Source organism: Dermacentor andersoni, chromosome 7, assembly GCF_023375885.2.
Source record: "Dermacentor andersoni chromosome 7, qqDerAnde1_hic_scaffold, whole genome shotgun sequence".
Taxonomy (NCBI): Eukaryota; Metazoa; Arthropoda; class Arachnida; order Ixodida; family Ixodidae; genus Dermacentor; species Dermacentor andersoni.
The window spans coordinates 146,249,390-146,371,285 of NC_092820.1; the positions used below are offsets into that span (position 1 = coordinate 146,249,390).

General features: G+C 45.1%; 2 protein-coding genes across 3 annotated transcripts; one reads left to right on the plus strand and one right to left on the minus strand.

Annotated features, from left to right (window-relative positions):
- Positions 1-15,565: 15,565 nt before the first annotated feature.
- On the minus strand, positions 15,566-114,954 carry puf (ubiquitinyl hydrolase 1 puf). Of its 2 annotated transcripts, none has more exons than XM_055072257.2 (76): positions 114,627-114,954; positions 114,242-114,332; positions 109,788-109,975; positions 105,695-105,810; positions 105,548-105,598; positions 103,034-103,183; positions 101,752-101,819; positions 100,644-100,836; positions 99,121-99,258; positions 97,538-97,756; positions 96,125-96,254; positions 93,601-93,701; positions 91,526-91,696; positions 89,831-89,991; positions 89,583-89,684; positions 87,605-87,854; positions 85,669-85,796; positions 84,139-84,228; positions 83,829-83,927; positions 80,688-80,770; positions 80,473-80,627; positions 78,663-78,939; positions 77,007-77,092; positions 75,795-76,022; positions 73,555-73,770; positions 72,613-72,807; positions 68,956-69,066; positions 66,131-66,271; positions 64,811-64,924; positions 63,721-63,807; positions 63,085-63,279; positions 61,533-61,661; positions 60,906-61,046; positions 59,500-59,655; positions 57,046-57,144; positions 56,759-56,938; positions 54,612-54,801; positions 53,415-53,578; positions 53,027-53,092; positions 52,445-52,591; positions 51,456-51,590; positions 50,492-50,586; positions 49,413-49,582; positions 48,645-48,795; positions 47,932-48,010; positions 47,703-47,756; positions 46,727-46,882; positions 45,509-45,573; positions 45,075-45,198; positions 44,560-44,625; positions 43,918-43,998; positions 43,485-43,567; positions 42,366-42,447; positions 40,842-41,000; positions 40,005-40,193; positions 38,872-38,976; positions 38,731-38,772; positions 38,218-38,322; positions 37,282-37,429; positions 36,787-36,884; positions 35,236-35,268; positions 35,102-35,150; positions 34,874-34,959; positions 34,334-34,417; positions 32,681-32,787; positions 31,539-31,716; positions 30,715-30,948; positions 29,467-29,698; positions 28,351-28,455; positions 27,793-27,914; positions 24,378-24,501; positions 24,093-24,172; positions 23,396-23,530; positions 22,172-22,288; positions 18,967-19,117; positions 15,566-17,333 (listed from the first exon to the last, which is right to left on the minus strand). In XM_055072257.2, the coding sequence occupies exons 1-76, from the start codon at positions 114,667-114,669 to the stop codon at positions 17,134-17,136; spliced, it is 9,873 nt and encodes a 3,290-aa protein (XP_054928232.1). In that variant the 5' UTR covers positions 114,670-114,954; the 3' UTR covers positions 15,566-17,133. The 2 variants fall into 2 exon arrangements, with proteins under 2 accessions (XP_054928232.1, XP_050036793.1); XM_050180836.3 differs by having other exon boundaries at positions 36,775-36,884.
- A 165-nt stretch (positions 114,955-115,119) lies between these two features.
- roh (reduction of Rh1) lies at positions 115,120-121,594 on the plus strand. Its single transcript, XM_050180860.2, has 4 exons — positions 115,120-115,282; positions 115,451-115,665; positions 117,581-117,637; positions 121,511-121,594. The coding sequence occupies exons 1-4, from the start codon at positions 115,236-115,238 to the stop codon at positions 121,525-121,527; spliced, it is 336 nt and encodes a 111-aa protein (XP_050036817.1). The 5' UTR covers positions 115,120-115,235; the 3' UTR covers positions 121,528-121,594.
- The last annotated feature ends 302 nt before the right edge of the window (positions 121,595-121,896 follow it).

Here is a 121,896-nt window from a genome sequence, read left to right on the forward strand (position 1 = left end):
TTTCTTCGAGGTGGCGGAGGGGGGGGGGGGGGGTTGCATCGGAACCATCAAGTGGTCAAAATTTACCGGGAGTGCCCCACTACAGTGTGCCTCAAAATCAGACCGTGGTACTGGAGGCGTCTCGGAGTCCATGCGTCAACTCTTGAAGTTTGCCATGTTCGCTACTGGACTGCAGGCCCAAGGAGTAAAAGCACACCGTAGGGGGAGTACGAGACCTCGCCAAATTGGAATGCAATTTGTGACAAGCAGCTACTCCCAAATGAGGGAATTGTCAGCACTTCTCTCTGTTAGAATGGATGCATTTTCAAAGTATTAGTCCGCAGGCATCCGATCGTTCCGAGATTCAGTTCCTATTTGCACTCGGTAACAATGAGCTGTTTCCCTTAAATATGAACGGCCCCGTAAGCCCTTGAACAATACGAAAAGGAAAGCCGAATTTTTCACTCGACGATAATATACCCGTGACGTGAAAATTCGAACCTAACACGTGAACGTGAGACATCTCACGTAACACGTGAAAGTATTGCTTTCACGCTGAACATTTAATTAGTTCGGCGTGTATGCTTAGCCACTACCGGATCTTAAATGATAACTTGGGTCTTCCCATTCTTATCGCTCTGCGCGCGGTACAGACATTGCGTGTCCCTCGTGCGGCTTAATTGCTCGTGCAGGGACGTTTTCATATTCTGTAGACTCAGGCTATGCCCTAAACTCCCTCGTAAGGAATTCGAACGAGTGCAGTCAGCCCTTCTGATAAATGAACGATGAAAAAGAAGGACTGGATATCATGCGGTGCAGTATTGTATTACCCCGTTATCGATCTGTTTAACTGCAACATCTTCCAGCGATAGCCGTTACCCTTGACCGTGACTCCACCCTCCAACTGCAAATTTTCCGCTTTCGTTGGACCAACTAATCTGCCGCCGTCAGGGTATGCATGAACATCCCAGCGAGAGGTTGGCGAGTCAATTACAGCAACATCTGATACTGAAAGCACACAAGGTCGCAGGATCGACTGCCGGTCGCAGCAACTGAATCAAGATGGCCCGAAGACGGTATACCTCATTGCTTACAGGCGACTACAAGTCATCACGAGATAATGATTCAGCAGGAGTCTGCTCGACAAATGCTTCCTCAGTGCAGCGTGCAAAAAATAATCTTCTGGAACAGCGCAGAACAGGCAAGCTATACGGTTGGCTGACGTCACGAGTGAAGATGCGGTAAAGCACTGGTAAACGTATTTTACGGATTCATTAAATGAGCAAGCGGTGGAAACTCTTTTTCGCCCGATAACGAGAATCTCTCTCAAATTTGTTGCCGTCCTGGTGCGAAGCTCCTACAGCAAAGGGCTGACAACAGCGCCCGACAGCGACGAGGCTTTATTGGTTCGATCGACCAACAACCGGCGACGCAAGAACGCACGGCGCCTCATTCGCTTTCATTTGGCTCGGGTTCCAAGGACGCGCCGAAAATTGCGCTGTCTCCCGGCGAACTCCAGCGATGTTGGTCGCTGCGGAGGAAACGAAATAAAAACTAAAACGACCAAAAGCGCTCAGCGTTTCTAAACGCTGTTATTTCACTTTTTTTTTCTTTTTCTTTTTCTTTTTGCGCGCGCGCTGTCAAACTCAACAAAGCAGCAGCTTTAGCTTTGGGCCGTTACAGACGTGTCACCGAAGTATATAAAACACATGGCGGACACAAAGCGAAGAGTATGGCTTTTCGCGGAGACTTGGCTTGCGAATTAAGGCCGTCTGCTTGACGTGCATACCCCCCCCCCCCCCCCCCCCTACAGCCCATTTCCTTCCTCCACGATTTGAACAGTCATATATAATTCAGGCTCCAAACCGCACACTCGTGCCTGCACCGTACTTTAAAAAAAGAAGAAAAAAAAGACTGACTACAGAGCGCTTTCTCGCCGCAGTATACAACATTCCGCACATATATATTAATGCCTTATTTGCCCCACGAAGCGGAAAATCCGGCGAGCGTCCGGCGTTAAGAGGAGAAGCTTTAGCTCGGGCCCAACTCTGACGCGGCCTATTCAAATACATGTAAAACGCAAAAACGTTTTTATGAGATAGGCCCTGGGCCGATTTTAATAAGATTTGTTGTATTTGAGAGAGAAAGTTAAATTCTAGTGACTGTTGAAAGCGGAATTTCGATTTAGGGCTTGAATTTTGTTAAAAACCTCTCAAAAAATTCGGAAGTTTGATGAAAATAAAAGCACGAAGTTTACAAACTAATAGGTCTGCATCAAGAACAGATATCGCAGTTCTGTAAACGGCATCCATTAGATCATTGAAAGCGGACAAATTTGATTTGTGAATTTATATATTAAGTGAACTTCTTACGTTGTTTACAAGGGTTCTGCATAAGCTGTATTTCCATATTACTAAATTTTTTTTTTTACATTCATGTGTAACAAGTCAAATTTGTCCGCTTTAGATGTACTATTAGATTCAATTCACAGAATTGTGATATCATCTTTCATTGCTGATTTACAGAGTTGTAAACTGGATGGTTTCGTTTTCTGAAAATTTTCGATTTTTGCCAATTTTTTAATAAAAAATGGACGACCGAAATCAAAAATTCGAAACTAAGATTCACTACATTTTAAGTTTTTTCTTTTAGATGCAACAAACCTCGTCAAATTTGGTGCAGTGGTTGCCGAGAAATACGAATTCTCCTTTTACACGTATTTCGATAGGAGCACCCGAGCTAAAACTCACGTGACCAAGTGATGACGTCACGTTCCCGGCGCTCCACGGTGAACCGCTACGGCGTCGGACGGACGCCGTGGCTCCCTCCCAAAATTGGATTAAGGTGGATTAAGGTTGGTAAAAAATTAGAGCAAGGTGGATTAAGGTGGAGTTTAAGGTGATAACTTAGACAAGTCCCAACGCTTTCGCGTTCAACTCACGTACAGACACTTAAGTGACTGCCATTTTTTTTTTTCGCATTTCAATTTACGCTGGTGTTATTTCGGGCATACGACTATGCCTTACACAAGAGTGGCCATTTTCCTATATTGCAGAAGCGCAATTTAGTATTATTACGTTTCGTACTTGGCAGGCAATGCGCGCAGGAGCTACGCTATAGTACAGCCAAATCCCACTAGGCGAGTTTAGCAGTGCACAGTATTTGATCAGCGACACTTTCTACGGAGTGGTTCTACGGAATGGGAATGGGTGCCTAATCAGGTCGGGAGACAGAGCAGGTGGTAGGGATGCCAAGATTTGCAATTTCTTGCCGCACAACTGCTCGAATAACGGAAATAGTGGGGGCCGCTTGGTCAAAGGTACCGTCAGGGGGTCGTGGATGAAGGGGGGCCGGACTCGCCGCTTCAATCTCACGGCGAACGATCCGTGTGACGTTCTCTTGAAGTGGTCGTGTGGCGGTAAGAGCGGAGCAAGAGGACGTGGCAGGGGTGTTAGGGAGCCGGGAAAACTTGTGGGACGGACGCGGCGGCTTTTGGCTACCTCGAAGCGGCGGCATTCTTTGACGATGACGTCTACGGTAGAGACGTCGTTATCGACGAGCAAATTTAAGGCGTAGTCCGCGATGCCTTTTACGATATGGCCCACCTTGTCAACCTCGGTCATGTGCTCGTCGACTTTCCGGCAAAGCGCGAGCACTTCCTGTATGTAGGAGACATACGATTCGGTCGACGACTGGACGCGGGTGGTGTAACATTCGCGGTGCTGGTCGCATTCTACGCTGTAATCTGCAGATAAGATTGCCCCGCTTGCCGCGATATCCTTCTTTATTTTGCCACCCCCTGATTGGCTGCTTGGCGCTCAAAAAGCGCGTTGCCGAACGAATAAACGTCATTGTCTTCCTGGCGCTGCGTGGATCGTCTGTTCCTTGAGCCAGTCGTCCTGCCGCCCTCGGCGTCTAGCCGTCGAATACGAAACAGTGGCAAGCTCTTTTCGCGCAGCCTGTTGGCGACCTGACGGGTTGCCAAATAGGTCGCGAAGCCGCTCTTTGAAAATGTCCCAGCGGGAGAGCTCGATCTCATGGGTGCGAAACCAGACACGCGGTGTCCCGTCCAGATAAATGATCACATTGGCAAGCATGATGGTAGGGTCCCAGTGGTGGCTTTGGCTAACGCGCTCATACATTCTGAGCCAGTCGTCGACGTCAACGCCATTTTGGGCGGAGAATGTCCCAGGATCACGGGGAGTAGGAACCGTAACGTACGTTGTGGTTGGCGCCGCAGGTGTAGGTGGCGATGGGGTGGTTCCATCGGAAGCCATGGCTGAGAAGACGACGGTGCGGCCGCTTCGGAGCTCCGTGGCGAGAATGGGGAACGTTCCACCTCCAACACAGTGTTACGCGAAGGACGAGTCAGTAAGACGAGCAACTATTTACAGGTTATATTTACAACAGCGGTTGCAGCGCTGACCGGTTAGATTCACAGCGCGAGCCCAGTTCGTTCTTCCTCCTCTTTTCTCGAGTGATGGCGCCCACGCGCCTCGTTCAAACAATCAAATACCACACGCGTGTAGCAATATATTTAAACTTTACCTCGGTACCAATTCCGATTCCACCTATTCAAATACATGTAAAGCTCAGAAATGTTCTTAGACCAAACCCGCTGATCTGATTTCAATTATATTTTATTTATTTATTTTTTTTTTTGCATTTAAGAGAAGAATCTGTCTTCTATCGACTGTAGGAAGCAAGACGTAAATTTAGGGACCCGAATTTCCTTATCAAAAATTGCCGAAAATCGGCAGGTAAAAAAAAAAGAAAGGATGGAACAAGTGCCGACACTAAAGAAGACGACGTCGACGTACGTGATGGTTCAAATGATTCTATTGTTAAATGTTCATTATGTCGCTATTTTTCTTACATTCATTCACTAGTTTCGTATCACATTCGTATCGTATATAGGATACGAATGGGATGCGAAATGGATGCGAAATTGCACGTGAAATATATCCACGTGCAATTACGTCCACCTTGTCTTTTCAGTGTCGACACTTGATTGAACCTTTGTTGTCTTGTATCCTCAACAGTGGCGCGTACCCACTATGGGGGATTGGTCAAGAAGCAGGCGGTTTTCCGTGTGCTTAGAAGTAAATGGATGGATGGATGGATGCAGAACTTTAATAAGGTCCTGAGGTACGCGACTCAGCGCGCTGCGGGCCGCTCCCACGTTGGGACAGTCAGGCCTTGCCCGACCGCCGCATCGTGGGCCCTCTGGACAGCCCATAGTTGCGCCCCGGCATCGGGGCTCTTGATAGCGGAGAGCCACTTGTCTTCATTGATTCGTTCTGTGCCTCGTAACGAGGGGCAACGCCAGAGCATATGGTCTAGGCTAGCGATGTCATTGCAGTGCCTGCAAGAACTAGTGGCATAGGTATCGGGATAAATTTTGTGAAATAAAGCCGGGTTGGGATATGAGCCTGTTTGCAATAATCTGAGGGTCAATGCCTGCGCTCTGTTTAACTTCTTGTGTGGAAGGGGAAAGTCTCTCCTGCCGAGATAAAAGTGCTGCGCAATTTCGTTGTATGTGGTCGGTTGATCTCTGTTCTCCACCACTGCGGGCCGGCGTTGGAGTTCTCCATGGTCGCGGAAAGCGAGACCTCGCGCCTTGGAGTGGGCCAGCTCGTTGAGGTTTGTGGGGCCTCCCATGATGGATCCCATGTGAGCGGGGAACCACGTGAGAGTGTGGGTGGCGATGCTTTTGCCGTCGAGGATGCGAAAGGCTTCCTTACACACGGCGCCAACGCTGAAGGCGCGGATGGCTGCCCTGGAGTCGCTAAAGATATTGGCATGTCCGTCGTCCAGGAGGGCCAAGGCAATGGCCACTTGCTCGGCCGCATGCGACGACGTGCTTCGTACCGAAGCGGCGTTAACGGTCGAACCCCTGTGGTTGATTGACACTACCGCGAAATTGTTGCTGTTGCCATACTGGGCCGCGTCAACGAAGCAGCAGCCGCCAGGGAGTTCTGTTGCGCGGCGTAGGAGCGCCACCGCTCTGGCCTTCCTTCTTTGTACGTTGCGCTGGGGATGCATATTGCGCGGGGCGGGCGATATGATGATGTTATCTTTCTGCTCTTTTGGAAGGCCCTGGTAGGCGTTTTCGACAGTGGCCGGGGGGACGCCCATCTCAGTTAGGAGTCGTCTGCCCGCCCTGGTGCCGGAGAGCCTGAGAATCTGTGCCCTTTCTTGTGCTTCTGCAATCTCTTCCAGGGTATTATGAATACCCAACTGCAGGAGTCGGTCGGTGCGTGTGTAGTTTGGTAGCCCGAGCGCGCTCTTGATCCCCCTCCTTATCATGGCATTTAGCTTGTCTCGCTCGGCCCTCTTCCAGACGTGCATGGCCGCTACGTACGTAAAATGGCACAGCAAGAAAGCGTGTACTAGCCTTAACAGATTCTCTTCGCTCAGGCCTCTCCTTCTGTTAGCTACCCGCCTGATTAGACCGATGACGCTATCCGTCTTTTTAGCTAGTTTGTGAATGGTGATGCTATTCGTGCCCGCCCCTTCGAGTGTCATTCCCAAGATTCGAATGGACGCGACTTTGGGAATGGGATCTCCGCAATTGGTGTAGAGATTAATGTCAATTTCAGTGGGGGGTTTCCAGTTCTGTGGCCTGCGGCCCTTTCTACTTGGGCTGTATAGAGAAGGAGCTCCGATTTCTTTGGGGAGCACCGGAGTCCCGTGCCGGTTAGAAAGCGCTCTGTAGTGTCGACAGCTTCCTGGAGAGCGGCTTCGACTTGTCCGTCACTGCCACCCGCGCACCAGACAGTGATGTCGTCCGCGTAGATCGTGTGACCGATGCCCTGGACCTGGCCTAGATACCTTGAGAGGTCGACCATTGCGATGTTGAAGAGGAGTGGTGAGATGACTGACCCCTGGGGGGTGCCTCTTCTGCTCAGCTCCATTTTCTCCGATTCCAAATCTCCAGCCTTGAGGATGGCGCATCGGTCGCTCAAGAAAGATCTGACGAAGGCATGGAAGGACGAGCCCAGGTCGAGCTTGGAGATGGCGTCGAGGACGGACTCGTGACGGATGTTATCAAAGGCCTTCTCCAGGTCCAAACCAAGGATGGCTCTCGTGTCCCGAGTGCAGCGTTCCAGGATTTGGATCTTGATAAGCTTCATGGCGTCCTGGGTGGAGAGGCCTGGCCTGAAGCCTATCATGTTGTGAGGGAAAAGGTCGTTGGACTCGATATACTCGGCAATTCTGTTATGGATGGCGTGCTCGGCCACCTTTCCTACACATGACGTCAGCGAGATTGGGCGGAGGTTGTCCAGGCTCGGCGGTTTACCGGGCTTTGGGATTAGTATGACCTTCGCCAACTTCCATTCTTCAGGTACAATTCCCTGCTCCCAAATCCGATTTATCTCATCTGTAAGAAACTCGATCGATGCGTCCTCTAGGTTTCTGAGAGCCTTGTTGTTAATGTGATCCGGGCCGGGTGCTGACCTACCATTGAGGTCGTGTAGGGCGCGGCGGATTTCACTGAATTTGAAAGGCTCGTCCAGCGCGGAGTTCGGCTTCCCTTTGTATACTGGGTATGCCGCCTCATCGGCCACAGTTTTGAGCGGCAGGTACTTCTTAGCCAAGATCTCCAGCATGTCCTTTTCCGAAGACGACTTCTTGGCTTCGTGGAGTGCTTTAGCCAGGACAGTTCTCTGGTTTGACTTGGTGCCGGAGTCGTCGAGCAAGTGTTTGAGAAGATTCCACTTCCCTCCCGTGCGCATCTGCCCGTCGATTGAATTGCAAATGTCGTCCCATTGCTGCCTAGACAGGGCTTGGCAGTGCTCGTCGATCTGCTTGTTGATCTCGGCTATCTTTTTTCTGAGCTTGCGATTCAAGCGTTGGCTTTTCCACCTCTCGAGAAGTGATTGCTTAGCCTCGAGAAGGTGTGCTAGCCTACTATCCATTTTGTCTGTCTGTAGATCCGTCTCTATGGTTTTGGTGGTGGAGCAGACATCTTGCCGAATTAGTGCGCACCACTGGACGAGACTCTCCGGCTTTTCTCCACGGGCGGCGCGGGCCTTGCGAACCTCACGGAATTTGTCCCAGTCAGGCACCGAGAATGCCTTCTTTCTTTTCTGCTCCACTTGTAAGCTGGTGACCGTGATGTAGTGATCACTACCGAGGTCTATGAGCAGATTCGACCACATGGCTGAGACAGCGTTTTTAACAAAGGCGAGATCCGGGACAGAGTCCCTGGTCGAGGAGGTGCCCCGTCTGGTGGGAAAGGCTGGGTCCGTCAATAGAGAGAGTCCCGCATCTCCCGCCTCCTGCCACAAACTTCTACCCTTGACCGTGTCGTGCGTGTAGTTCCACGGGTGAAAGGGGGCGTTGAAATCGCCGGCCACAACCAGGGGAGAGTTTCCGGCGAGTTTCGTTGCCCTAGTGATGATGGTTTTGAAACGTTGTCTGTGATCGCTCGGGCTGCTATATACGTTAAGTATAAAAATGCTAGAGATATTGGATTGGCTTGGGATGACTTCTACTAGGGAGGTCTCCGTCTTGCTAGGCCGGACCCCTAGATCGTGTGCGACAAAAGTGAACTTGCTGCTGACTAATGTGCAGATTCCTCTGCCATCCCCACGGAGAGCAAGAGCTTTGTATCCCGGGAGTGAAACCTGATCAGTCATCGTTTCTTGCAATAATATAACATGTGGCTTTTCTTTGTGAGTGCGAACAAACTGCTGCAGGGTGCATTTTTTATGGCGGAGTCCCCTGCAGTTCCACTGCCAAATCCTAAATTGGGTGTGTGGCGCCATCCTTGCTGTATAGAGCGCCTTCCGGCGTTGCTACTAGGGTCTCGAGGGAGGTGGTTCTATTAATCGGTCCGGGAATGTGCAGTGGTGGCGGCGTAGGTACCAACGCGCCATCCGTGAAGTAAACGGGACGTACGTGGGTTGACGTCCTGATGTCCATTTCCTGCACCTTGGACTCTATCTCTGGCATTCTGTTTTCTAAGCATTGAATTTTGACATTTTGCGCGTCTAACTTCTGATCCACGACCAAGAGTCGCTGATCCACTGCAGATAGTCGTTCGGTAATCTTCTTGATCTCGTAGCAGATTGAATTCAACATTTCTCTGACTTCGGACTTGGCTTTAGCCGGTACATTTTCGGGCATGCTGGGAACGGCCTTTCTTTTGGCTGGGTTGTAGACAGAAACTATATTTGAATAGTGGAGCGTGGGACGATAGAACTGTAATTTAGAAGTGTAACGATAGATTGTTAAGAATTTTGATGAAATAAGTCAACGTAAAGAAATGAAATCATAGAAATTATTTATAACTTTTTTACATAACATACTCTTTTTTTATTACACCCTTATTTGCAGGTATTGCTACTGTTCTCGGCATGAAATGAATCATGTGATACCATTTTCATGTTCATACGACATCGACAAGTGACGTAACCGATTCTTCTTTTTTTTTTTTCTGGAAGTGGTTACAAGATACCTTGCAGTATCCCAGATGCGAAAAGCCTGTCTGAAGTCAGCGAAAATCACATAGTCGACAAAAAAAGGCGAACTTTCGCCAGAAAGGCGAAGCATCGATTGCGATAACAATTAGACAGCTATACGAATTAAGGATAGCAGTTTTAGCGGCCGTACAGACTCTAAACATTCGCTGACTAACTAAGTTAACAAGCATGGTGTCACGCGCAGCAGGCAAACATCAACGCATCTCACTCGATCACAGCAGACACTCTCTGTCAAAACCACGGCGCGAGGAAGAGCGGCAGCAGCAGCGAGCGAACCGACTTTGGTGCCGCCTCTCGCTTCAACGCGAACTAAGCGGCGGGAACACAGCGCACAAGAAGCTATCAGCCCTCGGCGCACCTAGACTCTGTACCCATCGCATATACTTTCAAGATAGGTCGCGCTCAGCCGCGCCATATGCAGCCGCCGCCGGAGTAGATCCCCTACCCCACTCCCGGTGACTTGTGCGCGATGGAAGACGGCGCGCTTCCTCCCTTGGGCGCGCGAGGTCGAGCCACCATCCTCGGCTCAACCTCGCAAGCTTTCACTCGCACCAACAGCATACGGCTTGTTGCCACGATGTCACTCCACTTGCCGTAATTCAGAGTTCCGTATAGATACGGAACGTTGCGGCGACGCCGACGACGACGGCGGAAATGCGTCTGAAGTGTCCATATAATTTCCATCGAAATATATATATTGCAGAAATCATATGACAGATTTATCAAGTTAGGCGAGTAGCTAACGCGGACTGCAGACACACACACTAGAAAAATGCACATATATTCGTACAACCTCACGTGAAATTGTTACGACGTACGCCTTTACGAAGATTAAAGGAAAGTTCTCACAAGCTTCTAGAGAGGTGTATATACAATACATAGATGATAATTTTAATTGTCCATTTTAGATGTCTCAATAGCATGCACTTCACGAAATCGCAAAATATTTTTAATGCCTAGTTAAACTTGTAAAATTGATTCACATTTTTTAATTTCTTTCAGCCAGTTGTAAAAATATGATGGCTTAAAGAAAAAAAAAGAAGCGCAGAAACCGCCGAAGATGGCTGTCAATATTAACGAATAACAGACACCGAAAATTCGGGAAGCTTCTCGAATTATTCGCTTCACTAAAGGAATGATGCGGTTGGAAGACATATTTGTTGCTGTGGGGATATCAGAATAGCATTCGTTGTTTCACTTCGTGGGCGATTCCGTAGGGAACACAGCCGTTTACCAGCACATAGCAGCGGTATAGGTAAGAGTTGTGGGGATGCGCGACTCTCGCGCGTCCCCTGATGTTTTTCCCGCATAGCGCATCCCCTGATATGCTGTTTTCCCGCACGGCTCGCGTGGCCTGGCGCCCGCGGCGGTCGGAGTGGTACAAGCGCGGTGCGAGAGATGGCGCGACTGTCGCGCCGCGGCGGGGTTACTCGGGCGCCGAGAGACAAGGCGCGTCCTCTTTGGGTTCGGGAAGCGAGCGGGACGGACGTGCCGCCCGCGCGTGCGCCGACCATGCTTCTGCGAGACCGTCTCGCGTGGCCGTCTTGGACACCGTTCGCGTGACAGTACGCGCGAGCGACCAGGCGTTGGGATCCAGCATGGGGCGAACATATTCGCTCGCAATGCGGTCGCGGTAAGTCGGACTTCTAGATTTGTCGTGCGCCCATCGGCATGTTTTGTGGATAGCAACTCGGCTAGCTGGCATTGATCTATGAAAGGTGCAATAAATGCCCTTGTGACTGTTTGCACAACTGTGTTGTCGTTCCTTTGTCCCAAGAGTACGGAGGAGAACCCCGTATCTCCCACAGAGTATATAAGCAGATTTGTTACACCTGCGTTCAGGGCGTCTATAAGATCTTCAATTTCCCCCGATTTTTCGAGGTTCTCCCTGACAATTGACCAAAATTCCCAGACAGGTTTTATGGTGACGCGTGACAAAAAAAGTCGAAGTGACGATCCAAGCTGGGTTCTCCACACGGTCGGTGGCGGAAAAAAACGTCGCGCGCGCTCCCTTATGGTGTATTCACACGACGGACGGCTCCGCGCAAATCTGTGCCGCGGACGCTTATTCCGCCGCCCGTCCGGCTGCGAAGCGCATCCAGACGACGGACGGACTGAGTAGACGACCGCGCCGGAAAAATAAAGATGGCGGCTACGCCCGAAGCGACTGCCGTCCGCCTCGAACCTGTCAAGTCGTCGTCGTCCACTGTGTGGCCCGTAACTTTCAAACTGAGGATTGTATTTGGTTTAAATTTGTGTCCAGAAGCTTCGTCAGCAATGTATTCGTGATGAGTGGACACCGTTTCCGAAAGCGATACTCAGATTCTCGGCGTGTAGGCTTAGAGTGGCTGTATTGGCTGAACATGGCCTCGAAGATGTTGCGGCGGCCCGGGCGGATCTCAGTGGCCGTAAGTTAATATAATTGCTTGTTTTTACTCACTCTAGATGGCGCCATCGGTGTAAAAGAGACTTTGTCATAGGTGTTTTCACTCTGAATGAAAATGGAGATCGAAAGGAAACGACGGTTGGCCGCAATGGCTGTTGTTTTGTCCGAATTGGACACGAATGGTGTCAGCAGCGATGAAGCTGTTTCAGAAAGATCCCAAAGCCGCGCTTGTTGCCAGACTGTAGAGCATGCTAAGCTAAATCCGCAGCATTCGACCCCCAAAATCCGGATGCGAAAAATAGCTCGGCATTTTCCGTCCGTGGGGGTCGCGGACGACGCGCGGACGGCACAAATCCGTGACGTGTAGTCACGTGATGCGCAGTCCGTCGCGAAAAAGACGGATTTCGTCCGTCGTGTGGATCCACCATTAACGTGCACCGAAAGCACGCTACACAAACGATTTCGCGTGTCCGCTTGAGACTTGGGATGTGTCAGCACGTCTGCCGTCGACTCCGCGTCCCTGTAATCGCTGTAGTGGCCGAGGCATTCTAGTGGTCGTCGACACATATATTCCTTTATGCATAAGTATGTCTTTTTTTTTCGTAGCATATCTGGTTAGAGATACTAAATCTCCTGCGAATGCTCAGCTACACTGTAAAATAAGTTAGACCCTTAAATGTAAATAAGTCTGGCAACAAGCGCGGCTTTGGGATCTTTCTGAAACAGCTTCATCGCTGCTGACACCATTCGTGTCCAATTCGGACAAAACAACAGCCATTGCGGCCAACCGTCGTTTCCTTTCGATCTCCATTTTCATTCAGAGTGAAAACACCTATGACAAAGTCTCTTTTACACCGATGGCGCCATCTAGAGTGAGTAAAAACAAGCAATTATATTAACTTACGGCCACTGAGATCCGCCCGGGCCGCCGCAACATCTTCGAGGCCATGTTCAGCCAATACAGCCACTCTAAGCCTACACGCCGAGAATCTGAGTATCGCTTTCGGAAACGGTGTCCACTCATCACGAATACATTGCTGACGAAGCTTCTGGACACAAATTTAAACCAAATACAATCCTCAGTTTGAAAGTTACGGGCCACACAGTGGACGACGACGACTTGACAGGTTCGAGGCGGACGGCAGTCGCTTCGGGCGTAGCCGCCATCTTTATTTTTCCGGCGCGGTCGTCTACTCAGTCCGTCCGTCGTCTGGATGCGCTTCGCAGCCGGACGGGCGGCGGAATAAGCGTCCGCGGCACAGATTTGCGCGGAGCCGTCCGTCGTGTGAATACACCATTAGGGGAGCGCGCGGTAGAAATATAATTTATTTATTTTTAGTTTGTTTTCCGTTTTTCGCGCGATCTTCCGACGTGTATATTATGTGGGGAAATATTCGAAAGGAATGTGTAGTAGAAGATGAAAAGAAAATCTACTTGTTTTTTTTTTTGTTTTAGTGTTCTGTCGATCTGATCGCAAATCGTTGTTTCGGGAGACGCCATCGCACCGCGAAACTCGCGGCTTTCCGTTGCCGCAATCTCGGTTCCGTTGCAAAGAGGAGATATCGGAGCTTCGAGTGGACGCGGCGCATCATTTCGCGCGCAAAAATGAAGGTAAGAAAAGAGAAGGCGAAAAAGACAAAGGCATCAGATCCAAGGAGGCGGAATCTATATACAGCGAAGATATTACCACCCGATTCGTGGCCTATCCCCCACAGTGGGTTTGTGCCATTAACTGAGGCTTCATCATCATCAGCATTTGCGCGAGTGCATGAAGCACATAAGGCAGCATCGCCATACGTGCGTAGCGCAATTCGAATCCATTGTAAGAGCGGGAGGCGCTTACTTCCTCATTACCGTGTAGCCGCGAATGCAAGCTTTCTGGTTCTTTTTATTTTCTCCCCCCCCCCCCGCACTACCGGCGCCGCCGCTGCCGCGGAAGCGAGCGGCCGTGCAAGGAAATTAGCGGCGTGCGTGATCCGCTGCGAATGGTTGGCCTATTTGGTAAGGGAGCATGCTGCAGGCCGTAGGCACGCTCACGAAACCCGGCTCACGGCGAGTGCTCCTATTGGCTGAAGCAGATTTGAATCGCTGGCATACGCTTCGCGCGCATTCACAGAGCGGCAAGCTGCGCATTTCTTTGTTCCAGCTAAGTTGAGCGATCGCGGTAGCTAGGCTGCATCGTTGGCTCGCGTTTCTTTCGTTAATGCGCCCAATATGCAAAATTGTTTAATGCAGCATTCAAAATGACTTGATGGTTGTACTGAAAAAAAAGTCGCACTGTTTCGCCTGACTGGCCAAGCATTGAGTGCGATAGCAAGTTATTTGAACAGCTATACGAAGTAAGGTTAGTTATTTTATCAGCTGCATAAACTGCTGTGACTATTCACTTACCAACTAACAAGCATGGTGTCACGCGGGCACAGGCAGACACTGAGACACATCACTCGATGACCGTGGGCACCCGTTGTCAGAACGCTGCCGGGATGAACAGCGGCAGCAGTGGCGAGCGAAATCCGCCTTCGTGCTGCTTCTCGCTTCAACGCGAACTAGCTGCGCGAGAACACGGTGCACACGAAGCCATCAGCCATTTCCGATCGGCTAACCTTCGAACCCAGCGCAGATCGCCTCCAAGATGGGATGCGGGCGGACGCGCTCAGCCGCCGCAGCTGGAGGGGATGCGCACTAACCTTCTTCCTTCAGCCCCCGCCCCCCTCATAGCGCGCGCTCATCTCTCCACTTCCCGGGCACCTTGGCTACGCGACCGCCGAACCATCGCGAAATAACGGCGACGCGAGAAGCAATTTTCCAAGGATTGCGGGCATCGCGAGCGCCTGACGGTGACCCGCTACATGGCGACGCCACCCTCCGCCAGAGGAGAGTGTGGCGCTGTCTGCAAACGAGGTTGGGGGCCATATTGGTTGTGAACGAGAGCAATACGCCGTGGCCACAAACGCATCGCTCTGGTCGTGCAATGGTAAAATGTTCAGAAGGCTCCGAGCTGCGTCGAGGTCACGGGTTCCAACCCGGCCGCTGCAGCCACAGTTCCACGGGGGTGAAACTCAAGAACGCTTGTATACTTAGATTTAGATGCACGTTAAAAGATGCCCACCAGGTGGTCAAAATTAATTACGACATGCCCCATTATCAGATCGTGGCTTTGGAATGCAATAACTTTTTTTCTTAGATCTGCAGTGCCTTCCACACAATACATCCCATTTTGTGAAGTAACAGGATCTCCTCGATACAATGCTATGTCGAATCATGATTCGCACCTGTCTTTCCTGTACAAGTGCCGCATTATTTTTAATGTGTAAGCATTCTTTGGAGAGTACCCCGGCAATTTTGTTAGCAAAATCGCGTTCGTAACGTGAAAAGTGCGACACCTTAACCATAGGGATACATAATGCTCCATAGAAAATACAAGGGGAAGCCTATAGTAGGGATGGACCAACTGAAATTTGGGAAACAAAAGCAAAAGTTAAGTAACAGCAGAGTCAAAGAATGCTTACGCATTTGTAGGCAATTATCAGAATTTCTGTATAAATATTTTTAGATGTTTCTTTAGTCTTTGTTGCACATCCTGCTATGTATGAAACTGAGTATAATGCAGCTTGATCTACTTGTCTGTTTAGCGTCTTTTAGATGTCTCATAAAAAATACAGCCCATTACAACAAAATTAATGTAACAATCAGCACAGTAGGGTTCAGGTGGAGTGAGAATTTTTTTTTTATTTTGAGCATGACTCTGAAAGTAGAGGAGGACCTAGTATTCACAGCCACTATGGTACATAACGGCCAGGAACACGTAAATGCAGCTGGCAGTTTTCACGAGAACAGAGATGATAAAAAAAGAAAAAATAAAGAAAAATAAAGCTGGCTTCATAAGGTCAGAAGTGAACGACGGATTCCTTAACCTCCATCGAATGAAGAGAAAAATAATAAAAGGTGGTTTTGAAGAGTTCTTTCGATGATATTAAAAAAAAAAGTGCTTCCCACCTACACAGGGTGTGGATGTTGGTTGGCAGTAGTTGTGTACTGCGATTATAATGGCATGCACGCTTCTCTCTGTGTAGCCCTCAATGAAGAAAAAAGAAATGAACAGTTGCCTCTAAGAAATTCCGCCAAAGTAGAAGAAATCGGGGCACAAAATAACTCCCAAAGTCACACACATGCACACACGCCTTGCCAGACACCGCTAACAAACACTTCTTTTCTGTCTTTCAAGATCAGCGAGTCGCGTATACATACATGGCAATAAATAACACAGACAGGGATGAAAAAAAAAAAGGGTGTCTTTCTTGCAAGGCCAAAATTTATGTTGCCGATTTCTTTCTTTCTCTCCTTTCCAACCCAGCAAACACGTGTCGTGCTGCTGGTCGACTGGAAAGCTCGACGACTGTCGGCAATGCCGACTGTCCCAAGCGCAGCCGGCTTCAGGCTGGCGCCATTCGTAAAAGGAGTAAACTGTGCCTTGCACTCCCGGACAAACGAAATATAAAACTAAATGTACAAGCCAAGCAAACGCTATGCTCTGGCAAACTCCTCTCCTTCTCCATTCCTTCTTCTCGGGTTGAAAACGCCCACCACCGATCTGCATCGCGTGAAGCAAAATGTTGTGGGTTGGTCTGATGAAATGAATATACGCAAAGTTGCAGGTTTCCAGAGAAGACGAGCATGAGATGCAGGAAAAAAGAAAAACCGAAAGAAGTGTCTGCACAGAGAGACCTTTACAGCTCAGACATCAAATAAAAAAAAAAACGGAGGAAAGAAACAACAACTGAGCGCAAGAGAATGAAAAACAGTGGTAAGCAAGCTTTCACCCAAGACTAAAGTATCACAGCTGAAGTGTCGTGTGGCAAAAAATTCTCTCTCAAAACTGGCGGCTGCCATGGTAGACGGCGAGGATATCTTCAGATTTATGAAATAAATCGGGAGTGGGTCTGTGTGGCGGGGAACTGTTGCACCAACCCCGCATCCCTCTACACTGTGGGTAGCGCACCGTACGCTGCCACATTCGTCGGGAGTGAAGTCGGGAAACCCAGAAGCAGCAGCCATGGGCAGGTCGACGTCACTGCCTCTGCCGTCGTTGAGGTGGTAGCAGGGAGACCCAACGCTCGCCGAGAAGTGTAGTAATAGCTCTCTTTCCTTCCGTAGACTCAATTTTCTAGCCTTCCCCTTATGACTGCTGAAAGCTCACTGCCTTACGCTGGCCACTCGGCATTTCCAAAATAAAATGAAAAAAAAAAAAAATTAACAGCCAGACTAGAGGAGAAGATGCTAGGAAGAGGCTGAGGACTGTTCTCCGCTGGGTAGCAGCTTGAGAAGGGCTTGGACCGTCTCGAGCAGCGGACGCAGCAGGTCCGCCTCGCTCGGTGCCGGAGGCGGAGGTGGCTCCGGCGGAGAACGCGGGCCAGTTGGTCTTTCCTCGTCTACAGGTGGAGTCCTGGGCTTCTTTGCAGGTGGACTCTCGGAATGAGCTACGAGGAGAAGCAATCGCCAGAATGAGGTCAGAAATTTAACGGACGTTTGCATAAATTCTTCAATTTCACAACGCGACACTCCCATGTTCTGTCGTACTTCTTATGTACACTATCACAGTTATAATGTTGCATTCTCACTATTGCATAATGATTGTTATGTATTCCATTTGAATGCTAATTAAGTAATTATGCACTGTAAATGTGCATTCTCCCTCAAGAGGTCGCCCTGATGGTTTTTTTCTTGGGACCTCCTTCTGTAAAGCTTCTGATCATGTCGACTTTGGGTCCTTTCTTTTCGAGTTTTATATCTGTGAAATTTGGGGGCGGGCGTCCTTCTTTGAAAGTGACATAGTGGAATAAACATCCTCTCAACATTACAGTTACCGTTCGCAATGTCAGCGAACGAGCAACGTCAGCACTGCATTCATTCGCTTCCTCGTGCATCATCGCCATTTACATGTATGTGGCGTGCAGGAAATGTGATGCAATGCACTATTGTCATATTCATGTAAATGCAGCAACTGTAGAAAGAACAAGCTTCCGTTCACTTAACACTGGCAGGTGCTGTATATATTATCTTATTCCATATACCCATTTCCGCTTTGAGTCTTGAGCGAAATCAAAGCACCTACAATAATCATATTATTGATATTATTAATATGATACAACTTGGCCACTTACGAAGGTGGGCAGCATTCATTAGTATTGGCTACTTGGCTTTCTCGCTTCCTTTAGGCTTATTATCATTTATGAAATGGCTACGTTCAGGGAGAAATCAGGTTTAACCAAATTTTTTGTGAATTTTGTTCACGCTGCAAAAATGGGGAATTATTAAGTTTTATCCAAAACCGAAGAACCCTACATATATTGTATTAATTTACTTCAAATAAAGTCCTTCAAATCCTTCGAATGATGCAACTTGTAGATACTGCAACATAATGTACAACTGCGAGCCAGAAGTCAAGGCCCATGGAATCTTCCAAAGTGAGTTGCAGGGACAAAACAAAAGAGTTCAGCAGGCAGTATTCCCCTGTTCTGTCAACACCAAATACAACTTAAGCAATGCTTGGCTACCCCCAACATGCCCTTACATCTGGTTGGACCATCAACTGACTGGGCACTTCGAGGAAACAAGACACACAATGTACTAACTACTTATATGCTGCTTTCATACTTATGTTGAACTAATCGTAAGCATTGTGCACACATATTCAAAATTCTTATATGAAGGGGTTTGTGAACTCTTTTGGAATGCCGGTTGGCTTACATATAGTCAAGGTATTCAGAACCCTCTAATTAATACTGACTACAACGTGCACTTAGCATCGTAACTGAACAGGGAGCAATGGTGTGCGTCCAGTTGAGGCTGGGTTGCAAATCACTTTCAAGAAAATTCAGAAGCGCAAGTGGGGCAAGCAAGCATTAGGTGCACAAAGCATTATGGAAGATTGCTCTACAAAGTTTACTGCATGAAAAGCACCTCCTCTGTACTATTCATGCACTGACAATAGCACGAACTGACAATAGCACTGAAGATCAGTGAAGATCTGACCAAAATTGGTACTGCGAAATCGCAGAAAGCAAAGAGTGCAGAAAAGCTGAGAGTGGCGAGCATCCCAATAGCCCTCACCTTCACTTTCACCTTTTCCCGTCTCTTTCTCAGCCTTGGACAGGGCATCCTTGCAATGGCCTTCCAGTGAGCGCAAGTAGTCAGCCAAGCCAAGACAGGCTGGTGCTATGCCCTCATGTACCGAAAGCACAAGAAGGACTGCACGAAGGTCCTGTATAAAAATAAAAAAGGGGGGGAGAGAGAGGATGTTAATAAAGAAAGATCATTTCAATGAAGCGCCTGCACAGACTTCCCCAATAACATGTATGCAATAAAACCTTGTTCATTCGGATTTCGAAGAACCGAACAAAAATGTCAGATTTAGAAGTGTGTCAAATTATCAGGTGAATTAAGAAAACAATAAACAAATGTTTACTATATCAACATGGCTTTATTTAGTGAAGAAATCTGCAACACCAATTTCTATTTCGCACAAAATTAGCCCAGTAGCTGCAATTCTGATAATCTCATGACTGATAAGTGCTCACAATGATGAAGGCCTTGCAATATTCTTTGCACTACGGCCGCAGTGTGAGACCCATGTAATCATCAGAGTAGACATGCTTTTCACTACTGCGCACACATCCCTATTTAGTTTTCTGCCAGCAACCCTGTTGGCAACAGATTGTCCACGGTAATGTAGCCAGCAGGCTCAATGTCAGCATGCAAGATGTGGTAGAATCACTTTTCATCCTCGATGGCATCAGCTGTGTTTGTGACGTTGTGCCCACCTCGCACTGAATCAAAATGAAATGAAGCTACTGCTCACCATGACCACAGTACAGGAATTCGTGGTCGCTATCGATGTGATCACATCATGTGAAATGGTCATATAAAATAAATCACGTATGGTGACCAAGCAGTCCTGTGCAGTGGTAAACACAGTATAAAGGCGCAAAGCGTTTCTTTCATTCCAATACGGTTTTCGCTGGTTTCCAATACGGTTTTCGCAACCGCTTCGTTTCGGTTGCATTCTTGTGCCGTTCTTTTTAAAATTATTCTCCCATTGCACATTTGTGGCACTGGGTCATCTGGACTTGCAGATAGTGGCCAAAGATGTCCAAATTGAGTTTCATATCATTAAATAATAAATGTGTTTGCCAGGACCAGAGGCCAAGTCATAATTCTTCTGAATTAACGAGACTCTGCCATAGTAGGAGCTAACTCAACTTTGTCAAGACTAGCACAAACGTTTAGGAATTGCTGATGGCCTTTAAAAGCTTCAGAAAAAAAAAAACGTTTTTCACATCTAAGGACACCTTCCTTTGTGACTCGTTTTTCAATTTATTCTTTTGGTTTATGCAAATTTTATTCTCCTGGTGAATCTTGCAACTATAGCTTGATGCATGGTGGTGCAGTTTATCAGTACCTACTATGGACTACAGCAATCAAATTTTTGTCATATAGCACTCGTAAATTGCTATGCAAGCTTTCTGTGTGTTCACATTCCTGTGAAGTTCCCTTGTACCACTAGTGCCCCTGTCAGGACAGCATGAACTTGATGCTAACTTAAAAGCTAATGGACTGAAACAGTTTTCAATGACAGCCTTTGCGTACTTGATAAAGATTAGCTTTTGTTTAAAGGCTGTTTACCTTTTCCAAGTGTTATCCCTTTGATATCACTTTTTAGACTTTCATTTAAGTGAAATTTTAAGGCGAAGCTTTCTTTGCCTCTTCCTTCGACTTTCCTAAAGCTGCTGCTGGTGTGGCAGCGGCTGTCTCGCACACCGCATTGGGGGGTGGTTCAGAGTGTGTAGGTGGAAGGAGCGAGGCAGAGAGGTAGACAGAATGGTAGAGAGTAGCAGGGAGAGGAGGCAGAGAATGGGTAGAATTTAAATTAAATGTAATACAAATTAAACTTAACCTCTGATTGATCATGATGATGATCATCGTGATATAGCCCTGCTATCATATCATAAATATGTCCATAATACAGCACCATCAATTCCGACTTTTCAAAATCCTCATTACAGGTCACAAAGGTTGTACAATCTGTTCAATTTCATGCCCATCTATGAAAAGGCTAACTCATTTAACTACTCCACTTGTCCAAGAGCCATTCACCTTTCGAACGGCCTTCCTAACACCATAGCTTATGAGGGTGAAATGCAGGACTATTTCATGCGAAACTACGCTAGTTTCATCAATAAACTGATGTTATAAATGGTATGTGCTTTTATGACATCCAATTATTCAGCAGGCTTATATCGAATTATGCTCTATATCGAACTGATAGGCGTTTTTTTGCTAGTTCGATATAGCCGAGTTCGACTGTACTTCTGTGCTCAACGCAGTAGCTTGTCGGCTACGACATTGCTCGAGGCCGCGGGTTCAATCCTGTCTGCAGCAGCCGCATTTCTACAGGAGCGAAATACAAAAGTGCTCATGCACTTAGATATATGTGCACGTTAAAGAACATCAGGGTGTCAAAATTAATCCGGATTCCGCCACTACGGCGTGCCTCATAATTCAATTGTGGTTTTGGCATGTGCAACCCCATTTAATTAAAGTTTAACACTTCCGCCATGATGCAATGTGCCGTGTGAGGCAATGACAATGCTCAACCCTCTCAGAGGTTATGAACAATGGCGCACAATGATGCCTCCAACAAACACACCTCCCTATGTGTGTTGTGTAGTACGCAGACAAACCGCAGTGGTGCACGCAAAGTAATGTTTAACGTAAACTCACCACTCTCGTATCGAACTAAACGTTGAAGAAATTAAACATTCACCGTCAACATCACTGCTAATTATCATCAATCAAAGCAAACAGCAGAGAGAGCTTCGCTTACATCAATTCCCGGAGTGCGTGGGATCCACATAATTTTTTTTTCCCAACGAAAGCTAATTGGAAATCATTATGCATGCAGCCATTCAAATTGAAGAATGCCCTATTTGCCAAACAACATTGATAAACCATTAAATTTAGCCATTTACAATACTTTTTAACTGGCCGTTTAGGATCAGCACTCCATATAATTAGACACGGCTGCAGTAAGTTAACGGACAATAGTGGAACATCACAAGCCTTGAGCTGCTTAATCCTCATCTTTCTGCACGAGCAGCGCGCTCTGCTTCTATGAGTAGTGCTGATCTCCTTCACTAGACCTTATAATAGCCTATCGTTACAATACTTGCATATAATATAATTAAACTCACACAGCAATAAAAAAAGAAGTCAATGTACGAGCACAAATAAAAACAGATGACAGGCATGCACTCACAGCGGTGACGCGATGAACATGTTTCTTAAGGTCTTGTGTAACGTCCGACGTCACCAGGGCGTTTGCCCGAGACAGGATGAGGTTGGTGACACTTTCCTTGAGAACTTGCTTGCCAACCTAGAACGAAACATCAATCAGAGAAATGTCAAGAAGTTGAAGAGGAAGAGTACAGTCTGGGATGACTGCTGTAGAGCGAGCCGATGCTGGTAAGCCACACAACATAAGTTGCACTATCCACTTGCTCTTGGTTGGGGAAAGTTGGCGAACAATTGCTTAGGCTCAGGACTGCTTTTATAAAAAAAATACGCACCAGCTACAGTAATCAAACTGCATCATTCACGACTTGCTTTCTGGAATACCATACCACTTAAGGTTACACTCTGATCTGTACCAGTATTTAAAACACCTGATCTCGTTTTATTAGATATATGTTACAAACTTCTTCCGAAGATTCCAACTGCAATGTTTATTTATAGGAGGCCGTCTGCAGCTATGAGTTATGGGACTTCCTTCTGTATACTTTGACATGTAACAGCAATACACAATAAAGTGTAAACTCTTTGTTGACGCCGCACTCTCAAAGCCAACGCTAGCAACATAGCAAGTGTAACCAGTGTTGGGCTAACATTGCCAAATGTAATGCCAATGTGGCCACACATTGGGCATAAATTGGTCTTGTTTCTCGTGCTTCTAGGGAAGTGTCTATTAATGCGCACAAAGTTTCGGACCCCATTTAAGGCCTCACTTAAAAGCGAACAAATATTTGAGTCCCATAAGAAAAAGAAAAAAAGAAACCTTGGCAACAGCTTACTACAAGCTTGCCCCGACTAGTAGGCAATCCACAAGGGTACGGATGTTTCACCAAACAACTGTGTAAGGTTGCTTGAGCAGAAATGCTAAACTGTGGTTAAAAGGGTGTTCGACATCTGCCGCCATAGCCAAGAGTGGCGTCGGCTGCCACTCCCAGCACTAAAGCCAGTGCACAAATACCGAAAACAGTGGACAAGATTATGGCCACCGTTCGCCTTCGCGGATAGCGTTTGCCACCAGTTTCTCGATGAACATTAAGGTTACATAAGCTGCAGTTGCCGGGAAGCATGAGAAGCTTTGAATGCTGTCCCTTTACACTCATAAAGGCGAAGCTCAAGCATCCTCCAAACTTTTCTTCTTGCTCAACCTATAAGCAAACTACTTATTCATTACAGAGGGAGGTGGCACACTCACCTTTGGCACCAAGAGTGAGAATAGCCGGAAAACCATGGGGTTGTTGAGATAACCGCGCTCCTCCAACAGCACTGCTGATACACAGTTGGTGCAGTACGTGCTACTCCGCAGGAACTCGCCGAACTCTGCGGACTTCTGCAAGTTTAAACATAAAAGAAGAAGAAAATGATGTTGTCAATACACTCGTGCTTGCTGCAACATTAAAAAAATTTCTCACAACACAAAGCGTTCAAAGACCGCTGCATTAGTTTCGTGCAGTGCTAACAGTGACACTGCTACAGTTAAGTAGGCCGAAACTTGAGCCATGTCAACGGCTGAATGTTTGCAGGTTTCTACGGTGTGTGACCCTTTAGCAAGTATGAAATGGATATAGAATAGTCTGTATTGCAGCCTCCTTGCATGCACATATACATACACACATTTCAATACCATTATTCATCTGTTTTTACTGAGAAGCAGCTTTATTATAACAATATTATCCACATCAGCAATTACAACCTTGAAGGTTCAATGTTTTTATGTTTCAATATGTTTTTATGTTCAATGTTCAATATGTTTTTTCTTGCAGCTTTCCTTAAGCATGTTTCGAAAATCAGGAAGCGAAGCCGATGTAGAAAACGTCTTCTTTGTTTGGCACTTGCAAAAACAACTCAAAAGAATGCGGACAAACTCAAAAAAGCAAAAAAGCAGAACTTGCCTCCCCCTGAAGAACCTCCAGCCAAAGTCGAGGGATAAGGTCGATGTGCAGTGGAACGCCCTCGATAGACACCATGGCACCTAAAAATACAAACAGGTATTCTTAAGTGCTCCCCAACATGGCACATAGTTATCTAAATTGACCAGCATATGCACTTCATTACCAATGGGAATAATTGGAGGTCACATGGCTGTCACAACTGACCAGAAAGTGCGCTCAATCTCTTATGGCAATACGAGGAAGGGTCAGAAGTCAGTTCCTCAAAACATAAAAGTTAGAACTCACTCAAGTTCACCAGGTCTTGGGACATCAGGCCCTGGGACAAGGCTGCTCGAAAGAGGGTTTCCACAAACTGGTGGTATGGAAGGAAAAAGTCCAGAAGGGCCTGGTCGTATTCAGGGTCGACTCCCTGAAAAAAAAAAAAAGAAGGATTGTGTGAATGTACACTTGTGAAAAACGTCACAATGTATGCATTCAGTGCGAAAAAATGCTGGTCCAAAATTAAGAGGGGGTAATAGCTCTAGGCCAACTCTGGCTTCCCCAGTCAGACACATGTGAACTGCAGAAATGTTTTCTTTAGACAACCAATTTACTCATTTAGACAAACTCTGTCTCGTTCAAGAAAGAAAGCTGAATTGTATTGTCTCCAGGCCCCAGGATATTGATTTAAAGGGTCAGCACGTGAAAGATTTGTGCTAAAAATCGGTAAGTCTCAAAAAAGTAAAAAAGGGCTGATGTACAACATGAACAAATTCGTAACTTTGTACCAAAAACAGATATCACAGTTCTGTAAACTGCATCTGCTAAGGCACCTGAAGTAGACAAACGTGATATATCAGTTTAGAGCTTATGTGAATTACCGTATTTACTTGCGTAATGATCACACTTTTTTGTCAGAAAAATTGATGCAAAATCACGGGTGCGATCATTAAGCGGGTTAGATTTCTCGCGAAAAGAAAAAATTTTTTCGTCCCGCGTTTGCTGCAGGACACCAAAACAAAAATGGCAGCCGGCGGAGCAAGCTGAACACGCTGAACACGATTTTCTTTTTTTTCTTCTCGCGAGTACATTATGTGCATGGAAACAGTTTCTTCCGTATCAGTAATGAATAATATCGTTAATATCGGCAAGTTTGCGGCAATAACGTAGCCATGTCCAGTTTGAGGGGACAGAAACAGATGAGCGCGCTTAGCTGCCAGTGACATAGAAACGCATGGCCGGCATGTTGCGGAAACTGCGGCATCTGTCTTCACTACTATCCAAATACGGCATGTATCCGCTAAGGGGGGGTGAATATCTTAGCTGTATTACAAGTGTCGGCGTATGAATAGGGTACACTTTTAGCATATCAGTGTAAACGTGGCTACTATTGCTGCCGCTCGCGATTTATTGCGTGCCCACGAATGCAGATGAGAAGAATCGAAAGGCGCCTTTTTTGTTGTTGTTGACCACACACATAATAAAGGCAAGTTTGGTTGCAGGTTTTTTTTTAGTCATGGAAGTGCGGAAAGTGCTGAAAGTAATGAAATGAGGCATCTACTTAAGGGGGGACACGGGGATCAACTATGGAAAAACGACCCAAAAATCACTTTTTAGAAAGTTGCAGATTCCGAATCTTTGACTCCTTTTCAATAAGTTTTCCAAGTATTTCCGCTGAAAACGACTGCTAAGTACCATAAATAAATATATACACCAGGCAATACAGCGAAAATTTCGTGAAAATCGGTGGAAAAGTCGCGGTTTTCGAGCGCCCCTAGCTCCGGAACGGCAGTGCGCGGCGCGGCCATGCTGGTACCGTTGAAAAGCGCGCCTCTTCGCCTTTTGACGCCCCTCTTTCATTTCCTGATAGAGAGAAGAGCAAGCATAAAAACATAAAAAGTCTGAAGGTCGCGGAGCTGCTTGTTACGGCCGCCGATTGGCTTGCTCCGTCACGTGCGTTCTATGAGCCGCCCCATTGGCCGGGTCTGGAAGCGAGCTGCTGCGGCGTCTGCTTCTCCCGTTTCTTCGCGCGCCGGCTGCTGCGCCTTTGTTTACGTGTTAGATATTCGAGGTGCACCGCCGCTTCATCGCTTTATTCCGATTTGAGTTTTCTATTTCATTTTGTGGTTTCGAGCATGACTGGGCGGACGTGGACGACGAAATACGCGACCAAGCACCGCTTCGGCAGCCGCAAGCGCAAGCCGCCGAACATCCGAACGATAAGTAGTCCTAGCAGAGATGTGTCCGCGCGCTAGCTTGCAAGAGAGACTGTCGACGCATTGCCGGGCAGTTCGCAGGCTGTTGCAGCCTTGAGCTCCAATGGTGATGATACCGAACTAATAACGCCCGTTTCCGATGCTTCCGGGCCTGCGACGTCCCGTAAATACTCCGCGACGTACCCCGATTGTGCCACCGCCGTCACCGAGATGAACGACGAAAGTGGGGTCCAAGCGCGTGCGTCTGCCGGCCGTGAAAACGAACCGTGCATCAGCAACGGTCGCACCATACAGTCGCATCTTGAGTCACAATTCATCTTGTCGGAGGTGTTGAATATGACCGCCGCCACTGTCCGCGCGTACTTGGTTCTGTGCCGTCAACCGAACGGAAGATAGGGTTTACGGCGGGAGGAGCATGCTCGGTGGTGACGGACTCAAGCGAGTCGAGCGGCTGAGAAAGATGCCTTGAGCAAGAAGAGGGCACAAAAAGCACATGAAAGCAAGCATAAAAGATCCAAGAAGCCAACAGATCAACCTGACATCTGCACCTACAAGGCCGGTGGTTTCTGCTCGAATAAACATGGCTCAAAACTTCGAACACCTTTTTCTCAAAACTTTTTTCTACCACCAAGGTCAACTTGCAAAGCCAATATCTCAGCCACTGTTATGAATATTTTTACACCGTTTGTTTTGTTACACTCATTGTGCACCACTGCACACAGTGACATGTTTTGTTTTCAAAATAGTTGCTTCAATAATTTGTTATCTTTTGTTTTCACAGTCGAGATTTTCATGCAACTGAAGTAGCTACCAAGGAATGAGAATATAAAGAAAATCTGGTAGGCTAAAAAAATTACAGGAATGTCACTGTGTGGAGGATACATATAGGAGTGCTATCAATGTTTGCTTGAACTCCTACCATCAATATACAGGTGTGCAGGCATTTTGCAAAAATGAAAGCAGAAAAATTTTGTAAACAAACAAGTACTTCAGATATTGCAGCCATATTTTCACAGTTTTGTTTATGTGATATTATTAACACCTGTGCAAAATTTCATCAAAATCGGCTGGTAAATAAAAAAGTTTGCTTTGATCCCCATGTCCCCCCTTAAGAATGTTTGGTACGTGCAGACCGCTTGGTTTGTCTTGAAGAGCCGTTCGCGTAGCGTTCGACAGATGGTAAGCGCAATCAATATTAGCTAGACTTATTAGCTATTAGCTATCAATATTAGCTAGATCAATATTAGCTAGCTAGACACTACATATCGCTGCGGCAAGTTTGGGGTGCGATCATTACATGGGAAATAAAAAAATCGAATTTTGACGACAAAATTCAGGGGTGCAATCATTACGCGAGTGCGATCATTATGCGAGTAAATACGGTAGTTGCTATGTTTACAGGGGCTTTGCTAAAGTCCTGCTTACGAGCTCGTGGCATACGTCAGAAGGGTGTAAAACAAATTTTGTTTGCTTTAGATGCAGATACATGGTAAGTTGTTCCCCACCTTGGATGCTTCCAGTTGGCTCAGATGGAGAAACATCTGGAGGATGGGACGCTGAGGCCTTAACGTGGTCTTGGTTGGATAAGTCTTCTGGCCTCGCCGGGGAAAGTACGGACCGGTGGTCACTGCATTATGAAGCGAGATGCCACGCGTGTTGCATTTTTTCCTTGCAAAGATTGGGCTAAGGCACGATTCAAGATCCGCTAGAATTCGCCAAGTAGTCACAAGTAAAAAAATTAAATGAGAAAATAAAAACGCAGTAATCAGGCATCCAGAACTAATGAAAGTGTTACTACCAGCAATGCTGCACAATATTTATTTTCTGCAGAAAGTCCATTACAATGTCTAAAATACACTTGAATCGACCAAATATTTTTGTGAATGCAGTGATCATTTCAATAAAAGGAAATCCACTAAATGATCATAAAATGATCATAATATACCATCTAAACAAATAAGGAACTTGCTATATCTACTGGAAAGTCTGCTGAAATGGTAACACGAGTGGTGCAACAAGGATAATTTTTTTATAAGTTTTAAAGAAAACAGATTATGTCTCACTCAGTCCGTTGCTCTCGAGAAAACTGCTATGGCAGCTGGCCAGCAGGGGCACGATGGGACCCACCGTCTCCCGAGGAAGCAAGGTCACCAACTCCTTGAGCACCTCTGCATCAGGTGAAGGAGAAAAAGTAAGCAAAAAAAAAAAAAAGCAAAGCAGTAAGAATGATGCCCGCAACCCTAACACAGTCTGTTTTAATTCACGTCATGCAAGATTTTCTTACTACAGCCACATGGTAATTTTTTCCCCATTCACTTGCATGCAAAGCTTGCATCCAGGCACTGTTTGGCTGTGGCAGGCCGTTGGTGGAAACCCCAGGCCTTAGCACCCTTCGTGTTCGAGACTACTTTTCACTGATCAACTAGTTAGTGGCACAGCTAACACCAAAGATTTCTAACAAATACACAGGAGTGTTCTTGACAGACACAGTGGTCAAAGAAGAATACAAGCAATACAGCGCCATGTTTGCATCCTTTCTTTCTTTAATCTAAGTTCTACCTTCAGGCTGTTAGTTTAATCACGTCCACCCAACTAGCCCAAGCCTGCACCTCGTAGGCTACAAATTCAATGAGGTGGCACACAACAATCTAGTATGGAGTGCATGTTATGAGCTTTGCTCTGGTGATCATAAAGAAACAAGGCTATGAAGTAATTATGGGGCGTGGTAAACAAGCAGAAAAGCCTGTATGGAAGCGAGTAAGTACAGCAAAACCTCACCGATACCTAAAATGGCGACAAATCACTCCAGAAGGAAATGTACGACATGAGTTGCGCGATCCGCATGGTGTGGTGTTTTCAATGTTCCTAACTGAACAAGACTGTATCCAGGAACAATGACAAAAGAGACCAATGTGATTTTAACATTCCAAAGCAACAAAGAGGCAACGTGAAGTGGTAGGTTGCATATTTCTTTCGACCCGCTGAGATTTGACCACCTAAATCCGCATGCGCCTTTATACATCCAGCCTCGTTCGAAATGGAGCCGCCACAGATCTAAACCTTTGGCGTAGTCAGAGCCAGCGACCACAGTGAGCAACCAGGAACATACGCATCAACAAGGTTCTACCGTATTTCCCACATTTTGAACTGGGCTCTCTACTTGTGGTGTGCCGACTCACCGAGGCAGAGCAGGCGCACTTGCGGAGGCACATAGCTGTTGAGTAGTGTCAGCAGGCGCCGAAGTCCATCTCCCAATTGTGGCCACGACCTTAGGGTGGCCAGTGGCTCAGCTGCGTTGGCCGAAGCACAGGTGCGCAGGAGCTCTAGCACTAGGGACAGCAGGTCTGCCAGGTCTCCCGTCACGTGACAGGCCGTCGCCTCATGGTACATCACGTGTAGAGTGTGCAGGGCCTGTTGATAGTAGCAATCCCAAACCAGGACGACAAAGAGCATAAGATTTAAGAGAAAGTAGCAAGCTTAAACAGGAGGTGAAAGCTAAATGAGAAGTAATATAGTCCATTGAAGGTAGTTTGCCAGTTAAAGCAAAGATTAAAAGCTTAAGTGGTTTCGTAGGCTTTTACTTTAATGTGACACAGTAGGGGGTAGTAGTCTCGACATTTAATTTCCTCTTGGCAATGCAATGTTATCCACACACAACACTTACGCAACATGCTACTGTGCATTCCAATATATATTCAATTCACTTATAGTTCTTCAATTCTTCAAATATGCTGCACTTCCCCTTTCACAAGTGTAGCATGCCAGTATATTTTGCAACTACACATACTGGTCTCCATTACAGCGATAGCTGTACAAGCTACTGCTGCAAATGATGCAAATGGTGCAGGCAGACTAATGTTGCAGCGTAGCAGTAAGATCTATCCCTGTAAAGTGTGCCGAACTACTAACTTGTTACAGCGATAGCTGTGAGAGATATCCTAGTAAAATGTGCAGGTCAGCAAAACCTGTTCGTGATAACTGATATTTATCACTGTAATCACTGTAAATGTGTAGGCTATTATTTTGCAGCGATAGCTGTAATAGCGATAAGTAATATTTATCACTAAATCTGCAGGCTACTATTTAACATTTAGCTGTAACAGCTATCACAGTAAGATATGCAGGTTAACAAACATGTTAGTGACAACTAACCTTTGTCACTAAATGTGTAAGCTAATATTTTACAGTGATAGCTGTAACAGCTATCGCAGTAAAGTGTGCAGGTTGACAAACCTGTTAGTGATAACTAATATTTATCACAGTCCATATGTAGGCTACTATTTTACAGCGATAGCTGTAACAGTGGAAGACTTGCAGGCAAACTAATCTACTCGGCAACAGCTGCAAGAGCTATCGCTGTAAAATATGCAGGCCAATTCCACATCTGGGTGCACAACCTGGCAGAGAAAACAGGAAGTGCAGCCAACCTGAAAGAGGACAGGCAGTCCTCCAGCAGCCAGCGCCAGCAAGCGATCTTGCGGAGTGGAGATGAGGATGCGCAGTGCGGCAACCAGGGTGGCCCAGCAGACGCGAGGGTCGAGGCCCAAATACAGTGCCAGGGTGGTGCGCTTGAACAGTGCCACCTCACGCTGCTCCTGCTCGCTGGCACCCCGTGGCAGCGCTACAAACAGCTCCATGAGCTTCAGCAACTCACCCACCGCCTGCGAGAAAGCAGTCGGCAATGCTCAGGGAGAGTCCACACACCTCGGGCACAGGTCTGCTGCAGTCGTATCTTTTTTTTTTACGGTACTTTTACGACAGAAAACCCTTTTACCAATTCTGCCAGCTTTCTGTCCCTGTCTCGAGGCCCCCCGAGACGTAGCTGACGGAGATGAGCGCAGACCAACAGTAGTACGATCTGCTTGCCATTGCAAGATTTTCTGAGTAATAAGTGATCATTTCCGTCCAGTCAACCCTTGGTAACACGACAAGTCACAGTGACTGATTGGTTTCTGTGACACTACTGCTATCAAATGGCAAGCATGTGATCACTACTTTACAATTAACGTTCGAAAATAAGCCTGACAGTACCAACATAGTACATTCAGAACAAGCATCAAGGAAATCTCGCATACAAGGGAAATCAACGTGTTACATCACTGTTATGCCATGCTGCCTTCTTACAGGCGCACTTGTTTCAAATTCCAATTGACGTCGTTTTATCACCTTTTAGTCCTAAAGTCCATTGCTGCCGGCCTGCCCTAGCTGCCTTCTGCTCATATGTGCAGTATCTCCATGGCATGGTACTTACCGCTGTGTACAGGGTGGTGTATGGGGTGATGTTCTTGAAAGCCCATTGGACATTCTGATGTGCAGCCAACTGCCGAGCAAAGGTTCGCGACTGCTGGCAGCAGAGGCGTAGCAGGCCATAATAGGCTGGTAGCATACAACGGTTGAACACCACCACGTCTTGGTCATCATGGTCGGCCCTGTTGGACACAAACATAGACAGAATGATGGGGCTGATTCCCAGGTCTTCATTCATACTGGTAGCTATCAATGTGACAGACAAGGAACACAGAAAAGCAGAATGAGGATGGATGATATCCCAGAAAGCATCCATCCTGTCTTTTTCATTTTATGTCTCAAGCCTATTGCTGAGTTCTTTAAGCCACATGCTTTTAATGTTTACAATGTTTTGAGACTCAATAACGAGGTTTTCGCACTTTGTCTCAATTCCCCTCACAAGAAATGTGTGTGGAAAAGTCACAGTTCTGAGGCGCGAGAGGATTTTTATGCCTAATATAAAAAGTTAAGTGAAAATGAAAAATATTGGGAACCTGTTTTGTGACTCCGCATCTGAACATACCCAACTGGCTCATCCATTCGTTATTGCGCTTTCCCACTAGGCTGGTGCATCGTTCATGTACACGGGGAGCGTTCCAGATAGCAGATGTAATTATATATCAATGCCAGAAATAGGGTCCCCCAACTAGTCTTGAAAAACTGGCTGTATGCGCTCCTGCTTGCTTGCTTGCTACCTCAATGTACCATAGTAGAAATATGGATGCAGGAGTCCCAAAAACTCAAGCTCAACTCATTTCATGGTTAATGAGAGGCAGAAAAGACAATTTGAGTCACTCTTCTTTACTCCAACGAAAACAAAGAGTTCAAAATTCAATACGAGTATGATTTTTCTTTTACTATAAGAACGAGACACATCGATGGGATGACCATAGATGGGTCTTAAAAATAGGCTGTACAACAGTTGGGCTGTTGCATTCTTTTAAATGACAGCCACCTTCGACAAGGCATAAGTGAAATTAGGAAAAATAAAATTCACGTACGTTGGAAATAATTCAACACAGAGACAACTCCTGGCCTCGTTTGTGATAGGGTTCTCGCAGCTTAGCTGTCTAACACAAAAGACCAGCATCGTGCTGCAACACTTACAGGATGTAATTGAAGGCAATGTTCTTTGTAACATGAGGATTTTGAACAATGAGCTTGACGTTTTCGGGGCAGTCCACACAGGCCTGGTACCAGAAGAGCAGTAGTGTCTGAAAAGAAAAAGGAAATAAAGAGTTGACAGCAGGTTAAGCGCTCTATTACAGTCAAACAGGAAAAAAAAAAACAAAGCACATGTAAATGAGAAAATGCAACTTTCATTTTGTATGTCTTTAAAGGGACACTTATAAGAAGCCCTAAAGCAGTTCAGACTGATAAAGTATTCTTTTAAAAATCATTTTTTGTTAATTTCATGGTAAGAAGTTGTTTGCTGGAAGGTAAAACGAATGCTGAAGACCAAGCAACAGTATGTTAGTGTGACGTTACAACTTTCAAAGTATTTTTCGTTATTTTGGATGTTATGGTGCAGTGAATGTTCATCAACCTTGCCAAGTTCAGTCCTTGACTCCTCTAGCATATGATGTAGCCGATCTTCATTAATAAATGATTAGCTAGGCCCAAGCAGATGCCATCAAAATCCATAACGTCATGGCAAGCTCAAGTGGGAACTTCAAGACGGCGTCACCCTGCCCGTCTTTCGGTTGTGCGTTTTCTGGCGTATCATTGAACATAATAAAATGAACATATTTTTGGGTCAAATTTGACTCCTCTACACTGAAATTCAACTGCACAGCTGAACTTATTTTTCTGATCAGTGTCTCTTTAAACATTGTCGGCATATCTTAAAGCGAAAGCGTTAAGGGTCCTCTGTCGCAGAAAATCTGCTGTCGGCGTTGGTGGAGTTGTCCGTGAGACAAAAATAATCCCGAACCACACATCCTCAACCACGCAGGTCCTCCGTGTGGCACATAGACGTTACTGAACTAACTGACTTTCTCAAAGTAAAATGCGTCAGAAAATTCGTAAGACTTGCACACAACTTACAGACATGATAGCGTCGGACTGTAATTTGACTATACGAGAAAACACAATTCTGTTAAGCGGTTAAGCGGAAACTTTAACACAAGCCCCTTTTCCGACTGCCGTTTGAGGCTTGGCACGGCTGTGCACAACCCCTGGGATCGGCCCATGCATGAGGTCATGTTTCTACCAGAAAGCTCGGCTTCTTACATAGCATTTGCCGCCAGCGTTTCCCGATAAACATTACGGTTACATAAGCTGCAGTTGCCGGGAATGCTTTAATGCTATTAGGTTCTAGTATGTAAAGACAATACTTAAAAGCAGAAACAGAAAAGGTTTGTACAGAATCGGGTTCAGAACTCTTCCCAGCCGCATCAGTTCAGATTCTCTGCTGTTCTTAATACCGCATAGACTCGTGTAAGGGCTGCACAGCCAACTTGGCAGCCCAAAATTTTGAGAGAAAAGAATTTCCGATGGAGAAGCAATCTTGTTTGGTGCTCCGATGCCATAGGTGTGCATCAACTAATCTTCGTGCACTGCATACTTCTGTGCTACTAGATGGTGAAAGCTGTACGTTGATCTATGGTGCACCCAGCAATCTGGGGTGTGTACAAGTCAAAAGTCACGGTTCCGCGTAATAACCACACCTAGACTAAAGTGTGAAAAAAAAAAAAGTGTGGCCCTCACACGAGTCCATACGGTAATAAGGTCAAACAACAGTTTTATAAATTTTATCACCTGCTTATTATGATGAACAGGAATGGCTGGCTCTGACAGGCCTGGCTGGAATAGGCTCCAGAGGTCAAGAAAAAAAGGGCTAAACTGAAATTGAGAGCAAGAACACAAAAACAAAGGTCAATCCGTGAACACCATTCACTTTCAAGAACAAATATTGTCTCGGGGCTGGCCACCTGCAGCAACTGGCAAGTCAGCAATGTTGGAAGATAAACTATAGTCATGCCTCATTATGACCTTAATTAACATAGACAACTTGTGTATAATGGGAAGCTATGACAGGGGCATCATTTATCTAGTGGGAACCTCCTTAACATAAAAATCTTACTGTTAGGACAATAGAAAGGGTGAAAGGGACAAGGCTCCTGGGGAGTCCTTGCAAGAAATTGAGGCTTCCCTATTAACGAGGCAAGGGACTGTACGCAAGAACATTGTGCAGGTGACCTGGAGATGACCCTCTTCCAACGTTTGCACCAAAAATAACAAACACCTCATGGAACGAGTTCCTGTCAAAATAGCATGCTTACAATGCCACAAACTTACCATTAATTTCTCTTGCTTTCCTACAAGACAATAGGTGAGTACTGCAAAGTAGTACATCAACTTGGCAGTGCCATGAACAGCGGGATCTGAAATGGAGTCACAAGCCGGCATGAACAAAAAGAAACAAGACGTAAGCAACATTTACGGGACAGTATGCATGTTACATCTTCACCCCTTTACGGCATGCAACAGAAGATGGCAGAAATGTTTCCATGCCACATGACTTACCAACATACACTTTTGCTTTTTTGAGCAATCGCAATAGGAACTGGTACACCTGCATTGTAGCAAAAAAATGTTTATTACAATTTTGGAGTGATTTACTAGTTTCATTAAACTTTCATTGGCAGTGCCCAACTTACCTGATGCATCACAGAGAGAGCTTCTGGGCTCATCTGAAACAGAAAGGCTTGCAGTTAGAACCAACAAAGAAATTATAACTGGTCTTTGGAAGCTGTTACAAATTTGAATGTAAGGTTCAACATGAGCACCCTGTCTGCAAGCAGCCTCAAGACAAGGCACTAGCTACATAACAGATGGAATGAAAGGTCAGTTGACCTCAGCTAGTTATTGCCATTATTAGACAGTAATAGTCATGGCAACTGCTGCCGTCAAAGACCAGTCATGTACACTGTATAGTGGCGGGCAACTGCTGTAGTACGGCAAAATGAGATTGTCACCAATTAGCCGAATTTGCTATACTGATTCGTTGGTTGGCCTCAGTTGGTGACCGCTACGGTAATTTCCGCTGTCAAGAACCAGCCCTGCAGCATGAATTGGTGTGGGCAACTGCTGCGTGGCCAAAAAGCTACTGGTTGCAATGGATCATTACTAACTAGCCCAAGTTGTCATCCCACAAAATGTTGGTTGATCTCAGTAATTCACACTAGTAACTGGTACAGTAAAACCTCATTATCTCAGATTTCATGGGACTGTCAAAAATGTCCAAATTAACCGAATGTTGAATTACCAAATATATCAACAAAACAACACACAAATGCATACTAGACCAAGCCGCCTCTACTTGATAAATAAATCCACAACCCCTGCTTCTATTCCGCACAAAAACAGCACGGAAACTGCCATTCTCATCATCTGGAGACTGAAAAGCACTCGCAGCGGCAAGGGCCTCACGACTTCCTTCGCAGTACGGCCGTGGCACGAGACTGGCATTATCATCCAACTAGGTGTGCTCGACGTACTTTTCCCTACCGCGCACACAATCCCAGCAATTTTTTTGCCACCGAGCCGGTAGGCAACAGATCGTCCGTGGTAGAGTCGCGCTTTATTCTCGACTCGTTTTCCTATGTTTGTGACATCATGCGCACCTCGCACCGAGTTAAAACTACTGCTTGCTGCAACTGCTGCTCAGAGATTCATTGCCATTATCAGTGTGATCGGATGGCAACCATGCATTTCCGAAGGCACGGCCAACGCGAGTCGTGCGCGGCGGTAAACACAACGTAAAAGCATTCACACCGATGACTGTGGCAATGCAGACTGCGCCGCTCAGTTTTCACTCGATGCCAGCACCACTTTTGCTCCTTTGAGTCGCACATGTTGTGACGCTTGGCGCATTCCGGGGGTCGTCCAAGTGAACTGGTGCATGGCCAAATATGTCCAGAGTAACGCAAGTTTGATGCCATTAAATAATGCATTCACTAGCAGGGACCAAGGGGCGAGTCCAAATTATCAAAATTTCTTAACTAATGAGGGTTGAATTAATGAGGTTTTACTGGAATTGACGCAGCAACTGCCACCATGAAGAAATAGCCATGCACAGTGAATAAACAAAGGCGGGCAACTGCTTTGCAGCCAAACGAGATCACCATGACGTCAACAGCAGGCTCAATAAAACACGTCGTAACAAAATGCATATATGTGTCAAAGCACAGACTCACAAAGGTACATACAGGTAGCTCTTTATGTGGAGCCAACCCATTCCTCCCCGAACGGAAGGCCTGTCGGAATTGGGAACTTGGCACTAGGGAAACCAGCAACAAGGCTGCCACTGCAAAATAGATAGAAACATGTAAATTAATAACAGCTAGGTGTTTCTTTTTTTGGACTTTATGCAAGAGACAGAGATTCACAATTATATGTAACGCTTCCTTTTGATGCTGTAAAGCAAACTTAAAAAAAGAAAGAAGAAAGAAAAGAATTTTTGTCCACCAGATGACCCCACAGTGTTGGCGACGTGGAATGCTCCAATACTAAAGGCCTCCTTGAGGAGATGCGTGAAGTGGGGCCGTAGCTGTTTTGTGTGCAGCAACATAAATGGACAACAGGCTATATAGCAAATCAGTCTTGTGTAATGGTGCCTGACCAACAGGTGGTCGTCGCCGAAGCAAACGACAGAAGCGCACAGCCACAGCTTTCAGAAGAGAGGAGGCCCCCCACGAACTCACCATTGCGCACCCTCTGCAGGGCATGGGCGATAAGAAACTTCTCCACCCAGACGTCCATGCTCTGGAGGACCCACGAGTGTGCCAGCTTGTTCCGAGGCACTTGCATTGTCAACCACTCGAGGCACTGCAGGGGGCAGTACTCGGACGCCTGAAACCAGGGGAGACAGGAGGGGAAGGGATTGGACTCGGTCGAGCAACTGAAGGCTCGGGGTAGTAGCAGACTTTGAAGTCCTAGAGGCTACTTTAAGGAAATTCCAAACACAAATCACTATGAAGCAAGTGCCAAGTAGCAAGGGGTTCTTTTCTCTTGTTTTACACATTCTTCCTAACTAACTGTCAGGTAGATATAACTTCAGTGCTGACTCTTGACTTCGAATACAGGGACTAATCATAGCCTGTAGTAATAATTGAAACGGTAATTTAAGCTTTTCAGCCCGCATATACCTTGATTTAGTTAACCATGCATTCAATGCCTTTTTGCTAAGCTATACTTCCAATAAGATCAGAAAATTTTGACAGTTCCTTGACGTTACATTTGTAAAGGTCACCTACTGTAAACATGTAGGTCATTTACAAGCTTTGGCAATTATTGTCTGCCACAACTAAGATAAAAAATAATAGTAAAATAAAGAAAAGGAGAGTAGATACTAAGAACAGGTCTTGCCCACTTTTTATACTTTTCAAATCAAGACCAACCACATGTGAGAGGTGTTTTTCATACAAGCAGCTGCTCTGCCCTGACAAGCCTGAGTCTGTCTTCTCCCAAACAAATGAAAAGTTGCATAAAGTGATGAAGTGCAACGCATTCGTTTGCAGAGCAGGCGGAGAAGTCCGTTCAGACGGCGCACATTTGATGCACGCCAGGCTAAGCCTTTGCATCAGGCATAAATGAAAGTTGCTGCAGACAGTTTGTGAGAGGCTGACGGGTTCCCTTACCTCCCAGACACGCTGTAGGACAAGCGAAGTGAAAGGCGGCATGCCTGGAGGCCCTCCAGCAAATTCCACCAGCATTGACAGCAGCTTGAAGAAAGGTCCACTAGCCTGTCACAAGCCGCATCACGACGAGTGTCAGAACACAGCACAATAGACATCCCGCAGATGTCACAACGCCAACAACAGTGGTGGCAATGTAATGCTAGAAATTTGACGTTAACAGCAATGTCTATTCACAGGGTTGATCAAAACCAAGGCGACATTAGAAAACCAATAAAACATTTGCAAGCTGACACGCTTTGCCAATCACATCATTAAATTCCTGTCTCAATATACACCAGTGTGTACTGGAAAAATTCACCGCCTACATTTCCTGGGAACTAAGTTCTTTTCCTTGTGGCCTCTTGGAGATTGTATCACAGCGATTGTACCGTATTTAGGCAGCCAAACACAAAATTGATTGAATATTTAAAAGACGAAAGTAAAGACTCGTATGAAAAATACTCAATCACTTACCTCAGGCTGCTTAGTGACAGCCGAGAAGATCATGTTGACAATCTGGTCAGACAAAAAAGAAAAGCAAATGGAATAACTGGTAAGCACAGGGCACGCACAACAACTACGAAAAGAGGAAGGCTGTTAAAAATGAAATCTCACATGAGGTGCAAGGGACTCGTTCCAGCGACAAAGGCTCAGGATCAAGTTGCAAGTCTGGCGCAGGCAGATGTTGTCCCGGATTTGGTGGTACAGAAATGGAAAGCCCTGCAGTCGCAAAGTGTTTTGAGTTCACTTGCTGAACTGATAGAAAATATGTGCTCCGGAGCATCCACGCTAAGCAAAAAATAAATCAAGGCTTGTGAAAATTTTCAGTATGCGCAAACCACGGTGCCTAGCTTTAGGGCTTTTCGAATGTTCGATTTGTTTGAAACAATACAGGTTCGGGATTGTTGTAATTCCATATTAGCTTCTAGCACACAAGAAGCATAAGGACAGCACAATAGCTGCAGACAAAGCATTATGTTTTCATTTGTTTGTTTGGCCTCAATACACAGTGTCATTCGTCTCACTGGCCTCAATAGATTATGTGCAAAATTCTACAAGTGGGCTTCTCACCATCTCATCTAATCTAGTCAATATGACAGACCACAAACTAGAATACTCCATAAGACGTCAGCAGGGTGAGCTGGTGCAACCATGCCCCCACAGAAAAGTTGTCCCTACCACAGAAAAACTATTAGGCACAGAAAAAAGCTTTATAAGAAGCAAAGCAGAGATTGTGGCCTGATAAGCTTTTGCCTTCTTTCGTAAAGAGACAGAACGAGCTGGCTGAATGCACAGCCTGTTTTATCTGCAAACTTAATAACGTCAAAGATTCAGCAAGTTACTCCTAGATGATTTCTTCTCAGTTCTTTAGTTGCGTCTTCGTTCAAGAAGTCGCATTGTCATGCAGGAGTTTTCGGAGCACACAATTCATGAAGAAGCTAAATTTCCTCTTGACTTCCCTATACGGCCTAAAATTTACATAAACAACATAGTTACTATAGGAGGAAGCATCCAGTGCACCTTTCAATTCAAGGGCAGCTGCACTGGCTACAAGAAAGTTTAGTTTTTATTGTGATAGCAATTATACAGACACTTCAGCTTCCCCCATGCTGTTGGTTGGCAATGATCACGTCCTGGCTTAGGGTGGCAAAAGGCAGAGAACGAAAACAATGATAGCGTTCACACCATGCAAGAACAGGAAGAGGCAAGAAATAAAGAAAGTGTAGCCAAGCATGCGTGTCCCGTACCTTTCCTCCTGTGAGGGCGTTGTAGTCCGACTGGGAGAGCTGCAGCCGGTGGTCCTCGGCGCGCGACTTCTCCACCAGCAGGAGCACCAGGCTCACCATCTTGTCCAGCGAGGCCGGCCGGCACTTGGACACGGGTGCACCTCCTTCCTCTTCCTCTTCCTCGTCCTCTTCCTCAGACACCATCTCAACCTAGGTGGCCGATGGCAGTGCACACGTCTCAGGCAGGCATCAAAAATGAAAGCTTTGAAAAGGCGTGATGCCCGTTTAAGTTAAAGGAAAGCGCAAGGGTCAAAACTGATTGCAAACTTTGTTAAACGGTGCGGGACTCTCAGATTCTTTGTAAATTGTTGTGGCTACGAACACAGATATGGCACAGAGCTTGCTGTTAATCTGCATGACCCTGCTTGTGTTTGGTATTTAGCAATGGGGTAGATATTCGTCTCTGCCAAGATGTGCCATAAGTCATGCAACCAACTAGCCAAGCATTTTTTTTTTAATTCAGCAGTCTGTTCTGCAACGTGACACTACTGGTACACCTTACACATACACACACACACAGCTGGTTCCCTTCAATAAAGCTATGGCATCAGACAAGTAGGATGTCCAGTAGCAGCCAGCAACTACCATCGGGCAACTACCATCAACGGTACTCCAGTGGAGCTGCACTATTTACAGGCAGTGGTTCCTAGATGAATGCCGGCCAGAAAAACACCACGAGAGGAGCAAAAGGTCTGCTGCCTCAACTACTGCTATTGCTAGGTGCAAGTATGCAAGAGAAGTTCCGGGCAAAAGCAAGTGCAATGCAGGCCAACGTGTGCCCTCTCCAGTGCTACTCACATAGTCCAGCTTGTGGCCCAGGTAGAAGGAGACGATGGTGGTGATGGCCTCGATGGAGAGCAGGAACTGGCACTCCTCCTCGCCCATCTTGGCAAACTCCAGCAGGAAGGCAAAGTACTCGGTCAGGTGCCGCAGGTGTTGCTTGGCACCGTGCTCGATCTGTTGACAAGAGCAGCAGGAGGGAGTACGGGGCAGAATGAGATTCAAATGAAGGTTCAGGAACTGCAGCACAAACTCAAACTCACGAACTTTAGACAAGCGTGTTCCATACCATGTGCACACCAAATCTAAGTCAGCTTCAATTGTATGCCAAGACTAGAAAATGAACAGTTGGCATTTTAGACCTACTGTAACGCATTATGAGATAAAAGTTTATTAATAAACATGGGGTACAGTGCCCTGGACAGGCCGGCTGACGTTTTCATAGATAGACCTATATTTTTCACAAACGTTGGCCACGCTATATGAAGCACTTTACCCCTGTTTCCCAACTCAGTGTGTTTCCATCTGTTGCCCCCATCTTCACTTCGGATTTTCATAACACATTATGGTACCTTGGTGAAAGGCACTCATTTAAAAAGAAGATAAATACAATTTCTTCATTTTTCAAGTAAACTGATAAGTGGTCACCCATTGCCTTTGATCAAGTAGGTCCGCTCGCAAATTTATGCAAGGCAAAAGTTTTTTCATCAGAATCAAATGGCAACCAGCACATTCACGTCAATGAAAGGAAAGTCAATTTCTTACTTGATAGTACAAAACAAAAACATTTTTGTGCTTTCATCACTGCTATGGCAATTCTAAAATTTTCCTGGTGTGGGCCCCAAATAACTTGCCATTCCTTCAAAGTTTTCACGTGCTAACACTGAAAGGGTCTATACTTGTCTGGCTGTTGGCGTGCACCCCTGTGCATGCCCGAGATAATTTGTGAATGTGAAATATCCATAGAGTGGTTTCACCATCTGCTTGGAAGTTAGTTAAACTAAAATGTTATGGTGGGTTTTGTTTTTATGTGACAGATGACGCGCCAAAGCTTACGGACTGTCAATGTTGCTTGTCAATTGATTGTCAATTTCTGACATGGTGAACCAGCACAAAAAGCACACACATCTTTTTTAACTATGCAAAAATTCAAGAACTTCTTATGAATTCTGATTCAGAGAACTTCGATACCGACTACGAGGAGTCTCCAATGGTCAATGAAAGCGATAAAGAGGCCATGTTGCTTTTATAACACTAATTATCCTAATTAAAATGACTACTTGCATACTTCTTGTTCTTAAAATGGTACATTAAAGAATTCACAGAATGTTCAGCAACAATCGCCAATAAATAGCACTTGAATTTAAGGCCTGTGTTACCCGGCCAGAAATCGAGTTTGTAGCACTTCGGAAAAAACACCCAGCATCCAAAGGGCTAAGAGACATCCCTATAAGCCAGTGACACATTAAAAGAGACACATCTGAGGAGAGAAGTGTGGCCACACGTGTTAAAAGCTGTTGCAGATGTGACTACACAACTCACCAGTGCCAGCAGCTTTCGCACAAAGCGAGTGACGCAGGAGTACTGGCCGATCTGGCTGATGTCCACGTCTGACGAGTCGTCGCTGCGAAAGAACGCCATAAAAGAACACAGGAAAAGTAAATTGATGCCATGTCTTTCAAATCGCTGTCGGGTATGTCAAACCACCTTTTTGATAGTGTCATGCACACAATTTAAACAGTGACAGTGAGTATTTGGCACCCCAGCCACGTGGGTAAATTTAGTGTCACTGAAGTGACTGCTCTTTACCTAAAGTTTGCACTCCACGAACTGGCAAACATGAGCATTTAACGTCATTAGTGTCAGCTGGCATTCAACTGTAAAGTCCCAAGTTTGCTGCTTCTTGGGAATACTTGAAGCCATCAGATGCAAACAATATTTTCCAATAATCTGGATGTGCTTTAGGATCCAATGTGCACTGTCTACCAAAGACTACCCCAGAACAAATACAAGAACAGCAAAAGGAGCACAAAATACAAATTAAGAAGGTTAAATTTCAAGGTTGTTTATTTTTTCTTCAACAGGAAGCTCCTATGTATTTTACCTGACAAGTGACAGACAGCATTTGCACGCATTCAGCGTGTTCTGGCATTATGTACATCTGGCATGTTGGGTTAATGCATTGGATTCACACCTGGCTCGAGTCTTGTTTTGACTTTGTGCGGATAAGTGCTACTCGATTATTTAAACGAGACTTGAAAGTTACAGGTGTTATCGTAAACTTATGTCAATTGAAGTACTTCTAGAATGTTTTGCACGCACACTGCAACTTCTTTCTGGCCTTTGTTCTTCTACATTTCTGCAGTGCATTATCGGAGGAACCCAACATTATTTGATGTATTAAATGTTTCCTACAAATGGCATTAATTTTTTGCTGTGTAGCACTGCAGGAAACCAACGTCATTTGACGTGTCGAATGTCATTAACTACAAGTTACATTAAGACGTATGACGGGCACTGGTAGACAGTTTGTGCCTTTCTGAACATATGCACACACACACGATTCTCTTCCCCCCTTGTCATACAAAGACACTGCTGCAGCGCAAAAAAACAAAAACAAGAAAACCCCCCAAAAATGTCGCCAAGATCGAGCGGTCTCACCTGTCAGGGTATGGTTGGAGGTAGAGTGAGGAGTGCCCAGGCTGCAGCTGATTGATCACGTGGATACAAAGCCGCTGAAATAGCTGAAATTAAATGAAGATCTGAGGAGAATGTTCGACCAAGCGACACATCAAGCGAAAACATTTAACTGAATTAGGCACAGACCAGCGAGCCCCACTAATGTTTTTGTAACAACATCAAGTGCCAAGATAAGATGGCATAACATTAAATGAGAGCTGAGGCCTAGCAGGACTTCAATGTCACTTAAAGGAGCAGAAAAAAATAATGTTTAAAAGCTTAAAAAGAAAAAAAAAGCAGATGTGAAATTTCAAATTTATGAACAGTTACTAACACATTACTGGTTTATGACTAAAAGTATCCTTCTAGCAGCTTCATAATTTCAAGCCACCGCTCCAAGAAAGGGGTACCCTACCTGCCTCACCACCTGGTTGGGACACTTGATCAGAATTTGCACGGGCCAGCATTCATCCTCGGCCATGTGATCCAAGAACCACTGAAAAGTGAATGGCAAATCACAGGGGCTCAGAGGTAGGCCACAAACTGTCTTGGCTGATATTAAATACTGCCACTATCCGCATGATCATTCATTTGCAGGGTTAGCAGTATAGTGATTCAGGCGCAATACTGTTTTAAGAGACCAATGGCAAAAAAGCTGAACCAGCCAAGACGAATGAATGACGCAAGGCACACAACAGGATAAGAATGGAGACATACGGTAGAACCCCGTTCATATGTTTTTCAAGAGACCGTGAAAAATAAATAAACAAGAAAAGTGAAAAATCACTAGGAAAACAGAACCATGAGGAAAGACGCAAATCACCACAGTAATGTCAGAAACAGCTCTGGATGGCTGACAGTAGAGTTTTTAGACGTCTCGGCACTCGTACTGTGATAGAGAATGGCACATACACGCATGTACAATTAAGGGACATGGACAATGTACTGTGACAGTGACCCCTTTCAACTCTTGATATGCTTCACCGCATCTTGTGGAAAGTGTCGCTTAAAAAATTTCAACAAGCAGTTAGGACAAATAGGTTGTGGTGACATTTACCTCGCATGCAGCCTTGCTTGCATTGAACTGCTTCGTCAGAAGTTCAATCCACTGTGCCATGGTAGGCTGCACGAAAACAACAGGTACGACAATTCACTCACAATGAGCAGTTCAACCGGCTCATAACTTGTATGTCAATTTGTTCCAGGGATTTTAGTGAACTAAGTGCAATGCTGAAGCTTCCAGGAGAGAACCAAGCCTGTGGTCCCTGTGAACCCATGACGAAACTTCCATACAGCTACCAGCTTCCAGACGCAGTGGAAGCTCGTCCACCCTAACATCCTATACGTAATTATATCATGACAGAAAAAAAAAAATAATAATAATAATAAATAGAAAAGCTGCTATGCTGCAGTAATTTTCCCTTCTAAAAGCCTGTTCTGTCTGGTTTAGAACTGCTCGTGTCACAATCATCTAGTTAACCTTTAAGGCTATTGTTGTGATAGTCACAGGCTGCCAGAACTGATTATTGGGCTAGCCCCCACACACAAGACAGCGCATGAAAGAGAACTTGCCTTTTCCTTGGCGTGAATCAGGGTCTCGAGCACAAACGATGTTCCCAGCTGCGCGGCCAACAGCGTAGCTTCTTCACCACATGACAGCGTTTGAGGTATGGAGCCGCACATTTGGTACAGAAAGCTAAAGGAAACAGAAGACAGCAGTCAGCAAAAACATAGCCTTCGAGATCGGTTTCCTTTACTCGAAGGGAGTTGTTGCTGGGGTGTCGATTTGGACGCCACCTAATCAACATTACGCACAACAGCATGCATGCTCAAGAAATGACCACAGAAAGGCAGCATTCTCACAGTGAGAAGTGCTTGGATGGCTGCTGCCTCTGGCTTGGCTGCAACTAGGCTAATCTAGTTCTTTATTTAATTTCTTTAAATGATTCTATAACCTAAGTGTAAGTTGACTGCCCTGTAGTGCATATGTTGAGAAGTACACTCACTTGAAGTAAGTGTGGTCAAATATGCTCTTGTCCTGCAAGAACTGCATGTTGTCTTGCCAGATCCACTGAAAAAAAGAAAAAAAGAGAAAAGAGAGAAAGACAGATTTAGACACCTTTGGCATCTGTGCAATTTTATTGTGTAAAGCAGTTAACTGGGTATAACTGCTTCTGCTTGTAGCACTCCACCACAAGTGAAACACACCTGCGTTCCACCACTCCGCTTCACTTGATCTTGAGTCAGCCCATTATGGGCAATAAATAATGAGCACGCTAACCTACCACATAACCTCGAAATTCTGCAGATCTCATCTTTAGTTCTTTGACGCTATGCCAAATCCTATCTCATATCTCTCTCAGCCTGCCCATGGTAACAACTTAAAGTGTGCACACTTCTGGCTGCTACACTACGGTTTGACATTTGGGACAACTAAACTTCCATTTCCTAGGGCATTCCTGGTATGACCAGCTCAAACCACCATCACTGTTCAAGTTGATCTGCAATTTTCATAAAGGTACTCAGTGAAAAAAATGTGGGAAACGAGGTGAATCTGGAGCAGTTAAGAGACAGTTTCTTTTTGGCAAGTGCACTTTTAAAGGAGTACCAACATAATATTTACGACTTTCCTCTTCTTTTTTTTTTTTTTAATGAAGGTCCTGGACCATTAAACTCCAGAAAAAATAATGGCAAGCTTCAGAGCGCCTTCAATAATTTACTCTGATTGCTTTTCTACAAACCAGTTTTGGTCTTGTTTAACGGCAGCAGGGCACTACAATGTCTTGGCAGTCGGAGCCAGCTTGCTTGTTGTTGTTAAACTACTATACTGGCCCAAGTAATGAGTAGCAGCATATCAGATGAATGATTGAGCTGGAGCTCAATGTGATAATGAGACAATGTCCTGCTCTCACACGACCAACTTTTATGCCATTGCACATACACATCCTGATAAACGAAACCAAAACTGGCCACAGAAAAGCAGTCACGGCTTTGTATTAGAAAAAAAAGCAGAGAGAGACATTATCGTTGATATCACAAAGTTTCTGAGACATTAGACTATAGCTAGAGCAATTGTGCTAATGCAACTAGGAAGTTACTGTAACACACCACTGCGGTGAAAGCCCTACAGGTATACAAAGAGAGAATGGTCTCTAGACAAGATGTTCAGAGCAGCAAGCGAGCTCACAAAAAGAAGTTTGTTTAATGCTGCTGAAGGTGCTCACCTCTGCCAGTTCAGACGGCAGTCTCAACGTCATCTCCGGCTTTGCTTCCAGAGATGTTTCGGCAGGCTTTTCGGATGCAGTCTGTGCGGCGGATTTTTTACTGTCTGGCTTTTCCGATGAACACCGTTCGTAGAACAGCATGTAGGCGCTGTTGGTCTGCAATTTAAAACAATGCCTTGTCAAATGCAGTCCCTTAAAGTTTTTTTTTATATATACAACGAAAACAAACAACAGAATAATGAAGGAAGAGATAGAAGAAAAAATTTTTGCTTATAGCAATTTTTTCACTGTTTTCAACACCATGCGACAGTGTTTGATGAAGTCAGCTTGGTGAAGTTACAACTACGAAACCAGCTCACCTAAGCTGACCAGCTGGCATCGAGTGTGGCTGTTTGGTATTAGTATCTCCGGAGGTGTAGGAACAGTGTAAAAAAACGAGGGTCGAGGCAAGGAAGACACCACATGAGCGCTAATTAACAATTATCTTTGTTTATTGCATTGTGCAACAACATTGTTAAGGACTGTAGCCCGTTGGGCTAACTGGTGTTGCGTGTTGATCATTGTGCTGAGCGGTAAAATTGCAGGGAAAAGAGAGGCCAGGAGGGCAGAATTCTGCACATATTTTTAATCAGTTAGTCGGCACTCAAAGTGGTCTTTCTTGCTTCCGTAGTCACTTTTCGAGCCATTCCCACGCCTTCCAAGATAAACCATCTAGCCCAAGTTTGCAAGCTTTTGCAATTCACTAAGTATTGATTACCCAAGATAACTCTACATATAAATTTGTCCGATTCCTCACACCTTCATTTTTGTGAAGCGAGCTCTGCAAATAGTGTGCAAAACTAAGGTTATAACCAATGAATTCTTGCTGACCTTATTGATTGTAATACTAAACCAAAATAGTGACGAGGTACACTGTGCTGGTTGTGTACGCAATGACAGACAAAGCAAACAAGAAAAACGTCAAATTCACACAAACCTTCTCAAAGGAAAAATCCATGAACTTGTCTGTGACAGAGTCATAGGTCTTGCTCTGTGAATAAGACAAACATAGGAGACGGATTCAGCTGAGGTCGCTTGCAAGGTGCTGACAGAACTGTGACACAAATGAGACTAAACTAATAACATTCAATGTTAGCTTAAGTATTATTTTTTAGTTCTAAAAGTTGAGGCCTTTATCTCTCAACCACAGGATGCATGTTCCTCACCGTCATCTCTCCTCCAAAACATTCAGCAGCAATGTGTGAGGGGTCGAAAGGCTTGACTTCTGCATCGTTGAACAGGAACCTGGGAGAGACGTGTTGCAAAGAGCTGGATTAATCTTTTATAACTCCATAAAATTACAATGCTTTCTGCATAGCACGAGTACTGAGATCCGTTACCAAAGTCGATGTGTCCCTGTGCTCATGGCACCGAGGATTCGTAAAAGAATATCACCACAGTACTAGCACATGCACCAAATGTTAATGAGCTTTTTGAAGTTGCACTTCTTTGATCAGTCAATAGCCGCACAATATGACTCTACATTATTGTGTTGCAACACATTCAACGCAAACACAAATATTAGGTTGTAGGGCATAATGTGCAAAACCTATGTATGAGAGACACCATAGCAGGGGGCTCCAGAGTAACATCGGCCATCTGGGATGCTTCAGCGTAGACCTAAAGACACAGTACATTTTTTTCCATTCCGCTACCGTCACAATGCAGACACGACAGCTCACAATCGAACCCACGACCTCACACTGCTGTGTAGTAAAATACCATAGCCATTGAGCAACCACATAAGCTGGCCATTGAGGCTGCAATTAGAGATACAAAATAAAAAAGTGTGTTCTGGTCAAATGCAAAATGCCAGTAAATGACTCTCGAAACTGTACTATGTGGTATTCCTTCTCCACTAGGAACTAAGAGGACTCACCACTTGTCCTTGCCAGGGTTTTGCCGCTCTCGGATGAAGCTGTAGTAGTGGCCGCCGTCTGCTGTGCCTGTGTGCACAGTCACGCCTATGAGATCGTACTCGTAGCTTCCGGTGTTTTCCTCCGGGGCTTCTTTCTTTTCCTCCCCATTTTCTGTGAGTAGAGGCCACAACAGAGCAAGATAGAAATTTTCTCACCGTTAGACATAAACAGCTTAACTCCTCGCCTATGCACGACCCACTTTACCACATGTAATGTAGTACGCATGCATGAGCATTTTGGCAAATTCCTTCTGCAGGATTCAGCACGGCGGAGGAAGTTTCAAGAAAGAAAATGCTGTCGTCCAATCAAGAGTAGCACAACGCTAGAGAGAGAACATGAGAACTTTAGACTATGTAAGCATAGCACAGATAAAGCAGGAAAAAATAAGGGAGATGGGGGAGGAGAAAGGTAGCACGCATTACTTTAAAGCTTGTTTTGAGTACACACCTTTAATGGGATACATAGATAGCTTATGAACAATAATTTACCATAACAAGTAGCACAAACTGACATGTAACACACTGCTTTTAGATCGCAGTGACTTCTGCAAAGACTTGCAATTGCGAATATTGCGAGTGGCAATCCACCCTGAGGGTTACGCAAAGTCAAATGTATATGTAAATTTTTAAACGGAGGCTGCTCTACATCTACGACATCTGAAACTAGGCGTGTCTGTGCGGCCCAGAATTTTGCTGCAGCTGGCCCTTAACCCGTCCACACCTACGCACCTTGCCGTGCCTGGCTGGGAAGCAGGTTGCTCTCCATGTAGTTGGACATGTCCAGCCGTAGGGGAAAGGAGAAGTGGGTGTTCACTTTCTCCTTCATCATGGTCACCATGTTGAAGGTGTAGCGCATGGTGTTGAAGCAGAGGATGCGCGGAAGCCGCTGTATGCAGGCCCTGCAGGAATGAGCATCCAACGACGGGGTCAAGAGTCGAGCAAGGGCAAGGCGCAACAAATGTGCAGGCACCAGACGATACAGAGCAGACAGTTAAGCGTTTTAGTGTTACCATGCTGCCGTTACCGATACCAGCTGCCACGACTGCACATGTTCCGAATTTTATTGGGCTCTCGGCTATTTGTCACTACAGCTTAGATAGTTTACCGACATGACACTTGCAAAGCTGGGATACACTAGGGAGAAAATCCAGCCACATCGCTAGTCAAGACTAGACTAGGGTAGAAATTCGGCCTTGCTGGTATGACATACTGCAAGTGAAGCACGAAAAAAAAGAAAAAGAAAGAAAGAAAAGAAAGGAAAAAGAGAGACTGAGGTTACAACACAGCACATGTGTTGGACTGGGCAAATCGCAGACAAATCAACATTAACTGATGTGGTGCCCCCATATGGTGGGTAGAAATCAAAACACTTCTGCGGCTTGGTGGCATCTTTTCTTAGGCCTAACAGCATCCGAAGAAACAAGCAATCTCTATAATATTGACAAAACACTGCTTATACTTTGTCCTCAACAAGAGACAACACTGAATGAAGGGCTTAATGATTTATTTTTTGCTGTCGTGTTGCAGAGAAGTTAGCAGGAACTGGGTAGCCTGGGCGCTGCCAGTATGTTATGCAATTACGGTAACCTTTGAACGACACCCCAGCAAGCTTACCAAACGGCTGCAGCAAATATTGAGAGCCCAGTAAGCCATGCAAATATGCATTCGTGGCAGTCGGTATTAGTAATGGTAACAGTACTGTGGTAACTCAATGCCAAAACATTCTAATAATATTTGTGTGGCAAAGTGACCTCCTAAATAACGTAAAAGTTTTTGTGAGTGTATACATGTGAAGCAGTGTCACGCACCTCTTTTCAGCCCGGACTTTTTTTCCACACTGGGAGCAGGTGTACATATTGTCACCCTCCAGTGTGTCCTTCACCGTGAGCTCATTCATGGATTCCTGCACGCAGATATCAGATTTGTTTAGACAGTGACATACTGAAACCATGTTATAATGAAGTCATATCCAGCCCAAAAATACCTTCCTTATATTAGATATTTGTTAAAGCCCATATTTGTTACACACCAATATTAGTGAAATACATTTTAGATTACTTTGTTATATGCAATAACCTATAATATCCAAGTTAGTTATATAAATTGATGTTTGACTGTATAAAGAGGAAGCCTTAGCTTGGACGAATTCCAATTCACCTAATCAAATGCTAGTAGAACCATGATGATAGAATCCCGTTTCGTACAATTTCCCAGCGGCAACGTTCCCGGTCGAGAACACAGAGAATGACCAACTACAGTTATGCTTCTCTTTTAACACTTAATACATTCCCAGAAAACACAATCTTTCAGCACTAACATTTAGTACATCGCCAAAGTACGATCGTATGATATGTTTTCTGGCTGCGAAATCTCCTGTGAACAAAGGTGCCGGGCACACGTGATCGAGAGCAGTAGGTGCTTGCCCATGTCATGTTCACATGAAAACGCCGACACACACTCAGCCATACGTGGAGCCAGGGGGGATGTCTGGTTGTCCTGACCCCCCCCCCCCCCCCCCTTCCTCGCCCTTAGTGGCCAAACTGCCTAGACACACCTCAAAAGACCAGTGAGACAGAAACAACTTTATTTAGTCGGTTGCAGAACGACACCATGCGGCGACACCAGGCAGAATATATTTTAAGACCAGTAAAATAGAAAGATACGACCCAGTTTAGAAACAGATGCCTTAGTTCGAAACTATGATCCCAATAGTGTGGAGAACGCTCATATCATGGTCATAGAGATTGGAAGTTAAAAGAATGAACCACTCACGTAAAGATTCCTCATGTCAGCCACTTGGCATCTCAATGTGTAGAACTCTTCCAACGTCCGACTGATGTGGTTGCAATCCAGGGAAACAACGTTGTTGGACAGCACTCCGCAGAAGAGTTGTTTCACCAGCTCCTTCTGCAAGAAACAGAGGTGCCCTTAAGTTAAGCGTCTACGTGACGTTCTCATAGGATCCTTCAAGGACCATTGGGATTAAATTTTTCTCTGGTTAAAATAAATTGGTTATAAATGAGTAGCACATACTGTTGAGGCAACGTTAGCAGAGCTGCTAACAAAATTTTTGTTGCTTAGAATTTTCTTTCTTTTTTTTCGAGTCTCTAAACGGTACCTTAGAAGACGACACAAAAACCTGGTGGTTAGCGGATATGATGCCCATCCCAAAATTTGTCCTTTGAGATCTTCAGTGCCACCCAATGTTTGAGGTCGCGGCAAAAGTACTGCACTGGTTCTAAGCGTACTGTGCTCTTTGTCATTTCCAACAACCTTGGTAGTGTTGGCACTTTTTGACAAGAAAGTGTTTTATGCCGAGGTCCACCATCAACTTCCTGTAATGGATGCGATGTCGACGTGAATGCATAAAATATGGCCTCTCTTGACAGCGATGGCGCGGACACCTATGAGCGGTAGAGCAAAGTACAGCATCATGACACTAACAAGCGCCGACGGTGAGCGCTTCGGTAGTCTCGGCGCAGTGAAGGCTCCAACGCAGTGCAGCCCGGCGTAGGCGGTGTATGCCTTCTGCTGATGTGACAATGCAGTTACCACACATGGTTTGTCTTTCGCATCCAATTAGCCTGCGACGCCTATGAAGTGCAACTTCATGCATCAGCATTGCTTACACACTGCCTACTGCTTCGCTTGTGATGGCACCAACTAAGAAAAAAATTTGCCGCCCAAGCACTCCGTGCGGATGGTTCAAAATTTCATTTCAGCTGGCCTTTAAAGAAGAACAGAAACACACTGTCACGTACCAACTGCGGTGTCATCTCTTCCAGCTTGCTTATCAGGTCTGTGAAGAACTCCACCATGTCTTTCTGTTCCCCAGTGTTGAGGGGTTGATGGTCCATTGTGTATGCCTTGCAGAAACTTCGTGGATTGTAGGCTTTTCGTTCACTTTCCTAAAAAGTGTACATGCAAAGCACGAGTTTATCAGTGCAGATTTATAACAAGTGACAATCGGTGCATAATCAACATCCCATTCTACATATGAAAGGAGGCTGCCAACTATAAAATCGACTTCAAAAGAATTTGTTCATGGGATAGTTTGTGTACTGTTTACGAAAACTGAATATTCGTGGTGCAAATAAACAGGACAGCAAAGAAACGCAATTGACATACGCAGGCGCCGATCTTGAACTGTTAAATTTTGGAACCCCTTCAAACCACGACAATTACTGTATTCTTTATTGGAGATGCTTGCACAGGGACTGCCACGGCTACCTGTCATGGCGCAACTGAGAAACGTCAACACCGTGATTCTCTAGTAAAAAAATGCATGTGAACTGTAGAGAAAACAGATCTTTTGTAAATTAAACCAGCGTTTTAGAACTCACCAGAAGATATGCAAACATCCGCTGCAGTTCCCTTAGTGTTTGGCCGTGTTTTCCCTCAGCAATCGTCTGAAAAGAAAAATGGAAACAAGTTTCACTGCAATGGGCTAAAAGATGCATGTGCGATGCAAATATTGTGTGACAAAAACTCAAATGCAGGATGACAACGTAACATGATCCATGCTAAAAAGAAATACAAGTGACTGCAACTGTAGAATAAGAAAGAGAAAAAAGGAAGGCAGTGGTATCAGACCAGTTTCCTCTACGCGGAAGAGTGAAATCAGTGCTGTCAACACACTCGCAAAGTCCCGACGCTGTCAGTGCAGGTCGAACGAGGACATGCTACGAAGACACGCGCCAGGAAAAATTGTGCCGAGTTCATAATGCTCACCTGTGCCGAGAGGATAGAAGCACGCGCTTGAGGCAGCATGAACAGGTGCTGCATACAAGAAGCGAGGTAGCAGGTGGCCCCAAGGTTGGTCAGACCCACATAGCCGCACTCGGAGCGGCCATCTTCATGAGGCCAGTAGTCCCAGGGATAGGGGCTGTGCGACTCTGTAAACAGGGGGCACACAATGTGGCATTAAAGTGGGAGAGACACATGGCAGCCTTTTGATTGTCTAGTAAGATAAGCAGGCCCAAGAGATGCACGGTCGTTTTAAATGGTTGTTAGGTAAGATAAGAGACATGCATGCTTTCGGTTGCCTTCAGTCGCGTTCTCATAGGATAACAGACCCAGAAATATGGAGCTCCCTTCACTTGCCTTGTAAGATAAGAGATTCAAGTTACGCTCATAGGCAGAGAAGAACATTGGCTTTACCAAGGAATCCTTGGTCTGCTACTTTTGTTCAGAAGAGGACATTCATGCCTACATACATGGATTCCCAAACTACAGTAGAACCTCATTGTGATATGACCCTGTTACTTACAATTTTCTAGTGCCAATGTTCGCGATTGAGAAGACAAAAAATGACCTAATACAGTTACCCTTCTTTTTTACCGGTTCATACGTTCCAGGACAGCATCTTTCGTCATGAGCATCATGTTTTGCTCTGGCAGTATCACAGACATTGTATTAAGGAATTGCCCACAAGCTCGATTTCGTTTCAGTTTCCTGTCGCCACCTTAACACATTACATAAGTAGGAAAACACCAGCAAGAGTCTGGCGATTCGGGCCCCGCCCGACATGCATTGAATGATTCGCGCCAAGTGTGCATGTCAAAATGCCCCACTTGAACCTTCAAGAGAAACTTCTGTCTCCACCCGATTCTTAATGTCCTTGTGGCAAGAGTTCTTTTTTTCTTAATGAAAGTATCACCTACGGTATATTCAACAACTAAATACACCCCAAAAAAGCTAACAGCAGCCAGGCCTTGCCATTTAATGAGAAAACTTGTTCAAGCACTTATGACAGGTTTACATTGAGCTATTAAACAATTTAAATGACAACACAACTCCGCCACCAAAAAAAAACCTTAAAAAAAAAAAAAAAAAAAAAAAAAAAAAAAAAAAAAAAACCAGCACACTCGCAATGTGGCATCAAGCTCTGTACAGGAAGCACAGGGCCTGTCAATGCCCGTCACTCACTCGGGCAGTGTTGCTGGAGCAGGCGGGCGTGGATGAGCCGGAAGTTGTCCTCGGAGCCCCGGACTAGTTCCAAGAGCAGGTCATACGCCGCGGCCCGCACCCCGGATGACTTGCACTTTGGAAGCAGGCGCCTCTGGCTGCTCTGGTTGCTCACAGTGAACAGGCAGCCCATTATGCCCAGGGCAAACTCCTGAAGTGACACGGGGGCAGAGCGTGGTCACCGATAGGCATGGCAGAAGGCTTTCAACAGATAGCCATGTACAGTCACTAGCAAAAGTCTACAGACCAAAAATACAGTCAAACATTGTTATAATACAGTCACCTAGGACATGAAAATGACTTTGTTGTATCCAATGTTCATTATAGGCTGAGAGTAGCGAGACACATTTGAGATTTACCTTGTTATAATCGTGCTTCTTATAACAAGGCTCAATTGCATTAAAAAAATGTTGCTTTTTCACAGCTTAGGCGCAGAGCTGGAAATGAAGTGTTACAGCCCACATCTGCATCTTCAACCATTGCAATGCACAGACGGAATTCCATGCTGATCCGCTGTGGCACAATTTTTCTGCCAGTGCTACGGTCTCCTAACTATTGCTCCCGTGTGTACAACACCGGACAATTAATCAGAACTCATGAGCAATTCTTGATCAGCATTGCCGAGCGGTCACCGAGGCGTACTGACAATGACCAGAGGCTGACGTCAAGCTGGGAAAGTATAAATCTTGGACTAAATACTTGGCTGAATAACACTGACAGTTTCCTTGTCCTAATGGAGCATACTTAGTGTTTTGCCTCAGTAACCATTTAGTACACTGCATAGCAGGAACAATTTCTCCGCAGGCTGAGAACTTCGAAGGTTAGAACTAAGTCCTTCTAGGCTCAAAGTTTCTGAGACTAAACTACAGCAAATCGACAGCAGAGCCATTTCTTAAGAGCAGTAAAGAGTAACAATGAACCAGTTTGTAGTAAAGTATATTGTCTCAAAACTCCACTTTCATTTGGCAGGAAACAGCTGATTGTTTCAAGAGAAAACGAAAGTCAACCTCTTAAAAGTTTGGCCTTTGCTTTCCCTCCCACACCAAAACCTCATCGCTGGTATGTCAGTCTGGCATCACTGGTTTAACCGTATTGTCTGGATTTGGGAAACAAATTTTCAGACCCCTTCGAGTTCAAATTACCAAGATTCAACTGCATTTAATTGCAGAAATAAGTTACCAAGAAACGCTCAGTCAGTTCTAGTAAAATGCAAAGCAGGACTTATCTGCCGACAAACAATTAACTAAACTTGGGCTGTAGCTTCAAGAAGTTCGAGGGGGGGGGGGGGGGGCGCCAACAGACCCATTTTTCTCGTCTTTCCTAGCTTACCAGGCACCCTACCTCTCACACTATAAAAGTCACCGTTCTGTTATTGCATAAGCATAACATACTAATAATGCAGCTCAAGTGAAGACTAATTTAACTGGTTGTTTCAGAGCACCCCGGCAGTGCTTTGATGGTCGTGTAAGTCAAGAATAACATAATACAAAGGACTTTAGCAGTGTTATTTCGGCTGACTTAAAATTATAGGAGCTTGGCTATTGCCACGGCAAAGCTTAGCTGCTGTGTTTAACAACCTTGGAAGCTTCCCAGGAGTGCTTGGAAATTACTAGTTGAATGTGCCACCAGTAATGTCATGTGCATTTTTTGCCAGTGAACAATGTACAGCTTGATCACTTTATCGCTCAGTGCAAGATGAGGTGGCCGCTGTGTCCGAAATTTCTTGAATGTCCTTACCAATTTTGTAGCAAAAGAGCCTTGTCCAATGAGAATATGTGCTCTGCACAAATACGTACTTGAGCACCATTGATTACTCTAGAATTTACTGCGCAGCATGTATAAATACTGGACAGACTTGACCCACGAGTTAAATTTTAATGAGTGTGCTCGCCGATACCGCTGTGCTTTGAGCATTGCTTGTTTTTCTGGTAATATGTTCGCCCAACAAAAAGTTAGATTTGTGACGAAGTTTTTGCACTGTCAGGTTCTTCGACATCACAACGATGTGATAACACTGAGCTTTAGTATCCCTTTGAGGCAAAGGCAACACAAAGGAATGAGGAAAAAAATGCTAAAGACTAAAGAACTGAGCCATGCTGTCCACCCACCTGGCCCTGCTTACTAAACTTGAATGGAGGATTGTGCTTGGCAACGGCTGTGGCTAGAGAAAGCAGGCCGTACAAGCCATCGTCATCTTGAGAACTCTGCAGAGCCCCTTCTCGTACGTCTCTGTTGAAGATGGCTTCAGCGACACGAGACGCCAAGCTGTCCAAGTCGACAATAGGTTTCTGCAGGAAGCAACGCAGGTCATGTTAATGCTTGTGCACTCACCGGCATTTTAGCTGTCACACTGCATTTGACATTAAAATTTGGAAGCAATGTTTCAAAAATTTACCTGGTCGGGTGACACATCGTCTTCCAAGTTGTCTACGAGTTGGCACACCAAAAAGAAGTAGTCTCGGCAACCAGGTCCGTACGGTTCTTTCTCACCCTCCTAATAAAAAAAGAACAAGAACAAGAAGCATAAGAACAGCAATACAGACATTAGGTCATCACATACAATTAAAGCTCTCAATTTAACGAAATTGGTGGGACCGAAGAGTTACTATATTCAAGTGAGAAGTCTGTTAAATCGCTGTGCTAAATTCAGCGCCGAAATACCTTAGGGGCCCCATTACCTTCGCATGTATAAGCTGCTGAACACGAACTTGCAGATTTAAATTCTGACTGCTTTCTCAAGTGTGTGGAACACGAAAACCCTACGATACTTAGACCGAGGTGCACGTCACAGAAGGAGTCGAAATAATTACAGCAGAACCACGTTGATGCATTTTTCCAGGTAGGGCACAAAAGAACATGTTACAGAGCCATGGAAAAATAACATTCGGGAAATTACAACGAAAAAAATTAAAGCAGTATGGTTTTAACTTGAAATTGTTTATTTCCTCAAGCTTACCTTCAAGGTATTAACCCTTTCGCTGTCACGGACGTACCGGTACGTCATCGCGCTTCCCCCCCACGGTGTCACTGACGTACCGGTACGTTCTCTACCGTGCGTTCAAAATTTCGCACCTGAGCGCAAAGCAGGCGCTCCTGGATTGGCCACGCCATCTGTTGACTCTTTCTACAAGTTCGTATATTCGCCCCGACCTGTGTTAGTCCATGTATTGAAGAGTACGGTGCGACTGCCACTCCCCACTTTCTCTTTGCTGAGTGGCGCGGTGGCTCCGCGTTCGCTGGATCATGCGTCGCGCGCGTGTGGTTATGGGTTCAAGGGTTGTTCTGTAATCTCCGCTGGTTTGAAGGTTTTTATTTTTATTCTGTTGGTGTGCCTGCTACGGCGCGTCAAGTTCAGGCGCACGTGCCGTTGCCTCTCCAAAAAGGGTGATTCGATTGCTGCTTTCGCTCTCTCGCCGCACCCTCGCTTCCGACTTGCAGCAGTAAACGTAAAGCCCTTCGAACTTTGTTTAGCCTTTTTTCATCTCCCTCTGTCTTCTTGATCATGCAACGTCCCATTTCTCTCCATTGCGCGGGCGACTGAAAGCGTATCCTCCCTGCGTGCGGTTACTTTCGGATGGCTCGGCGCGCGGGACCTTCGTCTGCTCATAGGAGCGGTGGCTGAATTCCGATTCAGAATACGAACCGAGCTCGGATTCAGACTCGGACAAAGTCGCATGAGAGGAAGAGGGTTCCGCATCGTCAGATTCGGATGTTGAACGGATTTTATAGTCAGGCTGCTGATAATGATGATGTTTACTAACAACAGCTGCAGAACACTGAAATGTGCATATTGCATTGACTATGTTATTTGTATACCAATCATAATCAAAAATAAATTGCTATGTTCATTCCCTGTTATGCTCGTTCCCTGAAACCAAGCCGACACTGGGGGTGCGTCACGGCCAGAAACGTCAGACAGCGAAAGGGTTAAACGAAATTATAAAAATCAATGTGCCTGCAATTTCTTTGTCATTTGCCTTTCAGCTTAACTGCTACCAACACACTTCCTAGCCTAGCAGCGAGCGGCCAGTTGGCGACGCCATAATGACAGTCGTAGCTGGCAGCTATGATGAGAGACGGTGTGTGTTCTGATGCTAGTGCCACCTCATGACGTGAATAAAATGGGCATGATAGGAGCTTGCTTCCCCTCTCTGGCTGTGGGATGGTGGTGTGCGTGGGCCAACCACATACCTGTTGGTGCACTTTGCAGTACTGTCCCACAAGAATCTTTCCGTCTGGTTACAGAGCACAGCACTGGGTTAGGTGAAAATTATTTGCTCGATATCCTGGTACGGCGAGTCAAACATCACAATTCCTCAGCGTGTCTCAATGAGGAACAATTTATTGACTGAATATCAGCTAACTGGCAGTGTTTCATAAAAGAAGCAACAAATCCCCTTTCTGTATGTACAATTCCTCAGCGTGTCTCAATGAGGAACAATTCCTTGACTGAATTTCAGCTAACTGGCAGTGTTGTATAAAAGAAGCAACAAATGCCCTTTCTGTATGTTCTTACTGCTGTGCAGTGTCTTTCCGTTACAGAGAGACTTTTAAACTCCACAGCCACTAAATTTACCTGACTGCCTAGTTTAAATGCAATGCAAGAAGCAAAAAGAACAAGACAAAATGGCGACCTATCAACTGGGAACATTATGCCCGAGAGTCAGTTGGGTGGGACTGTGAAAACAGGCCACTTAACAGCCAGAAAAACTCAACAAGGAACACATCAGCAGTTTACTACAGTGCAGGGTCTTCAACTAAGGCATGTTTCGCAGCCCACATAGAGACCCTCAGACTTTGGATATCAACATTAGGTTCTGCAAACGATTCTAAGAGACCGCCAGCTCACATCGTGATGCAAGGGCTGCATGCTCTGTGCGGCAGACAGGAAGTCCAGGAGGCTGGCCAGCAGGGGACCAATGTAGGTCTGGCCTCCACGGCCATCAGCGTCCACGCCAAGGCAGAGACGGTACAGGCCGGTGCAGGCCTCCCGGCGCACAGCGGGCTGTGGAGAAACGTCAGCACAACACGTGTCAGCACTTCCCGCTCGTCTGGAGTGCTCAGCTTGCAAAGCAGGGCGACAATCAGCAAGCAGATTGCTGAACTCTATAAACACTGGTGTTAGGTTGCGAGGTGCTGTGAAAGTAAAGATTTGGAAAGAGAACACGAGCCAGAAGGCACCAAACCCACAGCCCAAGCACCACAGTAATGGGCTATAAACACACTGCATCATTAACATGGAAAGCTTAGACATCTGAGACACTTCTAGCGCTTCAGGGGGGAAAAAAGAAACACCATACGAGAACAGAGAAAAGACAGGACAGGAAGAGTGCTGCTTCTTCAACTAAATTTAATTAATTTAATTATGGGGTTTTACGTGCTAACACCACATGATTATGAAGCCCGCTGTATCGGGGACTCGGGATTAATTTCGACTACCTGGGCTCGCGGTATACAGGCATTTTTGCATTTCACCCTCATCAAAATGCATCAGCCACAGCCGGGACTTTATTTCAACTAGTTGCACTGCATTGTAAAGTGGCCCCCCAAAAAAAGCCATGCGATGAGATCCTAAAATGCTCAGAAACACAGCGCAAGTGGTCTGATGCACGTGTCATGTTTCTGAGCATTCTGAGCACATGTATGCAACAATACGCGTGCATGGTTGAATAAGTGTGTTTTGGCTATGCTGCGCTATCCATGCTCGGCGATCCTACCCATCACACCTCCCCAGCAGCTACCCCACCCTCTACTTACACAAGTACCTTTACGAGCCCAAAAATTTGACAGAGCCCTGATCATGTTGTATGGTTATATCTTCCACAAGATTGCAGGCCACCACACATGTTTGGGGGTTGAAACTGCCTGATAGACTCCTTTTTGCTGTCTGTAGGTCACCTCCACTTAGTAGTGGCATGTGTCAACCACAATGGTGCACCGCCCTCTTTGAAGGGTGTGCGGACATTTTCCTGCACAATTGTGCAACAAGGACAAAAATATACACGAGAATGAAAAGAGATAATGTTCCTATCACAGGACAAGTCCTTGTAAATAAATGTGAGGGCAGCCATAAACTGATATTGCCAAAATGAATGGCCAAAATGGTGAAAGATGCAACTCAGCCCTACGAGTGTGAAGCTGATAAATAGGTGGTGGCCCTACAATGATGACGCTATAACAATGAAATCAGGCACGTCGCACAAGTCGGAGCAGTCTACAGGTTCACAATCGACAGTAGAACCCAGGTTTACGCACGTCAGGATCGTCCAGCACGAGGCGCCGCAGCCAGTTGTCCAAGCCTTGGCCGGATGGTGGCTGGAGCAGCAGGGGTGGGCCCGGCGGCGGGGGTCGAGAGTGAGCCCACGATGCCAGGAGGCGCATGACGCACTGCACCACCTGCGGCAATTCCTCAATTCGTGACGTTTTCTAGAACGAATGTTGCAAATGAGATCACCTCAACTTGTTCACACACGATGGTTAGCAGCGATAAGCCCCGTTTTATATTTTTTCTTCCAGTCTACGGTCATCACTATTTTTCAGAAGAACTTCACTGTTACCGAGCATTACTGCTTTTATTTCTAGGTAGGTGCAACTTATTGGCTCTGCCCCAATTCCTGTGTAAGCTCTTTGGTTTCTTCAGAATGTAGCATAATCCTTTTTTACTGATCATCAAATAGAGAGAGACGAAGCCGAGCTGTCAGAGTCCTTGACATCATGGCAAGCTGCCGCAGAAAGTGGCACTGACACCTGACCATCTCACTGTTGCGTCTTTTTCGGCTTACCAAGCCCTGAAGTTTGTCCCTAGATGTCTGTTCATCGGGTGAGCTCCGACTGTACTCGTTGGGTTATGTAGGAAGGCAAGGATAATATTGTTCAACTCACCTGAGGCCTACCCCAGAATCCAGTGCGTAGTTCGTGAGGATCTCGTAGGAGAGCGCCTTCTCCTAGCGCACCCTGGAGGAGTCGAATGAGACTCAGGGATTCGGCACTTGACAGCATTTGAAGTAGCACCTGCAATCGTAAAGAGCGCAGATAAGCAGGGTGTGCGAGGGTCTGCTTATCAAGCAGAAAAATATCAGAGATCTGGGAAGAAAATGTTGTTCCACATTAAGCACAATGGACACCTGCTGAAGATAATTCCTATGCAAAACTACAATGATGATGGTAACAGCTAAACTAATACAGTGCAGTCCACTTACAAAGATACCACATATAACCACATATCGGTTATAACGCTGAGTCAACTTAAGAGTATTGTCTTATGCATTAGGGCTACGGGAAAAATAACACACATATAAAGCAAGCGCAGATTGGCGACTATTTCAGCACGCCTTACACTTGACATGCTGTTTAGAGGCATAAACACTACTTTTCACTGCTCACTTTCTCCAACGTTTATCTTTAGCGCAAGTGACAAAGTGGAGTTTGGCACTACAAAGGCACTTGTGACGGTATTTTTTTTTTAAACAGCAGTCCAGATACAGCAATGATGTTCTTTTTGATATTGTTTGATATTGACCTCAATACAATAAGCTTGGATATAATGAATTATCAGATATAACAAAGTAAACCAACTGCTTCTCACTGACGTCCAAAATGTAATAAACATTTGCTTATAGCAATCTGAAGCACCTCTCTGAAGCACCCGAAGCAATCTTAAAGTAGAGGTATAATCAGGAATGTCCTGCATGTCATTAATCATGGTCATTTCTTTTAGTAGTTGTGATACAATCACATAAATTTTGCATGGAGAGCTGCAGATGTGGCATCCAAAGGTGTTCATCCAGTGATGATCATAGTGACACACATTCCACTGTTTTACTTCCGTGACAGCTGCAGTCGCTGGCTAGTGCTTTACGCTGTGTTCAGAGGGCTCAAGTGTCTTTGCTGTGCACTTTGGAGTGGTGTAAGTGGAGGTCATGAGAGGGCTAGGACCACTGCTGGCTGAGTCAAGCACCACCATCCCATTTGTAATGCACCAATCGTCTGATCTACATTGTGCAGGGACTGAAGCAATGTCTCTGCGACCTTGTCAACCGTCACACCATAGGTGCAGAGGCAGAAGCTTTGATTTGATTTTTCTTTTATACTCCTTATATGCCTTGTGACGAATCCTTTCGACATTAAAGAAAACTAAATTGTCTGATCTAACTGCTGTGCAACGAACTCTTAACAAAGACCTGGTGCCCCAGAAAAATGCATACATTTGCCAGGACCAGACTTATTGTTTGATTTTCGTGATTAACAGGGGTCGGCTCACCAATCTTTTACCACACAACTTACGCAGTTAGCTCTTTTTTAAACGGCACACACTAAATGATCCCTTTGATTTTTCTAACAACCTTTCTTTGGCTTTCCCGCAGTCGTCCTAAAACCAACAGAGGCGTGTATACAAGTGACAACTGGCAACGTGCACAAGTGCTGAGGAACTAACCTGCCCTAGCCTTGGCACAAACAGTCGATCCGGATTGGCACGCCGTTGACGCTTGGCCTTCTTTCGCGGCTGTTCCAAGATGGCGTCGACAGACAGAGTGTCTGGGCAGGCATCGGACGTCATGTCCATGCCTCCACCTTCCACACTCAGCTGGTACAGGACCCTCAGCAGGCAGGCAAGGCAGTCTTCTGCCCACTGCACACATTGGAAGAAAAAAAAAAAGAAAACATTTTATGTGATTTGACACTCCCCCTCTAGTGTTTCTTTTTTGTTTTGCTGATTCCTACTTAAGTTATGGACTACTAATAAGATATCTGTTGATGATTACCTAGGGAAGCTCTCCGATTTCTTTATTACGAATACCTGCCCAACCTCCACAATTATGTGGACCTCACGTGATCTGGGAATCAGTTGAAGTGGAGCTTTCTTATGTGTTTCTGAGGAATGCTGCTCTTATTTAGCAAGTAGTACAGTTTGTGTTGTACATGTTATTATACATGGTGAAAAACAGCAAAAGCAGGAAGGTGCTGTCAAGGCCCATGCCAGTTAAGCAGCCAGCTGTATGGAAATTAGGTAACAGTGATACTACCTCGAAAATACGCTTCAGCAGGCGAATATGTAAGCAGGGTTACTTACTTCGTTCCACTCCTCGCCTTCGTGAGGATGAAGCACTCCCGAAGTGAAGATGTCAAAGAGATGCCGCAGGCCACCACACTCCACGAACTGAAAACGAATGGGTGTGGCACTTTCAGTCAGCTGCAGACTAAACAGGTAATACAAAATGGGCTTACACCCAAGCTCCTTTGCACGTTGCACACAAGAGAGGTAGTATATCATGTAGATTTTTATCTCTCAGCACCAGTGGTAACTATGCTCTGATAAGCTAAAACGATGCTGCGGGCACCCAGGAGCACAAAAGCTCCTCATGTGGCCTTAAATGTGAAGCTTAAGAACAGCGCAAAATGAGACACAGATAGTCCTATCCTACTTGCTCATGTCTTATTTTGTGCTATTCTTAAGCTTTTGAACCATGAAACAACCAGCCCAGCAGCCTGGATTAGTAAATTGAAAAATAAACTGCTCTGTCAGGCTTCAGTAAGCTGTTGGTGCATTTAGACCCCTCTCCTCACCTTGTTCGTTTCCTGAACCCCCTTAGATACTATGCAGTTGCTCAGGCGAGCAATTAATGAAACTCTGATAATTTCCCATGGTAGACCTAATGCTTATTGCTTTGCATGCATCCTCATCAACTCTCACATCCTGCTCCTATTTTCAGCCTACCATGACTTTTTGTTCAATCTCGGATCACAACACATAATTAAATGTTCCACTTATGGCACTCACATTTTCAGCAATGCTTTTGGCATTTATGTTGACATTTCTTGGCGGTTCTAGTCACAATAGCTTTGCTGTAGCACACAATGGGGATGATATCAGCCACAGAAATTACTCCAAATAATACAAAACTTTATGCAATCCCTGCATCATCATTATTTCCTTCTTTTTTTTTTTTTTTAGTGTTTCATGTTATCCCTATATGGAAAGCAAGAAAGAGCAGCTGAACAAAGCAGACTTGGGCAGAAACAAAGACTTCGACAAAAGAAAAGAAATTACTATCTAATGCACACATATGGATACCTACACATACACACATATGTGCACATGTGCACGCACACTAACTGTACCCACAGGAAAACACAATCTCCACTAAGATCAAGCAAATCACCTTTTCTGCCCACGTTGGGCCCAAGGGAACCGAAAATCCCAGGTCTTTCGCATCGTCTCCGATCTCATTGGTAGTAGAGCAGCATGGTCCATTGTTTTGGGAATGCAAGTCCACCTGAAGAGAACATAATACAGTGTTGGCTGTCTCTTCTTGCAACTTTCTACTTAAATCCTTTACTTAAACCTCAAAATCAGTTAAAATCTGCTACAGCTTCACAATTTGCAAAAACATGGCAATGAAAGAGAAGATCAAATAGAGTAAGCAGATAATTTTAGGACCTGCAAGTATGTAGTATGTATTATGATAGCAATGGTCACTGTAAGGCATCCAGGACATTTGTCTATGTCAATAGCAGAGTGCTCACTGAATACTTTTTGAGAAATACTTCGTTTCATAGAATAAAAAGTGCCAAAGAGTTTTATAACCTATCATTTAATCAGATCTCCACATAATTAAAGACAGGCAGCATCACTAACTATGAACATTCCACTAACAAAGTGCTCTAAACGTGCTCGAATCTATGAAGCATCTCTTCAAATCCGCTAATAATTGCACCATGAAATATTTCATTGAAATGCACTGAAATATCTGCTACCTGTACGTTTCGGCCACTAACAAGGCGAACATACTCTAGAAACAATAGAACGCCTACTAAACGTGATGACACCAATTTAAGAAGGCCGCCTGGCTATGTGTTGACCAGCATCTGTGCCAACTGCTGCTATGATTAGACACTATGATTATCGGCAGCTGTCCATACGATGTAATGCCATGGACGTCATCTTTTGCAAGAACATTACGTAAAGGACAGCATAGGCAACTAGAGACGCTACAAATATGTGCCCATGTCTGTTCTTGCAGGTACCCCGCAAAAGGATTGCTAATTGAGCGAGCTGGAAGGCATTCATGATGACCAGCGTGCAGAAAGGTGAACACAAGAATTTGTATTCCTATTCTGTTTACTATTTTTCGTAGTCATCTCTCTGCACATTGAGTGTCGTAATGTTCATGCAGGGTAGTTTGCAACTTATGGTCATGTCATTACAAATTCCAGGCATCCTTGCGCAATCTCCTGTGAAACCTACACAATCCTGTGCTGTTGTCTGGCAAGCTGAAGGCAGAGCGTGCAAAGGTCACAAAACACATGTACCTCGGTGACTGGATGGCGGCGCCCTCGGAATGTATACGTATGTGTGCGGATAGTAAATGAGTGTTGTCCGGGTCATGGCAACAACGCTAACAATTACAACTCAGTGTCGCAAGACTGCCAACATCATTGAAAAGCCGCGGCTAGAATCCCCGAAAGGACGTGCTTCTCACATCGCTTTCCTTCGGCTGAGCTATGTGGGAGCGAGATCCACGCTGGCGTAAGGATTCCACGATCTGGAGGGAGTACATCAACTTCTGAGGCTCTTCGGGGTTGAGCAGAGTTTGGAGGGCAACTGCTGCACCTTCGGGTTCCTGAAATGTCGAAATGAGACAGAAAGAGTTGGCGACAATCCACAATTCTCAAGTGGAGAAGTCCCCAATAATTAATTTACCTACAGTAGAACCTTGCTATAGAAAACTCGCATCCAACAACAAAATACTTTTGCTATATCTAACACTCGTAAGCGGAGAGAAAACAAATGAGATCAGGTCTATGTGAAAGACGCACATGCATGATACCTCCGATGAGCAAGCAAAGGTGCTTTCGCCAACACTGAAGGCCCATCAGCAGCTTGCCGTGCGAACATGTGGCACTAAACAATATTTAATTACAGATAAGCACTTCGAACTGTTGTTAATACACAACCACCAATCGATGCGATCACACAGGATCTGCACATTGACTAGCCAGCTACAGACCGGCCTAGTCAAGACACTTGCCACAACATGCACGTCCGTCTAAAATGTGCCATTTCAAGTTGGTCTTGCAAACTATTTCACAGCTTTGCTTCCAAAATACGAGTTTTGAGCGTGCAATTTAGAAAGATATTCAAGTTGTTCTGGCCATGTGTTTGACATTTTTGCTGCCAACATACATACCTAAAGCTGTTGTGTGAACAAACATTCACTCTGCTATAACCAATATTTCATCAGAACTTCCACCTCGGTTTCGGTATAGCAGCAAAACACTAATTGAAATAAAGCATGGCCAACCAAATTTTAGATTTATTTTGCTATATCTGATAGTTCGTTATAGCTATATTCATCATGAACATGAAATTTGAGTACCGTATTTACCCGAACCTAATAAGCACCTCTTTTTCAGAGAAAATGTGTCTCTAATTTGCCTGCACTTTACAGACGGATACGAAACCAAGACACGTTCACGGCATTGGCAACAGCCTGCCGTCAAATGCCAGCAACATCACTGTCACGAGCACATTTTTGAGAAGGTTGCTGTTGGTTCATATGGGCTCATTTCGTGCTCAACTACAATCTGGAGTGGCCATTTTCAGAGATACTTATCACTTTCCCAAGATTTCCAAGATATGCGGTCACCAGCATACCTGGCGCCGTGCAGAAGGCTAACTATCTGCATACAGATATTGGACTTATCGAAGTATGCAGCCTACAGAGTTCCTTGTCCAATGCTGAGTCACACAAAATCTCATGAAAGCGATGGCACTATCTCTAAAAGTGATATCTCTAAAAGTGTAGTGCAAATGGTGATTATGCTTAAAGTAACTTGTGCTTGGGCCGAAATTTTTATTTAAGTTTTTTGCTAGATTTACTAGCCATACAGGCTCCAAGTACCTGCTTGAAATGGCCAGAAACTTTGTTAAATAGAAACCGTGTCACGAGATTACTTTGTTAAATCAAGAAAGTTGCACAGTTTTCAATGGAACTAAGATAAAGAAATTAAAATAGTTCCATCACATCGCAAATTTCGTTAAATTGAAGTTCCTTATATCAATGTTTGACTGCACGGAGGAAGGAAACTAAGGAGAGGCCCTGACGTCACTCTTTGTGAAGCAAAAGTGAAGCCGGAAGTTGGCGTTGCTCATGGCGATGCTCCGCCTTTTGTGCCACCCTCCTCTCTTGTTTACATCTTTCTCGAAACCACGCCGCGCTGCGCGTGGTTTCGCACGCGGAGCGCGCGCGCTCGCGCAACATCCGGCAGAGCACGGTGCAGGTAACACAGCGCAACAAGACACGGTGACTAACGCAAACCCGCCCACACAGCGCCTTTGCCACGGCACGAAACCTACCAGAGCAACACGTGTGCGCGCTCAAAAAATCAGAACAACGCCGCCATTGTGGCCCAAAAGGCGTGGCCATGGAGCAAAAAAAATAAAAAAGCAGCAAAAGAAATGAGAACCTATACGTCATTTCCGCCACACTTTTCTCCTAGCGCGCGGAGGGGGTAGGGCCTCTCCTTAGTTTCCTTCCTCCGTGTTTGACTGTATGTGTTTTTGTTTTTACTAAAGTGTTGCACACATGCTGTTATTGTTGAGTGCATTGCACAGAGGGTGCTGTGGGTATCCGTCAAGATAGTAGAGAATTTTAGCGCGTGCGGCATTCCGGCAAGCGCGGGCAGTTTGCCGGATGAGCGGGAGCGTAAACGTGAGCGGCCAGATTGGTGGCGCCAGCTGGGGGTGCAAAGCTCAACCACATAAACACAGAGCCAATTACTATATTCTTCTTAGCTGGGGTGTAAATTTTAGACAGCAGCGTAATCGTGTTCACAATTTCGCCGCTGCTGAAAACTTGCACCAGCAGCGAAGCAGAATATAATAGGTTACTGCAATTTTAGCTTTGTGTTTGTCTGGTTGAGCTCTACGCCACCAGGCGGCTGCACCACTCCAGCTGCTCACGTTTACGCCCCCGCCCATCCGGCAATCTGCCCAAACCGCCCCCGTTTGCTGGAATAGCGGACAGGCTAAAGGTCTCTACTGTTTGGGGCAGCTTTTACACCTGAGCCTTCATCTTTTTGAGAAGAACAGAATGTTGTTGTATCACATTAATACAAGCCAGTGCCATTGATAATGAAGTGGCCAGTCGTGTCTGAGTAGACGACGACAATCTTGTTAAGTGTTAAGTGATGAAATTGACGAAGAATGTACACGCATTTCAGCGAGATCAAACGCAGCAATGGAGACTGTAGGCACCTGCTCAACCGTGGCAAAGAGACATTCCACAGCGTAGCTGCGACTTACCGATGCAACCTGTACAAACTGACGAAGCACTGCGGGTGACGTAGGAAGCATGGTGAGTATTTCCCAAACTCGTCGAGACAGGACTTGGGCCTTTGTGTGCAGCACCATCTCCTGCAGCAAGAAGACGAGTTGCAAGTAACTTTAGCTCAAGCTGTCCGTCATCTAAAAATGTGTGTTACGGCGGAGCTGCAACTTACCGGCAGAATCTGCTGAAAGAGAAAATCGGCCTGTCGCGCGGCCGACAAGAACAGCGCGTCAGCTCTGCCCACTTTCTCACTCTCATTCATCCCGAATTCATCCACACACACATACGAAAAACGGCCATGATACAAGAGTGGCAAGCATCACATTTTTAACATGTTGACTGCTACCGCAGAAGAAAACCAAAGTGAAGCAGCAACTTGTCGGAAGATTGTGCACGTCAGAAGGATTGTCCTGTCACAGCAGAGAAAAATCTGTGAAACTAGGCTCACTTTTTCAAGTAGGGGTGTGCAAATACCAAATTGTAGATTTCGAGTCAAATATCGCATCCAATCAAGAAAAAGAAAGCCAAATATCAAATCGAATATTGAACATCAGAAAATGCGACAAGAACATTTAAGCATACAAATTTTGTGCAAAAGACACAGTTGTGCACATGCTCAGGAGCCTCTAGTACTTACATTACATAAGAATCTTGCTAACTATCAGTAACTTAGGTACTCATGAACCGAGATTTTTAGTTTGCTCTACTATTACTAAAGGGAACTCCAATCCAGTATTTCAGCAGTGACAACTCAGTTTGTATACGAAGCTCAGGAAAATATTTTTTATCGATAGAATGTCAATTGGAAAGAATCAAGCGCTTTTCAGTTTAATAGTGGGCCATACTGTGCTTAATGGCAATCTCCTATTGATTAGAAAGTATTGCCTTCACCATTTTCTTCGGGAAAACAGCAGGGTTTTCCCATCTTTATGGCAGGTGGCTTTTGTGGGTTATTTGGGTTATCAGTTTGTGCAGGCCAATCTGCCCAACAGATAAAATTGCGGAATGTGCATCACGTGACTCGGCACACCGCTTCGCGTGGCCATCAGCGCCGCGCAGGTTGACCACGGTCGGCACCAACGGTAATGAGTTCTCAAATTCGGAAACCAGCAGCAAGTTTGCACGAAGCCCCCACCTCCCCCTTTCGTCTGTGTCCACTTGCCGTCTATGTAAATACACCTGCAGTTGGGGGTTCAGCACACTGGTCACATGACATTTTCAAGCCCGCCATGTATATCCAAAGCTAGTCTTGTGACGGGTCGCTCAAAGCTACGAAAAAAGACTGATGCGTGCATACAAATGGCGTTCCGAACAAGGATCATACAGTGTTTCACAGAGATGGCACCATGAACAACACTAATCCCGCGCGCTCGCTTTTGTTGGTGAGGTGGTTTGCCGCCTTTCTGAGGGTTGTGAAGCCGCTGTCAATAGTCGCCGACCGATCTTCCGGACCTCATGGGGACCGAAAAATAGTCCCAAAAATTGAAGTCCGAAAAACTCGTTCAGCCCAAAAAATAAAATTTATTAGGCTTAGGGTGGCTTAAAAAATCTCTAATAATGCCCTGCCTCAAACTACGCTTGGAGTTTATCAGATTTTCTTGGATTTATGTAAGAGTTATGTCGTCTTCGTAAACAGTTGACAAGAGTCTCACTGCATTGGCAATTTCCATTGGCGGTTATCGCCATGCAGATCGAAGAAACGAGCCACATTATATTTCCACAACTTGGCTCTTGCGAAGGCACAAGAGGTGGGCGCTGATCACACAAACGCGAAGCTGCGCGAACACACAAAGATGCGACGTCTCCAAGACATACTTGCTCAGTGGACAGACCACGCGCAAAATAGCAACCAAAACAGTCAAGTACATTTTTTTTTCATGCAACCCGGTTATAACGATTATTAGTTATAACAAAGGAATTTTTGTGGCATTTGAATATAGTTATAAGTTGGTTTGACTGTACCAGATATTCGAAGCACAAGTCAAATTATTCCAACATTCACTATTTGATCTGAAACTTAATATTTGAGTATTCGCACACCCCTACATATTTATTTATTACCACAAGTTGAACAGTTTACTGCAGGTTTGCGTACACAATAAACCAACCAGCTGATCAAAAATGGGCATGTAAAATGCAAGAGGCAGCTCTACAAATAATGCATACATGATGTCTTTTGGATATGGTACTACAAGCTTTGAGTGACTAGCTTGATAACATGATGGAACCCAAAGCAGTTATATTAGACCAAATTTACTGAAGCCACTGGGCTATTTATTGTGCTTCAACAAATTAATGATCAAATCAGCTTTTGTTTCCACTAACGTCACTCCAACAGTGGTGCATTAGCTTTGATTTCGCACTGCTTTTCAAGAAGTCTGTTTTGATGGTGTTAGGCCTAACAAAGGGCTGTGTTGTTGCCTTGGAAATGGTTTGATTCCTGCCTACAGAATGTAGGTGCCAGAAGGTGCCACAGAATTTAGCACTGCCTGTGCATTTGCGATGTGAAGTGCTTTACTGTCTCGCAGGCTAGCACACAAACTAGCACTCAAGCTTGCCCTAGTTGTTTTACGTGCAGTCAAGCAGCTGGAACATAATATTGAAACTGTCTATTACTCACACTGAAGAGAAGAAAACTTTACTTCCTATAGGTTTCATGCTATCCCAAAATAAAGGGTGACGATGAGGCTGCAACTTTCCAGCAGAATGTGCAGGCAGTGACAACCACTCTGTCACAGCAAGAACAGCAGCACAAGCTGGTCCCACTTTGTTATTCACTTTAACCCACACCTTCTTAAAGCATTGTAGCAAGACGACAATTAAAAAAAAGAAACATGGAGAAACAGGTACCAACCATGTTTGCACCCCACAGCATTACGGAAGAAACTTGTAAAAAGGCTTGTGCGAAATGCCTTTTTGATTCAGTGCAGGAGTCAGACTCATTTTGGCACCAGGTGTCTCAGAAATGACCGGGCAATTCTCATAAGCGCTCCAATAAAAATTACAAGGTTAAATTCTTATCGAAAATTCATAATTTTCTCTGCTGGCCTAAAGTAATTGTGCTAATCACCGATTATGAATCGTGTAACTTAAGTTGATGAATTAAGTTCTTTATCAATTTCTTCAAGGAACACATCACAATTACAGAATTTAATGAAGTCAGTGCTCAAAGCACGTTGACTTAAGCAGGTACCCCGAACACCAGAACCAGTTTTGAGACGCCTATCTGCAAAGTTGTCATGAAATGCATGACGTACCTTTTATTTATTTGTTTATCAATCACACGGGGCTGTGAACTAGCCAAGCCGTTTTAAAGACGACCTTTTCCGCAGTCCTTCTTTCTGTATCTTGACAGAATGAAAATATAAACTTGATTTGATTTGAGTTTATATTTATTTTAAGAAGCCTTCCTTAGGGCACTGATATCAATGGCAGACAAACAAGGAACGTCTACGGGGCCAACGTTTTGACAACACAACCTGTCTTCGACAGTTTCCCTGAAAAAGTAGCCTTGTCACTGTCCGTGTAGCTGTCCCGTTAGGATTCCTCAGGCACTGCGGGACGAAACTAGGTTGACAGCGAAAGCCGATGGCTCCCAATATTCTCTGCAAGGTGCTGCAATGCAAACTCACCCCAGCCCGGTTCCGTGTCCGGACATTGCCAAGTAGCTGCATGAGTGAGAAGAGGCACTCCAGGTAAGTGGGCCGCAGGAGCACTAGGGTGGGGAGTCGCTCCCGGGGTGGGCAGGGAAGCAGGCTCGCCGGTTCAGGGAGACCCGGTCCCGCCCGCCGCCTCTGTCGGGCGGCTCCTACCGACACGAACACAATCTGCGACCGCACACAGGTTAAATGTAGTCAACGCTAGATAACAGATAATCGGAAAAAAAGGGCAAAGTGCTAGGCCAAGAGTGACCTTCTGTTGAAATAAATAAATATGACATGCAGCGCCAGTTGCGGTGACATGAACACAGTCTGTGAATGCACCAGGTTCAAAGTAGCGAATGTCAATGATGAGACAATCGAACGAGGCAAAGCACTGGGCCAAGAAGACACTCCTTCTGGAAGCTATAGATAAGGCAAGAACAATGGTCCCTCCAACCTCCATGCAGATTAGAACATGTCAGTATTGAATGTCTGCACTAATGTTCCTGTTCCTTGGTGAGTCGGCAACATTCGTGACAAAGCGAAACGCTGTGCCTAAACTGAGGAATGCTTCTCCTACCAGACTGCATGAACTGTCAGTGCTAATTTTTTCATTCCTTGAAGAGTCGGTCACATTTGTGACGAAGCGCTATGTTCAAAGTGATGAATGCTTTTTCTTCCAAACTGTGTCAAATGTCTACGGTAATGTTACCATTCTTTTGCAAGTCAGTCACGCTCGTGACAAAGTGTCGTGTTCAAAGTAGCAAATGCTTCTCCTCAATGACAGAGCTTGCACAAGCAGCAGTAAGGAGGTCATGCACACCCACACAGCAACAAAAATGTAGCTCTGAATTACCTGGAGCAAAGATGAGATTGACGACTCTTCACCACAAAATCTGGGAAGGGACTCTACTTCTAGATTCTACCACCAACCTGTAGATCCTTGAAGCCGAGGTCAGCCAAAGGCTTCTCGTCGAGGTCAGTGGTGAGCTCTTGCCCCTGGGTGATCATGCGCAGGCAGGCCGCAGCACCACCCTCGCTGGCGGCCTGAAGCTGTGGCTGTAGCTGCGGTTGCAGCCCTTCCCACCAGTGGGCCACCTCGGCACGCAGGTCGCCCACCAGGTCCCAGCTCTGGAGCTCTAGCGTTGTCTGCAAACACACGAATGCGCATGAGTATGCAGCACCGGGCCAACAGCCTCTGTAAGTGATGGATCAGAGGTAGTCTGGACCACCACTAGGCCATCAGACTGCCACTCGTGGGACACGAAAGAGTCATCAGACCACCAAAGCGTTTTGCACATACACAAAAGGCCACTTCGATTTGACTCCACTTTCTGCAAAAGTGCTCGACGATGCTTTGTGAGGCGCCATGCATGTTCATGTGATGCGAGTGCAGCATGGCACATGAGCACATGAAAACAAAGCATAACCGTGCAGCAACGAGCGAGCTGTGTCCTCTACTGTGAGAGATTAGGCGCCTTTCTTGAACGCATGCAGGAATGGGAAGCACATTTGCTTTTTACTGTTGGGGTAACCTATGTGGCAGTAGTAGTACCAGTGGAAGTACTGCAAACTCTAGGGAAATTTCCCACAATCTAGAAAAATTTCGCACATTGATGTTGAAATGATGAAACTGCTGACGTGACGGCATCATCTTTATTTCACTCACTGCAAATTACCTTCAAATTCACCTGCGAACTGTGACTTTTTATCATAGAGCAACACAGTGAACGCATTTCTCCAAGTAAACGACAGGATGTGGATGCCCTGGGACCTTTAATGAAGTACTGTTTCTGCAGTTTTGCAGTTCATACCGCTAGCAGTAATACTGATGTCTTTGCACTCTGAATTAAGTATCTGTAATTGGTGAAACTTATGCTGGAACACCAAACAAAGCAGGATGGGCAAACCTGGGCACTACAACGTGATCATGGCAGTAGACAGCCGACTACGCATGCATATACTAAAATTCACAGAGAACTGCCCACAGGCAGAGCAACCTTGAAGAGACACAGTGGTCATATGTTTGGGGGAATTTTCCTTTGGAGGAAAGATAAAAATTATCCACAATATTCGTACTGTACTGTAAGCATGATGATACTATATCAGTAGGCGGCAATAAAAAAGATTGTTCACATCTTTTACATTGATGTTCTGAAGTGGCACACTGTTCTGACATTGTTACATTCTGTAAGGAAGGTCTGGCACCCATCTTCCTTACATTTCAAATAAGGTTCCGTGTAGTCATGGTACTTTGGTCTACGTGCAGAACAACTTTGGACAGCAACAAAATATGTACGAGGGGGTACCCAAAAATAATCGGAATAATTTTTAAAAAGCTATTTATTCATTTTTTTACAAAACAACCTTATAACCTTCAACGTAATCTCCATTACACTTAATACATTTGTCCAATCTGCAATTCTATTCTTGGAAAAATTTTTAAACCTGTCTGTTTTGATGACTGATAGCTCCTCTCTCATTTTTTCCTTCACCTCTTCTACATAGTGAAATTGCAGTCCTTTCATGTCCTTTATTCAAAAAAACTAAAAAATATGTTGATAGAGCGAGGTCAGGCGAGTAACTTGACCTTGCTCTGTGCAATTTTATAAATGTACAAAATTATAAATTGATTCTATAATGCTTGCAGTCTGTTTGCATAACACAAACAAAATTTAACATTACATAAATCATGTTGACAAACTCAACCACATTTTGCAAAAATATAGGGTAATATAAGGATATCTTTTTATTCAAGTTGGAAGAAAACTAGCCCCACAGGTTGGAAGCACTGTATGGTGGCAACAAAGCATTTGCCCAAGCTCATTGGGAAATGAAAGGAAGTTAACACAGTGTAATAATTAAAAACCTATGGTCACGTCCTGCCAGGCACTGGACATGTGCTCAGCTCCTCACACCAGCTAAACCGACCGTTTCAATAAAAAAGCACAAAATACTGCTGCCCCACCGCCACTGATCAACAAGTGCAATGCTGCACCGTCTGCTTCAAAGAGCTCACTCAATGCCTGCGCCGCCTGCACTTCCAGACCAGTCAGTGCCAAAGTAGCACGGGTGGCGCACCACTTTCCATGCCACTGTCAAACCGAGGACACCATAGCACCGCCCTTCCTGAATTAGTGCAAGGAGTGCAGCCTAAATTAGGAGAACCGCACCTTGTGCGAAAGGCCCGCAGGCTGGCAGACGATGCGGAGGGGGCAGTTGCCCACCCCCCTGGGGTCCTGCAGTGCAGCGCCGTGGGGACTGAGACCGGCGCCGTCTCGAAGCTGCCACCGGCGCAGGTGGAAGGCGTAGCGCCGCTGGAACGCCTCGAGGTGAAGCTTGAGCAGCTGCAGGGCCCGCTGCACCACTGTCAGTGTGGTCTCCTCGGCCTCTTGGGGATGCTGCAAACGAGGTGAAACTAGGTTGGTGGTGCCAAAGCTACTCCGATTGACTGGTTGATTGACTGATTCATTCGCAAAGCAACATTCTAAGCTATGAGATACACAAGTGTGGGAGGCCCTCAGGCTAACGTGATGTAACATTTTTACTACAATTCCTTTTCTTTTTCCCACTACGTTAGTGGTTCCAGCAGCACACACTCGAGCCCAGAAAAAACTACTGAAACCAACGAAACACCCGCAATAATCAATAGCAAAAACTACCGTACCTAGCTTTGGTGCTAAACTCCAAGTCACCTTGTGTACAAGGGTAAGGAACACCAATACTGTACTATAGTGAACAGTTTATTCAAAATCACTTTATTTGAAATATTGCTTTATTCAAAGCTTTTTGTATTCCCACATCACCAAGACTCTCCCGTAGTTCCTCTACTTTTAACAAAATATTGCTTATAACAAAGTTATTTGCTGCTTAGATGAATTTGTTACAATGAGTGTTTATGGTTCCAGCTTCACAGTAAAAGAACTGTGCAAGTGTGCATCATGTTGTGAATGCTTGAAAAGTTCACCGTATACATCAATAAATGTTTCATAACCAAATAAACATCCCAACAAATTTTTTAGGTACCCACACTTGATGAGACAAACTGTTGGACTATTTACAACAACCCATGAGAACATAACCCTATAAAACATCACACCACCAACCAACAAGAGCCGCACTTCAAGTTCACATCAAATGTTTTAGTTGATTGAACCGCTTGTTTCGATTACTTCACTTGTTCAAAATCTTTTCAGTTTCAATTCCTCTTGTGTGCACGAATAACTGTTTGCATGCTAGCTTCTTGATTGTTTTGCACACGTCGTTCACAGCCACTGCTATCCATTCAGTCTCGTTTACTTTCATTTGCACTTGCGTTCTGCAATGACACATCTACACTCCCTCTCACTAACGCTCCATGACAAATGACTGGCACGTGGTCTTACCTCAGCAAGGCTGTCCGCTGCTGTTCGTAAGCTGTGCATGCACCTCTGTGCAAACTCTTCTTCCCTCTCAAGAGTGCCCTGGTGAGCTGCGAATTAGAAAATAAGGACAAGGTAAATTTTCGAATGCAAAATACACCACACAGATGAATCATATTGCCAATGGGAGTGGTCACATGCAGTTCTTTGGTTTCTGCCCGTGACCACTCCCACTGAATTGTTGCCGTTGTCAGCTTCCGACTCTCACACAAGACAAGCTTACCGAATCCGAAACCTTGTGAAAGCTACTGCCAATTTGATAGTGAGACAGCTGTGTCTCATCAAATTACATGCCCAATGGTAATAGTGCAGTACGATCCCAAATCTGCATAAGCACCTGCAATTGCTCTGGAGTGCACGGCGACACACATCAACGTGAGCTGCTTGGATCAACTTGAGCTGGGTGGTTAGATTTGACGACTACCGGTCAGCACTACTGTTGTCCCTCTAGCACTGCTTTGTACTCTGGGAACAACTTTGCCCAATAAAAATTGCCCATTCATTACTTAGGTATTACTTCTAGTAGTGTTTACTATACTTCTAGTATAGTAAAGTTATACTTTATCTATATATCTATACTTCTATCTATTATCTATACTTCTATACTTCTACTTCTATACTTCTTATCTATTATCTATACTTCTAGTAGTATAGTAGTGTACATTATACCATGACATTTTTAACATCAATTAAGGCACTGTCTCATTCTCTTTCTTCAAATCGGCACGTATTCTGTTATGCTAGCAGATGAGTGGTTTATCTGACATACCTATTTTCTTTCAAATATGTATACAAATAGTATTTCCTTGCAACCGTGATACGCACCACTTGAGTATGTTCAATTTCGATGTCTGTTTGAACTTACACCCAACTTATGCTCACCACAAAAAATGCCTCTAAGCACCACAGGTACAACAAATTGAAATAATTATGGAGTTCTACACTCCGAAGCTGTAATCTGGCAGTGACGGTTGCTGTAGTGGGAGATGTGTTTCAGATTCATTCTGACCAGGCAGGGTTGAGGTGCATCATTATTTCTCTACAATAACGAAAAAGCCACTCTCACCATGAGAGGAGGCTTGGTAAGACAGAGAAGATGCAACAACGAAGGACAAGTGACAATTAGCTGTGATGACATGGATTTTGACAGCATCTGCTTGAACCTAGTTAATCTTTTATTTTGTTGGTAAAGATGGACTGCGTCGTATGCCAATATGCTTAAGACCTGACCTTAGTGGTTTTCAAAATCTGAAGCGGCCCACGGGCCCAAGTACGAGGAGGTAACCATGGAAACCATGACATCACATGGAGGTTTTTGTGCAAATTTCTTTTAAAAATTGAAGTTTGGCCTTCATCTTCTCTTCCAGTAATCAACCCGTTACCACAATATTAAAAATAGAGTTTTCAAAGAACACCTTATCCGCCTACACTGATTTAGTATGCCTCTTTATTGTACCTCTAAGGGCGTACACCACAACTGTGTTAGATTCCATTCTGTTCGAAATGCAGCTGCTTCAGCTGCGGTTTGAACCCACAACCTCAGGCTCAGCAGCAAAGTGCTGAGGAGACGCCACAACAGGCGCAACTGTGAACAATAGACAAATAAAACCAGGTTTTCACCGTGGAGGTAGAAGCTGTTGAGGTACTGGATGGCCGCCATGCTGACGTCGGTGCTGGAGGCCCTGAGCGCGATCTCCCAGAGCTGGTCGATGCCGCTGGCCAGTTGCGGGGAGGAGCTCACGCAGTGGTCCTGCTCCAGGGAGGAGCCAGAGGAACTGGAGGGACGGGGACTGAGCAGCACTGACTCGATGGGCGGAGCCACTCGACTCGAGCCGCTCAGCTGCTGCAGCAGGTGCAGCGCCGTCATGCTGGTCGAGGCGGCGGGAAGCTGGGGCAGCTGCACAAGAGAACCGTCACCAAACATGATCGTCGTCTTTCTTTGCGACAACAAAAGCATCTGTTACTGGCACCATAGGATGCGTAACAATGTGAGGAATTGCGACGCTCTTTCCTGTCCTGTCCTCCACATTGTTTCACATGCTATTATGCCAACAACAAGAATGAACCAGCTAGCCTGGCAAAAAGTAGTGATACAAAAGTTGTGGACCCAAGAGTTATTTGTAGGAAGAAAGTTCCAACCAAAGAAAGATGTTCTACATACATAAACACACACAAACACGGCTGAATCTTGACATAACAAACCGAGATGATGTAATAAAGGTACTTTCATGTCAGATGCTGCTTTGCACAAAGAGTTTCGATTGTGCCAAAGAAAGTTGATAGGGGGACAGCTGCCACCACGGGTAGCTCAACTGGCACCGCATCACACATATTGTGCAGAGGTTGTGGGTTTCGCATTCACCAGCAGCAAATTGCCTTTTCATATACGTTATCATCTCTTTTCATTAATATTTCTACTGTTAAATAATGCTGTTATATGACGTTGTAATCCGCTGAGACAAGTAGACAAATCCCCTTGTCGAGATCAAATCAAACTGTGGGGTTAACATCCCAAAGACGGACACGGGCAACAAGAGACATGGTAGTTTGGGGTCTCCATGTTGATTTACAGTTTTAGTCAATCAGTAAACATAATGCAGTTTCACAGAATACCAGGTAATTGAGGACATTGCATGAGCGGCCACACTGGTGGCGTCACTTAACCATAATATTTTTTTCTTTAAAAAGAACAACAATGTAATAGAAAAAAAATGGTTCTAACACACTGTGTCTGGCCAAAAAGTTGCAAAATGCCGCTACCAACATTGGTAATGCCGTACATGTCTCTGGTAACCTGGTATTCTTCAAACGGTAATATGATTATGGAGAAGCAAAACTATCATTTTGGCCACCTGGAGCTTAACGCACATCTAAGTACACAAGAGTTCTTGCATTCCGCCGCATCTGAAATGCGGCCGCCCAGAAATGAAACCCAGAAGCTCATGCCCAGCAGCAGAGCGCCATAGCCACCAAGTCGCAACCTGCGGATCATGTCCCCTTGTCGAAGCATTGGCTCCAGGCTGAGGATTACCCCTTTTGCCTACTCCTGATCACAGCCCGTGTAAAGTGTGTATGCAACAACTGTAGTACAGTAAATCATGTAAATGCATAGACTATGGTTATCTAGATTCATCCAACTGGTTACCTTGCCTTGTTCTTGCATGTGCTTTTGTACAGTGCTCATCTTGCAGGGCATGATGAATGCAGTTGAATCATATGACCATTGCTTGTGCAATAGACCGATGCATTGCTTTCATTAAAGCTTTCAGTTGGGAGTACGCATTTGTGTGTCCGATCCTGTTTGTTGCAGTGTTCCTTGCCCCGCTTGCACTTATGCACAAAAACCAACCCATCCAGCTCCCGATCTTATTGTGCAATGAGAAAATGCAACAGTTTCCTGGCACTACCAACATTTAGCAAAGCAATCTACCTTGTGCAGAAGCAGGTGACGGAACAGGTCGGGACTGAGGGCATGCTGCTCCTTGCTGCGGACTTGACTCAGGAGCCAACTGAAGAGCTCGTCTCCGCACTCCGGATCCAAGGCAAGGCACGACCAGAGCACGTCCACTTGGTCTCGGCTCAAACCTGGAAGTTGCGCAGAGTTACTCAACCAACGTTCAAGCTAAGTTGGCGATTTATACTCACCAAAGTCGTCGGGAGACCCAGCTGCGGAGAAGATGCAGGACAAAAAATGTAGCCGCACCTGTATCTGTTCCCTGTGCGTGTAGCTGCAAAAAAAGAAAAAAGAAAAAAAAAAGAAGAAGAAGAAGTGACCTGTTTGAAAATGCACTGCAACTTCAGAAAATGTTAACCATTACTAAAAAAAAAAAAAAATGGCAGAAACCAACTGGACAGTGATTGACAAAAACAGACCTGCTAAGTTGTGCTGCTATAGACACTTATTGGTTAGCTCGTTAGCTCTATTACAATGTTATGAGATGTGTGGGTGCTGTGACATTGCATTACTCAATGATCAGCCTGAGTTTGGCCTAAGTTAAAACCACATTACAACATTTGCGAGGACACTTATCGTGCGCTGGTGTCAGGATGTCGGGAGTAGAACCAAAGAAAGCTTTGAAATATAGCTAAACATCATTATAAAGAAGTCACATCTGACATAAAAATAGTTGCATTAATCTGATATTCCTTATAAGAGTACACACTGATATCAGCAAAAAACAATTAAGACAAAAATTAACAATTGAGTGTATGTGAAAGATACACAAGCAGGGTGCCTCTGATGAGAAAGCAAAGGGTCTCCTGTCGATTTTGATTACCCACTGGTGGCCTCTCATTCCTATAATGTTAAGCGAAACACTTTAAATTACAAGTGCACTTTGCACTGTTGTTAATGTGCAACCGTTTATACGATATGAACACATGGGATCGGCACGTTGTGCTTGCCAGCAGCAGTCCAGCCAAGTCGACCCACTGGTGAAAACACATGCTTGTTCAACGTGTGCCACTTCAAGTTGCTACTGCCGAGTATTTGACATTTTTGCTATCAGAGTATACATACTTTGAGCTACAGAGCAAACAAATATTCGTTTAGCTGTAACCGATATTGCCTCGTATACTGCGTTTTCGGTTTCATTATAGAGTCGCCAATAGGTAATTCTGTCTCAACGGGAACCAGCAGAAAGCCCAAATATTCGAGAGTTCAAAGTACCAGATTCGCTAGAAAATTCGCCAGATTCGCCACCAAAACTGGCTACTACATCTAGTAAGTGTGCAAGTACAAGGTAAGTGTGTACATCCATTCACACAGTAGCGCATTTACTCAAACAATTATTGCACTTTTTTTTCCTGAAACATATGCGCAAAGTTGGGGGGGGGGGTGTTCATTATGCGGGGTAGAATTTTGATTTTTCCCATCAGACGCCGAATTGTACTATGGGTCTCCTACATCCCGGTAGCGAGTGTGGGGTGCGATCATTATGCGAGGAAAAGAAATTCACTCTTTTATTGGAGAAGTGGTGGGTGCATTCATTACATGAATGCATTCATTATGCCAGTAAATATTGTAACTTATACTAATCTTCTTTGGACCATACATAATTAAACTTCAGTTCACAACACCATTTTAGGCTCCCAGCTGTCTGAACTAGTACAGGTCGACTGTAGATTAGAATAATTCCACAGGCAATGTACCGCAAACAAACGAGTGTTCCACAACTCAGTAACTTAGGCCACACTAAATTTCCTCAGCAGTCTTGCAAGCCACATTTAGTGCTACAGCTCAGACCACTTATAATGTAAGCCCGCATAGTGCAGGATCAGATGTAATGCATGCTTTTCTGACTTCCGTTTATCTTCCCAAGAACTCAATGCACATGCATGTTACTTTTAATGCAGCCCCGCGAGACAAAATACTGGTTATAATATGGTTGCCGGAAAATCCCGCAGGCAAGCGAGGCAGCGAGCGTGCTTCTCGACAAGATGCACTGGCCTAGGGGAGAGCGATGAGGACGATGCAGAGGGGACGCTGCGCAAGCGAGCGAACAAGGAATGCATGAAAAGAATGCAGTTACAGCGTGCTGGCCCAGCAGGTGCATGGAGGTTGCCTAGGCAACAAAGCAGCAGTTTGCTCCGGCCGCTTGTCAGTGGCACACGGTCTGCACCAAACGCGTGCATGCTGTTGCTCTTTGGCTTTTCAGTAGGGGTGTGCAAATACCAAAATTTTCTAAAACAAATCGAACACAAATACTTAGCTTCGAATACCGAATTGAATATCGAATAATGATATGCACATCCATATTGTAGAACGTTGGGTTAATTTGCTATGTTTGGAACATTGCGATTGCATTGTCAATGTTAAAGAACTAGACTAGTAAGCCGTTATACTAAAACATTGTGTATTTGGCTCATGTTAACTTGGAAAATTTATTATTTCCCACTAGCTGTCCTCGAAAGCCTGTGCCTTCTTATACCGCATCAAATGCCCGTCAACTCAGAGGCATTTTACCCTGTGCCAGTCGTCAACCATCGCACTTGCTGTTAAGCAATAAGCTCAGAATTGGGGGTGGCGCTGTAAAAAAGCAAAAGTGCACTCGCTATCCGCAACCCACATCCCTTGCTATTGAGAGGCTGGCTTTCCCGCATAATTCAGACGTTTAGTGACTAAGCATGCTTTACAGGAGAAATTTTGCTAGCAGCACAAAGTCGCCACAAAATTTGGCAAAAAACCACCCCAATATTTTTAGATTAGATTCGGATAGTCGATTACATTCGAATATTCGTATCGAGCTGACACTTTCGAATATCTATTTTTCCAAGTGAATACAAATATTGAAAATATAATATTCGATAATATTCAAGCTATCCGATAATTCACACGTGCCTACTTTTCAGTTTTGAGTGTGAGAAATAAACACAATAGTCACCGACTAATGTTTTTCTAACACAAATGGGGTCACAAAAATGTCTGAATTATCGGGCAGGTGGGAAAAACAAATTTCAACAGTAAAATCAATTTCTTGTCTTTTACAACTCCAGCACCCAAAAAAGAAAAATATGTCGTGGCTGCATGGTCTGCAAATGATCATCCTTTGGAAAATGTTTTGGTTACAGCGCACAACAGCTTATAGTGCAGAAATTCCCGACTCCAACAACTAGCGCTATAAGCAGTCAATGATGTCTTGTTACATTGAGCTGCTACTATTGCTACCGCTTAGTGAGTAAATAAAAAGAAAATAGCTAGAGGCATTTCTTTTGTGGCCACAATGTACGCACGCAATCGCACAAAGGTCTTTCTACACTAAAGAAAGCAAATGAAATGAGCCGTACAGCTTGTGCGTGGGGGCAGAGGATTTCTTGCGGCTGTTTGTGTATCGTACGAGGTCTTCGAGAAATAGTCGCATCATTCCGTGCTCCCGTTCCGCCCACCTGCAAATGAAGATGAGCAGAATCATCCATACAGTTAGTAACTCTTAACCCTAGAGACAGTTGCGTAAGGTACAAAAAATAGCAATTGAACTTAAACTACACTTTTCTACATGCCAGTTTTGACTGACCGTATTCGAATAGTAAGCAGGCAATTCATAATGAGTTTAAAATCACATGACTAACGAAACTCTAAATGAATGAAGATGCCTACATGGTGACATAGTGTGTGTCCGCGCCTTCCCTGGGCTGCTGGAAAGATGCTAGCAGCTTGGGTAGCAGGCGCAGTGAAACGACCACAGACCTGAAAATAAAGGGCGTGCAAATTTTTCACACTGAAGGCTATAACGTTTTCTACAAAAATTACTAGATAACTAACTAGATAACTATACTATAAAAAGCCAACAAACGTTGACACCAAGGACAACATAAGGGAAATTACTTGTGCTTGCTAAATGAATTGAAGAAATTATAAATTAATGGAAATGAAAGTGGATGGACAAGACAACTTGCCACAGGTGGGGAACGATCCCACGTCTTCGCATTACGTGTGCAATGCCCTGCCAATTGAGAGCTCAATTTGTAGAGCATCGCCCATGAAAGGCCACACTTGAGGGGCTTTAGTCGGTACCAGCAATGGCACAGAAGGTTGAGCCTTTCACAGAGGTGAGTGCTGCAGCGACGGCGTCAGCGTCAGATCAACCTACGGCTCCTTACACTCTGTAATTTGGAGTTTAGTCTCAAAGGAACAGCATGCACCTCTCTTTACCGTACAAGCTGCTGCTGCGGAAGCTATCCTAGGCTTCAAGACTGGGAATCTGCATGTGTTTGCTGCAGTTCTACAGCGGCTAGACGTGAATAGTTGCGGCAGCGCATCTCGGAGAGCAGAGGAGAAAGATCTTCGTCAAAGTGCTAGCTCTAGCAAGAAGTGAGAAGCCTCTTTGAGTGTGAGGAAGCTGGCCAAGAAGTCACAAGAATGGGATGCATCCAGATTGTGCTCTGGGTGCATTTCCTTGAGATTCTACCAATAAAGATGTTGCAGAATGTTTTTCCTTGGTTTCTGAAAACAACAATTTTGACACAATTCCAATTTTGAAGGTAAAATAGCTTCTCTCCTATTTCAGCTATCGGCATATCTTTCCTGTCTTCTTTTTCCAGTTTTTTTTTTTTTTTTTCCAGAAAGATAAATGTATGCAGTAAGCAATATGCCCCTTTTTAAGGCAGTAATCTTCCCAAAATTTTTTTGGAATGGGTCACATGTTTGACATGTGAAGATGGCACTTTTTTCTAGCTACTTTGAGAGCTCCAACTTTTGTTCAAATTGGCACAGAACATTGATTAATACTTTATGACATTCCCAGAACATTCTAGATATCCTTTATATCTAAACCACTGTGTTGGGATTTTCTGTTTAGATGCTAATTTTCCTCCAAACAAAGGACTTGGCTTATAGAATGCTTTTAGAGTATATCGAAAACTACTTATGACAAGATTAATTACATTTTTTAGGATATGCAAATTAAAATACACAAAGCGTGAAAATTTTGTTAAGATGTGCCCACAAATTAAATAAGCTGCCTTTCAAGTGTAACCTCTCCCCTTAACTGAGGGTGTGCACTTGATCATTCAGATTCGTGTACGGACACCATCACATTCTTCTCCAGACTCATTGTGTTCTCACTGTGTCTGGCACATTCTGGAATGTCCGATGATGGGTCGACATGTCCGACGAGGGGGTGCTCACCTGCTCTGTGCCAGGTTTCGGAGGCAGCCCTCGATGAACTGCGTCCTCACACTGCGGTCCACGTACCAGCACACCAGACTGCACAGCACCTTCTCGGCTTCAAGGGCCAGCTCTTCGCCCAGCTCCTCCTACAGGCATGTTTTTGCAACGCCAATAGTGTCAACACACACACGAACACACACACACACACACACACAAAGTTCCCAGCGAAAAAACACAGAGAGAGAGCGAAAAAACAGAGAGAGAGAGAGAGAGAGATAGGGAAAGAGAGAGTTCCCAGTGAAAAAAAAAAAAAGAATGACTGTGGCTTAGCTCGGCTAACCCTGGATGTGCAAAGCGAAAGCTTAATTTAGCCTGGTTTTAGTCTTGGTTTCACTTGTTTATGTGCCCAGGCGATACAAAGCCAACGATACAAAGCCAGTTCTTTTTTTCACTGACAATATGATGACGATGATTGTTAATATAATTTCGATTAGTAGAGCACTAGCAAGCCAGAAAAATGATCTGCACACCACACAAAGGTACAGTACGTGCGAAATTTCGAGGGGAAAGCTGAATCAGTGCTCATGTGGCTGAGTGAATGGAATGATTTATGGAGTTTAATGTCCTACAGTGGTTCTAGAATGCTTTGCATAAGGCAAGCAATTGAGTGTGCGATGACAGCAGCAAGGCAACTATGACAGCAATGACACGATGACTGATATACATATTATATTCGGGTGAAAAAAACATTGCAACCTGTTTCATTAGGCACTGAGCCCATACTGAGGGCAGCTGAATGTTACATAGCCTCCGAGCTAGCGGGCCCAAAAGATTGAAGCAACTGGCATGCTATCGTTTTCATAAGCAACTTATTGCTATCTGGCATAACACACAAAAAACGCAAGTGGTAAGGTTGACAATTATTTGCACGTCTCAAGCCAGCATCAGCAACACGGAAACTCACACACGTGCAAATGCTCTTGCCTTTTTAAGGAGGGACATGGCACCCGCTACAAACATTCTTGTTATTCACTCTAGACACATGAAATTTTCCAGAAATATTCAGTCTTTAGTTCCCTTAAGTTAAGCAATTCATTGCTGTGCAACGTGATGTAGTACATGCCAGTCGTCTCAAAGCACTAATTGGCACAGGCACAAGAGAAATGAGCAAGCATTCATGGCCTGACATGTAGAGCATCTCGTTGTTGCACTGGGGGACCCCATTTCGAAGTACACCACTGGACAAAAAATTTTTATATTATTTTTTTGAAGGCAAGATAGTAACCTACCTACTTATCACAATAGTCTGGTATGAAGCAAAGAATTACTCTCATTAAAAATTACTGCATGATGTGGGGACGATCCACTCTTTCGTCCCCTCTGATATACCGTCTTCCTGCACGGTTCTCGCATCTTTATGTTTGGGTTCTCCATGTGAAACACACGTGATAAGAGAGTCGGTACACAGCTACAAGAGTTGGCATGCGTGTTTCGTGGTGACCACTCCCTGATGACAAGGATACTTGAGTGCAAGAAAAGTTGCTTCCCTCTCTTGGGCTAAGGTGTTTCGGCGCACGGGGACCAGCTTACACACTCATTGGTGCTTTTTGCAAGACTGTCCCGCAAAAGGCTTCCTGTACAGCTTCAAAATGCAGCAACATCAGGGAAAAACAGGACCACTTAAACAGTATCGCTTCCATTTGCTGGACTATACCTGTGAACGACTTAGCCCTCGCTTTCCGGCACAGGCGAAACTTACTCACGCAATATCCTTGCATGGTGATTCCGGATGCCTAAATTCCTCAGCTCCTCACCATGTCTCGATTGAGGAACTTTTCCTTGTACATATATCACGTAGCTCGCTTATTGTTTAGAAGGTACAACAAATGTACTTTCTATGTCTTTGCGCTTTAGTGTTAGCTGTTGTCCTTAAGAGCGCTTGAGCCACACTCACGATTTTGCCGTCCTGCAGCAGGTCCCAGAGCAGCGTCTTGCCTGGCTGGCACACCTGACTCGCGCTAATGGGCGACAAGAGGGGCGCCTCCCGGGACGTTGGGGTCGTCACCATGACCCTTGGCCAGGCCGCTGACCCTTCCTCTTCACCTTCAAAGTCAGCCATGTTCTTGTCCGACTGATTGCTGGCCTCCAGAGAGTGGCAGCTGCCGCCACCGTCAGGACTTGAGGTTTCTCTGGGTGCAAGGGTCCTGCAAGAAAGCCGGAGACACATGGCGCAATTCTGGTTGCTGTGTGACATCGTAAGAACAAATGCATCCAAGAAGTTTCCACCAGGTTGGTTCCATTGGGCTCCCATAGGAGCTTTCCGATGCATTACACATTGTGTCAGACGCCACACTGCAACTGTGCCTTAAACCATCACAGCAGGCGAGACTTTACAAACGCCATTAAAGAGCACAAGTGAAAGAGGTCTAACACTAAATTTTGAAGCCAGACTTATCTAACAATTTTATATTTTTTTTTGCAAGCACTCATGTTCCTGCTCCCCCACTCCATACCAAAGTCTCACGCTTACCTTATAGTTAGTAACACAATTTTGAAAGCCACAGCAAAAGTATCTCTATTAAAACATGCCTCAACACCTTGGCGATGACTGTCGGTGCTAAATGTCTTCCCACATTCTTGTAGAACCACAGTAGTACATCAAATAATGTCAACACAGTCGTCATCTTTGTCTTCGTCTGTATTGTGCTGAAGCTAACATCAACAACTCGCACCAACTCACCTAACAAAATGTACTAGGGGTCTCAGATAACACCACCCACGGAGCTCTTGCCAACAGCTTGCGAGTCCCTCTCGACTTTCACCTATTTATTATGTCCTCACAGTGCCAAATTATGGCATTACATTAGAGGGGTAAGGTACAGCAAGGAGTAGAGATGATCGCACTACAGGTGCCTTGCACTGAAGCTTTCCACACAGCCGTGCCAGAACACAGCCTAACGAGTGATGGAAGCAAAATCAGAGGCACGCTATAAACGTTCGCTCTGACATCTCCGATCCCTTACCATGAGGCAAGTGAGCCCAAGATATAAACATTTCGAAGCGCACATGGTCTGCATATGACTGGCCATGTTTGCGACCAAGACCTGAAGCATGAACATTCGTGAGCTCGAGCTCAGCAAAGCTCGGTGTGCAACACTCAGATCAGTGATAAAGCGTGGGCCGTCATTGTTTGTAACAGCGTCTCATTTTCTTCATAACCAGCGGTGCCGGGTTGATAAACAAAAGCGTCATAAACATTGATAAACAAAAGCGCGGCTGGTGCAAGGTGCCTATGACACCCCGTATTCGCAAATTGGCCTCAACTCGAAGCTCTTTCAGCAGAAGGCACCGTGATTCAATAACTGCCTATGGCAATCCTTACGCTAACAAATTGCTTGTGAAACACCCCTTCACTCCAGTGCATTAGAGTGGATGCTGAAAAAATTTTGCTTAAGAGGTGCCCTGGAGGGTTACTGAAGGGCAATGGCCACGTCAGTTGAGTGGCAGAGCCGCTATCCGCTTTCTTGAGTAAGAAGAAGACACAGGAGTGTGTTGCCCATTCCTTTAAAAACTCCACACCCTACATTCTGCCAAAGTTCTGTGCAGTACTATGAAAGATACGGACGCCTCGACCAATCAGGAGGGGCAAACACTAATAAAGGCATTCATCTACGCTTTGCTGTCATCCCGTGCTCGTCATCCTCTGCTTTGTTGCCTGTGCAAACATCTGCATTTGCACACCTCACAGCCTTTGCCATACTGCGTGGAACCGCTACGATTCTCCCAAACACACAGCACAGTGGGCCACCATAAGGGGCTACATGCTATGTAGCAACCTGATGGACAAGGCAGGTTTGAGATCATTGGTCTGTTGCAATAAGATAAAATCACAAGCAAAGTGAAACGAACAGAACCAATAAATTGAAACCTACCGTGTAGGTAACGAAGGTCCATCCGCATTATGCCATGACTGGGACAACTCAACGGGAAGAGCAGAACCTTCTCCCCTCGAGGAATGTGCTTGACCTCCCAAACTACCAAAAGAAGTGGAAGCAAATGCGCTTGATTACTAGCAAGGCATTGGCTGTGCTACTACTGGTGTGGATGCGCAAGTACTGCAGAGGAAAGCACTGCTGACGTATGACAAAACAGAAGTGTGGCCCGTTCAACAAGCACTCACCCAGGGGGCCTTGCCTTGCCAACCAGGGCCCGCTCCAATATCTGGGGTGGCCTCTGGGCGCCCACAGTGCATCGTTCCTCCTCACTGCTTAGTTCCTCTTCTGTCTCCTCCTCTTCCTCTTCTTCCTCCCCAGCACTCATCCCACTTTCTTCCTCGTCCTCCTGTCAATACACAAAACAGAAATGGTTACAACATTAAAGGAAGGGGGGAGAAAAAGAACCAATGCCACATTGCAAGCCTCTCAATCCAACTAAACCAGGCCCATGCCCAAATATGATAGTGCAAGAAACCAAAGGCAACACAGAGCCCCCTGTGTAGCCGTCGATTCCTGTTTTGTGTCCCGTCTTTTCCTGCAGAGCAGAAATTGAAGCCCCCGTACCAAAATTGCTGATAGGGGGGGGGGGGCATCAGCAATTTTGGTTATGCACTGGAACATGTAAAGTGTTGTCTAGGGAAGGTTTTAAAGCAAGAACTTTTCAAACTGGTTGAGAGGATAGGAGACATCAGATGAAACAGTAGAAATTGAAACGTCATGTCACCGTGCTGCTAGGAGGTGTGCTCCACTACCAACAGAGGCACTCTCCCCCTTTGCCTCGAATAACATCCTCAAGCAGGTCATTCCTTCCTTGCCTCCTCGCATATCAGAGCCAGAGCACAGTGTCCCATTAACATCACGAGCTTCACCTCCTCCCCTTTTCCCTTCCCTACTCATTTGCTGTGGGCGCACTTTCAGTGGCATTTTCTGTGCTCTGCACCGGATAACTTACCAAAGTTATGTGCCACATTCAGTGACATCGCAGGCAGTACATTTGAAATAGAAGGCTTTTTTGCATGTGACCTTGATTCTCCGGCAGGAAGCAGGGCCCCCTCGAGAAGAAGGTTGCACAGGTTTTCGTTAGAAATTGCAGCTTTTGTCACCCAGTACAGCGGTGATACTTTGCCGACACAATCGTCAGCATATGACTTACGGACAGGCGTACTTATGGACAACGCCTGGGCATTTGCAGTGCTCAAGCCTGGTGAGGGGCCCTTTAAAGGGAGACTACTGAGGAATGTTAGGTTAAGCTGTGTTAGTAAATTTGGTTTCTGAAGTGGCAAAAGGAACAGCGTTCCCACAAGAGGCAGCATAGTAAACAAAGAAATAAAGAAGACAAAAGCAAAGGACAGCTGGTGATGCCACTATGACGTTCCCACACCAGCACACTGTGACGTCAAAGATTCTGACAGCATCTTCTCAAGTCTAGTTAGTTGCTTATCAGTAAAAAATGACTACACTGCGCTCTAAAGAAACCGAAGACTGAACCTACCAAAGTATTAAAGCTTGCACTCAGCACACGCCTTTCTGGGACAACGCACACAATCAGCAACAAACTTGTAACAGCACCAAATCATTTTTAACGAACTGCAGCGAATTCTTTAGGAATTTTGATTTTGCCAATTTCGCCTGCTTCAGGCGCTTGCCTGTGTAAACCTGCATGAAGCAAGTACTCCTCTAGCATTCTTTCACAATAAGATTTGCGACGAAAAGTTCCGAGACTGATGAGGAAAATATTTTCAATAACAGGATTCACTTTTCCACAAAACTTGACAAACATTCGTCAAATTGTGAAACAAGCATAATTTTGTGAACTTTACGGAACATTCGGAAGAGTTGGCAGGTTTGGCTGCGACTTATCGCAATGCACGGTCACTCACGTGGGGCTCGCCAGTGGTCCAGGGCTTGAGTGCTGCCATGCCCACTACGGGACCCTGAGGGTGGTGAGCAGGGGAGCTGCCCTGGCTATCCGAGGAGGACTCCATGGCCACCTGCATCGCCTCCGACTCGGCCATTCCGACCACCTGTGGAGAGTCCTTGCTCCCAGACACCTGCACGCAAGTCCGCACGCCTCTTGCCTAAGACTGCATCAACTGTATGAACAAACTACGCCCGTCTTCAAGCTTGTTGCTGAATGACTTCCATATTGGTGTAGCCAAGTTGTGGGAATGCGCGACCGTCGCGCCTCCCCTGATATCTTGTTTTCCTGCATAGCCCCCGTCTCCGTGCGGCGTCGCCGCGTGGGCCGCGGCGGTCGGAGTGGTACAGGCGCAGTGCGGGAGACGGCGCGAGTGTCGCGCTGCTGCGGGGTTACTTGGGCGCCGTAAGGGAAGGCGCTTGCTCTCTTTGGGTTCGGGAAACGAGCGGGAGCGGACGTGCCACCCGCGCGTGCACCGACCAGGCTTCTGCGAGACTGTCTCGCGTGGCTGCCTTCGAACGTGCCACCATTCGCGTGACTGTACACGCGAACGACCAGGCGTTGGGATCCAGCATGGGGCGAATATATTCGCTCGCAATGCGGTCGCGGAAGGTCGGACTTCTAGATTTGTCGCGCGCCCATCGGCACGTTTTGGGGATAGCAACTCGGCTAGCTGGCATTGATCTATGAAAGGTGCAATAAATGCCCTTGTGATTGTTTGCACTACTGTGTTGTCGTTCCTTTGTCCCAAGAGTACGGAGGAGAACCCCATATCCCCCACAAAGTGGATGCTATGCAACTTTGTAGGGTGTTTCAGTGGCACACTAGGGCAGAGTTCACCATGTGGCACCTTGGGATCTCGGTGGAACCACGCACAATCTCTGAGGTTACAGCAGTGGGACTCTTGTTTTTGCACAGTTGTCCGTGCGACACCGTGCAGATTACGTTACGTATGCTGTTTGGACGGTTTGGACTAATCTGAACCAACGACTGCTGAAGCGTTGCCATCAATATTCGCATGGCCCGAGTCGGCGTTAATGCAGTACAACACGCTGCTGCAATGCAAAGTTGCAAGGAATCAGCTGTTACAGTTCATCGCCGCTTCATGTTCTCACTGTTAGCACTTCGCAATGGCGGTCTACCTTTCAAACTTTGCAGTTTTTCGGCCGAAGTGACATCAAAACCTAACTTCGCCACTCACGGCATCCATGTGGGCAATGCTGCAGACATGACGGCAAGACCTTTGCAAAGGGTCACCATGCTGCAGTAGTGTCTGCTTACAGTCGACCAGTACGCTTCGATATTATATGTAGAATCCACTGGTGTTCCACTGATAGCAAAATACATCACAAGCTGTCAGAGGAAAAAATGCCGGCGGATGTGCTCGTAGTTTCGATGGGGCAGGTGATTAGAACCGACCGGGCATCGTTTCGAAGGGGCTAAGATGCCATATTTCGTTCTTCAGATGACATCTTTCAGAGTCAGTCTGAAAGTCCTAATCAATTTCCCAACCAGACAGGCAATTCTGTCTAAATGTTTAACTTCAAGACGAGATCTTTAACGGAAACTTGCAGTTAGATGCTGAAAAGTGCTGGGGAAAAAAAAATGAAGGTAGTGATAATCCTATTTTCAAACAAAAGTGGTGCCATATCATAGCTGCCAGCACCAGCTACAGTGTCATTAATTTTTTGGCTGCATTGAAGGGCGAGTTCACATATAACAAACTACTGATCCAACAATCACTTCTCGTGGAACTAGCGAGTTCATTATAATCGAGTTCGACTGTAATTGCATTCAGTAATGTAGCTAACAACATAGCAAAAATAAATTAGCGTTTGCAGACAAAATACTGAAAGTGCCTTTAATTACAGCTATTAAATGAATTGCCAGCCATGTGCTCGAATCACAATGGTTTGTTGGCTCATCAGTTTCACGTCATATTATAATCATTGCAAGCAGAGGGTGTGATCATGCAGCAGGCATGTATGTACATTTCTATCGTCAAAATTTTTCCACGTGCAGGACAGAGCAGCTCACCTGAGCTGCCTGCGAAGGGAAAGCCACTGGATTTTCATCGTCATCTTCATCCTCTTCCTCCTCGCTAGCGTCCGTGGCCTCGTGAAAGCCCTTTTTGGACACTACCAGAGAGTCAACAAAACGAGCAGATGCATATTGAGATGCAGAGTCCAGGAGAAAAAAAAAATAATAATAAATGCAGTCCAACACACTAGAAGGACATCATCAAGAACTGCACATTGTGTACTTTAGGCTGCCACATACCTGGATTCATTTGTCTCCTGAAGGTATTCTTAGGTGTTACTTGTCTCAAGTGAAGTGCCATATATTCATGTGCATAACCTGCACCTGAATGTAACCCGACAAACTTTCAAGAACAAAACCGGGCAACTTCATGCATTTAACTTGCCCATAACATCCCCCAAAACTAAGCTCAAATCAACATTATCAAATCGCAGGGCCTAACATCTCAAGGAAGCACACGCACTATGAGAGACGCCTAGTGGAGGGCTCCCGATTCATTTTGATCGCCTGCGGCTCTTTAAGGGGGGACACCCCACTTAAATTTTTATTTTTTATTTGTGGCCACTATTTGATAAAACTTCCATCACTTATGTATTTTGACATGCTGATTTCAAATATTCAATTGGTTTTCCCATGCAACAAGTACTTTTCAAAATATAAGCAATTCATGTTTTTTTGTATGGACTAATTTGGAGGCAAGTTCTCTCTACAATGCTGGCTGTTAATGAAGGAGACTGGCACATCAAAATGATGTTGAATGATCAGAGGTTGCAGTGCTACAAGAATGAATGTTCTAAACTGATTTATGCCGAAGTTACAGCATGTCAAACTTTTGTAAGCAGAAGGCATTAGTGAAGCCCTGGAGAAATTATTACTTTTTCAAAATTTCTGTAATGATGTTTGTTCACATTTTAGGCCTACTGCACTCCCAATTTGTCCACCTTTCTGATGAAAAAAGAATTATTGCAATAAGATGAGTAGAACCAGAGATATCGTCACTCCAAAACTACACTACCATCAAAAATGTCGTTTTGAGAAAACGAGAAAAAAGGAATACATTCACTTTTAATCAAAAGTGCAGAAATAATTTTGCATTACTTTGCAGTGAAAGTGGCTAAAAGCCACCAGGAATGTAGTCGCTCTGACCACGGCCACCCAAATGCGGCAAAAACATCGTTTAGCGCCGTTCGCCGATTCCCGGTGTCTTGCATCGCGCGCGCGGCGAGGTTGTTCACGAGGGTCGAGCTCCATGCCGACGCGATATCGCCGCAACACGCGCACGTGATAACGATCTTTATGGCGAGGCCAGATTACCGTTCGCTTTTGCCTACTGCGACGCTGCCGCCGCACACCTTGTACTTGACATCAGTCCGCTCACGGAGTCCTACTGAGGAAAGCGAAGCCTACCTCGACGTCGACTGGCGCGGCTGCAACGCCGTCGGCGCGAGTGAGCAAATCCAACACCCGCGTTGTTGCTGGCGTTGACGCGAGAACTCGAAGTTTTTTTTGAGCATTCATCTCCCTCTGCAACAAATCCGCACGCTGCAACATTGCAGTGTCACGCCGAACGCGGCCGCTGTCCGTAACGATTTCACTCATTTGTGAGCTGGCTAGGCCTACTTCGGCATCGTCCGCGGTTTCGGCATCATTTGCGGTTGGCGGCGAGCTGCTCTCGATGCTTTCAGAAGGAATGGAGCGCTTTTGAAAGTTATAAGCTGATCGCTTCTTCTTTTTGCCGAACTTGTGCCTCGTGGCAAACTTTCCCGGTGGATCGGACATCGTTGGGCATGGTGCCAACAAACCTACGAGACGCGCAGTCGCGTCGCCTGCGGAGTGGAGCAGACGATGGGAACCTCGCGCAGCCAACCACAGCGCGCGTTTTTGGTCACGTGCGCTAGTCAACGAATCGGATCGCGCGTTCGGGCTTTTTTTCTCCCCGGATTTCAACGTCACTGGCGTACCGACGGAGTCACTTTTGGCGGGAAATTAAAGAAGGAAGGCTCCTCTTTCCAACGAGACCAAGATGGCTGCGATCGCGCGCGTAGAAAAAGAGCTACGCGCCGCGCTAAAAAGGGCTGTTTTTGCGCGGAATTCAGCTCACAGTGATGTTATAAATTGATATTGCGGACGAAATACTCTTCCCCGAGATTCGAAACTTGGTGAATTAAAGGAATATTAGCTGTAGATATCGAAAATTTCGTTTTCAAAAAATCGATTTTTTCGCAATTTTTTCGCCGCAAAGAGCCGTGTCCCCCCTTAACGTGCGGTTCGCCTGCGGTGCGAACGTGCGATCGCCTGCGGTTCTTTAAGTACACAAGCGTTCTTGTATCCTCGCCCCCCTCCCGACCCCCTGGAATGCGGCTGCAGTGGGCGGGAATCGAACCAACAATCTCATGCTAGCAGCTGAAGGCTACAGCCACTAGGCGACCGCAGTCGGTGCGGCAGATCGCACAAAGCAGTATTCTTTTAACCTTGGCTCATCTAGGCATCACCTGCGTACACATTGCCGCGCACAAGTTACCTTTGACTGGTGACCTCCCGGCATGTGACCTGGAGCTCGTCAGCTGGCCAAAGGGGGATGCACGGCCACGTGCTGCCTTGCCACTGCTGGCCCACATGTGCTTGGTCAGCGCGGAGGCCAGCAGTAGAGTCTGCAGAGAAACATTGCGCTGTGACTACTGCTAGCGGTGGACGTAGTTCGATGAACGCAGCACACTGTTTACTATGTTAATCCAAACCTAGTGCGTACCTTCTGTCAAAAAAAAAAAAAAAAAAAAAAAAAAAAAAAAAAAAAGGGGCCTGAAAACCTCCTGCATGCATACCTGCCAACTTGTGAACCTTTAAAAATTTGTAAAATTTTGCATACGCTGGGAATGAGGGGGAGGGGGAGTGGAGAAAGCACACATTTCTTTTTAAAGCTTGCTTTGAGAACATGACTTTTCATGGATACACACGCCTTTTATTAGGAAGTGATCTACCTATGACAATAGAACAGAAGCAGCAACATTGCACAGCAAAATATTTCACCTCTTTGCGAACAGGTATGCATAAACTTGCCCAATGTAAGTACCCCTCTTGCATCCCCACAGCATCAGAAGACTTCCAAGGAAAGGTATGTGGACAAACGAGCAAAACTTTCTTTCAAACAGAACTTAATTTATTTAAAGCTTGACATGACATTCATGAAATTGTAAAACGAGCCCAAATTTGTAAACTTATCGAAGAGCTGGCAGGTATGCCTGCATATTAAGAATGATGTGAAGCCCTAACCGTGTTCACAGGTTGGGCGACAGCATCACTGTCATCACCACTGTCATCATAACATGGCAACAGAACCAAGATGCGGTGTCAAGATGAAGCGGCAGATGTAAGTGAGATAGTGAAGCTAGGGGAAGTGCCAGATTACTGCACGACATCAGCATGGAGAAATTGGAGTCAGTCAGGGAGAGGCACAGGGGTAAAATGGTAGCAGCAAATGAGGAACAATGGATTTGACACAAAACTACTAATGACCAATAGCATCACTTGAGCATACCTTTTGCTTTTCATGTATTTCTTGTTAATGAATCAGCCGCGAGCGTTTGTTTTGGCAGGGAAAGAGGCTGATAGCGTTGCTCTTTCAAACAGTACTAAAATGGCAGCTCTAGAGAGAACTGTACTTTTGATAAGACATGCAATGGAAAATAGAAATTTTTTCATTAATTTCCCATGAAAAATCATGTCGATACTTGTACTACTTTTCCAACGATTCTTCGAAAACCACACACTGTTGAGCTGCCAAACTTCACAGAAAGATGAAAGAGGATATGATAAGCCTGGATATGGCAAAACTGAAAAAAAAAAAAAAAAAATTTTTGATCTATTTTTCTATTAGTCAGAACCCCCCGCTTCCACCCACGCGATAAGAAGTGCAGCGGGTTCAAAGGTCGCTCACCTGCTCACTGTGCTCCCGAGGGGGCAAGGAACACAGGCGTGCGTACAGGTGAAGCGCGGGCCCGTCCCGCAGGCTGCGCATCAGGGGCGGCAAAAGCTCCAAGACCTGCCGGCCGCAGTGCTTCAGCTGCCCCGCAGCCCACACAGCGTCCAGGTGCGTGGTGGTCAGCTGGCCCTCGGACGCCAAGAGGCCAAGCACCAGGTGGCTCTGCTTGATCACCTGCAAGTTACAAGCTTAATTTTAATTTGAACCCCGGGGGAGGTCTTACAAGTCAAAACCACAACCTCGTTATGAGGCACGCTGTAGTGGGAGTCGGGGGGGCTCTGGAATAATTTTGATCACCTGCAGTTCTTTAACATGAACCCAATGCGCGGTACACGAGCATATCTGCATTCTGCCCCCGTCAAAGCTTGGCCGGGATCAAACCTGCAACCTGGAGCTTAGCAGCCCACCGTCATAGCCACAGCCACTGAGCTACCGCAGCAGGCTTACCTGCAAGTTGACGGATGATGTAACGCTGGTTGGGACGTAAATTTTTCACAGGTCCAACACCCTTCCATTTTTGAGTTGTCACTGGTGCCTGTTTGAGCATGGCCTCAGAACTACACAAACTCGCCTGCCACAGCAGCTGCACACTCGGACCATGTCAACGCACAAAGCTTACTCCTAACAACATTCTGCAGCTACTCTTTGTTGGCATTCCCAATTTGACAGGAGGATGGGCTGGTATTATGTGAGAATCCCTCATTGCTCAATTTTACTCCTTTCCCATCATCCACAGCTCACAGCCAGCCAATTCCGGTGATGATCACGATAACGATATGAGGATCCACTTTGAAATGGGGCAGCGGCAATGTTTTACAATGGTCGCTCATCAAAACGTTGGCACATTTAGATGTCTAAATATGTTCATACACTAAGCTACATTATTCACCGTAGAAAGCTTGCTTCATTGTGCATTATCCCTTCCTCAGAGCCCACAGCAATTCCACATTTTTTACCAGTTCCCACAGCCCATGTCATTTGTTTCCCTTATGTCCGCAAAATCTAACACCTTGGTCAAGCCTACTGCTCCTACATTTATTGCTGCATGAATACTCTGACATTCTAACATAATTTGCTCAATCGTTCGTGCAGCATTTCCACACGCTATGTCTGTGCGAATGGTCGGTGATAACATCTGTGGTGCACCGCTCAGACCACTGATGATACGCAGAAGCCAACAGCACTGGAACACTATCATTCCATTATCTCAACCTTTTATTACACGACGGCACAAGTGCAATTACCACCCAAGGCGTCTTTGTGCAAAACTGCACACTTTCAGCATACGCAGAGGCCAGCTTATGTGACAGGCGCATCGCAAGTTATGTGCAGAAAAGGTTGTACGCAGTGCAGCCTTTGGGCGGGCAATGGGTAGTTTGCTCTTCTTTTTTTTACGTTGTTGTAACAGATTTTTTCGGCTGTACAATATGCAACACAACACTCCCTCGAGAATCAAAGGATTACTGCCGCTGTCATGCACCGATTCTCCATGGGTCACTAAACGGGAAACAAACGCCAAGCTGCACGCCTGTACATACCTCCACGTGAAGGTTGGGTCCAAAGATGTGCTCGACGACTCGATACTCGACCAGCCACGCGGCCAGGGCTTTCGCCATGGCCTGGGCTCCCACCACCGTCTCGCTGTGACACAGCTCGTTCAGCATGCTGATGTGGCTCTGCGTGACCCAAAAAGAACAACAGAAAATCAAGCAACCACGATTAAATGCACCATCTGAAACATCATGCAGCCATGACTAACTGCAAAACTGAAAAAATCCAGTTTATTTCCTTTCTCTCATTCGTAAACAACCCACAGAGGAGGCAAGTTAAAGACCTCGGCCATAATTATACCAATGTCACACAGGGCAATTTGGATAGCGTTTGAGCCCAATTGAGATCAACCATGATCAAAAGTGCCCATGTGATCGGGGTATAATCCTTACTTCTGACTCAATTGCTTCTTTATTCAGATGAGCACATCATCTTTAGTTATACAAGTTAGGCAAACCAGCCTAGGACACACGGAGAGAGTTCTAGTACAGTATGGTAAACATTTAAAGGTAACATCCAGTTTAAGTACAGTGGAACTTCGTTATAGTGAACTCTCATATGACACAAAAATACTTTTGTTATATCGGTTATTCACTGATATCACACTGATATCAGCGAGAAACGTTTTTTTATTTACATCATTCATATCTGATATTTGTTATATACATGTTTGCTATATCAATGCTGGACTTTATAATGGCTACTGATTGACTTTGCATCATGGCATGAAGCAGCCAGACTAGTTTAAATGCATAGATGTCAGCCTAATGGATCCTATGACTCTATTTTTTTCTCACGATAAAGAAGAAGTGGTGCATCAGCTACACTAGCATTGTTAACAGCTGGTTCCCCCTTTAATAGTGAACTGTACTGTGCTGTACATATCTTGACTAGGGGTAAGCGAATATTCGAGAAACAAATTAATATTGTTCTAATTGATTCAGCTTTAGAATCAAACAGTCACTATTTGTAACCGCAAATATACTTCGGATTGTTCTGGAATATTTGAAATCATCAATTGAGTGCAATCAAGCATAAAATTGCAGCAAAAGTGAAGTAAATTTCATCCTGGTGGCCACAGTAGGCAAAAAACATGAGAAGTTAGGCAGAGGAGCAGGCTGCATCGCACACAGAGCTAGACTTTACCAGCTAAACCCTGATCTTTCACCCTCCTAGGAAGTCTTGTGCATGCAAACAAACTGCTGATTTGTTACTAACCTTCAATTTGAGGTTTTCATGCAAAATGCTTTATAGCATACAATGTAATGACAGATATTTGCAAATGTTATTAATACTATGACGTGAACGCTGTTTTACGGATGCAGGTGAAAACTGTTGTTCATTGTTTCTGAAACTATTAAAAAAAAGTATTTGACATTCTATTCTGGCCCTATTCAATTGGTATACTGATTCGGTCTCAAAAATTACTGCTCCCACACCCCTGGTAGAGACATGGACAAGAAAGAGCATAAAAATGCCACGACTGTTTAACAGTGCGGCACCCACTCACATTGATCTGGGCGATGCCCGAGAGACGCATGGTGAGTGTCGGTGAGACGAAGCACCGGAAGGCCAGCTCCAGGCCTTCCCGGTCCAGAGCCAGGTGCACGTCCAGTGGATCCTTGACCGCCCCGAGCATCAGCTCAAACAGGCTCCGGCTAGTGGCGCCGCGAAGCTCTCCTTCGCATCGGCTGCACAAGTACCTGTGTGCAGGAGTGGCGTTGACAGAGCTCGTTAATCGTGGGACTTTACAGCTTTTTGTCTTAACAGAACATAGACTGAAAGCGTTTGTGAAAAGTGTGAGATGCGGACACTTGGTACAAGACTCATACTGCCATTTGTTTATGAGATTGTAAGACTGTTTGTACCAACTTTCAATGGCTGAAGTCCTTGCTGTCATACAGTTTACCATCACGATTAGTCAGGGCAAACCTCTTGCAAATTGTTCTTGAGTGCGCATGAATATTTTTGCGCCTTAATATCCAAGCCACGCACAGCTCAGGTAGCAGACAGTGCAGAGATTACACGCTATACTTATTAGCACCAGTTGGGGCCATTTAAAATGAGCCAGTTCAAGCCCAGAATGAAAGCATAATGTGCTGAAAGCATACGCAAAGGTGGTTGGAAAACCTGACATAAGACGCGAACCACAGAAAGATGACAGAACACCTATGACATCACAAGCCTTTTCTGCACGAACATTACAAATATACACAATGCCGATCTATGCATTTTGTGCATCAAATAACACTTCCACACTGCACTACTTTAGTCAGTTTAGGTCTATTCAAAGCAATCATTTGCATTAGATAATTCTATGTTTTGTAGAACAGGGATATAATAACACTGATGCATAAGCAATCAGAAGAAGCAAAGAGCGAACAGTGATAGCTCGTGGCGACAACCCGAGCTTGCGTCTCAAACGCCCAAACCCGCTGTTCGAGTCTCCTTCAGTGGAGTTTGTTTAAAACTGCCAGACAATTCTTTAAATGGGCCAAGCCATTTCTAAGCTCACTGGGTTCATTAGTTACGTTTACGCCAGAAACACACCATCGTTTGTCCACAAACGTTACAGCAGGCCTAACTCCGAGAAGACGTAAAAGTGTCGGGCAACCCACCGAATGACTGAAGACCGCAGGGGAACTAAGTGCTGTACGATGCATGGCAGGTTCATCCACAGCTTCAACTGTCCGGGAGAAGGATACAGAAAAGGCAAAGAGAACACCGTGAGCACCACTAAGGCTAACACCTAACAGCACATTAGAACGAAATCAGGAGGATGCATCACAGATAACGACAAATTTCTCAGTTCGTAAGGGGATACCCTGAGGATCACACTTGTTACAGCCATTGTTAAGCACACCGTGAATGCGTGCACCCTTTCCTGTGCTTTGCTCTGGAGCACGTCCACTTTGGAAACACCGTAGAGTGCCTTCAGATATTCTTCATCAGCTAAAATCACTGCCTTATTGTTTTCAAAGGAACACCAGTAAGGAAACAAGGTGATGTGTGAAGTCCTCTATCCATTTTGAATATCAAAGGTGGCAAGCCGCAGAACATTCAAGTTATGAACCTGCCAATAGATTGCACTAAACTCTTTACAATGGTCTGCCTAAACAAAGCCATGCATTGGTTCAATAAACCATTCTCTGATCATCAATCTTGGTATCATTATCATAAACAGCCTATCTTAAAGTCCACTGCAGAGGAAGGCCTTTAATAGTAACCTCCAATTACAAACCCTGTTTTGCATGTCTTGCATGTGTTGTATCCATCTTACCCCTGCGAATTCCCCAATCTCATGTTATTTTGTTTGGCTAGAGTACACATCAACAGGTTCACCAAGCATAACTTTACACAGGGACAAAAGAAAGGCATTATTTCTTTTTTGTCGTACCTGTGTAATGCTATGCTGCCCAAACCTGCCGGTTTCGCAATCTCATCACATAGCCTAATTATCTGGCGTTGTCAACAGCATTCCCCCTTCCTTTGGCATCCAATTCATTACTCCAATGAACCACTGATCTACCTGCATTACATGACCTGCCAAACAGCTGTTATTTCTCTCAATTTCAACCAGGAGGTCAGCCTTGGAACATTCGTTGCTTCAAAACACTTGATTTCATCAATGAAGTCATTTCTTGCTCAGTATGCTTTCATCTGTCCAGAAAGAATATCATCACATTCGCCCTGCTGCTTTTAAAGATGACTGGACAAAGCTACCGCCTTTGAATGCACGCTAAATGCTATTGTGTCTGCGTACACATCACTTATCTCTTTCCCTCACACTTCCCCCTCACCCAGTGTAGGGCTGCAAACCAGGCGCAACCTGGTTAACTTACCTGCCTTTCCTTCTATCAGGTCAAGCAAATATATGGCAGCAAGGAAAGCACCACTCACGTTTGAGACAAGTGATACAAGAGCGTGGGCCAGACCGATGGGCAGCCGCTGAGGCGCCACCTCCTGGAAGCAGGCGTGTAGCAGAGAGAGACCACCTTGGCCACAGAAGTGCGCCACATTGCGTAGCAGGTGCACCGGAATGTCCAGGTCCTGCAAGTGCACAGGCCATTCACGAGCCAGAACAAATTGCAATGGCACAACTACATTGGGACTAGAAAAGGAGCCGGTTAATACGCACCGTACTTACTCAAATCTAACGCCCACTTTTTTCCCGATAAAACAGGTCCGAAAATTGCGTACGCATTAGAATCGAGTACGACGACCCTAAATCTGCATTACCATATCGCCATCGGCATTTCAACATGGCCGCCTCGTACACACTTCGAGCCTAGCTGCCACAGCTTCCCCCATGTGCTCCAGTATGTGTGCTTAGGTTAGTGCACTGTCCGTCTTCCTATTTTCCGCGTTTGCTCTGTCAGCATGGAAGTGGCAACTACGAACACACATGATGCCGCAATTAAAAGGAAAGTGATCATCATGTGTGCGAAGACTGATGGAAATCAGGTCACATCACGGGCGTTTGGAGTTCTCGAAACTTGCGTATGGGACTGACGCAAACAGAAGAGACGTTCTACTCCGGTAGCTGCTGCGTATGGCGCTGCTGCGTATGGCGCAGCTGCGCGGCACCCCTACATTGAAATCGATCTGCGATGGAGACAGAGTCTACGTATCTCATTTTATGTGAACATTAGGATGGCAACCTCATTGGCCAACAATATCTGTGTATGTAACTTTGCGACCAATTCACAAATCAAGAAGCTTCTTTTACGTCAAATGAATGCGTCAGATTGTGTCACGATTGTATAAAATATTTACGACGCTGTGTTCTCGTTGAAGCGAGAGGCCGCACAAAGGTCAATTCACTCGCTCCTGCTACAGCACTGCTTCCCTCCAGCGTTTTGATAAAAGAGTTTACATGGACATCGAGTGAGACGTGTTCATGTTTGCTTGAACGCATGCGGCACCATGCTTGTTAATTTAGTTAGTAAGTGAATGTCTAAAAGTTTACACGGCCGATAGAACTACTATCCTTACTTTTAATATAGCCATCTACTAATTTGCTATCGCAATTGATGCTTCACCTTTTGGACGAAACTGCGGCTTTTTCTATTTATCGCAACTTTAGCGTATTGGGAGTAAATCTTTGTTTTTCTAAATGAGATAAACTTCTATTTCCGTATGAAAGAATGAGGCGCATGCTACTGTAAAGGACTATTCCTTTTTAGGTCCCGGCAAACGGGCGCCCGTTACAATAGAGGGTTTTCTTCCCCCTTTTTTTGTGGTCACTAAAAACGGGTGCACATTACAATCGAGGGCGCATTATAACCGAGTAAATACGGTATTCCATGGGTCGGCATACTTACTCACAAGCACACTGACTCATACTGGCCCCATACTCATTCCGCAGGTATGATGTAAAACGCTTAGAGAGTGACGGAGAGTGTGAGCAGACACGAGCGTGAACAGGATTCTTCGAACGTAATTGAATAGCACTTCACACACTGCACAGCCAGATTTGAAGATATCAAGTATTCTTGTCATGCCAACAGCAGATACCCCCAACCACTGTGCTGTTGTAGCTCCCACAATGTTTTCAAAGTTTTTGGAGCACACAATCCGGCAAGGAAAATTTTCATTGCAGCCAATGCACCCTCCTTTGAATCAATCTGTGCAGCGAGTGCATACCCCGCAAGACCACTACATCGCTTTATGTAAATTCTTGGCCGAATGATGAAGCCGCCGGAAAATTTAACTCTGTGGGGAACTATGAGCTCCAAACGCTGTTGTCATCTACAAACAGTTCCATCCTGTGTTGCAGAACTTTGCTATGTCTTTGGAAAAGTTTATTTCAGGTGAAAACAATTTTTGCTGAATCCAGCTGCAATTGGAACAAGGGAGCTTGAAGTGCAAAAATGCTGAGGCAGCTCTGTGGCTCGACCTACGACCTACTGGTGTCGTTTCGACCACTGCTCATCTTGTTATGAACAGTGTGGCTCATCCCTGTGTTGAGGTACATGGCCGAGCTCTGTGTTAAGCCACGTCCATCCTCTCTTTTTTTTTTTTTCTTTCATTGTTTCATATACTATTCTTCAGTCTATATGTATGTGCATGTCCTTGAATGTGTAGACGTGTATCTGTAAAGTTTATGTGCACCGGACATGTGCCATATAAACACTGTCACTGTCTTTCGCTTTGTTTTGCTTCACGCATTGTGTCTATCATGCTGTTTTGTATGTTTATCATGTATTTATTATGCTTTCTTTTTTTTGCTGCTACGTACACCATTCAATTTGCAGTATAGTGCACCACACTATAAGCACCAAGTTGTTCGTGGTCGCATATCCAAAAAATAGATGAATAAACAACCGAGACAAATGCAGTGTAACATGCTGCTGTGATCCTATCATTACCACATTGGTAACACCAATGACTGGACAGATGACACAAACTCACGTTGACATCGCACACGGTGCTTAACGCTGCAATCTCTGCCTGCGACACCTCCTGCAAAGGTGGGGAAAAAAGATGATGGGGCCAAGTTTAAGTATTTATTGTCACATCTGAGTCCACTTAATGGACTGATTTCTATGGGCCACATACCTCAAGCTTTGAGTGCAGGCTGTGCTTGAAGGCCACGTAGAGTGGAAAGTTGAGAAGGAACACTTTTGAGGCGAAATGCAGAAGTTTCTCTTGGTCGTCCAAGGACCAGCCTTCCACTAGTCATTGCAAAAGAAAACATAGAAAGTTGATCACAGGCCTGTACAACCTAATGGATTTCGTGTAACTTATTTCTACTGTCCCAGTGTGTCACAGAAAGTTGCACGAAAAGGTCCAAACCAAGAGGCAAGCAATCGGCAAGCATTTGCCAATACATCATGCCCCCTCTAAGGCATCCTCCCCTCCAAGCCCTCCCGAGGGAGTTCAAATCGCACAACAAATTTTCAGACTGTGTTTTAAAAAACCTAGTTTCTGAGCATGAGTTCGCATATCAAATTTTCAATGTGTCAGAGTACTATGCATTAGGCCTCCCCTCGCTCGCTCACCCACATTCAGAAGAAGCTGACACTGTGGACTAGACTTAACACACGGCTTACAATGTACATGGTACATTCCGCACTCGAGCATCATTCTTATCAAAAGTTGTGTTGATTACGGACAATGGTACAAGTGGCTCTCCCAGTCTAACCACTAGCTCATTCACACCCACATTTAGTGATATTCTAAAGCAGGAGCTAGTATCTATCGCAGCTAGTGCAGTGGCTGTGGAAATTTAGGTTATAATTGTCAAGCTTTAGACAAACATAGAGCCAGTTAGTCAACACTGTACCGAAAAGTGCTACAGACACCATCAGCACCGTTGTCGCCTGTTCAAACATTGCTCCATCACCCGTAACATACTTTCTTTTTTCAGTGATGGTGACATGATGGCTGGAATGAGGCCTTCAGAAACAGAAGAAAGACGTGGACAAAGTGGAAAGAAACGAACAAGCACGTGGTACCCAATGGATTATGTTCATCCCATTCAACCTTGTGTTTTTTGCACCAATATCCCAACCACGCCAGTCGAGTTAAAAGGAGTACTGACATGCATTCTCGAAATTGTAGGAACTCTACCTGACATTCCTCTGGAGAACCTCAAACTCTCCACACACAAGCCACGCATGCACGCTCAGTGGAACAGTGAGTGCGACTCCAGCACATGGCAGTAAAAAGAAATGAGGACAGTCGGAAATGTCATGTCAGTACTCCTACAAGTCCAGCTTGCAGAAGAGAATAACAGGAGGAAGCAGAGGGTTTTTCCCGGCAGCGCGGGGGAGCACAAGCATGGGTTACCTTGCCGAGGAGGGGAAAGGGAGTGAAAAGCAAGGAAAGGAGATTGCTGGTAGCAGGTAGGATGCACTTGCAGGTAACAGAGGAAGAAGTCACCTGGGGGAGAGAAAGGAAACAAGAAAGGTTGCGGTTTCGCCCACATTTCAAGGCAGTGGCGCGACAGCTGCACAACATCACGCGCAGTAAGCTTTGTACTGTTTCACGCGGTATAGGTTGGAGGTAGGCATTTGCACAGGGGGGTCTAGTGCTAGCGGGAAAAACAAGATGAGAGAAAGAAGGAACGGACCCAAGCGCTAACTTTCAGCTAAGGCTTACTGCAACGCAGGCTTACCATTATGCAGGCAGTCAGCTATTGCTAAAAACTAGATACGCAATACGAGGAAGGAACATAGCATATTTACTCAATTCTAGGCTGTGCCCTCAAATTCGGAAGGCCAGAAAAAATTTTCTTTAATGTTTTCTCGGACGTAAGCCAAATAAAAGAAAGTACTTCGATGGCAAAAAGAGCATGCACTTGTTTACGGTCTTCAAATGCTCACCACACAAATGTGCAATGTTCACTGATCGTTGTTTTCATCAGCATCACTGTCCTCTCCGTCAACGGTTTCTTTCCAAATTGGACTGCCCTCGCCAAGAAGATTATATGTCCAAACAAAATGACGCACAGCAACCGATCAGCTGTAATCATGGCATCAGAGATTGTACAGGACGTCGCAAGGGTATGCTTCAATAAGTGTCTAAAGTTCTGTGACCCACCGCGGTGGCTTAGCGACTATGGTGTTGCGCTGCTAAGCATGAGGTTGCGGGATCACATTCCGGCTGCGGCAGGCGCATCTCAATGGGGGCAACACGAAAAAGCACCCGTGTCCCATGCATTCGGGGCACGTTAAAGATCCCCTGGTGGTCAAAATTAATCCGGAGTCTCCCACAATGGCATACCCCATAATCAAATTGTGGTTTTGGCACATAAAACCCCAGAAACCACAGCATCCTAGAATCTAAGCCCAACCCCAAATGTTGTGCCTGAAACGTTGTACCCCAAATTTTGTACTTTTTTTTTATTTTGCTTTAAAGAAAAGTATCGACCTACATTGAAGCAAATACTGTAGCATGAAAAAAAATTCAGTAAAACTGATACAATTGCTAACAAGCTCGTAAAGTTAGCACTTATGTTAATCTTTTCTTTCTCTGGTCGTGTTTTCCCTGTTAACACTACACTTTGCTACGGACTCGTATGCCAACTAGAGAGCGTGAATTGCTTGCTAAGAAACATTCGCAGATGTGCATGAGCAACCATCTTTCAAGAAAAAAAAGAAAACTTCACCCAGTGATCCCTCCAATCTGAGTCGTCCGTGTTGAAGTAGGTTGTGCCCCCCGGTGATGGAAAGTGACTTTTCTCATTCTCCTCCTCTTTCCTATCCCGCATTTGATTTCTTGCTACTGGCTCCACTTATATTCTTAATTAAATTGTGGAGTTTTACGTGCCAGAACCTCTGCTTATATTCTTCCGCACCAGCGATGATTTACAGATGAACTGCAGAGCATGCTCCACCCGATCATTTTAACGAGCCCTAAAGAGGCCAGTATTCTAAGCTGCAATATCGACACATTGGCTGAAAAGTAGAATCCTCATATGGCAATGTGTAGGTCAAGAGATCAAATCTCTGTGGGGCACTGCAATTTTTTTTCTTTTTCGTTTCTTGTTCTTTTTTGAAGTTCTGGCAAAGTACTCTGGGATTCTACTGACAGACATCACAATGGCTAGGAGAGTTACCCCTATAACAGCTATTGCTGAAGAAGGGAGGCCAGGAAAAGCATGGCATCATTTCAGATTACAAACTGCACTATACAGGTATGAGGGCACTGGCCTACACATGTTGCCCAACGTCACGGTGCACAAAACATGCATGGGCTCGTGGGGACAGGCACGAATAAAACAAAACTGGCGAAGAGAGAGGCAGAACGAAAGGGCATGCAGAGGGCAGCACAGGCAAATGTCATCTGGTGGATCGAAATACGAGCCTGGTGCAACATGCTTGGTTTGTTGTCATGACAACTGCAAAAAGAGGGAAGCCATTTTTCAGATCACAGCCTGCGACACCAGCCTGAAAAAGGCACAGAGTTGTCAGAGCACTTGTGACATCACATGACTACACTGGAGGGCGACTTCAGTCCTCCAATGAGTTTTGTGTTGCAGCCCTGCGCCTGGCGAAGCTCGACCTCAAAGATCACCAACACAGCTTGGGATGCCTACATAAGCACCCCGCTTTTTGTGGCAAGCACTTGGAATGACAAAAAAAAAACTGTACAGCCACTTAAGTTGCGATTTTCTCGGCTACTAAGGGTGGGTTCGAATTCCAACCAGTATTAAAGCCAGTCTACTTTGACTGCTATGAAGACCCCTCCGAGTACAAGTAACAGAATACACTTGGAACATCTCTCTGTGAGCTGACACCACCGTACATAAAAAAAAGAAGAAGAAAAAGAAGTAACATAAGGCAAACATAGCTGTATGTTAAAATACTGCACATGTGAACTTACAAAAAACACAACGCAGCTTACGCTAAGGAGAAACTAAAGAAAAACATGTAATCAGTTTATACTGATAAAGCAGCTTTTCAAAGCTATATTTTTTGTTAATTAGGTTGATTATTCACAGTAGGTTAGTACTGACAGAAGGCTGATTATTGGAAGAGAAACTGAAATTCAATGTTCCGTTTTTAAAATTGGAACTCCAGAGATTTATAGAAGGCTAATCCAATAATTTAGATTGACTCAGTGCTTGCCTTCAGTGTCCTTTTGAACCATACCTGTTAACCAGCCAGCATCAACTACATCCCAACACGTCACAATTGCAACTTACAAGCTGCTGCATGATTGCTATCTTGGCTGTCAAGCAGGGCAGACTCGTCCGGAACATCAGACCCGTCGGCACCACTTAGTCGCTGCCGAAGTTGCCGCAGCAGCAGCAGCACCGTTTGCAGCAGACCCTGGATGACTGCATTAAACTTGTCGAAGCTCTGTGGATCCTTGTAGCAGCAAGTGCATTGCCTGCGTGCCATGCATGAAAATCTCGCTGCTTTTCAGATCCCCTACACTCGGCACGAGATAATCAATAAATGAAACAAAATTAAAAGAGGAAAGGTCCTAAGTTCTAGCTCTCACCTTCTTCACATAACAAGGATGAGAAGCGCATTGGAACCAACAGATGGGATCTCTTTACAGTAAGCCAACCACAGACACACAGTTCATTCAGTACACCAGCACGTTTTAACTAATGCAGGAGGTGGTGCGGTTCACTACTTGTTTCACCAGCGCCACCAAGTACAGCGCCATTCAATTACCACAGCGCAGGTGTTGCACTGGGTGAGTTCACTAGACTGCCAGCACCCGAAAAAAGAAGTAGTGCAGGTTTCACATACAATGTGTTCATTGTGCACGACCACAAGACTAACACTTGACTGACATCAACCAGTTCTAGAGATCCACAAACCAGTGATTGACAAGATGAAGGAATTGTGAATCAGTTGCCCTTCTGTGATTTTTTTTCAAAAAAGGAAAGAAGATTTTTCAGCAGCTGACTGCCACAAGGTCAAGGGTTGTCTATCACTTGGTTCTGTCTTAGTTATTTCATGGTTTACACTGCACATTTAACATCTTATCCCTTTGACGTGCACCCCCTTCCTGCCATTCTACCTGTGCATGCCTGCTTTGCAGCAACAAACTTTCAGTACCAATTCAGCACTCGTGCTTGTCTCTACTACTCTGTCTACAAGTACGCTGACATTACAACAATAATCGCTAGCGCCAGCTAACCCACGAATATCTCAACCTCTTCATGGAATTCGAGGTGAGCTGAACAACTGATTTATTGATAAGTTTCAACGTCACAAAGCAAGACAGCCAGTATGAAGGTTGTTAAGTACAGGGCGCTAGGTTGACTTCGACCACCTTGTGATCCTTAACAAGCAATCAAAGCATGGTACACGACCATACCAACTGTGCCATTAGCTCCTGAAACTAGTTCACCTATAGTAGTGGGCAAGGACCTACAGTATTGGGCTGTGTGATGGAACACCACCTATGTCCATAGAAAAACGATGAAGCTGTATATAGTATTTGTACTAAAACAGTCTGTCATGATGTAGATTAACTTTATTACGCTCCACCTTTGCGTATTTGATAGATAGGGCAATTGCCAGCAATGAAACATCGTCCTCCTTTAATACAATTCATTAATAAATGATGCCAGAACTACAAGCCTTTAAGTTTGTGTGAACAAACAGTCCGCTTTATAACTATATACCCTGCTTCATACATATCAGGTAATGCTACAAAGGTGCAAAAGAATTTCCTTACTGCTCACATTTGCAATAAAAAAATAGTGCACCACATTTGAAAAATAGGTATAGTTAGGCTTCATGTAATTGCAATAAAATTGATGTCATACTTTTGTGTCACAAAATTGGAACATGGATACTGTTGTGGATCTTAACTTATTAGACCACCAAACGAGCTGAATGACACGTTTCTGCGACTAGTGGCCAGGGCAAAGTGCTTGCGAACAAAACACGGACTGTTGCATACTGGAAGCGCAAAGGTACACAAATAATAGGTGATGTGACGTGACCTTGCGTCCACAAGTTGTAGTTGTAATATGGGTAGTGCCACATTTTCCAAACTCTAGTTTGCACTCAGCATACAGTCTGCAGGGGTCAAGTTGGGCCTAAAATAAGGTTTTGTTAGAACAGTCCGTACCCGCTGCTCAATTCGACTTTAGTTCTTGAGCATGCTCGTTCACATTGAGCTTGCGCAATGCCATGAACGCCCTACAGTTTTTTCGGTGCCATCGAAGCTGTCCTTGTGTATTGTGCACCTATGAAGTTGTGCTTTTTTTTTTTTCATTGACAGGGTGGCACGTTTTGCAATGAGGTTACACGCATGTACTCGTAAGTCGAAGCGCTTGAAAGCAGCCATTTTACATATCGCGAGCAGCATTCGCTTGCGTATCACATGCTGCCAATATGGGCCACAAATACTGCTTGTGGGTAGCAACAATCACTGCGCAGCTGATTGTATTTTAAGGCAAGAAAAACTTGCAGGCGCAGTATAAACTTGTTCTTTTCAGCATGCTTTGGAACTTAAAAATAACACTGTGTATTATCTGCACCCATAAATAATTTGCACAACTCAAAATTTCAACTTTTAAACTTGTATAGTCGTGGGATTGCGGTCTGGAAAACACGGCAGTTATTCTCTAGAAAGCATCGCAGATCAAGTACTACTGCACTGTGAAGCACACGGGGTGAGACCTCTTATCACCACACTACTCACTTAGCTTCCACATCGTTGCCCGCTATGCATAAAACCAAGTATAATATCCGCATGAGAAATCCTGACGAAGCTGCACGTTCTTGCCTGCACACGGAAGAGCCACATGCAAACAAGAACACACACCTTTCATACACGAAAAAAGCTAAGAGGCGTAAAAACTTGACATTTTCATGTTGCCTACCAGCACGCCAACTTGGTGCTGTGGTGAAGACATTGGCACATAGTGATGTCACAAGGCCACTTTTGATCGTGACCGGGCCCGATCTGGATAAAAAATCTCATAACCATGATTGTCTCCCTTCTACAGCTTTCACAGACATGTGCCAACTAGAGATTCCTGACCAAATTTTATACCTTCTTTTGTAAATACAAGACTTTCAGTGCATATGGATGACCCACAGCCAGATGACTGTACAATGATACTTGTTGGCATTACCAAGAACTGGAAAGTTGTAAGTGATGACGATGACCATGGATATATTTTACGATGCAAGTGCCAAGTAGAAGTTGTAAGCAAATTTCCTGGGAAAGTGCAGATCAATTGCTTGGCCATGTATCACAGTGCTGTTTTGAGTTTCCAGTATAATGCATCATTAACACCAGCTTGTTAAAATGCTGCATGCAATGCACTTAAAGAATGGAGATTGCCCTGAACCATGTACGCAACTTTCACTACATTGAGTCCAAGCGAAAGGGTCATAGGGTATGCTAATAATGGGACATACCTGCTCAACTGTCTTCCATCAAGGTTAATATTCTTAATGCCGGCGACATGAGCTACAGCTGGAAACTACGTAGAGGCAGCTGGAACACTGGCTGAGCGATCGAGTGCTGCGGCAGCTGCGCTCTGTGTGAAGTGTGAAGGCAGCAGCAGATGTGCCGGCTGAGGCACATTAGAAGATTATCTAGGTTTTTATTTTTGACATTTTATTTTATGGCCTGATCCAGCATTGCATGTCAATCTATCGATTAAAGGGATGTGGCCGCAGGCGTCACCATCATCATCAACAACAACAACAACACAGAATTCAATAATGCCGTGCTCAAGAAAACGTGTGGCACTGTGTGCCAAGTATAAAACATGAAAAGCCAAGTTCAAGTTTTTGACAAACCTTACTTGATATCTCAAATAACCGAACCGTCTCTTTCATAAATCATTCACTTTTACTTCAGCAACTCTTGTTTTGCCAAAATAAATGCTAAGCCTGCATGATTACAATGTGACAAAAGCGCAAGGCGCCTTAAGACAATAAGATGGTATGAATGGAACTGTGCTCGCATTTATATGCAGACCCTAGCCAATGGCTTCAGAAGGCAGAGGTTCGGTGTCGGCGGCAAATGGTTCAAGCTCTTAGTAACTGCACTACAATGCGATCACCGACAAGCGCGCCGTTTGACCTTTCTTGCGACAGTTGCAGAGCCAGCTGACAATCAGGTCAGGTTGGCGCAGGTCTTCAATAAGCATACGAAAGGAGAGGCGGGAACATCAACACTACAGTACAGGCGAAATAAAGTAAGACTCTTCCGGGAAACACAGTCAACGTGCACAGCCACTGTGCATTGAACATCAGCAGGCAACCGTTTGTCGTGTAAATGCAGGGTTGGACGTATTGCTGTAAGACACAGACGAGATGTAAAACGGGGCTTTCTTTCTTTGCAAGCACGGCAGACAAAATAAAAAATGAGTTTGGTGCACGAGTGACCAACAACTCGCAAGCGACAGATGGCCCTCTCATTTGACCAGCGCAGATGGCACCGACGTGACAGCCCTGCGGTGCGTTACCGTCGTCAGCACGGTACCTAGGCAGTAGTCGTTTACGTTTCCCAAAGGCACCAGTCAAGCTCGGTCAGCAGACGACTCCACCGCAGAGCATGTTTTCCTTCTTTTTACGTGGAGAAGCGATCACAACACGTCTGCTGCTGGGGGTCTGGTACACTCGCTGCACAGGTGAAGTACAGACGCACGATCGAACGACAGCTCACCTCTGGTTCCACGATTGCACGTAGCTGCACAGCACCAGGATGTCGCTCTTGGACAGCGGAGAACGTTGACCGCACGAGTTTTCGGCATCATCTGCGTGGAGTCGAGCAGAGGCCACCGTCAAGCTCTCCTACCGCGCTGGCAACCAACCGTACACACAAGTTTCGCCTCCCGATGCCCGGTGCAGACGCGCCGGTCATCGGAACGCGTCCCAACAAAGAGCTGCGTTCGCACGCGTTCACCGCACGTCGAGGCACCCGAAGCTCGATGGCAAACTAGCATTTTTTGGGGGAGTCAATAGGCTTAACCGCGCGCAACCCCCCCCCCCCCCCCCCCGCACCACCAACACTACCATCGAAAAAGAGAGTGAAAATGCATGCTCCTTACATTTTTCGAAAAGTTCTAACAGTGAGCAGCAGACGTCACACATTCTGACATCTGTTGCATTGACATCACGTCCTGCGATATCTTGTCATTTGTTACGCGCTAAACTTCGGTACTGGCTAAGGTCGCGCTCCTAGCATATAAACTTGACTATTTTCTCGTCAGCTGAGGCATAAGCCGCCATTACGAATACTGAAGATTTGCGAGCGTGCACCCTAGTGAGCCAGCCGGTGCGCTCGATTGAGGAATGCGTCCGCTGCCACCGCGTCAACAGCAAGCGCTAGAGTTGGCGAACAAACTTTTAGAGTATTTAGACTATAAATGTAAGAAAATTTACCAAAAAAAACTTGAAGTAAAAGGTAAAATATTATAAATTACTACAATTATTTTTAGATGACAGAACAATCAGCATCGTTTACGCTTGCAGCGCTATTCCTACGCTGTGGGGACCTACAGCACGAATAAGTGGCTGAACCCCGCTGCGTTCGCATGATTTACTGTAACTTCTCAATCACTTCTGCGGCCTCCATTTGCCCTTTAAGTTAGCACACACTGGCTGCTTGTAACTTTTGCTTTACAAACGAAACTTCGTCGTTCCAATAAAAAGCAACGATGCAGGCCCTGCGGCAGGTCGCCGGTGTGGTCGCCAGAGTGTCCAGGTATCGTAACCCGTAGTGAGATGTTTCTGTGCAAGATTTCTGTGGCACGCCTTGCATGCTCGCCCTTCGAGATCCGGCTTGCCGGCCGCTAAGTGGAAATGAAACTCGCAGTTTTGTCGGTCACTGGTATAAGGTGTGGTTATAGCTTTAAATTCGAATCGCACGCAGGCAGCAGACCACTTCCGCGGCAGCTTCTCCCGCAAAGGCGGCTGCCGCCGCCGGGGCGACCAGCAGGCGCATGAAGTACCCCTACACACTGACGGCAAAGATCGCCCAGTTCCCCTACAAGTTCCACTTCAAGAACTTCTGGCTCATCAGATACTACCTGTGTGGTGGCCTCGTGATCTACATGGTCTTCATGGTGTATCCCATCCACAAGGCGGGTAAGTTCGTGGGAGAGTGGCGTATATGCGCTCTGGCGTGCGCACGGGAGATCACGCGGAATACGTGGTTGGCCAGCTTTGCCTGTTGAGCGTGCCGACGGAGGCAAACTGGCTTTAGGGTATTTTAGTACAACGTTATTACCGTTCTGCCGATACCGTCTGCCATGGAGCCTACCACTCATGCGCAGTTCAGAGTAAGCTGTAACGGTAATTATAGAGCGCAGTGCTGAAATACTCATTCTGTTATCAGTTCTCTCCATGCAGACACAAATCTGTTTCTCAACTTTCTCTCTCTCTCTCTCTCTCTCTCTCTCTCTCTCTCTCTCTCTCGAGCGCGCGTTGGCCTCGTGGTTATGCAGAGGTCGGCAGAATTAGCGAATAGTCACTCACGAATCAATATTCACACTCATCTAGACGCATTCATACTCATAGCCACTCAAACTTATTGTAACGAACTTTCATTGATACCTTAACTGGCACTCACTACCCTCATGTGACTCCACCCTAGCTCGCCGGCACTCATTCCCGTTCATATACACCCTAATCCAATCCCGCCCTTCAATACTCGCTCAAACTCTTATCTTGCATCTGTGAAGTCAGTGTCGTAGGAGTATGAGTCAGGATACTCATGCAGGACCTATGCAGCTATGTGACCGGTGAGACGAAGGTTTTCTGAAACCTGCTGCTACAACCGAACGAGCACAGTTTCCTACAATATTGCCTAGAAGGAAATCTGGTGCCATCGTCTATGCAAGTTTCCTAATGGACACTGTGCCGGCACAGGTGTTGTACCACAAGCAAGAGAATGTCAGAATGTGGGTGTGCGAGGCTTATCTCAAACATGTCTTGGCTTACAGTGCAGTCATCTTTGCATAAACAATGCTCTTTGAATGAAGTCATCATATAAGGTCTCTGTCTGTAATACTACATCTTACATTATTATCACATTTAATGATGACAAATGAAGGAAACCAGAACAGTCGATTGACACTGACCCACAGCGAGCACAGAGCAACTGCCAGTGCTCTTCGCATTCTTATATAATTACACAAATCAGAACAAGTTCGCAAATGTTAATATTTCTAAGTATTCTTATTTAATAATAAAAATCGGCTTCTCGTATGCTGTCTTAATAAAATGTGACCTATTGTGACAGACGGAATGCTGCTACCCAGATGCAGCTTCACCAGAAGGTCTTACTTACATCCACTTCTGTTGTGGTCTGCCACACTTCAAGTAGAATGTACTGTTGCACTCAATTTGAATGGCAATCTCGTGGCTCAAGAGGCTCCCAGGCTGCACAGCAGCCGTACCAACATAAAAAAAAATTGGTCAGCACTATTCCAATTACTGGTAGCACCCTCCGTTCCAAGGAATAATGGCTTGTGTATGTACCTTCTATTCTTAGCGAAACAGAGATGTTGGGTATCTACTGTGTTGCAATTTGTATTGAGTGCAATAGCACATAGAACAGTCAGTATTGCCTGCACGCATGGCACAGTCAGTATGGCCACGGAGCCATTGAGGAGCAGCATGCATGCCATCTTTCACAACCACTGCTTCGTTATCTCTGTTACCTCAATGAATTGCACACTTACTGTGCTTGCTGCATAAACTATAAGTTTTCCATGTGTACCAATAAAGGTAAAAGTCAATAGCTTAGACATGGTATGCATCAGTGACCACCATCTACAAGTTAGAACTGATAATTGCATTTACTTGTGTCATTAACATGTTGGTATATTCTCGAAAACAGCTTCACATTTACTGTGCTGTTCATAACGTAGCATATCCTTATTCAAATCTGTACTGTGCCTTTGTTAAAGAGTTCAGCACAATTTTCAAGTCGTTACTGATAATTACGTCCTAGTGATATGACAAAGTATGCTGATGTTGGTGTTTGTTTACTTTGCAGTTAACTCTCCAGCGAATGTTGAGGCTCACAAGAAACTCATGCGCAAGGTTGCAGAACGTAAGTTTGCTACTTGGTTAATGGGGGGTGACTATGGGCAATATTCCTGGTTCAACAATTTCATAAATGTCGCTTGGTGTGCACCAATTCAATTCACTAAACCACAGGGTTCCCTAGCAGTAACCTGGACAGCATTGTGGCACTAGTATCCAGTAGCTGGGTGTGCTTAACATCACCATTTAGTGTTAAAATGACGGGAACTGCAGCCCACGTGCCCTTACTTTCGAGATAGTCTCGCCTCCCGGAGGAGAGGCGTCGTGCAGAGGGGTGTGCTTGCCTCATACCGAATGCGTGCGGAGTCAATGGCACATAATGTTTGTAAATCGCCAATTGCACTATGTGCAAATTGGACACGGATTGCACAGCACAAAATAAGAAGATGTGGCTCGTGACACAATGGTGATGTGGTCTTTTGACTCCTGTGTGACAGAAGGCAGAGAATCAATGTCGCCGGCGGATGCTTGTCAAGGCAGAAAGACTGTGTGTCACGTTAGCAGCGAAGTTCACCTCCTGTCAGCATGGCAATATGACATTTAAATTTCGCCATTCTCCTCTAGCAGTGAACCAGCTTGAAAAATTTTTGCAGTAGGACACTCCTTGTACGGTGCTTTGCAACTTCCAGTGTTTAACCAAAAGTTTCAGTGGAGCCCGGTGTGGGGCCCTTCAAGCATTGGCTCGCTTTTGGTGATGGGTTAGCACGTGATGCAAGTATGGCTATGTGGAGCCCTTCTTGGCAATGAAAACTCCACAATTACTCTATGCAGCAAACAATCAAAGAAAAGTACTACATTGCATTCTACCAATGCTAAAGTGTGGGGCATATACTTAAAGGGTAACAAAGAAGCCTGTAAATAAATTAAAGACTGTGTGACAGACGATGCAATGAAGAACTATAGGCATAACATTAAGAGACAGGAGGACAGTGGTGTAGACTAACGAGCACGGGGGCAGCCGATATTCTAGTTGACAGTAAGAAATGGAGTCGCGCAGGATACGTAATGCATGGGGCCGATAATCGGTTGTGTACCGGAGCTGCAGAATGAATGCCAAGAGAAGGCAAGCGCATTCGAAGGCATCCGGGAACAAAGTGAGGTAGTGAAACGAGAAAATTTACAGCATAAGATTTGGTGTCAGCTAGCACAAGATGGGTAATTGGAGATCGCTGGGAGAGGCCTTCATTCTGTAATGGACATAAAAATAGGCTGATAATGAATGGTGAGAGCATTATTGAAACTTTCTGCCCAAAATTTCACCGTTAGTCATTGTATACATCATAAACGGCCAGGAGGTTTGAAGTTGTTCATAAAATCCAGTCTGCTTACTCGGCAATACTTGCTACCTATGGAAGTGTCACCTCCCTTGTATGAGATTGTTACACGAACGAGGCCAGGCTGAATGCAGTGAACTGACCCTCCTGTGACAAATCACTAGGAGTTTACCTTGAAGCCAGCTCTGATTTTTCAATTCATATAAGTACGAAATGCATAAATGCTTTCATTAGGCAATCACTGGACCGATCTGAATGAAATTCGTTGCATTTAAGAGAGAGAGCGGAATTCCACTGACTGTACTGAGCAGATTTTTGATGCAGCCCCTCGTCAATATTTACAAAAATTGCCAGAAGTGGAGACGTTTTAAAAAAATTGAAGCACAGTGTACAAATTCGTAAAAAACAGATATTCCAGTTTCCTAAACTGCATCTGTTTGAGTATCTGATGTGGACAAATGTGATGTGTGAGTTTAAAGCTTGCGTAAAATTGTCACAATGTTTATGATGGTGTTGCAAAAGTCACACTTAACAAATTAGTGGTATGCATTAGAGTGCTGTATAAAACATCAATTTTCTCCACTTAGGTGTCTTGGCAAGGGCAGTTTACAGAATTGCAATATAATTTTTTTTATTGCCAAGTTACAAGTCTTTACAAGTTTTTTTTTTTTTTATTTCCAAGTTACCAAGTTAACTTATTGCTCCAGTTAAGTTCAACAATTCTTGTAGAAATGATCGATAGCCAAAATAGAAGTCTGCTCCTTTTAGTCGGCAGATTTTAACTCCTTTTGAATGCCACAGACCTAATCATATTTGTTGCAGTGAATGCAGAGAAAATCGATTTCTTTGCTCTCGTGTATTTAGATAGGAACTCCTAAGCTAAAGCTACCTCGTAAAGCACGAGTCAATGGCCATAGCATTCTCCTGGTAACAACATGGCTACAGGCTTGATTCCTGGCAACAGCAGCAGTATTCTTTCGGAAGCAGGGTGCAGATATTCACCTGAAGAAAAAAAAAGAGCTCGAAGTAAAAATTATCTACCAAAGAAAGTCGGCAAAAATTTATATGCAAAAATAATTCACTGGAATTTTTTTTCTGGTGAAATTCAAATTTCAAGGAAATAAAAACTGTATACACTAAACCCTCGAAACAAGATCAACTTGAGCAACTAAATTTTATTTGCTCAACAGTGGAAGTCGTTCATGGGACTGACAAATATTTTTTTGTCGTTAGCTATCTATAAAAGTTGAGTCGTTTTAACCAAATGACCTTGCAAACCTGCAAGTGAGAAAAGACTTTTGAAAAGAGAAGTTTGCATATATTCAAAAGTAATGTGGTTAAAAGCTTTTGTTGAGGAAAAAAAATCATTTTTCTCCTAGGTTTAAACCTGGTGCTGCTGGCTTTTACAGAGCAGTTTCTCTACCAACTAAGCTGACAGGGAGTGAAATATTTTTTTTTTTTTTTCCAATGGTCTGAGGTAGACAACATTGCAGGTGGGCACAAATGTGCCACTGATTGCAAAAATCATGCCTGGTATTCAGTTGCATCTCAACAAAAATTCTACTGAAAGCGACAGAGTAAACAAACAGAATTTTTTAAAACAATTTTTATAAGAGAGTACAAATATTTTAGTGGTTCCTTCGCTGTACATTGTTTGCTTCACACTGGTAAAGGTGCACAGAAAACCACTTGAACTTGCCCAGCAACAAGTACTTTCAAGTAAGTTAACTACTTGACATGCAAGAAGATTTTGATAACCAAAGTAGTTTTGCATAAGTCTACCAAGAGGATAAGATTTGTCAAAGGAAAGTTAGCTTGTTTAGCCCTTGCACTGTTTTTACAGAAGCAAGTTTGAAAATCCCGTTGTATTTCTTGTGACCTTTTTGTTGGGCTGCAATGGAATGTGTGTCATTATTGTGAAAGTACTATCCAAGGCCCTTACAAAAATTAACAGAGATTCTGTTGTTTCTATCAGCTTTGCATTGCTTTCAGTAGAATATCTGTCGAGATGCAATGGAATAGCATTCATTAACTTAGCAAGGGGGATGTTAGGAGAACTGCCTCGGGAAATCAATCCTCGGTATAATGAACATGGATAGAACTAATTATCAGATATAACAAGGAAAATCTTAAAAGTTTCTTGCTGATATATTGGCAAGTAACGAACCTATACATATAATGAACATTGGGCAGAATGAAGGTACGACTAGTGTGAGGTTTGTTACTAGAGCGGGACAAATTTTCCTTGAACTGTGAAGTTTCTTTCCACGAAACCTTTGTAGCTTTGTGCTACTCGCAGATTGATTCAAACATTCCCTTTAAAAAAAATTAGCTCCTGCAAATACGTAGTACTGTACAGTAAATCACGTAATACTCCTGAAGCTCATATAACACCACTGTTTTCACTGCCATCAACAAGTTTATTGTTACATTCATCAGCCTATTTGACATCCACTGCAGGTTAATGTCTCTCCACTTGCGTCTACCATGTGTCAGCCAATTGCAGCCTGTGCCGACAGTTTTCCCAGATGTTCAGGACAGAATACTTGGGAGAACACAAATTATCGAATGCATATAATACATGTTGCTTTTTCTTTTTTTTTCAGAGCACGGGCACCACTGATGGACTGGCGTACACCAAATTGGGTATAGCTCCTAGGAAAGTGAATAAATGGATGAGTTGCATTAAATTGTGCATTGGCTAGGCTCATTTTTCTCCCATTTTCGTCTGTAACGCTGCTTTGACGAAACACGGCCAACGTACCAGCAGACTGCATGGACGCGCACAAAAATGGTGTGAAATAGCACGAACCCTGTCTTGTAGTAAAGTTGGTAAAACCTCAAGATGACTCGACGCCGTGCGCATCTCCGACTACATGATGCGGTTTCTTGTTAACGTACATGCCTACCGAGTCTCTCCTTTGCCAAGAACAAGGCTGCAGATTTTATTCCTGGCCATATTGGCTGCATTTGATGGAGGCAAAATGCAAAA

Excerpts from the sequence above, each read along its gene's own strand:
- roh (XM_050180860.2), top strand. The coding sequence starts at position 115,236 with ATGCAGGCCCTGCGGCAGGTCGCCGGTGTGGTCGCCAGAGTGTCCAG. Across the intron at positions 115,283-115,450 it reads GTGGTCGCCAGAGTGTCCAG|GCAGCAGACCACTTCCGCGG; the intron begins GTATCGTAACCC and ends AATCGCACGCAG. Across the intron at positions 115,666-117,580 it reads GTATCCCATCCACAAGGCGG|TTAACTCTCCAGCGAATGTT; the intron begins GTAAGTTCGTGG and ends TTTACTTTGCAG.
- puf (XM_050180836.3), bottom strand. The coding sequence starts at position 114,669 with ATGTGTGACGTCTGCTGCTCACTGTTAGAACTTTTCGAAAAAT. Across the intron at positions 63,808-64,810 it reads GCCCAACGTGGGCAGAAAAG|TTCGTGGAGTGTGGTGGCCT; the intron begins GTGATTTGCTTG and ends ATTCGTTTTCAG. Across the intron at positions 38,323-38,730 it reads CTGTCACTAAGCAGCCTGAG|GCTAGTGGACCTTTCTTCAA; the intron begins GTAAGTGATTGA and ends GGCTTGTGACAG.